This window comes from Rissa tridactyla, chromosome 2 (genome assembly GCF_028500815.1).
Source record: "Rissa tridactyla isolate bRisTri1 chromosome 2, bRisTri1.patW.cur.20221130, whole genome shotgun sequence".
In the NCBI taxonomy this organism is placed as follows: domain Eukaryota; kingdom Metazoa; phylum Chordata; class Aves; order Charadriiformes; family Laridae; genus Rissa; species Rissa tridactyla.
Window position 1 is genome coordinate 140279969 of NC_071467.1, and position 121896 is coordinate 140401864.

The 121896-nt window shown below is 39.7% G+C and overlaps 1 protein-coding gene across 3 annotated transcripts; it reads left to right on the forward strand.

The window, feature by feature from the left end:
* The first annotated feature begins 17635 nt into the window (after positions 1 to 17635).
* Positions 17636 to 121058, forward strand: SLC25A13 (solute carrier family 25 member 13). 3 transcript variants are annotated; one of them, XM_054191359.1, is made up of 19 exons: positions 17643 to 17682; positions 19954 to 19968; positions 41905 to 41958; positions 45978 to 46120; positions 52766 to 52881; positions 68577 to 68716; positions 75330 to 75476; positions 77804 to 77942; positions 78789 to 78882; positions 79057 to 79141; positions 81321 to 81405; positions 81865 to 82023; positions 88895 to 88947; positions 90030 to 90110; positions 102320 to 102460; positions 114159 to 114297; positions 118700 to 118858; positions 118939 to 119029; positions 119901 to 121058. In XM_054191359.1, the coding sequence occupies exons 1-19, from the start codon at positions 17671 to 17673 to the stop codon at positions 120088 to 120090; spliced, it is 2043 nt and encodes a 680-aa protein (XP_054047334.1). In that variant the 5' UTR covers positions 17643 to 17670; the 3' UTR covers positions 120091 to 121058. The 3 variants fall into 3 exon arrangements, with proteins under 3 accessions (XP_054047335.1, XP_054047334.1, XP_054047333.1); XM_054191358.1 differs by lacking the exon at positions 17643 to 17682 and adding an exon at positions 22288 to 22352 and having other exon boundaries at positions 18606 to 19968; XM_054191360.1 differs by lacking the exon at positions 19954 to 19968 and having other exon boundaries at positions 17636 to 17682.
* The last annotated feature ends 838 nt before the right edge of the window (positions 121059 to 121896 follow it).

Genomic DNA, 121896 nt, shown 5'->3' on the forward strand with positions numbered 1-121896 from the left:
CAGGCAGCACTTAATCCAGCTCTCTGCCCTCCTCCTTTGCCTCCTCTGCAGTCACTCATGCACACTAGCCAACTTATTCTTCATTTGCTCCCCAGGTTCTCTAGCCCAAGGTGACCACCAGAACCGGAAAATAATGTGAGATGATCCTGGAGCTCAGCCGCAGGCCAGGCACTTGAGGAAGCTGGTAAACTTTACTGTTGCTGTGAGAAGCTGGTGCTACAGCCAAGGGAAGGAGGGCTTTTCCTGACCGCGCTAGCGTATGCCTGGGGTTCACCTCCACCTGAGACTTCTTGCTGTCCTCACAACAACCTCTCTGCACGCGCTCTGCAGAGCTCCTGCTCCAGAAGCACAGAGGCCAAAAGAAGCAGCATCTTGACAACGTGCAATATTCTACAGAACAAGTCATTCAGACTACGTCACGGCCATGCTAAGCCCCATTTTGTCGTAAATAATTTTGCCTACTTTTCGCTAGCTTGAGCAGCTCCTGCCTGCACACTCTCCTGTTTAGAAATAGCTGCTCTCAGCTGGCTGTCCTGGCTCTGGGTCTGGGAGACTTTTCGTCTTGCTGTGTATACTGAGTTGGTTGTTTGGTTTGCAGGGTTTTCCATATCTGAGCTCGGCTGTGTGGTTTGTTTAGTTCTTGGAGACTGGGGTTGGCCATTTGAATTCCTAGGTCTTGTGTGTCTGCAGCGAACCAGCTTGGTTTGACAAAAATATTCTATGGTATGACAGGCTCTTGAATAGTAATCAGTGTTCAGCAGCAGTGACAGACAGCAGTATCCACAGGAACTGGGTAATCAATGGAGACTTAAGTAATTGACATGTTAATGGTGAAAAAAATTAACTCATTCTAGGAAAATGAATGGCATGGACTCATGAATGGTACTTTTTTCAAAAAGGTTGTAATGTCAGTATCAATAATTGGCCCTTAGAATATTAGCGTAATGGAAATATTAGTGATGGCTGTGTCCCTCAGGGAAGAAAGCAGTCAGTCACAAGGAAATACAATGGTAAATTAGTTATAGTAAAATAAAAACAACATATACTTAGAGCCTAAAGGCTTATTTGTATGTTACGATTACTACAAAACCTCTTAATGTATAATTGCTAATGACTTAATCAAGTGTTTGAATTTCAAGCCCTCTCCATGACAGCAAATTAAGACCTCTTGAAACTGGAGGCTCTTTGGGGCAGGCATTTATTTTTGAGAATGGGCATGGGTACGGCATTGCACTGTCCCACCTAAATCTCTGTGCTCAGGGTATCTCAGTAATGGGAACAGCCATTAAGACAAGATCTCTTAGGCATTCAAGATGATGAAGAAGGTCTCATCTCATAAGGGGTCACACAGTATGTAACAGCTTACTGTAATGTGTACTGCAAGGTATAACATTTATACCATCTAATTTTTCACTGACTGATCATAGCATTATTTTTCCTTTCTTTTGTGAAGTTATTCATCATAACATATGTACATTTTTTAAGTGCCTGAAATGACCTATTTCTGAAATGGCATGATTTTCCACACCTTACCAGCAGGAAGATATCAATAAAAACAAGCAGTTAGATTTAGTTTTATGTTGTTTTCTATAAGCTATCACTGACAAAAAAGGCCGCTGCTAAGTCCTATTTCCAGCTTTCCGTAGGAGAGGAGATGCTGGTTTAGTCAGGAGCTCTACTTCCTTTGCTGTAAGAGTCCTCTGTTACACATAAATTAGTCTGTATAAATATGAACCGCGCTTGAGAAAGTGACTCCAAAAACGCTGGTATGCTGCTGTCTGACAGTCATCCAGCCAGTGGGAGCAAAGATGTATAGCGCTGCCGTTTTTCACAGGGGGAACAAAGGGACACGCTAAGTTACTACGGCTCTTCTTTGTTGATATTGGACACTTACTCCGGACAAAGTGATCCAGAGGAAGATAAATAAAAAGACTTTGATTTTTCAAAATAGTGACTTTGAATTGGCCGGAAAAGAAAAATAAAGCAAGCCAGTACCATGTTACCACATGCCAGGAGACAGTGGTAAGTTTTTATTTTTATAGCACATTCTGGAAAACATCAGGGAAGGAAAAAAAAATCATAGAATCACATAATTATAATCCTCTATATTAGGAATTAAAACACTTTTTTATATCGCTTCTCTTATGTCATATTTTAGAAGCTTTTGTACATTTTAGATAATTAACAATACTAACAATTAAAGAGATGAATGGAAAAAAGAAATATAAAATATGCCCGCGTTTTGACGGAAGGAAAATATCAAAGTAAATCTGTCTCAGTTTCTGAGCTTATACCTTCAAAAGTCATCTTTGATGTTTCTGTTGGCTGTAATGGGCCTCTGGACACATGGGCAGCTCTCCCCGCATGTCGGATTGCAGGACTGGGACTTCATGTGGTAGGTCTTTGAATGTTCACCACTTTACACAGAAAAGGTGCTGGTCTACTGGTTACCACACTGTAACCAATGCAAGGCTAGAAAAAGGGAAAATGGAAGAACTGCATCATTTTCATCCTCGTGTCCAAAATAGTAAGCCCATTAAAATGTCGGCTATATAATATACTTTTTGTTAGTTTACAGTGAAAGTGGCTTCTGGGCTTTTGTGGAAACCTTAATTCTTTCTTCTGAAGTTTATAAAAAGCTCTGTCACTCCTATATAGAGATCTGATCCTGAATGACCTCCGCAGACCTCAGTGGACTACATATGTGGGTTCTTCTGGCCCTGCTGGAGACGATTTGTCATTGCCTTCAAGACGTTATGTGTGAAAGGCTAGCTGGACTCTGCTGAGAAACCAGCCTGACATTTCATGAAGCTGAGCACCTTTGAAAACTGAGTGCACCTTGTAAACAGAGAAAAAACAGAAGCTGAGGCTTCTTGAGGCCAGGGAGGCAACGAGCCAAACCATGTGTGCTAAAATGGGCATATCACAACAGTTCCTCATTACTGAACATGGTTAATAAATACCTACTGATAATTCCATAGAATGAAATCCCTTTTATACCAGTATAAAGGTTGTTCTTACACAGTGTAATCTACTACCAGGCAGAGAGATCCCTGCTTGTTCCGAACAAGCCAACTCAGGCGCCAGACACAATACAATCATATTTTCCAAAGCTGATGCTAGCGGTACAACACCTCTGTCTCATCAGCGTGGCTCAAACCCAACCTGAATAAAACAAAAACTGTGACCAAAGGGCCCAAATACTCCACAGAAGTTATTTCAGAGTGATTTTCAAAGACAAAGAAAACAACAAGCAGATGGCTAATATCTTTTAGCGTAGGCAAAAATGATAATTTGTAAATTGAATTTATAATTTTCCCTTCTATATAAATAAAAAAAATTACATTTAAAAATCCTGCTGTTTGGTTATATCACACCTAACACAATGAAGGTCCGATCCCTGCTGGAGTCACTGCTACTAGTATAAAATGAATGAACGATAACACCAACAACAAAGAACAACTGAAGACCTAGACTGGAGCATTCAAAGGCTAGAAACCCATGGGCTTTAGGAAAAAGCAGAACCAAAGAGATCATAAAGTTAAAAGCTGTCTTGAAGTAATAAAAATATTTGTAATCAACCCCAAATCTAAAGAGGTAACTATCTGATGAACCAAGCACCCAAAAGTGGGGAAAAAATGATGAAGCAATATAAAAAGAGAACTTATTTCAGGATGTATGCACAGCAATAAAGTCTTTCCATCTCTGGCAATTCAGCATTCTTATTACTCAAAAGTAGTCATTCTTTCAAATCATAATAAAAATTACCCACAGAACACAGTTTTAAGTTTAAAAAAAAAAAAAAAAACCAGAAAGAAAAAAGAAAAAATCACTGGAGAGAAGTTATCCTCTCTTGGCTCCAGCAGCATTTTCTAAAATTCAAACACAAATTGTGGGCTCAACGCAGTTTATTCTAGTAAATGTAGCAGGATGGGATCCTCAGTATTCATAACAAAAAATAATAATCCTTTTGGACTTTTACTGAGTACCTTAATGCAGTAGCATTTTGTAGTCATGTGTTCTAAAATGTAATTATGTGCAGTGGAAAAGGGCATCTCTTTTTGCAGTTTTAGATTTATTGCTTTTCAATTTCTTTGAAAGTCAGTCTGGTCTTGCATTTTTGAGAGAACAGAGACTACCAAGCTCATTCTTTTTTCCTGGAACAGTCCTTTGCTTAAAACGTAACTACTATCTCCTTAGTGAAGCAAACGCCTTTGGTTGTTTTCAGCGTCCCCTCAAATTTTTCTTTTTCTGTCCTCTAACACCTTAACTTTTCCTTACTTTTGCTTGATCAGTGTTTTGATATTAATGTGATGGAAATAAAATATGATATCCACAGTTAGAGATCCACAAATGCAACTGTATCAGAACTGTCACCATTTCTATTTCTGATACTATTCCAGTAATATTATAAGGAGTATTACCTGTTTTCAGTCTTAGTAACCTACCATATTGTTTGCTCCTGCTTTCTGTTTTCTCCCTGGTGGACTTTAATGTTTATAGAAGGATGCCGAAAGCAGTCTAAAGAATGTAGGTGAGATGGAATGGGCTAAAAGGAACAGGTACCCTTTGGCAACAATTTCTTTCAATCGTCTCACAAAGTGTTATCCACCAGCCTGTATGGAGAGAGGAAGAAGACAGACCAAGCATCTAAAATCCATCCCACCTGCTCACCATCACTCCTTTTTCCCATAGACCCGAAAGAGTCAAGTTCATAAACTTTGGAAGGGATTTGCTCACCCTTCCCTCCGTGCACATATCCTCTCCCCCTTTATTGTTCTACCTCAAAACGGAATCCCTACAGATGCCAAGTTTCAGCTAGCCGTAGCCGGAAACCAGCAGAAGAAATGCAGACATAACTGAAACAAAATTTAGGTGTAAGATTATGAAAGTTCTCCTCATAGCAGAATTTCTTAGCAATTTCTGAGGAAAATGTTGAAATCTGTATTGCCTGAATCCATTCCAGCTGGACTAGAAAAACCACTAAGAAACAGAATAGGATGGCCCTATCCTTGGGATGCAAATGGTTTAAATACTACTCTTATCTCCTTTCTCTAGGATTTACAACAGAGAGTTTTTAGACAAGCAGATGTGATCTTATACACGAATGTGGATCTGTCGCTCCAAAGCTCAGAGCAAGTCATTGGAGAGCTGCTGGAGGTCATGGTTATTCAACTGAAGAGACACACTTCTGTAAGTTGGTCCCTGAATCAGTTGACTGTGTCATGACATGAGTGAAGAAGGAGAGGATCCTCCTGTGACTGCATTCTCATAGCCAGCGGTCAACTACGATAAATGCCAGAACATGCAGTGCAGGCAAACAATCAGCTTTAACTAAAGCTGTAAAGTGTATACAGGGTTTGGATCAATGGCCCATTTTTCTTTAGAGTCTACTCCACTCCAACAAACAATCCTGTTGACTTCAGAAGGATTTTAACTCACATGAATCAAGGCCACTAGACCTGCTCTGGAGAACGTGATCAGTTTCCTTAACAAAATCTTACTGTGACTATCCTTAATTGTAATCAGAATTCTAAGGCTCTGCTTATCCTGTCATACACCCCTTGGCAGAAATTGCCTGCCTGGGGCCTTAAGGAAAATACACATCACAAAACTGTCCCAGCAAGTAAACATGTTTGTGACCTGAATCTACTTTTGCTTTCTACCGGCTAGTTTGAGAGAGTCGCAAAACCTCAGACTCCCCCGGTTCATTCATTGCAATTGTTGTTCATAGTTGTGGTTGTTTTCCTTCGGACGCTCATTCTCCTTTTCCTGCTCTGTGGCCTGTTGTGCACAGTTCGCTCACTTAGGCCATGGAAATAGCTTCCCTTGGAAAACAACACTGGAGATCTGCAGCTTAAAAATGTCACAGCGGTGCAGGAAGGATTGCAGAAAAACATTCAGAGGAAAAGACAGGTTTTCAGGAACATCCTTCAGCTTAAAATGGTCGTTTGCAAAATGGGATACACTGAAGATAAACTGAATTTCTCAGAACAACCAATACATCTCTGTAATGGAAGAATACTGTTTGTATTTGCTTTGCGTTAATGAGAACTAGGATTTATAGTTAATGACAAAGACTTCAGGTTAAAATAAGAGCACTGTTTTGTTTTGCTTCTTAAGGAGAAGTGAACATTATACATTTTATAATTAATTAATCTATAATTAACCAATTAAATCTCTCAGTTCAGCCTTTGATTTAGTCTTGGCTAAATATGTTCTTCAACAACAGTATAGCCTCCAGCCATTGTTTTCTGTGGGTCTATTAAAAATCTTTTTCCCTCAATTTCCAGCTAATCCAGCATGACTGCTGCAGCCCAAACTCAGAATTTCCCCCAGGCATCAGATGAAAACAGCCACGTATATGTGACTTCCACTCTGGAGAGCTGTAAGAATGCACTGCAGTACGTCGAAAGTTCAGTTCCCACTGAAAATGAGTGGTGCATATTGCCAATGCAATCTATTTCCCTCAAATGAGTCAGCAGGACTGTGCAAACCTAAAGGTGGGGTCTGTGATCCTTATTGACCCTAACTTCTCAGTTCAGGAGTGGCATCACTCTCCCCCATGAAACTAATTATGCTTTAAGGTATTCTTTGAATTCTCTGCGAAAACCATGAAGAAACAGTGTATCTCTACAGAACACTGTTAAACCATGAGTGTTGAAACAATATCTGTAATTTACACAATTTTGCTTTAAAATCTAGGATCAGAACTTTTACATCAAAAGTTCTACTCAAGGAAACATATTTACTTTTCCCAGTGGTGTAGAATTGATAGTTCTTTTCCATTTGGAAATACAAATTTGTAATCCGTTTGCCCCCTACATCTACAATTAGATCCAAATTAAAAAACAGTACAGAACAGTAATAAAATTGGATACCAACTGAAACAAAAGGCAACAAAGAAATCAGTGATTTGTACAAATACCATTTCCGGTTGGAACGCTTTATACTGTTACATGATTACTTCTACAACTGTGTCAAAGAACATTTTGCTTCAGAAACTTTGTTTCTGTCTTGCCAAAGTAAATATTATTAATCTGTTCTATTTTTCTGTCATTCTCTAAGGACCGACGTACCTCTGAGGCTTTACGGTGTCTGATCAATGATTATTTCAAGGGATGTCAAGACTGTCTATACAACCCATTCTGGGCAGTCATTTACCTTTCTAGAAGACTGAACATACAAAGCATTTTAATTCTGCACAAAATTATTGTTTTTTTTCCTCTGAGCTATTTTTTGTAACCTGTCCTTCTCCTCAGAGCAAGTGGAATCTCTCATCTAGCATTTTGATACAACAAGGAATTTATTTTCCTGCTGTTGTACTGTTTCTAATTGTACCTACTTACATTCTATATCTCAAAAAATAAAAGAATGCAATAAAGAAAAAAAATGGGATTATACAAGTAATTTATCCATCATACAACTTTTCAGCATTTTCCATTATAAGATCTTATTTTCAATTGCTTACATTTTAATGCATCACTCCTGGCCAGAATATTCCATGGTAGCTGGCTGGCTCACAGTGACATGTTTTTGAAAGTTTTAGCAAAACCAATGCAGTCATTTTGAAGAACAAGATGAAAAGAATGTTTTTTCAATGCTAGAAAAGTTTTCAGAAAGTTAGCTGTGGCATCCACTATACTTTGGCACAGACAGATGAAAACTAATAGACAGCTAATGCTTGTATTGGGGATGTGCTTTTTTATTACCTCATGCCAGTAAAATGATTTAATTTGGACAAGATGAAAACTTGGGAAAATTTGAAATCTGCAGATTCTCAGTAATGGTTTGCTCAGGGTTGGTACCTAAATTCTTCAAATATTTGTTCTACATTAAGCCAGCAGCTGAAGGATGTAGGCTCTCCACATTTCCATGGAATGACTGAGTACTCTTTGCTATTGTTGGCTAATGCAATACTTTAGGTCCAAACTAAAATTAAGACATTTCTTTTCTGCTTCCAGTGCACAAAATAGGACAAAATGGCTCACTTGGGGCACAAAAGAAACAAGTCAGAACGAATTCATTGGGAAACAGCAGCAGAGTTTGAGGTAAGAAAACTGACACTGACGAAGAGGAGCCCTTGAAAAAATGTAAAGGGAGTGGCAAGGGGCTTCAAGCACTGGGCTAAGAAGGAAACCAGATCAACTGAAGAGGGAAGAGGTTGCCAATGCCAGGATTAGAGATGAGTCAGAGTGGGGAAAGCTGCTCAGTGGCAGAAAGAAAGAAATAAGGACCGAGGAGAGAAAGGTGATTGCTCAGATTAAGAGTTTCATGAGGAGTAGCTGTTAGGGAAAGACCAAGATATTTTCTGCACCAGAGCAAAATATGATAGGAATAATTAAAAACAGCAGCCACCAAGCAACTGGCGGGGCACCACCATTTCCTTCCACCAGTATTTCTGAAGCTTCCACTGGCTGTCATGTACCCACTGTGAACCACACTGTGTGAAAACCGGTTCAGTATCTGAAAGTCCCTGCTGGATCAAGCCCTCTAAGCCAATGCCAGATCCTGGCCCTTAAAACCTTGGCTGAGCTGTGAACTAAGTTGCTCAGCTCTAACAGGAATGGGCAGGGTGAGGGCCTGAGTGGAGACATCATCTGGGCACCTGCAAAGCTGTACTGGGAGGCTTCTGTTGGGCTCTGGTGCTGCCAGACTCTATTCAAGAAAAACCACAGCTTTGGGATCACATTCCCAACCATTTCACTGTCTTTTCATGGATCTGACGCAGAGAATTTAGGCTATCTCTTTAGGTTGCACTAGCCAGATTACGAAAAAGACCTGACTAGGCATTTCAGACCCTCTTAACGGAAGCTGGATGCAGATTAGTTATGCAAAAAGAGCCAGAGGTACTGACCTCTGAAAAGCTGGCAGGAGTGTTTGGAATTACCTTCTGATATGCAGCAAGTAGCTGATGAGTAATGATTAACAGATCCCAAATATCAACTTTAGACCATGTATCTGTGGTCAGAGTAAATGGTTCATGTTAACGATTTACATAAGCATTTCAAATTTGTGGCATCAAAGTGAGTATCTTTCATTTTAGCAGCAAGAATATAGAAGATCTGTCTGAAGGGAAACTGAAAGCTCAGCTATTGTCATACTTGACATACGTATCTAAAGTTCCTACCTGAAATATAGCATGAGTGGTACCTTAAATGCTCAGGCTCAGCTTGTTTTTACATAATCACCCGTGGAATATTTTCTTTCCTCCAGATATGATGCTCTGACTTAGACTAACAAGACTCTCGAAAGATCTGATTTGTTCAGCTTCACTTAAAATGTGCCAATGCAAAGTGAGACAGACAATCCCACAAAAACTAATTAGACCTCACCTCCTCAGTTCTTGTCCAACAAGCACTGCAGGTCAGCAAACTCAACCCTTTCAGAATAAAAAGGAGAGCATGTTCTGGAGGGTCATTTCTGCTCATGGCCAACCTTCGTAGGATATTCATCTACTTGACAACTAGTACAACAAGTGAACAGAGAGAAGGCTGTTAGTTTGCTTAGTTTTTAAGGGCACATAAACCAAGACCAGAATCTATACTAAACACCTGGGAACTCTTTGGGAGCCAATACAAGCCTGACAGAGTGGGAGACAAGCATTGCATTTTGCAGCTGCCCAGAGTCAAGAAGTCTGACAGATGTGTCTCATTCACTGTAAGAGTTCCAGCTGCTAAGTGCTATTCTATATGAATTTCTGAACAATAGAACAATAGTAGCACGATACTTCAGGAGTCCCTTAAAGGTACAATTTCCCCAACAAGCCATACTAGTAAGTAGACAGCAATACTCTTTTGAAGTTCCAAATGTTCTTCAGGTTCAACTTCTTTGTGGACCTCATCAAACCCAGTCTCAAACAGGCAAAATGGAAGTGAGTGGATCCATACTCACAGAAAATCCCAGTCCTTTATGGAAGAACAACCGACCTGCAGCTTTTCAGTGCTAGTTATCATCTTAGCATCTGAGTTGTGGCTGAGGATTCAAGAAAGCTATTGGTTTCAAGTCTCAGTAGCAAAAGTTGCACGTATTCTCTCAATCAATATAGCCTACCTATTTGCGTTATCTGGCTGAATCTAGTAATGAGCCTCACGGTGATTGCACATGCTCTGCGCTGACAGGGAAATACCAGAATAAGAGGGAAGTACAGAGGACTGGAGTGCATTTTATGACTTCTCTGATGCTCCTACAGAAGGCTAAGTTAATGTATTCCCTCACCAGGCGTGAGGGATCAACGTATCAACGATGTGCACTTTTAGTCACTCTATGTTAATAGAAACAAGCAAAGCAGTACATGACGTAGTGGTTCTCTCCACCACAGCAGAGATGAACATATTTTTCCCTTTTGCAAATTTTCCTCTCTGTCCCTGGAAAAGGGCACTTTGCTGACTCACATCTGATTAGCCTTATTACTGTAGTAGAAGCAGTGGAAAAGGAGAAAAGAGCTGGATTCTTTTCTGCCTCATACATCACTATCCACCCACAAAATCTAATACAGCATAAATCATATTCTCAGATGGGAATTTTCCTATTGATTCCAGTGAGCATAGCAGGGGATTTTCTGTATCTATTGTTTAAATATTGTTACCCACAGAAATACTGGACTAAACAATCAAAACATCTGTTGCAGTTCAACTTTCAGGAACTTAGCTGAAAGCCCCTAAAATCTCTTTTTGATATGTAAACTGTGGACTTCTGGCTGGAAAAGCTCTGAGACACAAGAACTGCACAAAACATTTTTACTGAGTCACTGCCGATCATACAACTCATCCTGAAATATCATGCCTGCTTCTGAAGCTTGAAATCGTAGATCCAGATGGCTCCTTCCCACCTCTCCAAGGCTGGTTCCAACCAAACTGAAAATAGCAACAAAGAAAACAAAAAGATAAGAGAGAAACAATCTACCAAACACATGGCTATGTGAGCAGAACAACCCAGAAAGTCTGATTTCCTATGGATTTTTCTGGAGTTCAAAGAGATCAGCAGCTGGGCTGATGTCTTCCCCTGTGGTTAGGCTTTCCTAATCTCTTTTTGGATATGGATTCTTTGGAGTCTATTAAGAGATGAATTTACAGTGTAGTCTGTTCTTCAGTGGAAGCAATAAAAAGTCTTTATTCTTTATCAGGCTGCTGTTTTTCACAAAATCTGGAGGAATGTAGTACCTCTGAGACTGCTACTTTCCTCTCAGGCTTGGTTGAAACTGGCTAACAGATGACTTTTGACCAAGCAAGCAGTGTGACCTGCTTTTCTTGGTAATGAAATTAAAAACAAGTGCTCCAAATAATAAGAAGTTATCATCTTCCCTAGGTAAACACACTTGCTATCAATGCTTCCAGTCTCGTAAGTCATTCAAAACCTTTTGAACTTTTATCTTTATTCAGCTCGTTTTAACCAAACAAATACCAAAAGCTGGCAGAGAGCTGTAAATACCTAGGTGGGTGATACTCTTAGAGTCAAAGCACTGAAACTAATGGAAAAGCTCCAGCTGGCTTTAATGGACTTTGAGCTAGGCCATCTTTCTTCAGCTACGGAAAAAGACTAGCTCACAGTGGGTCTTCTGGAAATGTGTACTAATAATTAATAAATATTTTATCTCCATGGAAAATAAAAAATGATGGGTTTTGGCTGGAGAATGAAAGAAAATACTGAGTTTCAAGATGACCAAATGTTTATATTTTCAAACATGTAAGTTTGTTGAAGCTAAGAGAAACTCAGTGCTTTGTACAAAACTTTGCAGAGGTCCTACTATGTTCTGCAAAGTCTTGGCTAACCAAAATCCATCTGTCCTCTTACACACAATGTATGTTCAGTGTGTGCAGACACGCATACACACACTTTATAGACACACACGTGTTCTATTAAATGATGCCTAATCTCTTCTGTGAGTAAAGTCTGGTTAAAGTAGTGTGTCTATTCAAATATGACCAACGTTTTGGCAAATGGATTTGTTAACAGATTTCAGTCTGTCTCGTTATGGATAATGCTTTACATTTTATGTATTTTGGTGACTAGGTTAACTTTATAAATAGCAAATTAATATACTGTGTTGAAAATCCGATCTACTTTTGCTCTTTATTTTGCAGTGATTGACAGATTTTTTATAATTTTTTCCCCTTCATCAATGCTTCAGAATTGAGAAGATCTAATCCCTCTTTTGGCATTTTTAACTTGCTGTTGCAATTTTGTTTACTTAACAAATAAAATTGCAAGAAAAAGAAGGTAATTTACCTCTTGATAAACCTCCATCTTGTTAACTTCCATCTGTGAATAATGGCCAGTGAGCATGCAATGTGGCTGGTACAGATTGGGTTTGGTGTAAGCAGAAACAATTCTGATGGTATTGTTAGGAGCTGGCATTTGCACATATGCAAATTTTTTACTGGTTCAGAATAACAATGATTTAATCCAGCAGCACAGTTCAGCACTTGACATGCAAACACGACTGTTATTGTGTTTTAATATTTTTTTATATCCCCCTTATTAAAAAAAAAAAGAAAAATATACATAACTCCTATATCTGTAATATAATTTACATTCAGTACTTAGCTTTAAAAATGTGATACTATTAGTACGCAGTATGATAAATATTCTAAGCATACACAACTTGTGCTAGGTGATAAAATATTCTAAGCATGTCCTAAAATGATTCTCTCATCAGAGATGGCTTGTTACCTCCACCATCAGCAGATACTGATAATTAATCAACTGAAATGAATCTTTACAGAATAAACAAATCTGTTATACATGAAGGATGATTATGTTCTTTTGGCTGTGAAGATTTTTCATAACTTATTCATGCCATTGGTGTGCCTGAGTTATGAAGTATTTCTCGCTTATGAAATAAATATAGCATCTTTTGTTTGTCATATATCCCCTCTATTTTCTGGGCTTTACCAACGTAAATCAGCACAAATCTACCAGCTATGCTGATTTACACCAACAGAAGAATTAGTCCTCTATTCATAATCAGCATCAATGTTTTCTGAATTACTTCAGACGCATTTCTAAAACATATCCCTGGTAAAGCATTTTCAGCTGTTCCATTTTAACAGTAACGTCTATGTAAATGCCATCATCAGCCATAAGAAAGAATCATAGCTGCCTCGTTCCAACTTTGTGAATTCCACTCTCTCCTGGTAGGTGCAATACACACAGTGGGGGACAGTGTCGTACTTTGAGATGGGAAAGCCATGAAAATATACTACCATTTGCATGGATTTTTAAACGAATTCATACTTCCACGTGCTGCTTTTATGCTCACTTTTCCTTGAACTATTTAAACAACTGGTTTGGTTTTTCACTGGCAGAAACACTGATAGATAATGAATTTTAGACATGCATGTGAAAGTATTTGAGAATCGTATGTTCTAAGGAACAGGAAACAAGATCATGTTTAGCTGACCTCAGCAATCACAGATAAACAACAGGGTTTACATTACAAATATGTGTGATATGTTAAAAAACAACAGCAAAAAAAGAAACATTGACAATTGTCAGACAGCGTTATAAAATAACGAGAAAAACAGCAAATATGTTGGAGGAAATCATGATCTGCTGTGAATATTCTTCAAACAGAGAAAGAAGAATTGTGAATGATTCATTCAGACTGAGTCATACTTTATTTTATTAGAGAAATTCTCAGGGCTAGGCCTACTGTGCGAGCAGAAATTCTTGGCTAAGATTCACTAAAACTGAAGTGCTAACTCACAACAGCCAGACATCCTTTATTTAGAAAAAAACCCAAAACACAAACCCACAGAAACAATGAAAAACCCCAACCAAACCCTTGACCTAAGGAAGAGGATACTACTTCATGCCTTTCCTTGAGCCTTCATTGTGGGAGAGGAGTCAATAAAGAGTCTTAAGAACTATTTAAACAAAATCTGCTCAGGAAAACCTTGTGCTCTTTTCTTTTGAACATTCAGCTCTTTCCACTAAGAATGAGGCCACTTGCTTATTTCTACTGTAAGCTATACTTATATAAAGACATACTTGGTGCAAGTTTTGCGGTAAGTTAACATACAGCATGCTCTGCATGCTACTGTATGTATAATAGAACACAAAAGAATCCTCCTGGAAGATAATTACTATGTTGTGGGGGAGACAGAAGGTATACTGAGGAAAACAGCTTAATAATTCAAATAGTAGCATGGGTCTTGAGGGCCTTGGGCCAGTCTTTGCTTTACCTCAGCCTTTCACCAAGGTACTCAGTGCGCCCAAATCTTTCCAGATAGGATCTTTTCAGATACAGTCTTTTCCAGATCTCTCCAGATGCACTCAGATCTTTCCAGATCCAAGAAGATATTTTCTTGCCTTTAAGCTACATACTACGATGCCTACGTTTTAGGCATCTGGCTGCCAGTGCAAAAACCTGAGCATTGTAAGAGACATCCTAGAAAGAGGAATGAATGTCAGAATAAGATCCAAAATAGCCAACACAGTGAGCTCTGCCTTACACTAGTCAATAGGAAAATGTTGATCCTTTATCAGTCCTTTATCAAGACTAAAAAATCCTACAAGCTCCAGGCTGTCAGTCTCCTCAGGGTAATCTTTAATAAGCTCAGCAAAGACATACGGGCCTACTGAGATTTGGTTGTCCTGCCATACAATACCCTAATAGTTAAAACACCAAGCAGCGAATCATCTCCTATTCTCTATTCTACATGAAAACAAAGCCTGATTTTTCACCTCAATGACAGTGTCCAGACACTACGTTGTGGCTTATTTTGGAAACAAGGTACAGCTCTTCCTGCAAAACCAGTCCCCATGTGTACAAACAAACTAAAGACACCCTGTATCAGAAGAGGGCACAAGTAGGAGCATAACTCTAGGTCGCTTCTCATTGCAGAGGGGAGCCCTGGAATGATTGTGTACTCTGTCTTGTGGGTGCTATATGTAAGACACATAAAAAGCCATTGGTTGAGAAGACACAATCTCCTAACTTCTCCAAGAAGTGCTTATATGTTTTGTAAGGAAAACTGACTCACCGTTTTACCCTCATCCCATTACATTTTATCATACATGAGAGTCATGGTTCTCTTCAGTCCAGCTAATCTTGGATTCTCCTCCACGCAGTGACACAGCTTCACTAGAAAGAATGAAAAATATTCCTCCTCTATCCCCCAGAGCAGTCTATGGCTCTGTGGTTAAAACATACTGAAAGGAGTATGACACATGGGCCTGAATCTGACCTCAGTCAACAGCAGACTTTGAAACCAAGTTGCTTATGTGGCCAAAGAAAGCACTGTAATCCACTACAGTCATATTGCATGCTATTTTAAAAGTGAACATTAGCCTTCACTGCCTTTTCTATGAAGATAAGGAGCTTGGGCCTGTATGTATGCATTGGACATGGTCAGAGACCTGCCAGCCCAAACACTTTATGCTGATTGCACTCAGGCTTTCATGTAAGCTGGGCAATGACCTTCCAGCCTTGACCAGACCAAAGCACTTCTGAAGGCACACTCAGAACTTGAGGCACCTGGAGGTCTTGATGGCTGTGAAATTAAGTGCTAGAAGAGCTGAGGTGCTGTTGCACTTAGGGAGCAGTTGAGTGAGGCTTCCTAGGGTCATCCTTTTTCATTTACCTCTCTGAATTTCACCACCAGTCTACTTGAAACATAGGCAGGCTTTTTGCTTATGTTTTTCCTTGGCAATTGGCTCAAGACCATGTGGCAGTATAACGTGAGAACTGTGGTAATGTTCTTAGTCTTAATATGGAGGAAAAGAAAAAAACATTCAAGCCTGTTTTCACAAAAATAAAGCTCAATAGGACAGACTTTCAGCCTCACTTCTAAATATCCTGGCTTCTCTATATTCACAGAATGCTGTATTTGTATTCTAAGGCAATTGTTATGCTATTTTACCTCTGTGATTTATTTCTTCTTAGTGGTATTATTAAAATAATCTGGGATTGTTTTTTGTTGTTTATAAATGGACTGCTATTATCTATTCATTTATGACAAGGTGACAGTGTTTACTTATCTAGTTTGCAGATAGGCACTACATAATCTGTTTTTGTGTTCATTTGAAAAGCTGTGGCTGGATGAAGGCACCAAGTCTGCTTTGCTGTAACTGCTGTTTTCTAGGTCAGGGAGGAGCAGCAAGAGGAGAAAGGCTGTTCTGTCTCTCAGATGAGCCAAGCACATGCAGCAGGCACGCGGATGAGGGGCAGGCAGAAAAGGAAGAGAATCCAGCAAGCGGAAAGGCTTTACAAGAGGCAGAGACTGGAAGACTGCTGAGAAGCGAAGGAGGTAGATTCACTGCTGCCAGGCCTCACAGGTGATAGAAGAAACTTCAGAGGGACACAGAGGAGACTGTGTATAACTTGCTGAAAACCAGAAAGTCATTAATTCAGTGGACTGAAAACAAACCTAAAAAAGAGCCATCCTGCAAAGATGTATAGTGGGAAAGCGCAGATGCATTTATGAATCCTTTTATCTACTGTCTCCCTCTAAGACAATTAAAGACAATTAATTAGTTCATTGTTTTGGTTTATATAGTAATAAATCTGGCTTTCAAATCCGCTGCCTTTTTACTATCTTTACGAAACTCACTTTAGGCAAAGTGCTGGAAGATCGACCTCAAAGCTATGCTGAAATTGATACCCAATTGTAAACGCAAAACCTCACCCCTGAGCTACTCTTACAAGCAACCTTTAGCTAGATGCATGTCACAAGTTCCCTGTCTGCACCACCAACCTCAGGCCAGCCTAAAATCTGCCCCCCAGGAGCCAGAAGCCCCGAGGCCAGCCAAAGCGGGCATCAGCAGGGCTGGTGATGGCCGTGGTGGCAGCCGCAGGCCTGCATGCCAAATGGTACGCTGCCAAACATGCCCAGACAGGCTGTCTGTAGACAGTCTGCAAACTGTCTGTGAGGCCGAGTGTGCCATGCTTGTGGTCATCCTGGGTACAGCTGTGGGCTCGAGCAGCACTGCTTACGTGTCAGGTTCACGCCGTCTTAGGAACTAAAACGGCATCAACAAAATGTGGTAGAAAGCACGCCTCGTTCTCGGGACATGCCAGAACGATGCCTTGGGGTATAGCTGCTGGATGAAACATCCCTCAAACACTTGCGGGGATGAAAACAGCTCCGGGCAGGAGCGCAGGGTGTGCTGCAAGGCACCACACCAGCATGGTTGCTGTGAAGGTGTTGGGCATCCTTCTGCCGCTTGCCCCAGCGTCCTCTGACCGCGCTGGAGGCATCTCCCCAGGTTAACAGCACGAGTCAGCAACGGCTGGCACGGTCGGAGGGGCTGCAGGGCCCCTGAGGGCCCGGGGTCCCTCTGAGGCGGCTCGGAGGCCGCTAGGCCACCTGAGGTAACCGGGCCCCTTGCTGGGGTGAGGCGGTGCCGGCCCCGAAACGCCCGCGCCCCGCCGCTGCCCGAGGCCGCATCTCCCGCCGCCTCGCCCGCCTCAGCGCGGAGCCCGTGGGGCCGGGTCCGGTCGGGCCGGGCCGGGCCGGGCGATCAGGCGGGCCGCAGCCGGGCCGGGCGGGGTACAGCCAATGGGCTGTCGGCGCCGAGCGCCCCGTCCGCGCCTGGGAGAGCGGTGACGGCCGGCGCTGGCGGGCTGGTGCGCAGGCGGGGAAGCTGCCTGCCGCGGTCGGAAGGGAGGGGAGGGGAGGGGAGGAAGGGAAGGGACGGGAAGGGGGTGGCCGCGCCGGGCACAGCATGGCTGCCAAGGTAAGTCACCGCCGGCGGCGCGGCGGGCGGGGAGGCGGCGCGGGCGGCGGGGCGCTCGGTGCGCGCCAGCCCGGCCGTTGGGCGGTGGGGAAGGGGCTGCGGCGGGAGGCGGGCGGGCAGGCGGCTGCCGGGTTTGACCTCGGGCCTGTCCTTGGCAAAACTCGGCTGGTGGCGCCTCCTCCTCCTCATCGCGGCTCCGCGCCCGCCGGCCCCGGGGGAGGAGGAGGAGGAGGGGAGTGGGTTGGTGGGCTGTGGGGGCGGCCTCCCCCCGAGACGGCGCAGCGGGGATCCCCACCTGCCAACCGCGGGGAGCGGGGCCTGCTCTCCGCTGGTACCGCACCATCTGCGTGACACGGCGCGGCCGCCTGCCGCGGCAGGGGAGGTGGCGGGAGGCCGCGGTGGGTCCCGCCGTGCCGGCGCCGGTGCGGCCCGCAGCGGTGCGGCCCGCAGCGGTGCGGCCCGGCCCCGCCGGGCACCCGCGGCCCGGCCGAGGCTCCGCCGAACGCTGTTAGGCCCAGCTGTGCCTCAGTCAGCACCCCACCACACACACACACAACATATAGATGCGTAAAAACATACGTCCATGTTATATGTACACTTATTTTTGGATGAGAGAACGCTGTGGGCCCGTGGACAGCGGCTGGCAGGTCAGGACCTTGGGCTCGCCATGCCCAGAGAGGACACTGGTGTTGGCCCTGACCCGCTTGCAGGCCTGAGCGTGGCAGTCGCTTTTTTGCTTTTCCTTCCATTTTCTCTACGTACCTGTTTTTTACCTTCTGTTTTTGCTTTTGATTGTAATTTCCAGCCGGTTTCACATCTCTCTGCTCTCCTGTCAGATTGATACCTGTTAGTTAGGCTTTTCAGAAGGATAAATGGATTGAAATGCTTTTATCAATTGTTTAATAACACATTTCCATCCCAGAAAAAAAAAATATAAATTAGCCGTTAGTTGGATCAAGGCCATATAAAAATAGGTATTCCACTTCTAACGGCAGATGAATTTATGCGTAGTAATGGTGTTTCAAAACTTACTTGTAGGTTTTCATTAAGTTTCTTTTTTGAATACTGAGACAAAAAATAAATGGGCCACATCCTGCTTTTTTTGAAGTCAGTGATGAAACTGACTATCAAGAAAACAAAACTTCCCCAAACAACACAAAGCAGCACATGTGCTCAGTCTGGCCGGAGTTGTGAGTTCCTTTATTACAATTAGTCCATGACAGAGCTGCTCCTGCCAACACCTTCATCACTAAGAACTTAGTTATCTGAAATGCATATTGTTTTAGTGGATTGGGCAACGTATGATTCCTCTGCTGGAGTTTATGAAACAGTCATCCCCAAATTTTACGTTTATTATTTATAAACCTTAGCTGTCCTGCCTAGCTTTTTTTTCTTTGATTGCCCACTGGTCCGTACGCACAGCACATCAGTTGTATCTTACCAAACTCTTGGTGTTAAAAGACTTAAAAGTCTTCCGTTCACTGAATTTATGAACCATCTACTTGCCTTTCCTCTCCAAGCAGCAGTTCTTAATCTGCAATGCCCCTGAATCTGTGCTGCTCAAATACACTTAAAAATGTTACATATGTTGTTAGTGTTTCTCTAATCTGGTATAGGTGTGCTCCATGCTACATGTTTGCATGGGGTCCTTTTTCTTTTGGCTTGGGTTATTACACAGTTCAAATCACCAAAATCTTTACAAGCATATGTTGGAAAGGCTCAACACTTAAGGAGAAACTGAACTGAATGTAGTCTGTTTCCAATTTTGTCAAGCCTGGCAGAGAGATACCTGATAAAAAGAATAATGGCTTGTCACTAGTGTCATAAGCATCCTTGGTGCATTGCAAGACAGAGATACAACACTTTGTACTGCAGGGTTTACAGCCCTCACATAGCTTCTGCAGGCTTGAATGTGTTTTGAGACTTATGTTTAAAAAAAAATAAATAGAGCTGGTAGCAGCTAGAATGGATTAATTATTAAGTTACCTTGTGAGACTTGAAGGGTTTTTATCTTCCTGAGGTGAAATAGTTGGTGTTAAACACAGATGAATTTCTATTTTTATTGAAGTCAGTGGCAAAATGTAAGTAGCGTTTTGTACTTTAACGGTAACGTCTGAGCTCAGGTTCTGCAAGCACACGTATGAATGACTTTGCCACATAAAGAGCTTCTGGGCCTGAAGTTATTCACATGTGCTTGCAGGCATGGGCCTTGATTTGTGTTCTAACTTCCTTACTGATGCATCTCAGTAATGTTTGCCTTTTTCACCTCAGCCAAACAATGGACTGGTGAGTCGAATGATTTTTCTAAAATCCCTTCAGTACCTTTTCCTTGCCAGTATCCTGCATGACCGCTTCATTTAATTTTTTAATTACACCCTTTTAGGCATATGAGTCTTTGAGATTGAATGTAATTGTTCTTCGCTTGCAAGATTTCAAACGTTGACATTTTAAGCAGACTGTAGGAATTCAGTCTGTCAAAAGGAAAACTCAAATAGGATACTGTTAAGGCTGCATAGTTAAGCACTCAGGTATCAAGAAATGGGCAAAGCTTTTATGCATGGAATCTTTAATGTCCATTACAGTGCCATTTAATTTTCTTCACTGTATGTTACTCCATGTCTTTCAATTTATACAACGTTTTAAACAATGTATGTTGCACATCAGTGTCTCTTCTGAATCTCTGAAAATGTTTTCTGAAAGTGCTTTGTGAAAATTGCACTGTAAATCTTATTTGCACAAATTGCCAATTAAAACTGCAGGTGAGATGTTCCAGTAGATTTTTACCCCATTGGTAACTACATTACCATCATGGGTACTGGCTTCTTTTTCTGAATTGTACAGAAAACAGGCTATTTGGAAAGTCTTTATGATAACGCATGTGCAGAGCAATAACGCCATTTTATCTAGCGTGTCATGCTTTATTTCTTTATTTTGAGTGTTTAACAATGCAATGGTTTTTCTGCCCTTTAGTCAGATACTTCTAAAGAGAAGTTATGTAGTCTAGCTCATGCCATTAGCTTGCCATTGACCCAGTGTGTATTTTACAGCAAAGTTAACTGTGCCTGTTGAGTTTATGTAAGCTACCCTTGGTCCTAATACTGCTACACCGTTCTGGGCATAGCTATTGTATCATATTGTATTGTATTGCATGTGCAACGTGTGACTTGCTACCTTTTTAAAGTCCTACTGCTTGGTAAAATGTAAACTTATTTTCAGTGGGAAGTTCTAAGGTACTTCCGAATGAGACCTTTTCCCATAGCTGATTTTGCCTTTACCGCTGTGCTACTTTGTCTGTTCAACATAAGGTCAGAAACTGATATTTATGACGGGAGATAGTAGATATAATATTTTTAAACTTTGTCTTTCATAACCACTAAGCTACACTCAAAACAGTTAAAAATTGCATTAAGCAAATTCCAAAATTGAATAATTCTAGTACATAAATTGAAGCTTAGAAACTGTGTAAAAGCTGTGGGCTTAGCATGGAAGCACTTGCACCCTATTGAACTTCATCTCTGCTATGGATAGCATGTGAATAAATTTTGATATTTGTATTGAACTGCACAGCAGTGATATAGGATATAATTTTTAAATACTGTGGTATATCTCTCTTTTTCTAACGTAATTGTTTCTTGAGGCATGTGTGAACTTTTATTCACTGGGCACATACCTAGAATGTATGTTATTTAAAATTATTGTTTTATGACCAAAGTGAACACAAATATCACATGCTAAAAAAGCTGTTCACGTAAAGGCATGAACCTTACATCAGTACCTGGTGGGACTACTTGCATGCTTAATTTTAAGTGCATGCATTAAGTCTTGAAAAACAAGTGCCTTACTGTCAGAAATATATTAATAAGGTAACACAAAGAGGTTTGTTGCTGACTTTACTTACCATGAGAATATTTGGAATGTTTCTAATACAAGGTAAAGAAAATTTGTTATGCAGTTTTTGGTATATTTAACAAATTTTTATTCTCTTTCTACTTGTGTTTTTCTGGAACTGTTTACTATGGAAGCTGTGTCAGTGGAGTTAGACGTTCTTTCCAGTTACTGCCATATTTACCTTGAAAATCCCCAATCTTGTCATATAAAAAATAATTAGTCCTTATCACAGGCTCCTTGTATGTCTTGGTGTTAATATAGTCAGACATTTCCCACTGAACACCCCAGTCCTGCAAGATGCATCACCTTGACTGAATTAATTGGAGTTCTGTGAAGGATTGATGCTGCTGGGCCTGGCTCTATGAGCCTTTTTGTGTGCAGAAATGATCCAATGCGTGCGCTGGGTGATGTGAATTAATGAGGTCTGGATAAGCAATGGTTGAAATAGAAACACCATGGCAATGCAATTCTAAATTAAAGTGATTCCAAACAATGCCAAAACTATTAGATGTCAGTGCAACCATGCCATGTCGATTAATTTGCTTTCATGTATACCCAGTGTGTCCTATTGTGCATCATACAGCTCCATCGTGCCTCTTCGTTCAGTCCTTCTCCTGTGCTCCTCTCCCCTGTGCTAGCAGTAGGGTGGGATGTGCCTGGGAACAGGCCGAATTCACTGTTCTTGCCCTCGATGATGCCATTCTTCCCTTCCTCCAGCAAAATGGAAGAGAAGAATTGCGTTGCATTGCATGTGGATTCGATGGGCCCTCAGAAAGGAACAGGTGAGGGGTCCTAGCATCATGATGGGCTACTGTGTCCATGAAAGGAGTGGAGTCCCTTATGGACAGGCTCCAGTCCCTCAGTCAGATCAAAACTGTGTGGGGAAAGTGGTTGGTGAGTAATGAGAGAGGAATCTCTCTTCCCTGAAGTATCACTGAGTTTGTGTACTATAGACTCAACAGTGTCACGACACTTATCATGACGCTTAATGACACCATGGTATTTTTTTTGGATGTGATAGCACCATGTAAGATCTATGTGCAAAGTCCTATTGCTGGTCGGCACAGGTCCAGCAGTGCTTGCTGGTGTGGAGTTACATTTTGGAACTGCTCCTAAGTGTGTAAATTCTTAAACGTATCATGTATAATGAGACTCTTCCTTCCACTTTCCCCTTCAGAAAAAACGTGTATTTATGCTGCTTATGATTTATTACTGCATTGTGACTTCTTAAGAGAACAGAATTTACCTGATAAAAGGACACTGAATTTGTGTGAGTGCTCATAACTTCAAACCTTTTCTAAGTACAAAGTAGAATGCATGATGACTGCAGCTGAAACAGAAGAGAAAGCAAATCATTTACTCCCCTTCCCTGCCATTGTTTGTGTGTTTAGTTTCATTTGTCTTCTTTTAGTGCACAAGTCTTTGCTTATGACATTTACCCTTAGGAGGACTGCTTGAGTCCTAATCCCACAAGGTGCACAGTGAGTTCTGGGGCCCACTGGCAAGACTAATTCCAGGGAAGGCACTCGTGGAGCCATTCTCATGTGGAAAAAGTCCATACAGCTCTCTTCTGCAGTGAATGCCGAGTTACCCTGAAAAGGAGCTTTATTACACTGGGGATTTTGTCTCAATTGAGTTTATCTGTTCCTTTGTGCTACTATTCCCCCTGACCCACGCCCCCGGCTTTCTTTATTGGAGCAAGGTGAGGGCAAGAGGAGGCGGTGAAAGAGGTTGATATGTCTTTAATATGTTAAAGGGGTACTGATGGGATCACATGTTGCAACTGCCAGTGGTCTTAACAAGTTTCTGAAACTTGCTCTTTTCCATTTTGGTGTCCCTGTAGGAGGGATTGCAGGGTGACCTCCCTTCGTATATAGTTCTGGGAGAGTGTTACTGAACCCAACAGTTACATGTGCATCTTTATGTGCGTTTCATCTGTTGTGGTATCCACTGAAAAGTATTTAAAGTTATCTGAATCTTACCACATCGGGAAGTGAATTCCTCTTTCTATGCAGCTTTGTGTCCCAGGAGGTTAGAGAAGCTCTTCCAAGTGTGCTTCAAATGATACGTTAAAGACATTCCTCCTGATCCTGTAATGTAGAGAAGCTTACAGCCCTGAATGATAACAATGTGTCTTCTGACCAGCTTGTTTAGGCCAATATCTATTTTATTTATCTATGTTGTCCAAGGAGTTTGACAAGGAGGTATGTGATACTGTATTTCCTGGAAGATGGCATGAATTTGCTGCCTAATTTTAGCTTCATTTTTGCTTTTGATCTGTGGAATTGCTGCTGCTTTGGCTATAGAATGGCTTGACGGTACTGAATAGAGGCGGTATGTTTGTATGGCGCCAAACCTAGACTTGGATAAGGCCTCTGGGCACTACCGTGACTCTGCTAATCGTGCTGTTTTGCTTCAGCTACAACCCAATCTTCAGAAACAGAGCAGCTGATGTTTTATGGTGCTAGATAACTATGGCTAGTAAAACGTAAGGTTGCATATTTTCTGGTGCATTCTCTTTCTGGAAAGTATCTGTATCTCAGTCATTTGCAGGGAGATAAAGAGGTCCTTATAAAAATATTCTATCTTCGATTGCTTTGGAATAAAGCAATTTTGACTGAAGCTTTGTTAAAACACTTAAAGGAACACTGCAAATGCATTTTTCATAACATTTTAAAATAATTTCATGCTATTTACAATACCTCAGAAACGTGCAATTGCAATTATATTCTTTACCAAAAATGTTACTTGGCCTGCACAAAACCCATTGCGTTAAAGGATGAAATTGCTCATAAGGAATGGGTTGTTGGCATTTTTCTTTTTCTCTAAAGACGGAACAAAGGAAACATTTGAGAGAGAGTGGAGAAGTGCATGCATGTACACCAAACTGTATACATTTAGAGAAGAAACAGAAGACAGAGCTTGTAGGAAGCCTGATCAAATTCCTCTTGTTGGATACTTGTGAAGTTTTTAACCTCAGCTGCTGGATTCCTGTGCTTCTGATATCTTGCATGCCTGGGCAGCCTGCAAGAACTGTTCCTATGCCCACCAGTAAGCTCACTCCTGGGGTCTCCTTGAAGAAAGATCTGCCTTACTCACTGGCTTACTCTTGGCCATGTGAAAACTGGAGCCTGGAATTTAGGCTAAGATGACTTTTTCGTGTTCTCTAGATCAACATCTCCATGCCAAAATTGTATCCACTTGGCTTTGGAAGTAGATTTAGGAAGCCTATCTGAGGTGTCCAGGAACAGGCATTGCGACAGCCAGCATGCTGACTAGGGAGCATCTAAGTCAGCCATTTGGAAATAAAAAGATAGGGATCTCCCAGGAGGATCTTCAAGCAGCATCTCTATTTCAGGCAGGGACGCTTGGGGGGTCAGGGGAGTGGGCCAGAACCCAATGCAGTTGCTAGCAATTAGGGTAGCCTGCTAAGTGAGGGAAAGATTTGGATTCTCTGTTGCCAGCAGAGTGGATTTTGCATGAATGATACCTCCACCTGCCGTGGTTTCAGAGGGTTGCTGTGCTTGATGCTTAGTCCAGCTCTGCCAACGCACATTAGATGGGTTGCACGCATGGTTGCTGGGCTGGAGCCAGGAGGGCTGGTCAGTGTGTCTGAAATGTCTGTATGTGATCATCCGGGGCTGCGGCAGTTCTGGATGTGCACCTTGGTGGAACTTCTGGAATCCTAAAAATCTTAAACCGCATGTGCCTTTCTGCTTGTAGACGGATTGGGTTTTGCATCATGCTGTGACTGAGGTAGTGGAGCGTGCTAATGGATCTGACCCTCAGAAGCTGAGCAAAGTGGAGTTTGCAAATACACAAACACACAATTTATTTGGAAAGAGCGCACTGAGATTGGCAGACTTGTGCCTAGACAGACAAAATTTTTAAACATAATTTTTAAATCTTAGTATTATCACTACTTCCATAGTTCTAAGAGGTTACTGGTTCATCTTTGGAGTCCAAGGCTAGGCTGGATCAGGCTTCTGGGACTGGTTCTTTGTCTGTTTTGCCTTCCTAATACTGGACTGATTGTCTCTTTGCTTTGATGTCAGGACTGAACACACGTAGCTGTTCTGTTGGTTGGGTTGGCATGGGGAGGTACCTGCTTGTATCCTGAACCGCCAGCTCACTGCATTTTTAAAAGCCGGTGGTAGCTATGAAGCTGTGATTCAACTTGGCTAATACTAAACATTCAGTAGCAATACTAGGGTAATATAATGGTGCTGGAGTGAATTAGAGTGGGTAACTGACTTGGCAAAAAGTAACAGAGCTTTTATATATAATTATATATCTATATGAATTGGTTTTGTTTGCTTTAAATCAGATCAGTTCCCTAATATGGTTCACAGGAAAGCAGCATGAAGAGTTATGTGGATGGCATGCCGTAATGTGGCACTGAGCACAGAAATACCTTAAGCTGGAAACCCATGAAGGGTTGTCTTGTATGACAACCATAGGACTATTTACTGCCTTGCATTTATAGGTATTTTTTGCATTTTCCACTGCTGAGCAGAGAAATGAGAAGGAATTGGTTTTTTACCAAAATTAGGTCTGTGCTGGTTTTTGTGGATCAGGTGGTTTGTTCATTGACAGCCCTTCCTGCTTGGCTTGTGATGGGATAACCGTAGAGGTGCTAGGGCTTTTTCCCCTAAATGTAAGAGGCATGGTGCAAGCACGTAGCCTCAGGGATGTAACTGTAGGTTTTGCATAGGCAAAATTGTGAGAATGTCATAGACCTAATTAGTCAATGTACTAATTGACTAATGAATTAATGTACCCACTAGTTATTTAAATGACAGTGGGCAATAGTCAGTTTAAATGTTGAGAAGAAGAAAAGTAAAAAATGGAACTGAAACACCAAGAAAACTTTGACACCATTTTCCTCTTAAACATTTATACTAACCACTTTGAAAGTCTTTTGTCCCATTTTCTCTAGGTAGCCCAGACCAATAGGAACATTTTTAAAAGGAAAACTTTGATGTGAATTTTCCATAGAAGCAGAAATAAAAAATCAGGCTGCCCTTGCAAATGGTTTAGTGTTGTGTTGTTTTTGTTTTTTAAAATATATGACTTGATTGGCTTATTTATGTATTCAAATGTGGACTGACTTTGCTGTAGAAGGAATACCTGCCTCTTGTTTTACAAGTTTATAGTTGTATTTGCCTTAATTAGCCTAGATGGTCTCTACACGTTTTTCTAATAGGGCTGATCAATTGTGGCACACGCAGAAGCTGACTGCAGTCTTAGCCTATAGGAGTCAGACAGCTGGTGAAACCGTAGCGCTTTCAGGCTTTTTTTCTCCCTTTAGAAATCTGCGAGAATGAAGGGGAGTGACCTTCGTGGTGAAGATGATGGAACCTTGCATGCAATGCAATAATCCTCATGATTTTTTTCTTAGATTGGTAGTTTCTGAATTATTGATAGCCCTGTGAATTGTTAAGCACTATGGCATTTTATTAATTATCCATATTAAAATGTATAAAGGTCAAAATGAAAAACCTAGCTACGGAGAAGTTTCATGCATTTGTGTTTTAGGTTACTGTTACCTTTATGACTATGACCTCCACGTCACCTGTCTTGCTCCCTACCAGCCAGTCCATGGCAGCATAAATAATGTTGGTGCTTTGTTCATCCCTTCAGCAGGAGACCCAATCTCAAAGGCTTTGGACCAGAGCTGGAGGGAGGTTTATATCCCTCTGGGAAGAGGCACCTTGGACCTTTTGTGGGAGTCATCATTGTGTTTTGTTTTTTAACGCAGATATCATATTTGGAAAACTTACCCAGTTTGAGTTTATTCTATTAAACAGTACTACTGCAACTTGTGATTGCTTTAGTTATTCTAAAATGTTTCCATTCTTAAGTGACACATCTTTCTTTACTCTCCACGTCTCCTGTCTGTGGGATAGAGTCTTTTTGTCCCCACAGCAGCCTTTCTTATGCCTGACAGTTTGTGTTCCTTCTCAAGCACCATTGCTTGAGTTTACTGAATTTAAATGTAGGCTTTTTGGAGGATCTGGGACTTGCCATCAATTAGAGCTTCATTTAGTTTTATATAGGGCATAGTTACACCACGGTGTTTGCTGTGGAAGCTGAGAAGGTGAGAATTTTGGTTGTCACCGAAGCTCTCAGTCAACTAGTGTCCGAATAGCCTCTTGTTTTCAGTAGATGGGTGGATTTTCCTATGAGCCTGTCTTGCCTCCTTAGTGTTTCCACATTTTTGGCATTCTTACTGTTAATATTTTAGGTTGCTGTGATTGCAGTGAATAGGACGGATAACCATTCTTGAAACTGTTAATTCTTGCTCCACAAGCTCTCCTTATGACAGGTGCAGACTTCCCAGCCATATTAGTGCTGTATGAATTATTACTACTTCTCTTTTATTAAAAATAGATTCAAATAGTGAAAAAAATGTTAATACTTCATCTTATTGCATACTGCTAGATTAATTAAATTTGATGTAATGTGGAAAGAAACGCACAGACATATTCAGATATGTAGGATCACCTTTTTTGTGAAGCGCAGTGCTTCACAGAAAGCAGATAAAGCGTGTACTGCTCTAGCATCTCTTTCAAGTATGAGAGTCAGGAACATCTGACAGCAAAACAGGCTGATCAGGGAGCCAAATGGTTAATAATGTGTTGTAAATTGAAGAAAAGTCTTTCAGAAACTGACCTTTTTAAAGCACATTAAATGCTTTTTGACCCAGAATATCTTATTTTCTAAAAGTTGCCAGAATACAGAATTAAATTGACCTGCTAAGGTCTAAGTTTTGGTAAGCCAGCAATAATAATCCTAGAGTTGTAGTTACCTGTAGAGCTATCATTAGGTAATATTGAGATCTACCCACAAATTATACATCTGGAACTTGCTTGTGTCTTCTGTTCTAAACAAAAATATTAAGAAAATTGTTTTACTTGAAGTGTATTAACATGTAGTCTTTAATATTTTCCAATCTTCAGGTTCCACTGTAAATCAATAGCATGTGAAGATAATAGACCTTCAAACTCTTGAAGTCTAGTTTTTAACAATATTTTCATAAGTATAAAAATTTCACAGCTTTTAAAGGCTATTTTTGAAATTATGGGGACCTATCAGAAGAATTATAAATGTGCTTTTTACAACCATGATTTTTATGTCCTTGATGATTAGGGCAATTGAAGAATTGCAAAGAGCAACCCTAATTCCAGAGCTAGAATATGGAAGAAGGTGTTATGTAGCTAGATGACCATAGTTATTAGCCAGCCTTATAAACAGGTAGAAGGCGGCTTTTTTTTCCTTTCTCCTTCAGATGCTGTTACGTGATTAGTGTTATGGAGTATTAAAACCTTGGCTGTTGAGCCGAACAGCTGTTGAGCAAATTTAAAACATAACATTTCTGAGCAGTTATGGAACCTCACAGGAAGGGAAGCATAGGGGATCAAAGTTGGAATATCTGTGATATAGATGAACAATTTTTTCTTAAACTGAAAACTTTCGAAAAAGGTCAAGAACAGCGATTTGATGTATTTGAATTCCATTCATTACTTCCTCAATAGAGTTTATTCTTTCTCTCTCTCCATTTGTGTCACTGGGATCTTGTTGGTACTTCCTTCATAATTGAAATTGATTTACTGGAGTTCAAATTGTTGTGTAAAATGCCATTGACCACAGATTTTTCCAGCTTCATGCACAATTTTCTATTTATATGTTCGCATATTTCAGTTTCTGTAGGTGAATACTACCTCATCTTTATTCACTGAAGATTTAAAAATGTTATTTCCTGGAGCCAACCTTCATTTCTATCTGAGAAGATAAGTTTAAACTTATCAGAAAATGGAAGGTTCAAAGAAGGTTCCTTGGCAGGTTGGAGTCTTTTTTTAGTGCTGACTTTGCAAGGACATGAGGAGAGAACAACAACTCGCACTCTCTGTTCTTTGTTTTTCTTTCTGGTGTTGTGTGCCTTGAAAGATGTCTGTAGATTTCAGAATATGGAGTCATAGAAGGGCACACGTTTCTCTGCCTTCTTCCTGATAGCGTTTGCATACTGCCTAAAAGTGCACTTAGTCAACAGGGGAGGATGCTTTCACAGGGGTGATCCTGAGCCAAATGCCAATCATCCAGCCAGTAAGACGAAGAAATTTTAATTTTCTTCATATTTAAGTTGCTGTTACTTATCCCAACTTCCCTGAACTCTCTCAGCCAATAGAACCGTCACTTATTCGGGGTTTTGGGGTTTTGCCTCAGTCAATGGATATTTAATTCTGGGAAGTCAGCAAATGTGCCCACTTCATCTAAGCAAAGCAGTAAATTAGAGTAGTTTTTGAGGAATAAATTAGAGCAAATTATTCAGTGTTGGAGTAGCTTGAGCGGCATCTGACTACATCTTTCATCAAAGACTGATAGGTGTTAATCAAAATGCAGGTAACATCTCCAAAACATAAAAGGCCGTCAGCAGGATCATGACACAAAGATTCCATGTCTGTGCATGTGACTCTGGTTTGGAGGTCTGTGTTCAAACGTGTGCACACATGGTTTCCTACAGAGAAAGGAGATCTGCCTTAATGCTTCTTCCTACTTTTGCATGTTTGTGGTGTTGCTTTGCAGTGTTTCTGCAGTTCTTTTAAGCCAGGTGTCCAATACAGGTTCTTAGTCGAGTCTCTGGTCTGGTGTGTGATGTTATGGTGTGGGAGAGAGACTGGGATGTTGCCCTGTATCAGTAGCAGGGCGGGAGGCTCCCTACTTAAAGGACTTAATTGAAAGGTACGTTCTGCAGTAGCAGTCGAACATTATCATCTATCCTTTGTTACGTGACTTCCCTGTCACATCCATCCATCGCATGACCTGATGCCTAGGTCTGATTTTAGGATAGAAGAAAAGAGGTCTGAAAATTAATATTACTGAACAAGCAGCAGGCTATTAGCTATTATTGTCATCTTTCTGTGCCTTGGAAATACGACCTATTTCCACTCTTCCCTGGATTCTTGGCTACTAAAACCTCTTGGTCACGTATTTTATTATTGTAGGTCTTTATCATGTTTGACAACTACTGTTTGATGGAACATCAGTGATTTAACAGATCTTTGGCAGAAGAAACCTTTAAGTGAGGCACTGAGTATGAAAAGCCATTAGAAAAAACGCAGTATGTAAAAATACCGTGTCTGGCTGATTCCTGCTCTCAGCCCATTGTGCAGTCTGAATCTGACTAGAGAAATCTTCACGTGTTTAGGGGAAGAAATTTTTGAATAATTTCACATTTCCATTAAAATAGTTTTTGTCACTGACATCAAGTCAGCCTTCCTCCTTCCTGTCACTTCACCTGTCTAACGCTGCTTGCCATTGTGTGTCAGTCTAACTGGAAACTACTTTGTAAAGATCATGAATTAGTCCCATGTTGATGCTGTTCAAAAGGAAGAAAAACATGGCAACAACAAACTTTCTACAATTGCTTTTACTCTGTTCACACGCCCAAATCAGTTACTTGGTCTGCATCTTTTCTTTCAAGACTGACTGGTGTGAAGCGGTGTGTTCAGTCTTTTCTGCATTGTGAATGTTGTACTACAAAAGTTTTAGGCTTCTCTTCTCACAGTAAGGAATAGTGACTGTAAACCTCTTGCACTTTGCTTTTGGTGTAACCTGTAGATTCAGAGTCTCAGTTATGAGACTAGCCCAAACCAGAATACTTAATTCTCAAGTGTGTAATCATTCAACCCAAATACTGTATAATTAAAATAGCATTTAATAGTTCCTTATTCTGTGTGCCATTGACAAGTTAAGGATGGTAAACTGTCTTTTTCCCTTTTTCCTGTGGATGTGTGGGGAGGGAAAGAGGACACAACTTTTGAAAATGATCGGAGCAGCTTAGCAAAGTGCGCACAAAAGACTGTCAAATACACTGTTTTCCTTCGGTGTTTTTAGAAAGTTTTATACAGAATATGTGTCTACAATTCTTTTGGCTTTGAAAACCTGGGGGTACTTTGTGTTATGTGTGACCCACAGTTTGATTAAGGAAAGAGATATATAATGAAAACTAGTATGAGGTCTCCTGGCTTTTCTGTTCAGTTTGAAGGCTTCCTGGGCTGGCACTGGTTGTGAAAGCTGTGAGGAGTAACCACTCGTTGATCACCCAGCATTTTCACGAGGCAAAGCATTAATTTTTTCCATTTCCAAGGGGTGGATCAACTGGTCAGAAAGAAGGTTTTGGAATTTTATGATGTTTTTGACAGTTGATGACAAAAAGGGAATTACGTTGTCAGCTGATACCAGTAGCATACCATGGGATGTTAGATGTAGTGCTCTGAATTCATGGGGTGATGTCAGAGTGCTGACATCTACCCAAGTGTCCAGGGAACAAAATGAAAGGACTCCTGGTTAATAAGCCATTTAAAGAATAGTGCTAGAATTTCTCTAGTATCTTAAACTCAGCTCTGTGTTTGGTTAATCTGGCATTTTTAGATTTTAGTTTAACTGCAGTGCCCTCAGAGAAATTGGAAATCCTTTTCTTGGCAAATAAAAATGATTTAATTCTGTTTTCCTCTCTGCTGAACATGCCTGCCTGAAAGTAATTTTAGGTTTTTTTTTTAATATCTATCTTTAAGTCAGAACGCTTAGTTGGTGTCCTGGTTTGAGGACATCATCATCGTTTCCACTGCAACCAAACGATCTCATAAAAATATTCCAAGAGCTATGCAGCAGAAGTAAATTTGGTGTTTTAATGGAACACTTATTGCTTTATGCAAATATATGTAATAAAATAGGCTCACAGATAAGAAGCCAAAATTATTCAAGCTAAAATCAGAATAGTTTCTAATTAAAATGTATTAAAATGCTGGAAATGTTTCCGCAGTTTCTTGAGGAGACGAGAAGTTTTTAATTATTGTTGTCAGGTATCTTACAACTTCTGCAAATTATAGAGAGTTATTGTGAACTCTTTAACAATTTTGACTGAGGTACAGCAAGTCACTGGCAGATAAACCTTTAGTATAACAGTCACTGCCTGACAAATAATTTAGGTCTTCATTGGATTATTTGATATTCTCACATGAAACTGCAAATTATTTCCAAGTACCCTCTTCAATAGCATCAGCTTTCTGGTCCTGAGCAAGAATGAAGGTCACATGCCCACAGTGGCCTGTGGCAACTGTAATCTGCTGATATTTAAGCACTGAGCATTTGTTCATCATTAATACTGAAGATAAGAATTGTACAATAAAATGTTAAACTGCCTCTACTTTGTAATTGCCCTGTCTTCAGGGGGATGATCTAATAACTTAAAACTGAAACCCATATGATGGAAGTTGGACAAATGGTGACACCATTCCTTGCAGGCAGAAGAGAGTGTGTTGGCAAACTCATGTTTTGGCATATGTTTTTGAGATGACAGGTAAAGATCTTTAAGGGAGAGACATATCTTTTGTTATTTGAAAGTCCAGGTTTTCCAGAGTCAGAGGTTGACTAGTATGTTTATCTGGGAAAGGTGGGTGGTTACTGTGCCTCTTTCAGCTGTCACAGAACATGGGCGTGCTCCCCATGACCCAATACATTACTGTGCTGAGTGCTGTACAGACAAAAAAGAAAGGAAAAAAAGAACCTATGTGGTTTTTTTTTTTCTTATTGTTTCAAGTAGCACAGTGTTATTATTTGCCCAAGTATGTGTTGGAATGCTGCTCTTATTTTTGTTGGCTATGAGGAAGGGTTCCTGACTGCAGGACTTTAAGATTTTCTTTGAGTCTCATCATTTAAAGCCTTTAATAAGTTTGCTTTGTGTGTATGATGCTGTTTCCATTGTGCAGTTGTCTTTTGTTCTTTTTAAGGTTGTAGAATTGGATCCATGCACACATAGGGATTCATACCCACTCCCACACCCTTCCCAGTTCTCTGAGCTGCTGAGGTGTAGCATTTTGAATAGAGTTGAATAGATGGATTTGATTATAAATAGGATCTTGAAAAGTGAACTTCTGTGTTCAAAGAAGAAAACACAACACCGAAACAAAATACATTTACCTGTCAGTTATTCCTACATAATCCCTGTCACACAATTATTAGTCAAGACGTGTAATGTATAGGAACTTTTCTCTAGCACATTTCTTTTACTTGCTCATTCACAAGCATGAAGTCGCAAGTAACAACAGTTACTCTAGCAACAGCTTGAGACAGACCTTTCCACAAGTTTATAGGCACTGATTGCACATCCATATTATATTTTTTTTCCTTATCACAGAATTAGTAGTTATCTAAGCAAATAATTCTGTTAAAATGCCCCTGTATGGCGCTGTTCCAGGTTTGCTTTCTGCTCACTCACTAGAACCTTGTGTCACAGTACAATTTCAATTGTGTTGACATCTGGGAGCAAAAATTATGGAGAAACCTTTTGTAACAGTGTTCAGGGTGTCTATTCCTGCCATTGTATGCTGACTTTGGTTCTGTAATTTATGAGGTGTCAGATAAAGCATGGGACACTTCTTTTTAGGTCACTGTGTGCACTGTATGGCATCAGGCACAGTGCAGGACTCTCAAGAAGTTCCCTGATGGTGCAGCATCATATCTATTATTTTGAATCTTTTGTTTGTGACTCATCTTGGTAGAAGCACCTGATCATTTGGGCTGTAGAAGCTGCTTTGTGCCAAGCCAGGGACAGAGTGAGCCTTTGGGTGTTGGTGCTAGGAGCCGGGTGAAACCAGGAGTGATTTTCTCTGTTGAGCTGTGAGCTGTTGGGAACCTTGAGCACAATGAGCGTGGGGACCTTGGAGAAGCTTATTAGTAGCTTGTATGTTGCATTCAGCGATGGCTTTTCCAGAGCTCACTGGTGCTCTGCATAGTTATGAGATGATGCTTCCAGAAGGTGCCACCTTGTGAGAACCATGGTGTTAAATGGCCTTCTGTCTGAATTGTGGCTTACCCTTTGCTTAATCCTGCTCCAAATACATATTTTTATGCTAACAATGTTGGGTGACAAGTAAAACTCATGCTAATAGTCTGCCACTTCTCCCTGACAATTTTGGAGCGATAACAGGTATCTAATCTTCTGCTTCCTCCAGGAACTACTTTTGATCTTGCTGTTACACTGGAGAATTTTTCTATCCTTTGCTCCTTTGTGTGAGATGACTATTATCCTGCCAGATGTAAGCCTGAAGTTTAGCTCTAGAAGATGAATTGCTAGCACTGGGATGACTGCTTTTGGAAGATGAACATGAGGCAGTTGATGTCTTGAGCTTATGGCCAGCGCACTGGTTGTAGGGTAGCGCTGTTGTAAAAGAACAAGCCCTGGGAGCATCAAAAGGGAAAATCTATAAACTGGGCTGGGATAGCCACCATGTTTTGGCAGATTGACATTCCTAATGCTTAGTTATGCCTCCATTTCTGAATGGTGTAAGGAAGCAAAAGGGAGAGCAAAGTAACAGTGTTAGCAGCTATCACCCCGTCCATTTCTGGTGTGCATGAAGTAATGGAAATGTCATTTGACCATTATGATTAGTAGCTCATTTGAATCATAGAATACCGGGTTGGAAGGGACCTCAAGGATCAACTGGTCCAACCTTTCTTGGCAAAAGCACGGTCTAGACAAGATGGCCCAGCACCATGTCCAGTTGAATCTTGAAAGTGTCCAATGATGGGGAATCCACCACTTCACCGGGGAGATTTTTACAATGGCTGATTGTTCTCATTGTGAAAAATTTGGAAATTAACTTTTTTATTGAAGAACCCCTAATATATCTTATGTATAATTATTGCATTTCTTCATGTAAGTGGTGAGCTCTAGTTTGCTGAGATACATTGGGATATGTTAATATTCCATAATGGCCATAGTAAAGTAGCTTGTTTGTGTATCTTTGGATCACAGACCTGAAGATCATCTGAGTAAAAATGTGTTGTAGAGGAGCTATGAAACAATAGGGAATACTACTTTGAGGAAGAAGGTGGAATGATGCAGTCAGAGTACTGTAGCACTTTGACAGATAGGTAGAGAAAGTCGTTGGAGAGCTGATCTTTTTCTGATAGCAACATGAAAAGTTAAAGAGAAATTTCTGTTTCACAAAGAATTGGTTTCAGATTCAGTTTCTTGCAGTAGTGTAGTGCATCATGTTTTGTTGTAGGAATAACAGCAATTGCATCCTCATCCCAGTCCAGAGGCTGACTACAAACTAATAGTTCAGTTTGCTCCTAACTGCATCTTCTGCTACATGCTTAAAGTTTGGATTGGATAGTATTGGTCACAGTATGATGCTTTTTCCTTTTGTTAAAACTTTTTTCTGACCAATGACAATACCTAACTATTTTTACCTAAGTATCCGGCTAGTTTTATGGTCCTTCTGTTTTCCAGACCTTTAAGTAGGAAAATTGTACGTTGTCTACTTTTTACATAGCATTTATTAGCTACTCATGGAAATTCTCGTAGCAGTTTTCCTTAAGACATATACTGCTGCCACCTTGGTTTCTGTGTCTACTTGGAAGCATTAGACAAACTGGACAAGCATTTTCCCATGTGTATGTAATTGATAACTGTGTGTTGGTCCCCAATCAGTTTGTGTGCAAAACTACTATGGTTTATTGAGAATCTCCTTGCATGAGAACCATCTTATGAATAAACCAGCTGCGTTTACTTTGTGACTTTGAAAGTAGGATCAAAGCTAGCAGGTAATTGCCCAATAAAGTAGGTCTGTTAGCTTTGATGCACTTGGGGGAGGTGAGGCTTCCACCTACCATGGTGCAGAAGCTGGACTGGCAATTGCCCGGAGATTTATAATTGTGACAGAGTGAAGATGGATGTGAATAGTTTTGCTTGAGATTTGCTGTCCCTGTTAGCTAGCAAATTTTGTTCTGCTTCACCATTGTGTGGAGTAGACTTGGCACAACTGTCTTGTTTCAGTAGTGTTTATTCTGCAGCTCTGCATACTGAATTAGCCTGTAGGGTCTGAGAAGACTTTGTTGATTAGTGTTAATAACATTTATTTTTCTCAGCTTCACTAGGTGTTATTAGACACGAGAATGCAGTAACTGATACTTAGTCTAGGGTTACACTTCTGCAAAATGTAATGTTGGAGTCTGAGGATGAGAACTGTTTTTAGAAAATAAATGTTTTTGTCTCAAGGCTGACTGCGCGCAGACTGATCAGACTGAATGTACCTGCTTAGTAGTTACCAGCTTCTCTTACAGTGCTTCTTACCCTAAGCCTTTGGGTAGATATGCCAAATGCCATCTGATTATATCTTCCTAGGAGAAGTACTCTGCTTACCGTGAGGGAGGTCTGGCGAGAAGGTCTTTCTGATCTGCATTCTGTGCCAGCTCCCCTTGCAGTTGTCTGGTTCCCAGCTTGGTGAGTTGGTCCATATCTTGCTTGCAAACTTCCCCACGGTGGTTGGACTACGTGATCTGAAAGGTCCCTTCCAACCTAGTAAATTCTATGATTCAATGATGCTGAGTTCTGTGTAGTTCACTTTCCATCGCAGATCACAGGCAAATTCTTTTACATGGGTACTGTCGCGCAGAAGGAGTGGCAGTGCTTTTGCTGAGGTGAATGCTGGGCTAATGAAAAATGGTTTTTGGGCCAACTGAAACAGGAGACAGAGCCCTGGGCAGATGTTGATGCAGAACACTGTTTTAACTTATGATGCTGCGTGTGATGGTAGCAAGTGACCAAGGACAGTTGCTAGGTCAGAAGAATGATTGTGGATGTTTTTGGTAGTATTTGTGTAAAGATGGAAGAAGGGTGATTCTCATCTAAGTAAGCAAGTCAGTTGTATTAAAATACAAACTGGAGTGTTGCTTTAGCATAATACTTACACAGTATTAATAGATTTCTGGTCCGAATTCAAACCTGGCCAGTAACTGTGCTTTAACAGGTTTCCCATATTCCAGCCACTCATTTAAACAAGAATGTAAGGTCAAACCCTGGTTTGATCTCCTTTGGAGTTGCACATTTTGAGTGTATATGTATACTTTTAGCCAGAGGGAAGCATTACGATGATCTAATCTGACCTCTTACATAAACTGGGCCACATGTGTTTGAATCTTACAGGTGGACTCAATAACTTGTGATGAAACTAAAGAATACCTCTAGAAGACATGAGGTTTCAATCTTGATTTGAGGTCTTTTAGTGGTGCCAAATACATTGCGTTTTTTAGTCGTGTTTAAGAATGGAAGAACTCTTAAAAATAATCTTAATTTCAACATGAAGCTAATAGAGCTTGAGATCACTTGTTAGGCCTTTCATCAAAGATCTTGTATGTGCCTGTAGATGGTGTTCTCTAGAATCAAACAGACTGACCTCAGCAGTGCTGGGCAGTGAGGCAGCCTTGCCAGAGCTCCGGTTCTCTACTTGGAGAAGGGCTGCTCTCTAGCATCTTACCTGCTCGGTGTCAGGAGTTCTTAAAGGTGATGTGGTAGAGGGGGACATCTTTACCTCCATCAACTTTCTCCTTCACGCTTGAGCTCTTAACTTGAATAAGTTAAACCATGAGGAAGAAGCAATATGAGAGATGTTTGTGGTTTTCTCTTTGGTTAGGACTTGCTGTTGTCCCCATAAACTTTCTGGAATATTGTAGCAATTCCCAAATATTCGTGGATCCCCATCACCTTTCTACTGTATCCAAATGGTGGCCACTAAAGTGATCTTTATCATAAAGGTGAGAAGTTTGGACATTTCATATTTGCCACTAGGTTAATACTATATTGGCATTAATTCTGATTTTCCTACTGCCCTTTTTCTCTCTTGCCCACCCAGGTTGTTGTTCTTCTTTACTAGGTGTAGCACGCTCACTACTTTATTAGTTCTTTTGTATCTTTTGATACGATATACCATCTGACAACCTGTTCCTTCTGCCTTGTGTATGACAAATACATTAATGGAGTTGATTTGAAATGTAATATAATTTTCTTTGATTCACAGTGGATTCTGTTTTCTTGCATTGTTATGCAGTTATATTTTTCTGGGAAGAGTCTGTTTGCATTTGTTGTTGAGGGCAGAAGTGAGACAAAACACAGGTCAGTGTAAATTGAGCGTAAGTCAACAAGGAGAAAAGAGCTTCGCTGGAGAAAATGGGCTGAAATTAAGATCAAGGCGCAAGGGAGTCTAAGGATATGAACAGCTCCAGGGTGCAAATCAACCGTGCGTTACTGTCCCTCCCTTACAGAGCTTTCCCTTTCTCTGTGCACCCTCTGTCTCCCCTTTTCTGAACGTCATTGCAAATGGGAGGGATTTGGCATTTTTAAACACATTTCTTATATTGCCTGTGCTGGCTTGTTCTTCGTATACATTATAATGCACATGTGCACATAGTACATTGGCTAAACCTTTCGAGTATCTACCTTAGGAATGAAAATCCCTGCTGACATTTTCTGTACATTATCCCAGTCTTTTCTGTAGCATGTCTTGACTTTGTTATAATCCTGCACTTTAGTTTCTGTACTCCCTGTTGTCAACTGTTTTTTTAAAAATAAATGTTGGAGGGCTTTCTTCACTGAACCTTACTTAATAAAAGTTACTGGGTTTGGATTTTTTTTGAAGTGTTAGTGTCTATTACAAAGCATCTCTTTGTAAAGAGCAGTAACAAACGTTATTTCCCTCAGATCTGTTTTATCAAATGCCTCCTCAGGCAACTATAGAGATGTCATGCCTACCAGGTCATAGCTGGTTGTATCTCAGGCTGGTTTTTGTCTTTTTGGAGAGAAGGTACAGTAAAATGGAGAAGTCTTTCCAATAACAGAACACATCACCAAAGCCCAGTTATATATGAGTCAGTAAATATCACCTGCGTTGACTGAAGGAGAAGCAGCTTGTCTCTGTGGGTCGCTTTTCATCAGGCATGCTACCTGTTGGCTTGCAGTCTTGTTGGCATTGGGTTACTTAACCCACCTTCAACCGCTAACATAACTGGGAACAATTTTCAGCAATAAATTTTGACCTTTTCCAAGAGGGGAATCTGCTAGTAACACCTGTCATCAGGATTCTTGTGTATGTGTGTGCAGCTTCAGCTTTGGCCACAGCTGAGGATGGATGAAAGGCTGAATTAAATACTTCTCTTAGCACTGGTATGGCTGCATTAGCCTTGGTCCTCCTGAAGCTGTAACATAACGTAATAGGGGCTCTTTTCCCTAATTGGGATCAAATAGACCTTTCAAAATGGAGATTGGTAGATGACACATGGACAAACCAATTAATGCGGTTTTAACTATCCCTTTCCTCTCCTGTTTCCTGGGAAATGGAAGAATGTGGAAATAGGCTGGGAAATGAGGGAAGCTGTGGTCCCCAGCCACTGCTTGGGCTGCCGGTCTGCAGCACCTCTGTGCATTCATTGACCTGACCAGCTTCAGCCTGTCTTTCAGTGCATGGTTTGAAAGAAACTTGCTGTAAAAAAAAAAAAAACAAAAAAACAAACAAAAAAACCACCAAAATCCCCTCATAATCAAAAGGGGGCTGAAAAAATGGCAGCTGGGCTGTGAGGGCATTTTATCTCCCGAGTTTCTCAAGATTGTTAATGTCAGTGAAAGCAAAGGAAAATGAGTGTTTAAGTTCAGCTTACCAGCATGTACCCTTTTCGTTTGTTCTTTTCATCCCTGTTTTCTTTAGGCTTAGATTTCTGGGACAGTATAAAATTTAAACTGTAAAGTAGATGAAGTGTGACACCGTTTTATTTTTAATAGCTATAGGTGTTTGAAGTGTCTTTTATTTGCATATATGGTGGCAAGATTCTGGACTGCAGCAGTATAGAAATGCTGGGTTTTTTTCTTTCCACAAAGTTCCCAATTGCTCTAGAGTACCAGATTTTTACAACTGGGGTTAAATTAAATCTCCGCTTACTACACAGTGATTACATTTAGGACAGTTTGTACTTCACAAAATATACATTTTTAGATTCGCAGCTTCGCAATTACACTTTGATTTATTTTTTTTGTTTGCAACTGCCTCCACATGTATTTCTGTGCAGACACAGAATTGGGACTCCAGCTGTGGACTCTTGTCAGTTGAGCCCTAGCATAACTTCAGGTGTGGTTTTCCCCTTTTAAAAAAAAAAAACTTGTAAAATTTTATAAGAAATCTTATTCATACACTTTTCTTAAAATACTCTGGGGGTTTTTTGGTCTTTTTTTTTAATTTTTTTTTTTTTTAGATTTTTATACGATCCATTTAAGGTGAGGAAAACTAAAGGTTCTTCATTAAATGTAGGTGTGAGGATATAATGCTGTTGTACAGGCTTACACAGATTCCTACAATTTGTCAAGTGTGTTACTAGAAGTGCACTTGCGCTCACATTCACCTTTACAGTCTATTACTACTCTGGAGAGTCAAGGAAGTAGGTCGTGGTGTTTTATTGATAATGTTTCTGATGTTTAATCAAAAATCATGTTAATGATTTTACATCTTGCATTTTGGCTGTTTATTCCCCATTGCAGAGATGTTTTCACAAGTTTTTTTGAAAATCCAGGTTTGCTTGCAAAGTAATTTTTTTTTTATTAGAAATAGATTGATGTAATGAATTGACTTACCAGTTGATGGTTATTATTTGGGCAAGCAAGATTTTATCAAAGGGTCCTGAAGAAAGAAAGGGAAACTCTCTGGCAGGTACAGACTGAGGGGATAAATCCACTTACTTTTAAAAGCAGCAAATGGATGTCACGGTATGTCATCAAGGAAAATACTGATAAGCTTACTCCATAGTGATTACAGAATATTTTTTAATTCAGTATTTTGCGAAAAAAAAAATTCTAATTACTTTCGGTTTGTGGTCATAAATGTAACTCAGATTTTAGTTAGAAAAGCCTAGTTGTCTGATCTGCAGAAAAATCTAGATACTGTGCTTTCTGAATTTACCTCATCAAAAAGGTCTACGCTGTAAGTTTAAATAGTTTAAAATGTTAGAAGTAGGAGGTAGAAGTACCAATGAACCAAATAATTACATTGGAATTCAGTCTTTTAGGGAGTTGCTTTCTGGGACAAGTTTGTAAGTCTGAGTATTTTATTCTTGCCATCTATCAGTTGGGGGCTGCATATGGTACTCTGAAATCCTTAGATGAAAGATAGTGGAAGTACGAAAATCTATATGGTAAAGATGGTAGGATGCCGAATCCCAGCAGAGAGGTATGTTGAAAAGATTTGATACTTGAATGTCTTGTTAATGTCTGCTTGTTTAAGAATTGCAGGGTTGCAGAGGGGAAGCAGTTACAACAAAAATGTTGAATAACTTAGTGTAAATGTGAAATGAGTAAAATAAGCATGGCCAGCTAAAGCAGTACCTGACTTCTCTAAGGTGAACATCTATTTTCATCACTCGTTCTGTTGTTTAATTCTTCCTTTTAAATGACACTTTGACATCTTTTGTATAAATTATGCATATTAATGTAATTGTATTTACTTGTAGGTGGCTTTAACCAAGAGAGCTGATCCAGCTGAGTTGAAAACAATATTTTTGAAGGTATGTATAAAGTAAATATTTTACTCTTTTTGCTTAAATTTTTCATATCTTTTGCTCCTTTATTGCAGCGTACAACTCTTGATAGTTTTTCTAACCATTAATCATTCACTGTATTATTACCATGTTAGACTTAAATACCATTATCAGAATTGAACAATGCTCACCAAGAAGTCAGATACATTCCTGAGTGATTATTGTATTGACTCAGGAGAAGTATTACTATCTTAGAAAAAAACCGCATTGTTCGTAGAATGTGGTGGGAGTTTCAATATTGTTCCTACACATGGTAAAATGTTCGCGTAGACACCTTGCTGTTAGACCATTTGGTAAATTTTCTTCTCCCATCCTTGCTTCCTTCCTTCCTTCCCCCAAGGTTACCTCTGCTTCTGTAATTTGTAGAAGTGTTGGGAAGATAACCTGCTGAAGTGGTCGCTGTATTTGTAATTTAACTAAAATTCCTTTTGTGTTGGCTTGCTACAGAAGTATGCAAGTAAAGAAATGACTCATGTACTTGCTTGTATATTTGAGAGAAGTGTGCTTTAGTGTTTTGCTGGAAATTGGCTTTCTTTGACCCATTTCCTAAATTTAAATAACTATTCCTAACTTTCCTAAGATTTATTAGTACAGTGCCTGTATTAGTTTGGTAGTCTGGTATGAAAAATGAGTACAGAAATTGGTGGGTCTATAGAATATATATGAGGTAGGTGCCACAGTGCTACAGGGAGCTGTTATATCTGAATTATTTTTATGAAGGTGTTGAGTGCCTAACAGAGCTCATTGGTTTCCAAGTTCCTCCCTCCACCTTCCCTCTCTCCAGCGTCATGCCCCACTCTCCGTGCACTTCTTTGCATGTTTTCCATTGTCCCTTGTGAGCTATTATTAACAATGTGTGTAGGTGTCACTATGTATATTGCCAGTATTTATAGTTTTATCATATACTGTCAGTATTTATAGCTCTGAAATCAGATTTTCAGTTGAGAAAGCTAGGATTTAACTTATTAAGTCCTGGAACTTGTATTTGTCAGGAGAGCAAAAAAAAAACTCTTGAAAAAGAATTGGATAATGTGATTTTCAGAGGTAAATGCTTGAAGAGCAAGGCAGCGGAAAAGGCAGACTGCTGACCCAAGAAGATGGTAGCATGGAGGAAGGGAATAAGTAGAGAGAAGCCTGGTCCCTTCTGCAATATGAGGTGGCACCTAGTTGTGTGTGGCGGGGGGTTGGTTGGTTGATTTGCTGAGAATAGTGTGACAATTGTTTCCTGCCTGCCTGTGGGTATTCACCTGTCTTGCATTTCTGAAGATTGTAGCTCCCTCAGCTTTCAGTTGTAGTGGATTGAAAAGGTTGTGGTTGAGCACACTAAATACCATCTCCAACTCCTTTTTCTTCCTTCCCTGCTTCCCCTTCCACTGAAGAGAGGGATCTCAGTGGAGTAGCGAAACATGAGCTAAACATTTTGTACAGTGTAATACAGAAATTGTCGTGCTACTTACTACTGAGAAGGAAAAAGGATGAGTGAGTACGGTACATCGTTTTGTGCTCTACAGATAAGTGATGTCCAGAGAGTTAATTAAGCTGCTTCAGACGATTGTAAGTGATAAGGCCAGCACAGTTGCTTCTGCACATTGTAGCATCTTTATTTACAAAATAACTTGTCAGCCATTCTTTCTACTTCAATTAAGAATTAAAAAATATGATTGCCAGGTAGGAATAGTACCCATTGTGTAGAAATAAATACAAAGCTATCAGTTTAAATACAAATGATTACAGTCAACTTTTGGCATATTTAATACATCAAACCTCCAATAAAATGTTTGCAAATCTTATTTAAAATGGGGTTGAACTGGTTAATACTTGACTATCTAAAATGTATGTAAATAAGTTACCAAAAAGCCATTAAGTACTATTGTATAATATCAAATTCTCTGTGGGTATAATTGCCAAGGTGGGGAAAAATACAATTGTAAAGAACCATTTTTTAAACGTCTCTCCTCCAAAACCAATAGAATTGATGTTTTTCTCTTTTTGTTATGATAATTTCCAAGAGTAACTCTACTTTTTCTAAGTCTTCTACCATAACCCCTAAGAGATTAGATTTTAGTCAAAGTGATCAAGCTGACATTTTCCAAGGTCATTTTCTATATGTAGTATAGAGTACGTGATTGGATTTCAAATACACTTGAGTAAATCACAGTGACAAGAAACAGGGGGACACTGAAACCTTGTGCTGTTTTCTGTTATTGAGTGCCCTGGCAGGGGGTTAGCCTGGATGAAAAAAATGAAATGTAGAAGCATAGGCTGACTGACTTATTTGATTTGTTTCTCAATAGCAGCTGTGTTAAAAGTTTCTGAGTCTGGGATTCTGAAAGATTCTGTCTCCCTGCAAATGATTACATTGAAATCAATTGATCTGCTAGTTCTTATAAAAGTATACAATTCAAAATTCCATGCAGTGTATCAGCTAGAAAGCTTGCGTTACAAACAGTGCCTATTGAAACAGGAATCCTTAAATGCTAACCAATATATAGATGCCAAAGCAAGTTATGTTTTGTTTGGGCTCGCTTCTGTGAAGCCTTGTTTCTTAAAGATATTGCTGTACCTGAAGACTGTATTTATATAGCACTAGAAGAAAATAATCTACTTACTGTTACACTTTGGCATCCCTCTGAGAGTTATATGCCTACAGCAGGTATAACGGTACTCTGCAGGCATCAGTGTGGCTCTATGAAATGAAGCTTGGGAGTTTCCTTCCCGTAGCAGAGCCGTAGCAATGTAAAACAAAACATGTTTCTTGGAAGTATGCTACAAAATAGGCATCTAATTTATTTATTACTTTAATGTGGATAATGCTCTGTGGGGAGCTGCAACAATGGTTTATCCATCCTACCTTGCCTTCAAACAAAAAAAGAAATTAATAGTTGCTTTACTGTTCTCAGCGCACATTTGTTATCCCAAGGCAGACCTGTTTCCCTTAAAGCTAACACATGGTTCTGCAAATGATGCCTGAGATTTTTCCTCTTGATTATTGTCCTTAGCCTTTTTCTTTCCTTAAAAAACATTTTTAGGGTTGATTTCAAATTTACCCTTGTACAGAAAATGAGGGTTTTAAACTTTGAGGGGTTACTGAGGAATCAGGGTAAGGGTGGTAACAAAGGCAATTTTGTTTATTTATGTATTATCTTCAAAATATACATGCTATGTAACATGTTACTGGAGGCTTCCCGTGAGAGCAAATACACTTGTCAATAGCTGTTTTCTGGAGCAGTACACCAGTAACTATGGTACAAAGTGGGAGTAATGTAAGCCAGCACTGTTTGGTAAGGTGTAGGACTTCTTTTCTTGTTTCTACAGTGTGCTGAACTGTCGAAGTTCTTGTTTTCTGTTACATTTTTCTGCAAATGCTATTCTCTGGCCTCCTTTCAGCAGTTCAACCAAGGAGGAGTATCTGTAGGTCCTCCTTTACTTGGGGACCAGCCCTGGCTGAAGGTTATGCGGTGGAGTTCCATCAAAACAGCACCGCCAGGTGGACACTTTTGAGGGATCGTTTCCTCCACTAGCACTGCAGTGTCATTTCGTGGGTATAAACCTGCCTTCTCATCCCAAAGCAGAATGGTTACACAAAGGAATCATTTCACATAAATAAGATATGCTGGAGTATTGCGTTGCTGTCAGGTTTTCAGTGGGCCTGGGATGCCACATACATGTTTGCAAATGCGCGTGTGCTTCTTGTTCTACTTAAATAAACATTCAGTACATTTCTAGGCTACTATGGAGAAATTGTTGATATGATAAACAAAAAAAATGATATATCTGCCACTTTTCTGGCTGGAAAGCCAAGCCTTCATCTGCTTGAGTACTCCCCAATTCCCGTTTCTTGTTTGGGTGTAAACTGTAGGTTCTTAAGAGCAAAACTGTCATCTGCTGTAACATAAGCCTGCTCCTGATTAGAACCTATGGGTGGTGGTAATAAATGCCTGGAGAAGGATGTATTTGAGGCACTAAATATTGTATTCATTTAACAGTATGCAAGTGTGGAGAAGAATGGTGAATTCTTCATGTCTCCTAATGACTTTGTCACACGGTACCTGAAGATAATTGGAGATGGTTTGCCTAATGCAAGCACTGTACAGCTTCTTGCAGGTGTGGTGGATCAGACAAAAGATGGGTAAGTGGTTTTTTGTGTTTTCTTTTTTTTTTTTTTCTTTTTCTGTTCATTTAAAAAATACAGAACCGTTCTTCCAAAACAGTCTGATCCCTGAAGGGTGGTGGGGTTTTGTTTTGGTTTGTTTTTTACTTTTTTTTTTTTGCCTTCAGATACATAAAGGAATAGAGTATCTTTTAAGTGGAAAGAGTAGAAACAATGTTTTGGGCTGCATGTTCCATTTAGCTGAGCAAACCATTTTCTGTCTACTATGTATTTTTAATTCATTGAACCTTTCATGTTTGTTGGCTGGCTCCCCTAACTCCTGCTTTTCTTTCCTTCCATGAGTCGTCCTGTCTCTGTTTACTTTATGGATCTGTCATAAACACATTCAAATAGAAATCCGAAATAAGTTTAGATGGTGTAGGAAGAGGTCGTAGAAAGAAGTGCCCTGGCCTTGTTTTGACATAGCACTGTTAAAGGTGTTTGCCACTGTTTTTTTCCCTTAAGAGGGAGGAGGAGCAACTAAGGTATTTAGGGAGCCACTTTGCAGTCTTGGGAAGACAGCAGTGAAGTTGGTTCCACATGGTTTGCATTTGAAAGGCTGACTTTGCCAATAGCCAAGATTAGCTACCCCTCCATCTTCCTCCCCCCTTCTTTAATGAAATCCTAGCTTTTGCTTTTGGTACTTGCCCAGGCAAGCTGTCTCTTCACCCATATGAATGCATTTTTTGAACCCTGCCTTTAAAGTATCTTTAGAGAAACTTTAGAATAATTAGCTATGGACTTAAAGTCTGTAGTTGTGGCATTTTTAGAAACCAGAAAACTTCAGGCATGACTCATATCAGTGGTTGCAGAGAGTAAAATGTGAGATAAATAAAGCATGACTAGAGAATGCAGGCTTCCTAGGGAACAGATGCATGCCTAACTGAGAACTTTTGCTATCCTTTCTGTGCTCTCTTTTCTGCTCAGCCAGCCTCATGTATCTGGCAGCTGGGTACCTTAAACCTTGCAGATGAGTTAATGAGATGATTGTTACTCTGGTAAAAGAATTGTGTAAAAGGCTATATTGGTAACACTGGCATGATGGCAGCAAGAAAGTCGTGGCTTCAGATAGCTTTTGACTGAGAACGTTAAATATTTCTCAGATTTCATCCCTCGGTTTGATGCTGGCAAAATGGCATTTTCCAAATTGCATGGCTTCAAATCCATTTTGTAATAAGAAGATTGAGAATGTAATCCATACCTTGTGATTTGAATCTCCCTTACAAGCAGAAGCTGGTTTCAGGAAGAGCAAAATGTAAAACAGTAGCCTATGTGACCTTGTTGACAAGTTGGGATTTCATAACTTGGCGTGATCTTGTAGGAGTTCTGTGGTGTAGTATTGAGGCTTCTAATTGCTGCTTTCTGCCATGGGTAGGGACTGTTTCTGCAGTCCAGACTGTGCAGTGACAGGGGATTGCGTGTTCCTAACATATCTTTGGAGAGTCTTTTCTGGTATTCAGGCTATCTTCTTGATTAGCTGCTATATTAATATGTGAAAGAATGGAGGAAGTTCAGAAAGTGATTAGCATTCACCTCTCTCTGACCTGGCATTGTAGCATTTTGTTCGCCACGTGGCCAGGTGCTTGTACCTTGTTCTAGCGGTCTATAAAGTAATTTTCAGAGTGATTGTCTGAAGCAAGGGTCAATTGCTTTTTGGTTCCTGGAATGAAATCTCCGAGGGATAGCAATAGGACCTGCTGGTCTTCTCCTATTGAATTCTTGCCAACGTGGCAGTCCAGAACTCCTAGTTTTAAAGTGAAGTACAAAACTGCTTTTGTTAGTGTTTATTTTTAATAGGTTGGTCAGTGTTTAGAGACTGATGTGTTTAAGATCATGAGAGTCTGTTCAACAGTTTAGCTTTGTTTCTAGTATAAAATAAAAGGTAGCTTGCAAGAGCAATGACAAGTTGATTTTCTTATAGTGTTAGTGGCTTAAAGTAATGTGTTTCTGAAAATACCGCTAGAAATATTTCTAGAAGCGTTTATCCACTCTATTGGATCCCTGTTTTGCTCTGATAAGCCTCTGTTCTTCATGGCTGTCTTCATTAAAAGGGTCTGAACCCAGAATCACCAGGGTTGTTCCTAGCACTTTTAAAAATGCTTTTTAATTCCTTCTGATTTTGGTGAGAAGTTAGGTGTAGGTACCAAGCATAATCAGTGAGAAATACTAAAATGGGTAAATCACATGGGTGAAAGGCAGACAGCACAAGAGCCTCTGACTCATAAACAGAGCACATAAATGGGCAAAGAGCTGCTTACCCCAGAGCTGAAGAAGTTCTGAGTGTGAAGTGTAAAGAACAGTAGCTCTTATGTACAATCTCGTTGTGGTTGCTGTGGACAAAATCTCTCGTGTAGCTCTAGCGTAATTCCTGCATTACCAGAGGTTAAGGATTTGAGGGTGCCTAGAGGAGCTGCTGTTGGTGTGACAAAGGTACAAGACCTCTTAAGGCAGACTCTGTCGTTCAATGAATATCTGTTGCCATGGGAGCAAGTTTTGCCTCCATCTTAAGTCAGGCCATAGGGTTATTTGGAGGTAGGCTTTTCTTCTGTCCTCTTATGGAGGCATCTTTTTAAGGTTTACTTCAAGAAAAGGAAATGCTTTTTTTGCCAATGGCTGGAGAAGCCTTTCAAAGTAGTCAATTGGTAATAGTACAGATTTTTAAAAAGTGTTACATCGCGTGGCTGTAGTTTGTATGAAACAGGCTTAAAACCCTTGACTCATGCCTAATATTAAGCTCCTCATTCCTAATTTTAGTTCCAAAAAATTGCTTCGTTTGGCTTCAGGTGGATCAGGAACTCCCTGAAAATTCAGTGGCTTTCTCAAAGCCTGTCAGCAACAGGCCAGGCATTTTCCATCCTGCCTACTGCAACATATTGTTTTTCAGTCTTTTGTTGTACTTTTAAACATCCGTCTAACAAAACAAGTATTTACTGCACATCTCTGTTTGGACTGTAGTAACTAACACTTTGCTGAGAAATACTGTATGCTTTATTTTTAGAAAGGACAAACTATTCAAAAATAACACTTGGAAATGCCAGCATTTCCATTATTATTGGATAAAAATTTATCCTCTAATGCACCAATTTACACTATACTTAGTTTACCTAGGTTGTAGCATAAAATAATAGATGTAGCTTCAATTTGTGTCCCATTATGTTATCATGTTTAAATTGCTGATACAGTAAAAACATATGCATTGATTTCTGAAGAAACCTCTTCATCATTGCATTTGTATGTATTATTACAGTGGGTAATGGCTTTTTTTCTTTGCATGGCTACATGCGGACTTTCTATGGTGGGAATGCATCATGTCTGTGTGGTGCCCAGATACTATGGATGTGAGCACCAAAAGAAGCAGCATGGAAGAAAGGAGAGAGTAGTAAATAGTGGATTTGCTGCACCGTACCCAGTTGTTGTATTTGGACCGTAGCTCTTGTGTGTATATGTTTTTCAAATACTAAGATTTCAGCCTTCCTGAATAAATCATACAATGTTGGCACTGATAACGAGGATGTGAAGGTGAAAGAAGACTTTGACCAGTTGGTAGGATATCTTCAAGATTAAAGTAAAATTTTGTAAACATTTCAGCTTCCTCTCTTTGTGCTGTTAAAATCCGTAGGCTTTTCTCTGCTTTTGTTACATAAATGAGCACTTGTTTAGGTAGATAAATTAACTCTTAAGTAGTATATTGAAGTCCATGTTAATATGTGCTGTTTAATGACACCTAATGATATTCAGTGAAGGGTTATGCTAAACCCAAAAGGGTGATGCTAAACCGGAGAGAAAATGTGTTACCCAGGCAACTACCCTTGTGCAGTACAGAGAAGTGAGCATATGGCTATGTAGTACACATTATTTCAGCATCTTTAAGCATTAAGAATCACACGTGTAATTGACTGTGAAAAATTACTGCTCAGTTACTGTATTGTATGGTCATAATAGAAGTAAATGAATACGTCATTGTTGTTAGAATAGATCTGTTGGGAATCACTAGCAGGCTAGTCTACTTAGGGAGCAAAAATACAATAAGAAGAAAATAGCTGGTTTAATTAACATGTAAAAATTGGGTTAATTTGAATTCAGCTGGCACAGCAGATATTAATGTCTCTTCTTTAACATTCTGGCTAGAACCACACAATTTGTACACTTTTAATCTTACTAGTAATATGAATAATTGTTTTTTAAAATGGATATGGGGTTATTTTAAGCGCCTATCTCTGACTTATTAAAGGGGTTTATTACTTGCAAGTACTGACAAAGAATGCTTCTACTAGTATAAAATCTTGTAGCAGTGTTAATACGTGGACTTTTAATCAAATCCAGGCCTAATAACATAGAATGTTCTTAGCGTGGTGCTGGGATTCTGCTGGCATAGGTGCTGCATTTCTTTTATTAGCTCTTATCGCTGTGTTGGGATCTGTTGGTAAGGACATATGCTGGTTGTTGTTTCACAGAAAAAGCGGCTTTGTCAAAATGGTGTTGGCAGATATTTTACGTTTTTAATTCTAAACAATCCTATTGTGGAGTCTTGTCACCTGCTGCCTGTTTTGTTCTTTCTGTGTGGGGGCTTTATAATCTTTGGGACAGAAGAATTCAGTGTGTCGTATCTGTTTGCTGTTGTGGAAGTTGTCAGGTATGTAACCAATAGTAATGGATAATAATGAGCTTCTATAACCTGTAAGTCACATAGTAACAATAAATATGCATAAATGCAAAACTAAGTAGGTTGTGATATATTGGTTTAAAATTTGAAGGAAATGTTGCATTTTTAAAAATTCCTTTTGGCTTAGGAGAGATGGAAGTTTTCTTACATTTATCGACTGAGTATGTGTGTATTCTGTGTGTAACAGTGGGGAGCACTGAGAGCTCCCAAGGAGTTTAAAATAAATGACTTGATGGCCTGCCCATGTGCTAACGTGTGCATATGTAGCAAGTCATTGGCTTCTTTGCCAGTAAAGCTTAAGGCATGCTTATATGTTTATTGGCATTATCAGTTGTGAGTGTAATATTAAATATACCTGAGGAGGTTTCTTTTTATTTATTTCTCACACTATATAATAACCTATGGTGGCAATTTCCCAAAGGTAATTATTTGTTAGGCTATTTCTGACTCTACATATGCTTTCTTTTACTTTTATTTAGTGCATATATATTGAGGGAGGTAAAGTAGAACAGCTTTTTGACCTTCTCTGTGCCATGCTTTTTTAAAAACATCCTTTTTTTGTTCATCTCATGTTTTCATGTTCTTCACAGAAATCAGCTTCTGTTACTCTGCGGATGTTTTGCTGCTGATGTGCAGCAGGCACGCTTCAGTGTGACTTGAAATTAATTCCCTTAAGACAGGGTGACTGGAAATTGCTGTATAGTCATGGGTCGTCATAACTTGATGGAATGAATGTCTTTTCCAACCTATTCAAACACTTTGTGCTTCACTGTTATTGCATACTGAGTGGAAGTTTTCACTGAATGAGCTGCAGTGTCATTTTGAGTCAAAGTCCTAAGCATACAGTTAGTTTCTAATTAAAAAAAAAACACAAAACCAAAACCCCAAAGTTATTTTTTGTGTGTGTTTCTTGACATTTGTTACACTGAATTTTGTGCTTTTCAGAAATAAATCTTTGTTCCCCAGCTGCTGCCATGTGAACCCATTAAAGCTATGCGCTTGCTACCCTGACATAAAGCAGCCTTGAGCGAGGGCAATCTTAAACCTCCCAGACTGCCAGCAGGCCCTGCAGCCACACATTTGAAGATGATTTTAAACTGTGCAACCTAGACATTAAAGAAATAGCAAAACAGAAGAATGGTTGGCCTTTGCCTCTTTAAGAATAGAAGTTTGATCTCAAGTTGAACTCTTGGGCATGACTCAGAGAAATTAGAACTGCTCAGGGTCTTTGTTGCATCAAATCTGCTGCTGGAAACAGTGCCAAGTTGTCTAATTATGTATTTCGGCTTATTAATTACCTTAAGGAAGGGCACCTCTGCTTTTATCTGTGCTCTGCTGCTGCGCCTGCATATTGGTAACCTGGCTGTAATGATGAATTTGAATAATGCTCTTGGGCTGAGGAAGAACGTGCAGACTACTGCTTGAAATTTGTGACTCAACATGCAGGACTGGAGGGCTGCGATGGATGACTAAGAAGTTGCTAGCAAACAGATAACGCATTCTGATCGGTTCCTTCTGAAGTGAGTGGCAGCATGTAGGTCTCGAATGGATTTCCTTTCCAAAAGCCTTAAATACTGAGTCTTGAGGGAAGTTACTCATATCTTTATTGGCTCTCTGTCTTGCCAGCGGAGGGAGGTAGGCTCCCCCAGAGGGCAGTTCAGTTAGACATTAAAGCTGAGGTGAGTAGCCACGCTGAGCGCTTTGCTTATTTTATGTTCTGTTGTGACTTGCTGAGAGGAATAGTTCCTTGTTCAACAAAATCATTTCCATCTAGCGATATAAAGGCCTCCTGACAGCGTTGGTGATAGGGCATTTTAGGATAAATTTTAATCCCTGTTGATAAGATCTTGTACACATTATGTTTGTGATCTTCTTTCTTTTGTATAATCTATGTTATATTGTATTTCAGTTTTCTGCAAGCAAGCAGTTTCATAGCTCTTGCATTTTCCTTCATCCCATAGGTTGATATCCTTTCAAGAGTTTGTGGCATTTGAATCAGTCCTGTGTGCTCCAGATGCGTTGTTCATAGTAGCCTTTCAGCTGTTTGACAAGACTGGCAAAGGAGAAGTTACTTTTGGTAAGACTGTTTTTAAATGTACACTTTTCATTTAAAAATCCCCGCCTATGCCAAGCTCTATTTCACCTTCTCTTACTGTAGGAAACACAGTGACTGGTAGTGGAACTACCAGTTCCACTACGCTAGTGCCAAGCAACTTTCTGTCTGAGTTTTTTAGTCATTTACACGTGCACAATATAAAGTCACGGTCATGGTCATCTTCATGGTTTTGTCTGGAAAACTGGTCACTTTTCTTTTTCTCTTCCCCAACATGCTTGTGCAGGTCTTCAGAACAGCAGTGAAAGGTGACTGTAGGAAATTATTGTAAAACCGCGAGAAAGTTTCCAGAAGACTTGGGTGAACATGGAGCCTGAAATTACCCTGAATTATTTTTTGTTTAAATTGGCTATATTTCAAGCTGGCTTCCTTTTAAGGCTTAAAACTTTCTTCTGTGAGATTTTACAGTAATAAATCCATTATTACCTGACCCCCACCTCCCTCCCCCCTGAAAATTCAGTTGTGCATTGGAAGTGTGACGTTTGCACTGACAACATGGGAAATACTCAGGCCAGTTTAAAACTTGATTAGGGGACTGTTTATTTCTAGATAGCGTAGAGACAGCTTTTGATATCTGCAGGACTGTCTGCCACCTGCCTAATGATAAGGGACATTCTGTCTGGAAGGATTCAGAAATTAGCAGTTTTGAATAACTTCAGACATTGAGTTTGCACTTCAAAAAGTGTGGGGCATTTTTTCGGCTTAACTGCGTATGCTGGATAAAATTGCTATTTCTAATCTGCTGCTTTTGGTCATGGTTATTCATATGTCTCAAGTTTTATTAATTGGTTGTTAAACAGTTTTAAGTAAAAGGAAAGTCGGATGACGTTGACTGTCTTTCTAAAATGTATGGTTCACATGTCCTTTGTCTTTTGCTAGTAATCCTCACACATGTTTTATGCTTGGTTAAAAAAGCCCTTCCCTTTCCATTTGAACTGACAAGATCCTGTTACCATTGCTCGAAGCATCATTGTATTCCTTCTACCATCTCCAAAAATCTGTATTTGAAGTTGTGGCTGGTGAAAAGACTTGCTGTCTCTTCTTGTGTCTATTTTGGTTTTTTATTATTTTGGTTGTCTGTTGAGGTTGTGAAAGATGTGCCTTTTGTGTGCAATATTACTTGTTAGAACAGCTTTTTAAAAATTACTACGGATGCTAAAAGATTTGAAAGAATTTCAGGAAAAAGTTCTGCTGATCATAACCTTGATGAAGGAAATATTTTGTGCCTAGCAGTCTTGTGCATGTGTATGGACAGAGAGGCAACGAGAGACAGCATGCTTTTGAATCAGGAGGGCACGCATATTTTGCAGAGGTTTTGTTCCAGCGCAGACAAACCAGGGTTCCTGGAATGCCTGTGATGTGCAGGTTCTTGTCTGCGTCAGAGCCCCCGGTTGCTTGGAGCGCTCGTTAATAATCTAGGAAGAACGGTAGTCGTTTGATCTGAATGCTGAATCAGTCCGACTTAACTTTTTAACTCTTGGCATTCTCGTTCGTACTTTTCCTGCTGGCAAATGCTTCCCTTGGGGTTTGACACAGTGAGTCAAGGGATTTGTTTGGCATTTGAAGTCCATTGAAGTCCTAGTGATGAGTGAAACTCCTATGCCAGGCTGTATTTAAGGTATTTGAAAGACGAGACATGCCAACATTGGCAGAACCTCAGATAGCTTTCTTTAATTCCTTCCTCTCCCCCTTTGAAAGCATAAATGCATTTGTAACTTCTGTATAGTACCTTGTGGCTACCACCCCAGCAAACGCCTGGAGTGAGGAGGATGTGAGAAGCTGTCTCAGTGTTGTGCATTCTCAGCAGAAATAGTTGACCTTTAAAGAAAGCTACTTTCTATTTTCTATCATAATAAAAAAACCCCCTTTTTTCCCCCATTATGAAAAAAAAACTTAATATTTTCACAAATAATTACAATACTATCCCGTAACTTTGTCACTCAGTGCCTCAGTCATGCGTCTTTGAGGTTAATTATGAGATCTTTTTCCATTGACTTGAATGAGAGTGGGATCAAGTCCTTATCAAGGTTAGGAGACTTAAATAGGGGTTTTGTATACTGTGGAATTACAGTGTGAAAGGAACAGAAGGAAAGGGAAAGGATCATTTTTCACTATACTGCTGTTAAGTGTAGTAGCTCAAGGATCCCATTATAAGCCTGTATCTCATTTTATTGTTGGAAAGAAACAGCATGGCTTTTCTGTGCAGTCATTGTTTTTCTGTATAGTGAAATAATCTTATAAATATTTTATCTTATACCAAACGGAATATAGGGCTTCACAGCTGTGAACTTTGCATTTTCTACTAAGCAAATCATCCAAATCTTATTCTTCCACAGGTGTACTGAACTTGGCACCTTTGTAAAACAAATTAATAGTGGGCTTTGCATCGATGAGCTTTTACACTGAATGCCACATCCAGGCTGCGGATATTTAGAGAAACGTTCTGGGTGAAGAAGTATCAGTATTTAATACGTTGCACTTGCTTTTCTTGAAAAATGCTCCACTGTTACTGGGTTGGAAATGCCTTTGCATTTTAGCCATATGTTGACATCTCTACAATTTTAAATGTTTCATTCCTTTCAAGTTGCAAGTTAACTGTACCTGGTTCTGTGACAGAGCTAGCATCTATTTAAAAGGGCTGATCCACAAGCAGTGTGGGCACGTGGCGGGGGGGTGCGGATTGGGGGGTGGAAAGTATTTCTAGTTTATTGCTTTTCGAGCTGAGTGAAATGACCACTAGTAAATTAGTGGCCAGTGGCTGATCGAGACTACACCTGGCTGTTGCATCATGTCTTAGATTTATCTGCTGCTGAAGTGTCAAAGCTTTGACAGTTTGCAAGGAGTTAAAGCTCTCAGCAGGAAAGTGGGAGGAAGTTTAGCTGGCTTTTAAATTCGAGGCAAAGAGCAAACCATTGCTTCTTACTGTTGAGTGTTGACAGGCACATAAAAGCTGATAATGTAAGTCCAGGGGTTTAAGAGACTTAGTAGAGTTGCTTTTTTTGTCGTATGACTGTATTTTAATGCCTCATTAAAGAAGCAGAGCCCTTTGAAATTCTTTACTAGATGGTGTTTAAAAAAAGGCAAGATGGTTGGGTAAAAATGTCAGTGTTTAAAAACTAAGTCATCTTAACCTCCATCTCTAATTTTGGATGGATAAATGAAATGATGGGAGGTAACAGTTTGGAGCTGTGAATAACGCAGGGGTGATATCCAGGGACTGGAACTTTCCTTGTCGTAGACCAGTTCTCACAGCCCTGCTGAAGGGCAAAATAAGTGTTGTCCATGTTGGTTTTGCTCACAGAGAAAGGAAAGGCACAAGAAGAGGTGTGATTGCCTGAGTCTCTGCTGCCAACCAGTGTTGAACCTGGCTTTGAAGATTTTCATTCTGATTTGTTTTAGAGTAGAATTTCCCACCAGACAGAAATTCTTGCACTCGGACTTAATGAAATGTAGCTATGGTATAGTGTTTGGTGTTATTTTGGTTTTGGTTTTGTTTTGTTTTATTTTTAAAGGTCCTCTAATTCAACCTGAAGTTGTTTCAAAATGGATGCTGTGCTGTGCTGCTTTGAGAAATATGAGTATGCTGTAAAAAAAGTCAGCCCTTTAATTTAAAAAAAAATATGAAAAAGCAAAGCAAAACACAACCCCCGAACCCAGCAAAAATGCAAAGGGAATGGGGAACCCAAGCCCAAAATTGTCGCTTGTTTAGCGGAACAGCTGCAGAATCGAGCAATGTATTCTGCTTTTGTCTCAAAACAAAACTTTATTTACATGTAGACAGCAGCTATTGTGGATCTCTGCTTCTGTTATTAATTATATCAATACAGTTCTTGGATAAGCACATTAATTAAGGATACATCTTACTAAGCACTCCTGTTTGCTTATCTGATACTTGAATTGCCTGACTACTTGTTTGTAAACTTTCTAAAAGCACTTAGCTCTTTACAGAGGTTTGAATCGCTATACAGCTATTGTGATGAGCTTCAGAGTTTTTCCTCTGTGATAACGCTCTGATACTTTTCCAATATGCAAAGAATTATTACGGAAGCCTCAGAATTGCTTTCCTGACCAAAGGATTAGGTTCAGACTGTGTGAGCTAGCTCTTGCTTTTGTTACAGAGGATTATTTATTTTATGCTTTGCCCTGTAATTGCTTGGTATGACTTGGCTCTTCTCATGGGTTCTGTAATTTATTTTTTTTTTCCTTGCACAACACCTAGCTTAGTGATGCCCAGCCTGGTACCATGTAAAGCAAGAAAAAGCTAAACTTGAACTACCAAAATAAATTGCTGAGGCTGTAAGCCTTGATCACTTGATAAATTGCAATATTCAGTATTTCTCGGTGAAATTTCCATTGCTGGTTCAAATTGGTTAGGAACCATTTGTAGATAGTGATGTGTTAGCTTACACCTACACAGTGAAACATTTGTTGGTTTATAAATGACAGTTGCCTAGATATGATGATCCCAACGGCAACATTACAAATGCAAAATTTGTTTAGTCTCTGATATATTTTGTTATTTGTACTGGATTTTGCACAAATAATGGCCAGTTTTAATTGAGGATGTAAAGTAGATTTGTTAGTATATTTATTTTCTTCAATACAATTTTTGAAATCTTCTTGATACTATTTTTGGAGAATTTAATTTCTAGACATATGTCTACTTGGCAAGTTTTTCTTGTTTTGTTTTTGCTTTTAACTAAAATGTTATGTAACCAGGCAGACTTTCATGAAGGCATCTTAAGTAAAACAAAGCCTGTTGAGTCACAAAGTGAATCTGTCATTTTAAGTACTAGGAGAAGCTCCATCCTTTTACATAGTTGTGTTTCATTTGGTCTAGAAAATACAATTGAGTTTTCTAAATCATCCAGAACTGATATTTGGTGTTTTTTGTTCTTTATTGTTGGTTTTGTGTTGTTTTCTTTTTGTTTGTGTTTTTTTTTCTTAAATCAAAGTTGCTTACTGACAAACATCAGGCTGAAGGCTGAGTTTATCTTTTATTCGTTACCAAAACCCAAGGAATGATCAAATAGTTTAGAAAATAGTTTAAGTTGTTTAAGTTGGAAGGGACCGTGACACCATCTGGTTCAAACCCTTGCAGGGCCATCAAGACCAGATTACTCTGGGGGCAACATCCGATCAAGGTTTTAAATATCCCTGAGGATGGAGGCTGCAGCCTGTATGAGCAAGCATCTTCCAGTGTTTGACCACTGCTACAGTGAAAAATAATTTTCTAATGCCTAGTCGGGATTGCCCGTGTTCCAGCTTGCATCCATTGCAAGTCCTTCCACAGTGCATCTCCGTCTTCCCTTTACCACTCGCCCTTTGGCTAGTTGTAGACAGCAATGAGGTCCTCCTTTAGCCCACCCTTCTGCAGGCTGAGAAAACCCCATACCATCAGTCTCTCCACATATGTCATATGCATCAACCCCCAACTATGTTATATGGAGAAAATAGAAGTGGTATTTTATTTTAGCCAGGTTATGCTGTTTACCTTCCTGGAAGTGATCTGTTTTTTTTTATTATTCTTCAGGGCAGAAGGGGTAAATTTAGTTTTTATGCCCACATGGGGCCCAGTGCTTTCCAAACCTGTGGTCTTTGGGCTCTGTCAGTTTGTTGCTCGCTTCTAAGGAGGCCAGGAAAGGTAATAAAGGAATGTAAAGCTGTTGCCAGTAAACTGAAATTATAGATATGCACAGCTCAAGTAGAAATATTCTTAAGGGATTGCATCTTGGAAAAATGTTGAAAACCTTAACTGTAAGCCAATTATGTAGTACTCTGTGTATAAATTAATGTTATTTTCCCTTACATCCAAGGAGGACAGAAGAAGCAGACAAGCTTGGATCCAGAGTCATAAGTGCTGAGAGTGATGGCTCTCACTCAGAAAAGAGCCTGCTTTTTTTGGGAGTATTTGCAATGTTTAGCAGAAGTAACAGAAGTGCTCAGGTGTATCAGTCAAAAATCAGGGACATGTTGAACTGGACAGTGTATGGGTATGTCATGAGGAACTGAATTCATAGTTTTTGGAAGTTACAAGAGCCCAGTCAACCAGAGCAGGGGCAAGGTAAGAGGATAAAAATGCAAGAATATTTTCAGCAGAGAGGTGAAACTTGGAGCTTATTGTGGAACTTTTGATTGGGAAAAATCACAAAGGCACAAGCATGTTCTCTGTGATATTTTCATTAACTTAAAATTAACCTGTAAGACTGCTCTGTCCTTGTTGAAAAGTTTGGATGGGGCAGAGATGTTATAACCAAATGAATTTTGTTCAGTAGCTAGTGCCTCTCTCCTAAAAGGGAATGCATTGCTGAACTTTTTGTTAGGATTCGTACTGGACTTTATGGTTTGCTGTGGGCTTTGGGGGCATTTTTTAGTTGTTGTCATCTTTAAAGACAACTTACGACATCTGAAAGACACTTGGTTAGCAATACAGGTCTTGATCTCGCCTCTGTGTACAACAGGTGCTATACAGCCTTTGTCTCTTTTTCCAACCACAAAATGGATGTGGGGATCTGAACGGGAGCAGCCAGTTTTAGTGAGAGAGTCCAGCCTCCTGCTTCTCCTCTCTGCCATGACTGTCTCTAAGCGTGCTGGCACTCTGATGGGGCTGTCGCAGTACAGTCTCTTTTCTGCCTGGAGGTGTGCTGAGTCAACCAATTCATTTTATGAGGGCAGCCCAACAAATATCATAAGCTTTTGCTTTCCATTGATGTGCTCCAGATGTTAGTATGTTACCTGGAGGTGAAAAAACATTATGAAGGCATCCATTTTTTTGATGTACGTGGAGCTTTATTGCACTTATTTAAACGATCTCTTTGTACTACAGCAAGAACCACCCTGATTTTTGGAACTTTTTTAATGACTTGTGAGCAGTGTTTTCTGAACAACTGAATGTAGTTGCAGACCAATATCAGTTTGGCATGCATGGTATGGTATATGGTATGGTATCTTTTCAGAGATCAGAAGACCTGCTCAGAAGCTGTTCCAGGTCAGTGGGTCAAAAATCCTCTTTTTATGAAAGCCTAACTGTAGATTTGTGTGATTTACAATAATGGCTCCAATTTTAAAAGACAGAGGTAACAGAGAACACTTCCAGTTAGTGGGATAGTTCAAGAATACTACATGCTCAGATGATGAAAACATTGTGCTTTCTGCTGCTACTTCATGCTACTTACAAAGAAAAAAATAGGTGTGGAAAAGGTGGGAAAGAGCCAATTTGAGAGTGAATTTCAACTATATGAGGTCACTCTTTGGTTAACAGTAAGCTGAGGGTTAGCCATCTTTCATACAGCTGTATGTATCCTGTTGGGGAAAAAAAACCCAATGTGATTACTAGGCAGCATTTGGGAAGGAACCATAATCTTCCACACCAGAATATATTTAAACCGTGGCAGCAGCAGTATACCACGTTAAGTTTGATTTCTATTTTAATTTTTTCCCCATCCCCTTTTCAAATTGTTTTGGGATTACAGATTAGGAGGTAAAAACTTCAGTGGGCCCGAAGAGCTAGGAAAGTGTTTTGTTATTACAAATTTTAATGTGAAATTTCAGATAGCAAAATACACATACTTTTGCAGTGTGTGTAATTTAGTTTTCTAAATTGGAAAATCTGCTGTTACCTAGCAGTTAATGACTATTTTTTCCAACATTTGGAATGCAGGACTTGATTTGATAAACTGATAAAAGAAAACAAAACTGAGAATATGTTGGAAATGCTCAAAGTGAAAATTACAGTTTAGGTAGGTTTGGAGGTAGATAGTTAGACATTTTAATTGAACTAAAATAGTTTTATACTAATACAGTACTGTTGTGGGAGTACATTTTGTGGTGCATTTGAAATTGAAGTATTTAAGTGGGGGAAAATGTATGTTAATGCTTTGCAAGTGATTTTTTTTTTTTTTTTAATACCATCTAAGCAAAATAGCTGTTAAAGAAATAGAGCTCTCAAGTCTGTACTGGAGAGTAAAGTGTAAAGTTTAGGATAATTTCATCAAGCCAGGAATTTGCTTTTATCACTTTGGTTGGTGTATTAAACTGCTGTAGGAAACAATCATGTGAATTGTGAAGTAAATTTGTATTCCTGGGCAACTACAGCGAACTCAGCCCCTACCAGTGTGAAAAAAAGGTGTTGAGTCAGTCTGAAAGTCCTGTGTTTTTAACATCTCCATGATAGGGATAACAGAAATGAGTCCAGATGATGATTTCACTTACCCGCATGGAAATGGGGGCATTGAATTTGATATGACAGCTTTGGTTACACAACAGCAACGCTGGCGTATGTTAAGCAGCAGAAATCCCAGCTTGTCCATTACAATTCAGCACTGGTCCACAGCTGGACTAGCTCAACATAGTTAAATGGGTTAAAATTACCACTTTTATTATTTGAGTTTAATTTTACCTTTGGGGATTTTCTCTGAATTTGGAGTAACTAGTCCTATAAAAAAATAAGCTGCCACTTGTACATGCATGCATACACACAAAATTATCAAAAGAAATGAATTCCGGTGTTTTTTAGGTGTTCAGACGCAAATGTATATGTGCAGCTGCATTTTTCACGTGCAGCTGAAACTGATCTTAGTCGAAACGAATCGGGTGCACTAATGGAGGCTTTTGCACTCTTTTGAATGAATCTGTTTTAAAACAGTAGCAGTACCACATGATAGAGCGCAGATAAATTGCACTGACCTGAGCTGCTGTGGTTTTTCAAATCAACCCCCCCTTCTTGAGATGTGTAATACTATCCCATTATCTTCAAATTATGTGCTCCGTTTCTACTCTGCCAGCTTCAGTTTGAGTGTTCTACCAGATACTTTACTTGTAATATTTTAAGAAGGAAAGAACCTAATTATTTTATTTTTTTTTAAATCAGAATTGCAGAACAGGTTGTGGTCCATGTTTTGCGAGGAATTAAGAGGCAATGAAAATACAGCATTAGTGTATTATTTCAGGGCTTCTAACCTGTAGGAAAAGGTGCCTGGTACAGCCCTCCCTGCTCTTATTGCTTTGTTGAAGGAAGTTGGAAGGTTGAGTACCTTTCCTTTGCAATACTTAGTAATCAAGCTATTCCAATGTGTTTTTTTTTTTAATTTACAGCATGGCCACTATAAAACTATTTCACCTCATTTCCTTGACAAAGCAGCAGGGAGATGAAGAAAGTGATTGTAGCACTTGTACTTCCAGAGTGTTGTACCTCTTCTGGCTGAATGGAGATAAATGAACAACCCAGCCAAGTACTTGGACTACCCAGCATTCCACATCTTAGCTGAGCAGATGTGATGTCGACATGTCTTCCAAAATCAAAAGTCATCATTATAGAAAACTTAGTGCCAGATGGTAGAAGGATGGAAATAAACTCTGTTTGAAGTTCACAACAGTAAATTAAAAGACAACCTAAACAAAACAAAAAAAAAAAAAAAAAAAAAAGCCATCCCAAACCTTGGTTAAACCCCAGCAATTCCAGTAGAACAAGATAATACAAAATATTATTACTTGAGTGGTTTTGACATGTATATATGCACGTCTGTACGCATGTGCTTTTGCACAAGTTTATTGTACTTTTTCTGTAACCAGGAGCAGCAAGGACCAGCTGCTCCACCAGGCAGGTGAGCCTGCAGCTGAGCAAGGGTGCCAAGAGGCTGGGGCATGGGCATAGGTCTCAATGACAAGGGGTGCAGTCCCACAGCACCTGAGCAAGGACAGAAGAGCAGGTGTGTTGACAGTGACCAGACAAGTCTGCAGGGACAAGGCAGGTCCAAGGTAAGGCTGGGAATTCAAGTCAGGGGGTTGGGGTCACTGAGGTGCAGGCATCCCTGCAGAATGGCTCAGGCAAGGAGGATCAAGGACCTGAGATGAGGCTTCTCCCAGTTCTTTCTCCTGTGGTTCTTTGCTCCCTGATGCCTCATGCTCATGGGTGGGCCATGGGAAAGCGGTTGCACAACCTGGTGGCACACTCAGGGTCATGAAGCTTATGGAAAATGTGGAGTTGTTTCAAATGGTGAATGAGGACCAAAGCCTGTGGAAATCATTCTGCTCTCATCTCCACTGATCTTTAGGTCAGGTCTTGCATGGCAGTTGGTTTCGTGATGGTGAAACTGCTACTCTCATCAGCAGTTTAATCTGACCAGCTGGACTTCCTTCTTTGCCTTCTCTTCTGTCTAGGATTTATTTTAAATGACTTTGAAATAAAAATGCACTTTTTGTTGCAGCCATTTGAAGGAAAATGTTTCCAAATGCATGAACAGAAGTGCTTAACCATTAACAAAACATGATTTTATAAAGGTATCACCTTTTGTCTGAGCAGAATGATGGTGATTTGCATATTCAGGTTTAAAAAACCTTCTCTCTTTATACTAAAATATCTATTCCACGCTCTTTGCATTAATTTTGCTTCGCTTAATCCACGTTGTAGCTGTAATGCTCGTGTGTTCCTCTTCAGGGCCTTAAGTATGATGAATATCGAATCAGTTACTGCCAGAAGGGTTTGAGAAGGTTATTGGTGCATGTGGAACTCTTGTTAACTTATGATAATTCATGTCTTTTCAAATTTGTCTTTTGTTTTCCTCTTTGCAGAAGGTAGCCTGTGTTCTTTACAGAAGTTGCTATTACCAATACCATCAGGGTAATCTTATTTTTTCTCAAGGCCCAGGGTTTTGGTACAGGTTTTCTATACCATGCGCAAATCGCTTAGTTGTGGAAAAGTGTAACACATATAAAATGTATAAAATATATAACTTATATAAAAGACAGATGATGATGACAGCATTTCCGCAAAAATGTTGCAGCTATTTTGTAAGGGCAGTGGGATTTTTGTAGATGATTGTGAATTTTTTTCTAGCTATACATTAAGATAGTATTAACTTTATTTGACTTAGTGATGACAGACATTGCATGAAAAAATTAGGTACTTGCACAAATAAATAGTTTAAAAGAATTTTAGATTTAATATATCAGATATTTATCAACTGTACCCTGTAAACATTTTACTAGCTTTTTCTGTCAAGTGACTTTTCTTAAATGTAAAATATAGTGGGAGAATTACTTTCAGTTTTTTCCTTTTAAAATCTCAAATTTCCGAATAGATTATTTTCACTTGGGGAATATTGTTGGTCTTTGTTGTGTCGAGTGCCTGTAGTATGCTTTATTTCTACGATAATTCTTAATGACGGGATGGAAATGTGAATGCAGTATACTTGTTTGAACAGTAAGCATTTAAGCATAGACACCATAGAGAAGAAAGGTCCCCGGACTCAAAGAACCGAAAACCCCCACTGTAAAACAGCAGGCGGTTCACCTGGTGGGAAAATAGAACAACATTTTTGCACGGTGATCAGAAACCAATGACAAGGTACCTATTTTTTAATTAGAGGCAGTGCAGGGACAAAACAATTATTTGTTTTAGAACTTTGCAATTTGTTTTAAAATTTAATTTCAAAGTTTAATGTTTTTAAAGATTGACACAAATGACAGCATATATTTCTAAAAATGAGTATTTAAAATCTTCTTCAACCTGTTGTTCATTTAGCTTTCCAACAGCTCTGCTTCAAACAGTGCAAATGCAGAAATGCTTGTGTCTTTTGCTAGCTTTAGATCTTGTACTCTTATGGCTCCAGGCACTGGAGCATTAACATTTTGCATTTTTAAAACTAGAACAATTAAACAGTGTTTTAATATGGACTTAAAAGCTTCCATTTATCAGATATTTTGATTAAATACTGGTTTAGGATCAAACCACAGTTGCCCAGAGAGGTTGTGGAATCTCCGTTGTTGGAGATACTCAAACCTCAGCTGGCCATGGCCTGAGCAACCTGACCTGGTTGGACCTTCTTTGGCAGGAGGCTGGTCCAGATGACATCCATATGTCCTTTCCATCACAAATGATTCTGTAACTGTGAAACAAGTTCCTTTAAAATTGCACAAACAAACAAAATAATTTCTGGCTACTGAAGGACATTGCTGGTTCTTTATGTTTTACTGTGTTTAGTTCAGCAACTTGTGGGTAGACATGGAACTTCAGCTGAAGGTTTAAGGCAAAACTGCATTTCAAAATTGTCCATTTTTTTTTTTTATTTTAATACTGGACGTAGGTGATTAGGAGATGATACTGTTAGAATTGAAGGATAAATTTGAGTGAGTTCTAGTATGTAATTTGAATACCTTTTGGTGGTTAAATCACAGATTAAAACAATATTTGTTCATGGAGTGTGAACAGTCTTTAATATCTGAATCAGGCAGTCTGAATACAGATGAGATTTGAGTCAGTGGCAGTGCTGCAAATGAACAGGTGATGAGACCTAGCGAGGAAAGAGGAAAAACACTGTCCACTGAGCATATATAGGAGTTTGTGAACCGTAAATAGTTGCGAAAAGGAAGTACAGGGTATGTGTAAAAAGGCAGTGGTGAACAGGGTACCATGTCTCATGCCATCAAAGAATCAGTAGAAGCACAGTAGGCAATCTTTCAGTCAGCTGCCTGCACTGTATAATCCAACAGGCGCTCTGTCAGAAAAGCATCTGATATTAGTTGCCAAGTCATATTGACATCAATATACAGTATGATTTTGAAAAGATCAAGTAGTGTAGGGAGTTCTCTTACTATTGTACTAAATACCTACACTAATGCAGTAGTCTTTGTTTCCCAAGTCATAGCAAAAATTAAGTGTACATCTACTTCGACTGTTTGGAGGGATATTCGTACTTAGGTGAATTTCTGAGGCTTGCGTGCAGGCTTTAATCTCTAGAATAGACAAGGAAATGCAAATGCCCTGGATATAGACCTTACTATATTCCTAGCTGGCTTGATGAGATTTTAAGTTCCATTACTGTGGGTTCCTTTGCCATTTATAATGCCAATAACTAAACATTGTATTTAGTCTGAAATTACTGTTCTTTTCACTTCTTGATGTCTGGTTTTCTGGAGTTGGAATTTTTCTTTTGGGCCCCAATTAAGGAGTGTTTACAAGGCACAGAGTTGGGGGAGCAAGATGCATTGTCCCTTCAAGATGTATGATAACAAATTAAAATTAAATTACAGTGGCATAATCAGAGGACACTGTGTGACTTTCATATGTTAACAGGTTGAAGCAGAGATTGCGAGGAGCCTGGGCGCATCAAAAGGAATTTGAGAGTGCTTTTGCATTAGCTAAGATTTTCCTATCCCTTACCTTGCATCAAGTAAGAAAGCACCTTTTTTTTCTGACAAAGAGAAACCTGGAGTCCAACCAAACATAACTTTTGGTAAATGGTGACTTGTTCCTAATCTCATCCAAACAATATCGGTGTCCTGCTCTGGGGAAATTCAGGAGGTGGGATGAGAGGGAAAGAAGAAGCAGACGAGCATCATCTCTGTGCAAGAGGCAGGTACCTGTTCTGGGAATATCTTCATTCCTGTGGAAAAACAGAGATGCTTGCTACCAGGAAGAGATAGCCTTCATTTCCATTTTATTTGTGGGCAAGACAGGCTGTCTTCTGGATACTCGTTCCCTTCTTTGAAGGAAATCTGGCAGAAAGCAGGAACTTTATAAAGGTGATATCCAATGACATGTGGCAAGGTACCTCGAGCTGTGTCAGTAGGAAGCATTCTAAATAAAAGACTTTTTCAATAGAGGGACAGGACCTTACTCTGAACCAATTGGCTTTCCCTCCTTTTGCCTCAGAGCAGAATTTTGCTCCTGGAGAATGCTGGCAGACAAGATCCAAGCCGCCTGTGATGGAGCTGGAAGACATGAATGAACAATGCTGTCCTGGGGGCACTGACGTTGCTTGGAGAAAATTCTCATAGGAATTAGGACTTGAAGTTCTGAATTTTAAGAATTTGAGGTTAACTGTGGTTGGTCTTTCTGTTTGTAAGTTAAATCCAACTTGCTCTTTCACCACTGATTCCCTGGGATCAGTGGGTGGTTTTTTTTTTAAAGATGAAACTACTGACTTGGTGTTGAGGGATGGGAAGAGGTCTGCAGTATCATCTCTGCTCTCTCTGTGAAGCCCCCTTGCTTTAGAACAAGCTGTCCTTGTGGGTAACACCAACCGCAGCGCTTTTGGGTCTGTGCAGCAGGACACCTGCCCCTTTCACCTCCTTGGGACCGTTTTTTCCTATGTCTTTATCCTTCATTCACTTGGGTGCTTCCTGACATCTTCCTGGCTCTCAGCCGTGCCACCGCGTTCTCACTTTTTCCTGCTTCCTTACCTAAAAGTGGGAATTCCACCCTGGCTGGGTTTCCTCAGGTCAGCAGAGCTGCTGTACCTGGCTGGCATGAGCTGAACCAAAAGCCAGAACTCAACTTGCGCAGGAGACAGGACGTCATGGCCCCAAGGAGTTGGCTCCCACCTCTGCTCGTGATGCTGGGGTGAGCTGGAAGTTGGCTCCCAGGCTTGCCTGGTAGGCAGAGGCTGGCTCCAGCGAGGTGGCTCCCAGCTTGTTCTGCACACAGGCAGGCACAAAGCTGAGCTGATTTCCTCAACCCCAGGCACCAGCCATGCTTGGGAACTGGCTCCCAGCTCCGCTGCTCGCAGAGACAGACAGGAGCTTGGGTTTGGGCTCCTGGTCTTTCTTCCACAAAGCGTGAAGACAGCAGGAGACCTGTGGGTAGGGAGTGTCTCCTGGGAACCAGCTCTCCATGCCCGCAGGAACTAGGCAGGAGACAAGAACTGGCTCTTGGCTGCTGTTGCTGGAGGAGTCGTACGGCAATTAGGAAGCTATATAGCAGTTGGGAACCTCTGAGCTTGTCTTCAGAAGGTATCTTTGGCCTATATTTTTGGCTGAGACAGACTATCACATTGAAGTGGGTGCTGTCGTGTGAGACAAGTGCTTCTTCAGATCTTGTTGCTGTTTCCATTAGTTAAAATATATGCAGCCTGGTTCCAGCAGTGTGTGGTCCTTATTACTGATTGTACAACTTGGTCTGTTTCAGATAGTTGTTTCTTCAGCAAAAATGCCATGTAATACCAAAAAGTCTGCCAAGCCCATAATAAACCATTGCCCAGTTACTAAACTGAACTAAACTATGAAGCTTGCATTTAGGTGTGATCGAACAAACTTGTCTTGCTGCCCTGCTCCTTGTAGCAGAGGTCTGGGGTTAAAGCCTGCTTTAGTGCTGGAGGTGGTGCCAAGTTTGTGTTCCTGCCTCCCATGTCCCCCCATACCCTGCCCTGCATGTCACTGCCCCTGTAAGGGAACTACAGAAAAGTGGAGCTTGAAATACTGGTATTTTTGTAGTTGATTTGTTTGAATGTGGAGAACTCTGGGAATAATACAAAAGCTTGAATTATAGTGACACAAAACTTTCATTGTTAGCAGCTTGAAAAGATTGTGCTGAAAATTGGTTAGCTTTAGTCATCTTTTTATAAATTGTCTTTTAATTTTAATCTTTTCTTGCTTGACTTTGAAACTTGAAATATCTAGTTGAGTCTCTTCTAATCAAATGCTGTGAGTATAAAACTTCACAAATAAAGAGATTATTCAGAGATTGTATTTGTGAGGGTGTTCAAAACTTCATTTGTTATGATTTTGGTAAATATATTGCTTTACAATATATTACTGATTTGTATGAACAGTATTGCTTTCCTGTTAGAAAATATCGTATTTGTTTTACTTGTATAAATATATGCTTGCATCTATTGTTATTTTATTTTATTATTAAGTGAACATTTTTCTTTTCTTCCCAGAGGATGCGAAGCAAGTTTTTGGACAGACCACAATTCATCAGCACATTCCGTTTAACTGGAATTCAGAGTTCGTACAGCTGCATTTTGGAAAGGATAGAAAAAGACACCTAACATATGCGGAGTTCACCCAGTTTTTACTGGTGGGTCTAATACAATACAGTTTGACAAGGGTAATAAGAAGGACGCAAGAATCAAAGTATTTGCAAACTTGCCAAAATTGCACACTGTAGAAGTTACAAGATAGACCGAATATAGGCTTTTACAGTCGGAGTGCTGGACTTTAATAGTGTGTTGATAAATAAGATATATTTGTGGTAAAATTGCTGATTCAGGCTAGCTGGGTTTTTTCTGTTGTGTTTGGTTTTGACACCTATGTGCAGAAGGTGATCTTTCCACACTGTTGTGTGGACATGAAATCAAAAACCTAGACCTCAAAATCTGAAAATCTCCTGTATATTTATACTGCATGAGTCAAAGAATGTTAAATAACAGTACTGAACATTTTGGACTCAGTTGCCAGACTGGTATTAAGAAGTACTGTCTGAACGTAACATGTTTACCAAATTTGTATTTAATTCAGTGCTGATGCCCAATAAAGACAATGTTTTGCTGCAAGCCCTTTCCACTTACTTCTTTACTTTTGACCTAACAGTATCTCAGGGAAATGTGGTATATAAAGAATAAAATACAGTCTTTCTTTTGCAAGGAATTCTTGGCTATTCACATTTTAGGGTACTTTATTACAGAAAACAAAATATTGTGCTAATAAAAAAATAAACAGATTATCTGTATTTCAGCAGTACTGTTAAAAATAGGCTTCAGTAGGAAAAGTGATCCTTGAAGTGGTGAAACACGTGAGTTTCTTATTTGTATTCCTTCTGAATACTTAATGCCTGTATTTACACTAGAGAGTTTTAAAATGGGAACCTGCTTCAAGATTGCAAGGTTTCTTTTTTTCTTGTTTACACAAGTATGTTAGTTCACAGTAGGAGGTGGTATCATTTTGATGAGGAATAATTAAGATAATGCTATTGAGACAAATGTTTCAAATTGACTTTGTAGAACAGAGCCTAATTAACTTTGTATGAAGAGGACGTCAGGTATCACATGATTAAATTGTATTCCCTTAGGTTTTGTATTGACTATTGTAACTCCTAAGTAGCTAAGACGTAGACCAGTTTTGTGACAGAATAATGAACTAGAACCTCTTTTGGATAAAAAAGCAAATGTGTTACTTGATTAGTGTCAGTGGCCAGTCCGGCCCAAACCACAACAATTAGGAAAAAATGTCTCTGGCCACATGTTCTGGTGTTCATGTATCCTGATTTTGGTGGATTAAATTGCAGTCTTAACAGAGTACCAGTCCTGTTTGCCTCATGCTTGTTTAGAGATCTGAGGAAAACCTGAAGAAAAACCCAGAATGAAAAAAGGACAATTTTTTGCCAAAAAAAAAAAAGGGGGGGGGGGAGTGGTGAGAGAGGTTAGAGCCGCAGGCCTAAAAGAGCCCATAACCTCATGGCTGGGTATTTGGAAGATTTGAGTTCTTTCTTTGTGTCTTTGGGTACTTCCATGTTTTTTCTTTGAATTAGGAAAAGCAAGAGCTGAGGCAGAAGTTTTCTAACTTTGGAGCTGAATTCTAACTACCAGGCTTTCTCATCTTGTGGAGGGGTGTTCCTCTTTCCTTGTCTAAAGGACTTTTCTTGGATGTGATCAGATTCTGGCGAGAATTGTATTTGGTTTTGGTGTGTCTTGCCCCTGCCTCATTTGTTTTTTTTTTTTAAACTGGCACTACTGCAAAAGTGAATCTTAGCTAGTTGCAGTGCAGAGTAAAAAGTTATGTTGGAACACATCAGTGGTCCTCATGAGCCAGACAGCCCTTTTGGTGATGATCGATATAGGACAGAAAGAGGGAGGAAGAGTATAATCATGGAGAACAAGGATGACGATTCTGGGTGTCCTCTGGAGACGTGAGATGCATTCAGGAAAAGTTCTAAGGCTGCTAATAGAGATGCCGTTGGCATTGGTGCAGGCAGCAAGGCCTTTCAAATAAATTAATTGTCCCAAGGCTCTGCTGAAGTTGCCCACTATCAGTAGTTCTGTTAGGATGCTCAGTCAGTCACAGTGATTGGGTACATCAGTTTACCTGCTCCCTGGAACTGTAAATCTTTGAAACATGTAAGTTCCCTTGCTGATTCTTGCCTTGCAGCATTCTATTATAGATACTGAAGTTTGGGCACAGAAATTACTCTCAGCACAAATTGGAGAGTCGATGTTCACAGACATAGAGATCTTCCTTTAAAGTCTGTAACCTTTGGTACTCAGCCTTCGCTCCTGACAGTCTGCCTGTGCGTGAGTCAGTCTCCTTGGTCTGATGTCTAGACCTTGGACCTTAGACAGCAGGAGACCACAGTGGATACCAAATTACCTTTCTGCATTCCTGATGTGTGCATGCTCTTTACATTGTATTTAACGTGGACCAGATGGTTCTGTAAGGTGCTTCAGGTACTGCTTTGTAAGTACAGTGCAATTTGCAACTTTTAATGAAATAAACCAGCTAGATTCAAATTCATTCACATTGTGTCCTCTTATGCCACATAAAGTTGTTACATATTCATTATCTGTCACAGCATTTGGGCTAATCATGACTTCTGGCAAAGCTGAAGATACGTGGAAAATAACATTAGTATATTTTATCCAGGCACAAGATGGATCTCTTCTGGCTTTAAATGAGAAGAGTTTATATGGGATTATGAATATTTATATCCTGCCAGCACTTTTTTTTATCTACAGTAACAGAGATGCCCAAAAGTATAGCCTCCAAACTGCTTGGCTCTAATACAGTTAACAATATTTGCATCAACCCGGAGCTGGGGTTTGTTGTTTTACCCTGCTTCTTATTTTGCTAGCTTAAAATTAGCTCATATATCTCCACTATATATCCGTCACGTCTATATCTGTTTGGATATGGCCATGTTCCATCATCACTGAAGTGGCAAGTCTGCTTCACAAAGAGCAACACTGGCCCCTTTCTCAGCATGTAAAATCTATTCTGCAGGATGAATGTTAACATATGCTTATATCTGGGCTTGGTAAATCCATTTCCACATTGTCTGGGAATTTATCTGTGCCCAACATAGTAGTTGATGAAGTAGTACTCTTTATAATTGAACCCCAGGATCTAGTCCAGTGGAAAGGATTGCGCTGTATCTGATGACTTGTAGATCCATTGGGATGGAACCCAAACATAAATTTCTATCTAAGTGGAAAGTAAAAAAGCTTCTAATAAGCTGTAAGTGAAAGCTAAGGTAAAATCTCTAAATAGGAAATAAGTTAATGAAAATTCTGCTGCCAGCATGCCTGCCATGATGTGCAAATTAATTTTTCACAAAGTCTCATGCTACCTGGGGGAATTCTGGACTTCCAGCATCAAGGGAGAATCTTGCTTTCTAAGGGTATCTAAGTTTACAGAAAGTCTAGTTAGAGGAGGTTCTTTAGGATGTGTAATTTGTATTGCAAAGCAATGAGGATTGTATTTCTTTAAACCTTAATCTGTCTAGGTAAACAATAATGGACTGAAATAGGTGGAACAATAAAAATTACTGCAAGTCAGATAGCATCTCTAAACACTACAACTTTGCTTTATTGTGGTATTTTTTATATTAGCTGCATATACACAGCATAGGCGATGTTACAAACATCTCGTAAAGATTTTCCTAATAAATTGCTAGTAGCTACTGAGCCTCATTTGGAAACGTAGTTAGTCATGCTGTGATATGTCTCAACTTTCAGCCTCGGAGACTGAGGGAATAGATAGCCTTTTTCAGTTAAACACTTTAAGGAGTTTATTACGTTGTTATGCAATGTATAGTGATTAGAGAAGTGACATCTGTCTGGTTTTTTTTGTGACCGACTTTATAGGTGAAATTTAGTTTTGAGACTGAGTATGTTACCATGTAATGATGTGCATGTTCTTGTATGCCATGTCACTGCCTTGGTCATGGCTTGGGAATGTCATGTGCCTGGAGGTCCCTGGGCTTTTTTCTGCTTGGTGCAACTGGAGAATGCGTAGCACAGCTCAAAATAACTGTAGCCTAAAAAGACCCTGCCTTCCTGAGAAGGTGGGATGAGTCTTTTCTATCTGTTTGCAGTATGCTTAAACCATTTCATTTCTGAACTAAGGAGGCAGTGCGAATAGGGAACTCCAGAAAACTGACATCATCCTGTTAAGACTTTGTCTTGCTGTCTATCTACAGCTAAGCAGCTCTTTCCTAGCTGATGAGTGTGGGCAAATGGCAGCACCGAGTCCATAACCATGTGTTTAACCAAGTGGGATAATTCTCCTCTCTAGTGGGTTCCACACGTACCAAGAAAATTGAAAGGAATCACGTTAGCAAGGAGAGGATGGGGTGTTTTGGCTTGTACTCAATTGTAGTACTAACAGTCTTTTTGCAATTAGCTGGGTGATGACAAGAAACACTCACTCAACCTACCTCTCTGGAACATGAGCCCTGCTCTGCTTCCGTGTCTGAGACATCACTGGCAGCTGAGGTCCCACTGATGGTATACGTGCCTCCAGATTCACTGACGGGTGTATGCAGATGGTAACAGATTGGACTTCTGCAAGTGGTGGTTTTTTTACTGCATTTTAGTGCTGGATTCTGCTAGCACAACACTGCCAGCAGTTTCAGTGGTTAAAACAAACAGAATGAGAGAGGGAGAAGAAAGCAACATTCATAGTTTCCCATGTAATCCTTCTGCTAAATTCAATTTATTTTTTCTTTGGTGATGCTGCCACTTAATGACAAACATTTTTGTTCATTTATTCATATGTTTCCACCTGCCCGGTCGTGAGTATTTAGGAAGACAGGAGTTATTATACCTAACTCCTCCTCAGAGCTCCCTGCCTCCCAAGTAGCTGCCCTGCCTCAACTGATGAAGTTTTTTTGTGTTCTTGTGCTCCTCCCACTGTAAACCTCCCAAAACTGCTTGCTTCCAAATTTCTGTTGAAATTATAGTCACAATTGAAGTGAAGCAAGAGCTTATATGTCTGCATCCAGCCAGAGTGAATATTATTGCTGAATTGTAACACCTCCACATAGGGGGCTGTAATGTAAAGGAAATGTGACAGAACTGAAATTGTAACACTTTAAATCACAACCCCCACGAGCGTTTCTCATTAAAAGCAAAAATTTCTGAATAATTCTATAAGTGAAACACAGTATTGCAACACTGATCAGTCCTTCCTGCTCCTTGCCTTTTTTCTTCTGCCTAATATATTAGGAGGTTTTCATCATACCTGTCAGGCTAGGTGTTTTAATTAGAAATCAGGACTAAAATTTGAGAGGTCAGGAGGCGGAAATGAAAACACAAGAACAGTTTGAATGGCAGCATGAATTGGTGGCCACGGCATGAGATGAACGAGCGGAAGGAGTGATGGCCGCTGCCGGCCCCCGGCAGGTCTGATCCTACGCCAGCTGAATTTGCCTTTTGCCCTTCACTCTCTGTTCCTTTGAATGCTGCTGTGAGATTAACATCAATTTACAGGAGATCGTATTCACCGTGAATACGTCGTGCTGGTGATTCTCAACTAGCCTGAATCTTGGCTTAATATGACTTTTAAGGCATATATTTGCAAATATGTAGAAATAATAGGATAGTGTCATGGTCCACTGCAAGACTTGCTTGGTATTGCTGTGACATACTTTTGCTCTGATTCAATTTTCTGAGTAACTCATTATGAATATGTATTCAGGCTAAGCACTGTATTTCCAGTGAAGAAGCTTTTATAAGCTTTGAAATTTAAAGGGAGGACATGGCAATGATTTGTTTTCCTCCATTCAGCAAAGAAATACCGATTGAGAAGTCTATCTATATCACCAAAATGTATTTCTGGTTTTGGCAAACCTGTTGAACTGAAGAAAAAGTTCATATGTGTTACCAAGTTACTGTCTGTGCAATGTTGTTCCTTTTAAATGAAAAATTAAAAAATAAGAAAGCAGTCTAACAGTAATTTGTGAAGAAAGGGTGAAGGTCACAGTAGAAAAAGATACAGTTTTGAGAGATTAAATGCTTTTTTTCTCCCCTCTTCTCTCAGGGGTACATTTGAATCACAAAATGAGATGATCAGGTGGCTGCATCAGATAATGCTTGTGATTGATCCCTCTTGTTACTACTGCTGAAATATTGAGAACTGATCTTTAATCAGTCGTGATACAAGGAGTTCTAAATTAAACTGCTGGTGTCTTTTGTAGACAAATACCTTTATGTTTTAAATGAGGATGCTTTTTGAGGGAATGCTTTCAAGATTAGGGGGTGTCTACGTGGAAATCTCTGATGATTACGTTGTCCTTGCTCAGGGATTACAGAAAGTATTTTGACCTGCTGTGACACATGCAATAACCTGGATAATGCACATCATGGAACACTTTCATGTTCATGAGTAGGAGATGACCTGCATTGGTGTGTTGATACATATCCTTAATTTCTCAGTTAAATGAATTGTGTGACGTAATGTCCAGACAGCAGAGAAATCGTGATGGTTGTCCTAGATATTGAGCTCAGTGATGGAGACTGTATATGCCACCAGTAGAAAAGGCTGAAAGTTACACATACCATATCCAATTAAAATTAGATTACCTGTAATCATGTTTTGTTAAGTATGAGATATCTTGCAGGATTGCATTATATAAAATCTAACTATTAAGGCGATGATTTTGAACCTAACTTTTTTTTTTCTTCCCCATATTTTTTCAGGAGATACAGTTAGAACATGCAAAACAGGCTTTTGTGCAGAGGGACAATGCTCAGGCCGGAAGAGTCACAGCTATGGACTTCAGGGACATTATGGTCACTATCCGTCCACACATGCTGACACCATTTGTAGAAGAATGTCTCGTAGCTGTGAGTAGTTCTGGTACCCCAACTGGGAAAGACCTGGGATACAGACATGGGATTCTTTTTTTATGTACCTTGACCACTATATGTGGCATGTAGTCCAGCTTATAGATGCATTTATGATCTATACATATGAAAGTTAACCCTTATTGCAGAATACGTATTCTCAATGTTCCTGGTCTTCTAAGACAAAAGACAAAGCAGGTAGATGGACCTTAGTAATGGCCTACAAAGGTAGAGTTTGCCTGACTATTTCCAGTCATCCCATCATAGTGTAGACTTGGTCAAATATGTTAAAATGCCCTTGCATCTCACTTAGGAAGTCATCCCCAAAGGACTTGTTTTGTAAGGATGGACTTGGCCTTGCACAAAGCTAAGTGCAAGGTCCTGCACATAGGTCGGGGCAATCCCAAGCACAACTACAGTGTAGGTGGAGAATGGATTGAGACCAGCCCTGAGGAGGACTTGAGGATGTTGGTTGATGGAAGCGCAACATTAGCCAGCAATGCGTGCTTGCAGCCCAGAAGACCAACCATATCCTGGGCTGCATCAAAAGAAGCATGGACAGCAGGTCAAGGGAGATGATTCTGCCCCTCTGCCCTGCTCTTGTGAGATCCCACGTGGAGTACTGCGTCCAGCTCTTGGGCCCTCAACATAAGAAGGACATGGACCTGTTGGAGGAGTCCAGAGGAGGGCCGTGAAAGATGATCAGAGGCCTGGAGCACCTCTCCTATGAAGACAGGCTGAGAGAGCTGGGGTTGTTCAGCCTGGAGAAGAGGAGGGAGACCTTATTGTGGCCTTCCAGTACCTAAAGGGAGCCTACAGGAAAGATGGGGAGGCACTCCTTAGCAGGGAGTGTAGTGATAGGCCAAGGGGTAACAATTTTAAACTGAAAGAGGGGAGATTTAGATTAGATATTCAGAAGAAATTCTTTACTCTGAGGGTGGTGAGACACTGGCACAGGTTGCCTGGAGAAGTTGGGGATGCCCCATCCTGGAAGTGTTCAAGGCCAGGTTGGATTGGACTTTGAGCAACCTAGTCCAGTGGAAAGTGTCCCCTCCCATGGCAGGGGTGTTGGAACTAGATGATGTTTAAGGTCCCTTCCAACTATTCTATGATTCCAATGTCAATTCTAAGGTCCTGACTGCAATTTCCAAGCACGTGGGACAGTGTATGAACTGTCAGTGTATGAACGTAATCCAAGGACAGTCACTGTATATTAAGTGACAGTTATTACACTTGAGTGTACACTTTTTTCAGCTAGAAGTGCATAAACCAAATTAAATATTACAAGTCTGCAATTTCACTGAATTAAAAAAAAAAAAAAATACATTTGGTTTTGACCACAGTTTCTAATCTTGGGAACTTGTAGCAGCGCTTTCCAAGTAATCCGAAGTCTGGCCGTATCCAGGTTTAAAGAAATCTGTTCTGCTTTGACTTGCAAGGGAGAACTCCAGGGAAATGTGTGAAGTGGTGAGAACTGCAAAGTCTGGACAGAACATTAGAAGAAGCATACAGCAAAAAGCGTAGCCAGAAGACTTAGGGACTGACAATGAGATTTCATACTTTCTTCCTCAGTTCTCTCCCCAGTCTTGTTATCAGCTTTCCTGGGTGACATACTCTCTCATAAAACCTAAGATTTTTGATTCTTCCTCAAGGTCAATTAAATTTTGGCAAGCTTATGCATTGTTTTCAGAAATTTGCTTGATCACTGATCTTTAAATAGGGAATTGATCCAATAATTTTTCTGTGTGCAGACCCAACACCACTTTCAAATAAAGGTTTAGGCTCTGTTCTTAGTCGAGAACACATAACTGTTTGAAACTTGTTGTTCCCATTTTGTTTGACTGCCTGATATAAGCCTGAGAGCTTACTGCTGGTTTTCCATGACTTGAAATGCCTGTGAATTTAAATGTTTCAGTTGACCTTTTTCAGAATATGTTTTGATTTTGTTGAAGTTTTCTGTATAGTAATATACTTTACTTGTAGAAGTAGATTTCCTCATTACTAGAAATAAGCCAACTTATGAAACATTTCCAACTGAAGCAGTACTGAAACTTGAACTTTGTAAATTACTACTGGTTATGTTGTTATAATCCTGCATATGTATTTGTTTAGGTTTGTAGGGCGGGGAGAGTTTTACATTCTGGTCATGATTAGTTTCAGTAACATAAGAATCTTTCACAGTTTTCTTTATTTTGCAGTTTTTTTGAAAAAGCAACCCTGTGCTACTGTCGCTCTTGTAAAATAACATTGTTTGAAAACCTTTATTTCAAGATTTTTCTTAGTCTTGTAACAGTCTCTCTTTTCTTCTTTTACTGTCTCTACTCTAGGCTGCTGGAGGTACCACTTCCCATCAGGTCAGCTTTTCCTATTTTAATGGATTTAATTCTCTCCTTAACAACATGGAGCTCATTAGAAAGATCTACAGTACGCTGGCTGGAAATAGAAAAGATGTGGAAGTCACTAAGGGTTGGTAGAAATGTTTGCAGTCTGGAAGTTTCCTGGGGCATTTGGTTGGGGAAGGGGGGTGGTGGAGGGGAAGACCTCATCTGTATGCTTTTAAATCAATGGGAGGGGGAGAAAGCCTGCCTCGTTAGCATTCCTTGGGACGCCACTCAGTTTTGTACACTCCTGTTGGGGTCCACCCTCCAGGTTTTTCATTTTGTTTCTCAATCAGAACAAGGTCCTAGTAAACTGGCAGTGGGGGCAGGGTAAGGAAAGTATGTAAAGATATTTAAAAGTTTAAAAAACTTCCTAGGACTCCTGCCAAATTGGCAGCCTATTAAAGTGACCTTCAAGGGTAGTTGAAGAATTCCATAAACTTGTATTGGCGGCACAGTAAGCTGATCTACAAGCTTGGAACAAGATGTTATCTGCTATATCTAACCACTTTTATAGAGAATTCCCTGTGCAATGCCAAAGTTTCATTAGTGTGGCCTACTGGGACTATGCATGAAAAGTTCTACATCTCTTAACTCCTGGGTGTTTTTTCTGTTTGCCTTTTGTTTTGTTTTTTTTTTTCCCTCTGACCCACAACTGATTGATACCGTATGTCAAATATCCTAAATCCTGCTGATAGCACTAAGCTTTAAGACCAGAGAGTTGTACTTATTTGCATGAAGGATATACCATTTAAAACATACATTTATGTAGTGACAGGAACGCTTTTGTGGTGGGTCACTTTTATTCCCCTTTTCCTGCCCCCCACCAGCGTCTTCTACTTAATACTAAAATATAAAGCAACTCTGGAGTGCTCTGGATTACTTGTTCTGGTTTGATTAATTTTTTCTCTTCTGTATTTTTATTCTGTTGCAGAGGAGTTTGTTCTGGCAGCTCAGAAATTTGGTCAGGTTACACCCATGGAAGTTGACATCTTGTTTCAGTTAGCAGATCTGTATGAGCCACGGGGGTAAGTGGAGAATTATCATCTATCCTCCTCTCTTTCCTTTCCTCTTTCCTTCTCTGAAGGCATGGGAGGTGGTGTTGGGGAACATGAGTGTGTAGTAATGGTCACGTGCAGGTAACTTCTTGAGATCTGAAAACCCATCTCTAAGCAAATACTAAGCTGAATTAATTTTCTCAGGCGCATGACGTTAGCTGATATTGAAAGAATTGCTCCTCTGGAGGAGGGGACGTTGCCCTACAACCTGGCTGAGGCTCAGAGGCAGGTAAGAACAGAAGCCAGGTGACGCTATTATCTGTTTCCAGTGCCAGGTAAATAGATAGCCAACCTACTTCTGTGTTGTCAGCTAAGTTGCTTTTCTCTTGTGTTCTGTAATACCTGTGAGGAATGCCTTCTTGTTAGAATTTATTTTTAACCTGTGTCAAGTCTTCTCTGTGCCCCTTTCTCTTAGGCTGCATTTTGGCACGTTAAATGTAATTTACTTTGGAAAGATAAAATGTATATGAGTGTCATCCAACCATTCAGTAAATATTAGGTGTATACCTAATTAAGATGTTTATGTTTTGTGATGCTGTCGCTTTCTGTTCTTTTTAATGAGGAAAGAAGACTTTCTGCTTCGACTATCAATGGTAAATTCAACATCTAGCCTATTAAATGGCAGCCCTTGTTCTGAACACACATGCATGTTCCTGGTTTCAGAGTATTCTCTGCCTTGCCTTATGCTCTGATGAATATCAAAATAGGAGAGATTATGTTTAGTCTACCATCATGGTTTCAGTAAAAGCATTAATATCCTCTGCATTTCCAAAAACTAAAGGATATTGACTTTCGATGGTATAACAGCAAATGAACTTCTGTTGCGTTTGAGGCAAAAATAAATAGGAGTGTTCTTTAAATGTCAAACCTGTTGATGTTTTAGTTTTAATATTATTTTAGCATATCTTATATTTTCATTGACACAAGTTTTTGTACAGATAGATTTAAAACTAACCCTCTGTTTCTCTTTCTCCCTTTCTCTGTCTCTATTTTAAGGCAGTCTTAACTTTGTGTCTTGTGAGACTAAGGGTTTTTTTGTTGGTTTTTTTTTTTTCCTGCTCTGAGTCTGTGCGGAGACGCCAGTTTGACCACAATGAGTTGATGCAGGCTACATTTTTAGGACTACCAGGCCATAAGCCAGGCCTCTGTGTGTGTGTGTACACATGCGTCTCTTTTGCTTCTCTTTCTTCTTCTCCTCCCTCCCCTACATGTGAACACCCCCACCACTTCTCCAAGACAGTATCTGGGGTGGTGGTTTTCTGTTTGTTTGAGCAGTGACTAAATGTTGACTATGCTGGGATGAATTCAAATGAGTTGGCTTCCAAAAGCTCACCATCTATTCCTAGAAGACTCCTAAAGGAGTTAAAAGCATTTGGATTGGACTGAATATCAAGTAATGTAAGTTACAATAGGTGGCAGTAAAATGTAGCCAAAAATGTGGTGGTGAAAGTAGCAGCTTCTTCAGTTTTCGCTTTGGGGCCACTGTCTTTGCTTGTATGATTTATGCCATTTCAAGAGGCTAGGACATATGAGCCTACTTACCATTTCTTCTGCGTATGTGTCCTACCTTTTCATTTTTCTGTCCAATTCCTTTTTAATGTCAGCCGCTTGATGCTGAGACTGAAAAGATTCTCAGCTACAAGGACACATTCAATTTATTTCCTGGCCAACTCCAGCTGCATTGGAATATTGACTAAAACCTAAACACATTTTCAGGAAAAAATATATCCATATTTTTATTTTGTCCTTTTATTTGTAGTGTCTTTAAAAAAGAAATTACAAAAAGTGTTCGTGAGTATAGAAGACTTAATGCCCCTGGTGAACTTCTGTTTTCCTAATTCTTTTCTTTCATTAAATAGCAATTTTAAATCTGGAGCACTTCTGAAATTTATTTTTCACTGTGTTGAATCTAGCACTTTTAGACTGTGAGCAAAATGAAATTGTGGGGGTGCTTTATGAAACCTTATTTTCCTTTAGTTAATATGTATGAACAATGCTTGCATACTTGTTTTGATAGCTTGAGAAGCAGTAGGTATACCTGGTCTTGGCGACAGTAGAAAGAAATTCCAAACTGGAGTTGCTTTTAGCTGTAGAAAATTAATGACTTAAGATGCAATATGTGTGCCTTCATATGCACATTTGGACCATTGATTTTGGAGTTGTATAATTTTGTTGTAGTATCGGTATTTCTTTTCTTTGCTATTCCAATCTGAAGAGGCTACATTTTATGGCACTTAGAAATCAGTGGAAAAGAAATAATAATTGACAACAAAATCCTCAGTGTATTGTGGGATTTTCTCCAGGTATCTTTGTACTGATATCACGAGACGTTCTCTCGTGAAATACAATGTTCTGATTATTTATTATTTTTCTTGTCTTTCCTTTTGTTTTAAATCCTGCCTTGACAGAAAGCTTCAGGCGATGTGTCTCGACCTGTTCTCATCCAGATTGCAGAATCAGCGTACAGGTTTGCCCTTGGTTCAGTTGCTGGAGGTTAGTCATGTCTGAGCAAAATAATATTCATCTTCACTGTTTGGGTTTTTTCTTCTTTTATTCTGCCCTTCTTCCCCTTCTACATTTCATTTAAGCGTGGAAGGCTTCTCAGTCTTTCCCTTGGCGCCCTGTCTAAGGGATGGGATGACTATAAGATTGAAGAGGAAGGGGTCATCTGGCCTCCAAGAGTTTTGGAATTTACGAGCCACTGGAGTTTGCAGGTGGTGTTGCTATCTGATTTGTCACCAAACCAGTTTCAGAAGAATCAGATTAATAATGAGGTAGGGCCAGGAAATGCTTTTGGTTAAAACTGTGGGAGGTAGTTTAATGTATCCAGAATATATCATGGAGAAAAAAGATACAACAGATATTTGAGATGTAAATGTGGAAGATGACAGTTGCAGTCAAACACTGCAAATGCAAAATCATGTTTTCTTACAGTTTGATTTTTATTTGCAGCTGTTGGAGCCACTGCAGTCTACCCAATTGATTTGGTAAAAACTCGAATGCAAAACCAGCGCTCTACAGGCTCTTTTGTGGGAGAACTTATGTATAAAAACAGCTTTGATTGCTTTAAGAAAGTGCTACGTTATGAAGGTTTCTTTGGGCTGTACAGAGGTAAGTTTGAAAGGTAGTCTATACTAATGATAAGATATTAATAAGAGTTCAGTGGAACTCTGTTTTTTTTAAGCCTATTTCGTTAAGACTTAAATTTTGCCTGGTTTTGTGCTTTTGCTTCTATTCTGTTATAGATGAAGGATTTGCAAACTTCTTGATAATTAAAACCTCATTGTGATGAGTCCATTTCTGTAGGACTTCCCTGTCCTTTCCTTCCTCATCTGCAACAGGGCAACAATAGCAATTTCCTACAGCAAAAATGTACTGTTGGTCAAGTTTTCATTTCCTTAGCAGTCCTTAGGACCAAGAATATTTGGTTCTCTTTAGTAGGAAGTTAGATCTTCCATTTTTGTTTTTTTTTTTTGTTTTGTTTCAGTGTTCTTTCTTATCTGTTTTCTTTCTATTTAAAAACAGAGGAAAGTGTGGTACCTTGTTATTAACCAGATCTCTTTTTGTGATATCTTTTGTGACTAAAAGGTCTCTCTGAAGCAGTTGCATGTGCTTCACTAATCATTGGGAATATTCATCTTTATCAAGTTTTATGTATACCTCTTCTTAGCTTGTCACTGTTGAGTCAGCCAGAGAGATGAGCTGGGTTTCAACCCACTTAGCTTTATATACATAACCAAAACAGCCACGTTACAAAGTTAGCTATTCCAAGCTCCCTTTGTAGGCAATGGAGAAAGCTCCAAAAGCTCATTTACTCTGTTCAGAATGTAAATCATCCTCACTTTGGGGATCTTAGGTAAGTGCCTGCAGTTAGATGGGGGCTTTTTTTTAATTATGTCCTTCTCCCAGTTATGGCACCAGTGGTGTAAGTTCAGGTAACACAGAAGCATTTATAAAGAATCGTGAACTACTGCATGAGACTGCAGTTCTGTGTCACAGAGATAAAGCAAATTACATTTCTGGTATCCCAGTTATTGAGATATCTTATCCCCCTCTGCCACATTCATTGGGGAGGATTTGAAACTTGTGTTACTTCTGTTTTAGCCAGCTTGCTTACATACTTTTTAACTTTTGAAAATATTGATAAAGAATATTGTAATGATAGAAATGAATTGCTAGAAGCAGTTGAGTCAGGAATGAAGAACGGAGGATTTCAGTAAAATATTGTTGACCTGGCAAAGCTATATGCACCTGAAAAAAAACTTAACAGTTTATTAGACAACATGTGAAACAACATTAAAAGTAAGTGGTGTGATACTTGTGCACTCTTTAACATACAACCTGGGTTACTGGAGGTTGGCTAAGTAGCACCTCCGCAAAATACTGACTTTTTAGTTATTTCAGCCCAATTGGAGATGGGGAGGCTCTGTTATTATTGACTGAGTTTGAGGCATTTTTTTTGAGTAGGCCTAATAATTTAATAAAGAGTATTGACGTGGTTTCTATTTTGTCATGATTTATAGCAATCAGAATCTTAAAAAGTCCCAGTTATTGGCTAAAGAACAAAATGTATTCCCTGCAAATGTATGTCTGCTTCTTCCAGGATCCTGAAAGAATAAATATGCAGAATTCCACTGTTATCTGCTTCTGTTTCATTGAAACTCTAAAGTATGATTTTTTCACCGGGAAAAACAAGCCTCAGAAATGTCATAAATGTGTATTCTTAACTCCATTTGCTTGTCATGTTTTTGGAGTGATTTTTTTCGTTGCCAAATTTGGGGAACGTTAGGAACCTTCGTCAGTATAGCTTGTCTTTCTGTTCCCCATCCTCTTTACTACTTTTCAGTCTTCCAAGGTGTACTGAATAGTGAAATCTCAGACAGTTTGGTGGAGTTGAACTTCTAAACCCAGGGCAATAAACTTGTTTCTGGATTATATAGTAGAAATTGTGTGATGGCAAAGAACACCATAATTTCAGAGGCAAATTGAGACCTACGTTTCTACAGATTCTCTACTTAAAGGGCGCCCTGATTTAACTTCTCCTTTTAAAGAATCAAATAGAGAAAACTCCTTAAAATTGTGGAGCTTCCTCGGTGTGGTTCTGTAAATTCGGACTATTGCTTGATTTCTAAGGAGATCATGGTGGAGAAAGTTAAGCAACTGGGTGCAGAATTAAGGTTTCTGGTTAAGCTTGAGCGGGCAAAAAAAATTGAAAGGAACATTTTATAGATTAGTATATTCACCCAATTTAATTCAGTAAAGTTATAGCAAGAATCATCTCGTTCTAGTCTTAAATACTACACTAGGTAAGACAGACTACAGAGTACGTTACTTTTTGCTGCTCATTGGGCACTGGTATTCTTTCTTACACTGTGGTGGGTTCGGAGTTAAGTAAGCACGGGGATTTTTTTTCCCCACTGGAGGAGGGAGTAGTGGTAGAGTTCTCCTGCTCAGCTGAATAACGATGCAAAACCTTTTAAAAAAATCATAGTAGAAACATTTGGAGCAGTGGTCTCTTTGTCATGCCGCGTCGCAAGAAAGCAAGCAGGAATTATAAACCCTACTCTGAACTCAGCCATTTCAGATGATATTTTTAATGCAAAGCACATATTTCAATCTGGTGAAGTGAACCGATTTTTCTTTCTTGTATCATTATTTTATTCCAAACTTGAAAAGGGCAAAACCACCATGTTCTAAACCACCATCTCAGATAAGGATAAATTACACCATCTTGTGGATATAAAGAGAGCACTAAATTTTGTTTAATGTGTATTTGATTCTAAGAATAATCAGTGTTTCCACTGAGAAGATACTTTGATTTAAAAAAAAAACAAACAAAAAACCATGATATAAACCTCTGTAGAATGTTTGTAATACGCATTATTTGAATGCTGTGTTGTTAGATCCATTTTTTTTAAAGGCTGTACATCTGAGATAAATTTTTCATCTGTCTCTTTCTCGGCACGGCTGAAAAGAATACTCATGTTGGATACCTATAATTTACTGTTGTGTCTACATTTATACCTGAAATACGTATTTAGAAACTTACAGGTATTTATACATATGTAAATACAAGAAAATTTTGGAAGCTGTGATTTGTCAACATCTCTTCCAGCTGATGAGGTCACCTACATTTCTTAATATCATTTTAATCAGAAGTCCACCTAGTGAGTCACAGAATGCTTCACCGTCTGAAGCAGTGCATGTATTAGAGATTATTTTACCTATACTTGATAGAAATTCTATGGGAAATTTAAGTACCAGAGATAAAATGTAGCTCATGAAAAATGTTCAGTAGCGATGCTGTTAATGCCACTTCTCCTAGAGGATGAGAAAGACAGGAAATGCTGCAGAAGACTCTGTTATCTGGGATCATTAGCTGTTAAGGAACTTGTTAGTTTCGTTTCTTCCAGTGGTGCTTCTAGCACTGCAGTGACTCCAGATGCCTTCTAATCTGATTTTAATCATCCAAATTCATTATTAGTGGTGGATTCCCATGCTAATGATACAAGACCATGACAGCAGCTTTCCTCCAGAAGTATGCAATGAAGAACCATTTTTGTAGAATGGAAGTACAAGCCTATTCCTACCCCAAAGTTCTGTCAAACCACAAAATCTTCAAGAAAAACCCCACTTCCTGTCTGAGGGTGCTGTGCCTAAATAGCAACTGGTGATTAATTGTCCCATTTATTGTGTGACTCGTGTAGTAGAAAAATGTGGCTGTACTCTGTTACTGCCTTCCTATCAGATGTACGAATGGTTTCAAATATTTTACTTAGACTGAGCAACAACTCCTTCAGTCAGTGGGTTTTTCTAATATGAAGGGAAAAGCCTGTCCGTTACTCGGTGGGAAACTGAAGTTTCACTATTGGACGTCTGAAAAAATACTTTGGCCAAATAAGATTTATTTTTTCTTTACTTGATGCCATCACCGCAGCTGGGCTGGATGAGCTATTGCGTATATATTCACAATGTATTTAGACTGCTTTCAGAAAGTAACTTATATGATCTTGCAAAACTCTGAATGCAGCTCTCGATGCTCTCGAATATACCTCCACCTTCCCATGGAGTCCTACTACGATAGTGTGTCAAATATGAAGTAATTGCTACTAAAGACCCTTGCATATATAAAAATGGGTTGAATTACATGTTTGCTGTATACTATACTAGCAGGCTGCCTATGTGCAAAATGTTATTCTCCAATGTTATAAGAGGCATACATTTTTAAGACAGACATTTCTAAGCCTGACCTACGTCTGTGTGTGTGTCATGTTGCTGATCTGGTAATGCACAGTAACACTGAAAAATTCCCAGTGTGTCAGGATAGCCCCAACAGAAAAATGACATTTTCATATGTGTCCCTTGTCCCTTGATGTGCTTTCTTTCTTACAAAACTTATCAACTTTATCATGTTTGGAAATCTTTCAACAATGTTTCAGGGCTTCCACTAAAAGGATAAAAAAAAAAGCTAATTTAGTTTTGATAGTCATAATGTATAGAATGTACAGGTACCACTTACAGATAGCTTTATTACATAGGTGTGAAAGCAAACGAAGAGTCCCTCTACCTTCCTAAGCTGCTCGAGACAGTAGACCTAGGTGGTATCTGGCAAGGCTATAGAATGTTGCGTTAAAATTAATGCTACTTTTTTTAGAATACTGTATGCTATCTTGCAGTCGACATAGACAGCATTATCTATAATTAAACTTCCAAAGCACTTTCATACTATACAATCATGTGTGAAGTAAACAGAGAAAGAGAAAAATGCTCTGGGTTTTCAGTTGTTCAATGGGATTTTGGGGGGGGGTTTAGTGCTGAGGTGGGTTTTTTTTGGTAATTTCTGTCTATTCTGATTAATCTTTCTCTTTTACATTGAAGTTTTATGGAAAGTTTTGAGTCATAAGAGTTCCATTCAGATTTGAGTGCAAAAGGAACGGACTAGATGAGGAAAAAATGTAGCTTGTGCCAAGATAAACATGTTTTTCCTGAGATTTTACAAGTTCCTTTTACAAATGCGAAGCCTTAGGAGCTGAAAAAGTAAAAAATGGTAAAAAGGCCATCTTCAGATCAGTCTAGTGAAAATTAATTTGATTTGTCCTGCTTAAATAGCTTCCAAAACTGGAGGTTCATACTTCCAGTTTTTTCAAGTTATATAACTTGAAAGTCATGCTACATATAGCTTAGTTGTAATAATATATGTATATATGATTTTAAAATCAAAGATCTCCAGATTCTATTGGAATTACGTATCTGTTTACAAACTTGCTCTAGTTCTACTGGATTAGACTTGGGATCAGGTACAGTGTTTGTTAAGTAAATGGAACATCTTTTTAATCTCTGAAGAGACAAATTCATTAGCCATAATGTCTATACAAAGCCACACATATCCTGTAGAAAGATGTTCACTGAGATTAATATCATAGCACTTACAAAGAGAATTTGGTCTGTATAAGGCTAAAACTGTAAAAATCCTATCCATTTTATATCCTTGTATTTTCTTCATAGTGCTGCAGAAAATGTAATATTTAATTACATAATATTGACTGTCTTAATGGTTTTTCATTGAAGGCTGGATTCAGGTCACCTGTGCGACTAAAACCCATTCAGAAGTTCAAATTTTGAGATTTAACTTATTCTGCAGAATGTCTTTTTTTGAGCATCTGTATATGAACTTAGTGTTATTGTATTCTTTGTTTTGAGTATTCAGCCTTATGATCATAATTCAACAGGGTTGTCTTGGGTAGATGTTTGGTGAGTATATGCAATTAATTACTATTTTTGACACTTGAAAAACAAAAATGCTAATACAAGTGCAAAATTTTTAAGGCATTAGTGTATAAATACAGCTGGCCCTTCTGCTACCACAAGCCAAATGGTGCTATTCCCCAATGTCTTTTAAGGAAAAGACATCAGTAGTAACCAGTAAACTGATGGATGGTAGCAGAACGGAAGAATACACTAATCCTGCACATGTACATTTTTCTCTTTGTTATTCTGATATTTAGCTGTTGGGAAATGCTTTTTTGCAAGTTAGCTCTTAGAGGTGGAACCTTAATTGTTGTCTCTTTCCCCAAAAATAAAACCATGGAGAGGTGCAAATGTCAGACTTTGTAGAAAGTACCCAAAGGCGCTGCCTTAGCTACTAAAGCAGAGGGGGTCTGCACCAGGAACTCTAGCCAGGGTGATTTTCTCACATTCTGAAAGGCGTCCTAATTTCATTATGCTGATGAATGCTTGCAACACCACTCTGGCCCCAGGCTTAGTTGGTAAGCTCTGCATATTTTTAGGTTGCGTCGTCCAAAAGTTTACAAAATACCGACCGTTCACTTCAAGCAAGTGAAGCCAACAGTCAGAGATTCCCACTTCCAGTTCTGTAGCGCATCACTTCTACCAAAATAAGATAGGAAATTCCATACCGGGGATAAAAGCAGCATAACTTCCTTTGATTTAACAACGGGTGAGCTAGCTGGCCAAAGTGCTCAAGAATGCAGTCATACATGTTTGAATGTTTTGCGTTATTTTGATTGCTGTCCCCTTGGGTCCTGCGATCTAATGACATTGTTTTTTGCCAGAAAAAGGTGCTGTGCTGGGCATTTTTTAAATGCACACATCCTGCGTCTCACAAAATTAATTAGAAAGTCTTAATTTTTGTGCGACGATGCAGAAAATAAATGTTAGTGTAGGACGTAGTGCTGAAACATAGTTGGCAAATCTGTATTAGTGTTTAAGTGTAAAGTGAGCTAATATCACGGGTTTAAAAAAGCTAAAGTAACAAATACTTATAGGCAGTTACTCTGACTTGAAGTGGTAGCACAAAGTTTGTTCTCAAAATGGAATGTTTAAGTACTCTCATTAAATGTAATAACAGAAAATTGCTGTAAAAATTGCCGATTCTAGGTGGTGATCTCTACATATATTTGTTGATTTGTTTAGTTAATACCAAGTTACTCGATGCATTGAATTCTCTATTTCCATGTTACAGGTCTGTTACCGCAGCTATTAGGAGTAGCACCAGAGAAGGCCATAAAGCTTACTGTAAGTTTGCAAATGAATTGTTTTCACGTTTCCCCACGTTGTAAAGTCCATCTAATTACAATTAGCGCATTATGGATTTTTATCCTTCACGTGTCAGCAACATGGTAGAATGTATCCCATCATTTTTGCTTGATACAAACTAAATTACAGAAGCACAAAGCAACTGCTTCTATCTCACTTGTGAATATTACAAGTGGCATACAAGTCACATGCATAAGTGTATATATATATTTTCATATATATATATATATATAAATGTACCTTTTAAGAATCTTAGGGAAAACTTATTTTTGGACTCACTCCAAAACATAACAAGCTTATTCATCTTGTTCAGCTCATCTGCTTGTTTGTAAGTAGCACAGACCTTTGGTTTCATTTCTTAACAAAAATGAATAATTATTTATTGGACTTGGAGGGCTTTTGTTTTTGTATCTCCACATGGTTCCTGCATGTTTAATTCTAGCACAACAGGAGATAATATAAGCATGTAGTGAAGTGTTGGTAAGAAAGGAATTTGTTTGCATGCATTTTTTTTTCCTAAATGTTTGGCTTTTGTAATTTTGTTATTTCTTGAATGGTTTTAAGGCACTGAAGTATTTCTTATTATAACCCAATCGTAATGTATTGGTATTCCCTGATAAGTTGGTATTCACCAAAGCGAGTAGTATGCATTTTAGGAAGAGAGAAGTACTGAATGGTATTAATTGAATTACTATTGTATTAAAACTTATTATTGAACATTCTGATACTAATTTGAAATTATATCTAAATTTGTAAATGTAGCTAGCATTTCTAAAATTTTCAATAATTTTATCATTAATTTTCAGATAATGATTTTATTATTTAATTAGTGATTGTTATCTAGTTTCAATAATAAATATTTTAATTATACTGCAAATCTTTGTTAGAAAGGAAAACGTAGCTTTACAATATTTCATATAAAATCTAAGATTTGTTTGCTATCTGTTAGTTTGGTAGCTTCATGGATGTATCTGCATTTTCAGTTGCACAGAATTTGCAGCTGATGAGTGTTTTCTCCAACCTTTTAATTTATCAGCTTTCATAAATGTTTGTTTTTCAAGGTTAATGATTTTGTGAGAGATAAGTTTATGACTAAAGATGGCTCCGTCCCACTGGCTGCTGAAATTCTTGCTGGTGGCTGTGTAAGTATCTTTAATTTCCTTCATAGGAGATACAATAAAGTGCAGTTTGTAAGATTAACTATGTGGACTAAGGCTTCTGTTTAACCACAGATCCGGTTCAAGAGCAGACTCTACTAGAGCATCTCAGCTCTTTCCTAGATAGGCCAGCCGTTCTTGATGAAAGGGTAAACGTTTCTGTGCATCGTGCCTTTTACTGCACTGTATAATTCTCACAGCTTAGAGTTTGTTTCCTTAATAAAGAGTGTGTCTTTATTCATGTTGGCTGGAGCTTATGGCCTGAAGAGGATTCATGCTAACCTTTCCAGAAGTTAATAATTAGTTACTACTTTGTGGCACCCACTCTGCCACGTCACTTCTTTCCTGATGTGTTATTGCGCCCACTAATTTTCACTTTTTGCAGCGATACTGGCTTTTTGAAATGGCAAAAACTACTCATGCTTCTTTGAGTTCATAGCAGACGTAGGCTGTGTAATGTTAACTCAGTGCATAATGCATTCCTGAATGTAGGCTGTATTTAAAGCCCACTAAATTTTTAAGAGTGTTTTGCTTGCACAAAGTAGTATCTTAATGAACAACTGGCATGTTACTGGGTAAATGATAATACTTCGCGGTTTAGTCTAGTTCTGTCTGTTCGTATTACAGCTTACTTTATCTGGTGTATTGATTTTGTTCAAGCAAATGTAAATACTTTAGGTAAAATGAATAGTTGTTCAAAGACCAGTGCACTTTACAGATAAAGAACACTGTTTATTTAAACCGGCTTTGATCGCTGGGGCAGAGCAATGTTGGTATATTTTCAATCCATCTTTGTTTCTGCTGTCATAAGACAGATGAGGTCACATTTTCAAGCAGCTTCTACCTGTGTCGAAAACTACAGCGAGCAGCAACTTAAAAACAAATGCTTGTGTCTTACCCTCAGTACGGTGCGGAGATTTGTGCTGCGTGCGCTTGTAGAGAGCGCACTGCGATTATCCGAGCCTCGGGGTGCGGTGGCTCGGTGGCGTTGCAGGCTGAGAAGCCCTGGCTTTCTGTAATTCTCAGGAGATGGGGCAGGATTTGGCTGCTGTCTCACTGCTCCTTCTGTTTGATCACTGACCTGTTGTAGACTGCCAGGTAGGATCCCCTTGTTCTGTAACTTTAGGAGCATTCAGGGGAGGAAAAAAAGAAGGAGGGGGGAAGAGAAGAATGCGGGTCTCTAAAGCCCTAAATAAAAAGCATGCTGTAAATGAAGGAAAAATGCAATAAAGTGCTTGCAGAGTAAAAAGTATTTGCCCCTTACACTAATAAAATGTCTTATGAACATAGCAGCCATAGAGAATTCAGCAAAAATTTCATTTAAAATGTCATTTGATCTAGAGTTTTTATTTTTACAGACTGATGTGAATTTTTTAATGCAGTACAAAAAGCACTCTTTACAGAGACCTGTCATTCATGAGAATGCTGCAGCGAGCTTTTTGCCAGTAGCTCATCGTAAACTAAGGATCTGCTTTAAGAGATAGGTGGCTTGAGACGTGTTTTAAACGTGCTGTAAATGTTGGCTTGTCCTGTTTGGTATTTGACATAAATATGAACAATGAGATGCTGCATAAAGTTGTAGCAGTAGACGTGCGGTGGCAGAATGCCCTGAGTTTTCTTTTAACTGGAGTGCTCCACTTAAGGGCATAGTCTAGTGCCAGGTAGATAGGTTGCAACTTGTCTTTTCTGCAGGTGGTCTTTGGGTTTTTTTGTAATTTTAAACCCAATTCAGACTAGCAACAGACTCTTGTTACAAGCAGTGCCTAGTTTTTTGGGGTGAATTTTTCTCTCATAGTGTAAATACAGGCATAAAATATGAGATGCCAAAGACAGGATTTTTCTTATAGCTTTCAGCATTGTACATGCCTAACTTTTTGTCCCCTTTTAAGCCAACGTGAAACCTGCGATTTCACTGTGGAAGCAGTAAGGACACTGTTGGATGCTTTTGAAAATATTCGCTCTTGGGTTTGTACCTCATTTCACAATGTAGTAATGGCTTATGTGGGAGGTGAGAAGACAGGAGTGCATGTTGTGTTAGCGTCTAAAAAGGGGCAGCCAACTAAGATGAATTTTATAAAAGACACCTGCCCTATCACCTTTCCGCTCTCCACATCTAATTCTCAGCTGTGATTGTGTTACAAACACAGGTGTTAAATTTTTCTTCTTATGTGCGTCTGTTCCTCGGAGTGTATTCATTGCTTATTCAAGGTCTGTGTGCTGGGATTCGTGCTCCATTTTAGCGTTTTAAATACCAGCCCTGTGAGTACAGTATGGCATTAATACCTAAGAAAGGGAGGGTGGAGCAGATCCTTGGATGGTTTGGGTTGTTCAGTAACACAAAGGGCTTTGAAGGGGTCAGTATCACCTGAGTAGCTCCACTCCGCTGTTTGCCCAACCATTGCCAGGCCTTGACTTTTAAGTCCCCAAGGAGTTCGCTTTGCATCATAATTACTGAGAATTAGTACACATGGATGACTTTTTGCACTTGTAACTAAAGCTGATTGTTTCATTGAACAAGTCTTTTTCTGTTTTGTAAACTGTTTTCTCTCCTGGAAGAAGAAAAAAAAAGAAAAGAAAAGAAGAAAATAGAAAGATCTTTTACTTCATGACCTCGTGGCACTTAGTTCAGTTAACAGCCTGTTTCGTAGCTTTTTATTATGTGAAGATGAAAGTGGTAGGTTTGGTTGAGATTTATTTTTTTGAGACCCCCAAGAATATAATTAAAAGTATAACCTTTATATTTTTATAGAGAATCTTAAGGAGGGTTGTTATGTAAATTACTAAGTCACAATTTCCATCTCCTTTGTTTGTAAGAAATTTTCCTAGCGACTGTGGTATTTGTTACCCATAAAAATATATGTAACTTCCAGATTTGCACCGTGCCTGACAGCCACCGTGAACTCTGGTCTCTGCTGTGCGTTTAGGACTCTCATCACTCATACGAGTATAGCCCTTATCATTATTAGACCAGTAAAAAGCTTCAGTTCCAAGACATAGTGTAATGATACTATAGAGCTCGGAGCTGCCGAGCATCTCAACCACAAATCAGACTTAACCTCCTTGAATGAAAAAGCGCACAAATATGTTAGGTTTGATTTCTGCTAATGCTACAACTTACCTTCAGGGATTCTTTAATAAAAGGATGATCTTGGGTAAGCTGTAAGTACAACTTGGAATTTTTTTTATTTTTTTTTTTCAGTGGCAATAACCTCGAAGTTTCTGCAAGCTTTTTTCCATGGTCTTTCAATTTATTTTATATTTTAAATAAAAAGTAATCACTAGTCACACCAAGTTTAGCTGCTTGCTTCTTTTAAGCTTAATTCCAGTAAAAGCTTCTGTTGAAAGTAACCTGATTTTTTTTGGATACAGCACTCGTCATTATTCTTATTTTTTGAGTTATATTGACCAATTGAAAACTCTGTTGGTAAAAGTGGCATAAATACTATTTTGAGGGTTTTGAGGTATTGCCTTTGACACTAAGCTTTTAGGTGAGACAATCATTTTGATTAGTTCCTTAAATAAAGCAGTTCCACATTTAATTGAAAAATTTACATTATGTGTCTGTAAGTAACCGAGAAAGAGATACAAAGATGCGAAATAAAGAGTGATCATGAAACAGGTACAAAATACTAAGAAAAACAGAAGTATTATAGCATGACTAAAAAGAAACAGCTATATAATATACGTTGCCTTGCCTGCATATAGTAATACAATTATACAGGTAAATCAGAAGCTTAATTTTCAGTGAGAAAAGAGAAAAACATTTTGCTTTATTAACCTTTCCTTCTGCTCTCCCTCCTCTTTCCAAGCACACGCGGTCTTTTGCTTCCCAGCTGCTCAGTGTGTGCTCACTATTAGCCAGTTTAAATCATGTAGCACAGTACAATTACAGACCCCGTACAGATCTGCTTTTATTTAAGTTGTCAAGACAATTTTAGGCATATTTCTAGAGACTTTATAGTAATCGTAATAAAGTTAAAACATATTGGCCCTGCTTGGACAACCTCAACTCTGCTATGGAACATAAAAATTAGATACGGTTAAGACGGAGTTCATCTAGAAAGTGCAAAATCCTGTGCAGAGTTAACTTTTATAAAGGAATATGATGTGAAATTCCAGATGAATTGTGCCAAATAACCAATCCAGTGCAAATAGTTTTATTAAGCTACTTATAACATTTATTTTATGTTTCAGAGAGTAATAAAGATAAGTCCACATCTGAGCTACATTTTCTCTGTGGCATTACAGTGGAGGTAGAGGGTGTATGGACTGCAATTCCCACACTTGGATCTCTTACTTGCAAAAATTCAGGCATTTCTAAGTTGTAGGCTAAAGGAGACTGAAGGTGTCATTCTTACTTTCATTATTCAGAAATCTAAATCTGATAAAATTCTGTTCTATTTGGCAAGGAAGGCTGAGGTAGAATGAAACTGATCATTATGTATGCCAGGGGAAAAAAAAAGTGCATGTATATCTGGGGGGGAAAAAAAAAAAAAAAAAAAAAACCAAAACCAAACACAACAACAAGAAAAAAAAAAAACAAAACAAAAAACCCCCAAAAAACAATGGCTATCACACAGAAAAGTTTTGGTGTAGTTTATTGAGACAGTTAAGTAATGATGGTCGTCTCGATGTTTGCTCATATAAGCTTTGAAAGCAAACGGCGTATGTCTCTAGAACTCTTAACAGATTTATTCTCAGAGGTCTATTCTCCTGGTAGTCAGGGAATCTAACTCCCATTACTTTCAAGGGGAATTCTACCTGCATGCGTAAAAGCCCAACACTCACATTTCGTGTTTAAGAAAAAGTTCAGAAGCCCCTAATACATTTTTTTTCTTGATTAAATTTAAAACTATTTTCTTTTTACAGAAAATTTATGTTGTTAAATAAATTAATTAGATTTAAAGTCTATTTAATATAATTAATATAATGTAACAGAATATACTATAATTAATTAGGTATTTTTAAAGTGTAGCTTTCTCCTCTGAACCACGATAATTGTAGTTATTTTCAGCATGCTGAAAATAATTTAAACTAATTGTAAACTTCTGGTACAAAAAAAACCCCAGCTAGATCTGGCCTTAAATTTAACTTCACAATTGCAAACCTGTGGTATTTCAACCCTGCTCTGTTTTAATTCTCTCTGATGAATTTTCAGCTAATCTTAGATTTAAGCCTTATAATGAAGTTTGGGAAAGCAACATACAGTAACATGATAGCCCTTCCAAGAGGCTGTACCCAAGGGTGGGGGAGTTCCTGGTGCAGAGTTCCTGCTTCTCTTTGACCTCACTCCACATTTCCTTGCAGGTTTGGATGTTTTAAAAAACAGGTTGCTGAAATTTTCACCCAGTCATACCTGTTTAAACTGGCCTTTCCTGAAAGCAGTAAGGAGTTACGTAGAATGTGATTTCACTCTGTTTTGAATTTTCCTTTGGGTTTAGGTAATTTAGTGTTAATTTTTTTTTGAAAGGTGTTTTCCCATAACAAATTAGAGGTGCTTTCCCCTGTTGCTTCCCCTCTCCTCTTCCTTTTCATTTCCCTTCTCCCCTAAAAAAATTCTTAATATTTAAAAAAAAATAGAAATAATGACGGCAGAATTTTATATGAACATACATTACAATTTAAAACATGTATTTGTTTTGACAATTGTATTTTATTACACATCCCTTTCTCCTATTACTCCTTCTTTTACTGGCAGTAAAATATTTTAGTGTTTACCAGTGCAGGTTCAAAAAAAAAAACCCAAAAAGCAAAGCCTCAAACTCAAATCAGGAATTAAAATCTTGCTTTCTGTGAGAAAAAGGAAGATATTTATGATGTCATAGTAATTTATGATGTGACCAAGAAATAATGAGTCACAGTTTTAATACAGCTACCATGCCTTAAGACTTGAAAGGTCTGTAAATCATTAAATGATTCTACTACTAGTCAAAATAGACAAGTAGAGCAGACAGAGCCAAATGTTAACATATTTGACAGGTCTGTAACTTAATTGCTTTTATAATGCCAATCAAGTAGGCTCCACTTTGATTTTTTGGCTAGGCTTCTGAGAACTGAATTACCTATAACGTGGAAAATATCAAATCCACAATTTTAATTTTTTTTCCCACTGCAGACTTGGTCAGTGCTTATAAACAAACCATATTCCTGTTTGTTTCGCTTTAGCCAGGTCATTAACGTACTAGTGTGGGGCAATCGTCGCAACTTGTATCCCAGTGTTGGAAATCTGTCTGAAGCAGTAGCAGGAATGTACTTCTGTTCAGACTAATTGCAGTTCTATTTATGAGCATTTTTACGTGAGCGTTTGAAGGAGCTTGCTTTACATTTTATGTACACTTGGACGTTAACAAGACTCTGCAATTCTAGCAGCGTTCGCTGTTTGAGCTGCCCAAAGTAAAAACCTTAGCCAGACCAAGAGAGGGCTGTCCGTGGAAGACAAGAAAGATTAACGGGAGAAAAACACAGCTCTGCCTGAGCAGCATGAAAGCTGTTTCTGTGTAAGCCTGGTCAGGGTAGTGAAAAGCAGATGATTGAGGGCTCAGGAAATCTCCTCGTGATCTGCAGAAAAGGTATTTACTATATGAACTCCCATTGCTAAAGAGCATTATCAGGATCCTGTATAGACAGGACCACAGATGAGAGGACACAAAATAGCATGAGATGGCTTGTCTGGGTTTTTGAAGTCTGGCTTTATCGGAAAAAAGGGTAACATAGAACCAAGCTTTTGAGAACCCAGTATGGTTTGCCCTTGACATACAGTGCTGCGTAATTAAGGTTGTCACCTTTGAAATCTATAAGAAAAACAGTCCCTTTGGAGAGATGTCTGTTACTGAGTAGCTCTTCTGGTAACAGGCGAGTCCATAGTGAAATCACCTCTGCAGCAGCTCAGCATAATTCATCTGATGCTCTTGGGATCTTTTGCCATACAAACACGAAGACTTCTAGAGGTAGTTTGAAGCACTGCCGTGGCACTCCGTAAATCTGGCTTCTAAGCCTTGTTCTGTCGTAGAGTTAGTATGTGATTTTGTGGTAAATCATTGAATAGTTCTATGCCTTGGTTGCCCTTTATTATACAATGAGGATGGTAATTCTTCCATTCTTGCATCCCTTGAGTGCGTTTTTAATTTAGATATTTTTTTATGACAGGGAACAATCTTTATTTTGTGACTGTACAATGCTCAGCACTTTAGGAACCTTGACTTTAATTAGGATTAATGGATGCTAGCAAATGCACAGGAAAACAAGCTGCATCTGGCAACTGGAAAGGAGTAGGGGCCTGGGACAGTGTACGATATTCAGTATGACTGAATGTGATAAACAGTTGACTAAAAATTTTGTAACTTCCACCTGCTTGTCTTTTTGTAAATTGAATATGTAACCAAGACATTGTAGATGATTTCTTTTGCAGAGGTTGATTTTGGATAATTTATATAATATGTTGCTTATGTATTCTAATGGTTGCCATTAATTGCTGTAATTGCTATCCCTGGGTGATATTGTTGGGAAATATTAACACTCTACTAGCAGTAGTAATCCTTTCTTCATCCATGAAACTTTAAAAGGTGATAGGTGACAAGTTGGATGGGATGCGGGAGAAAGATCTAGGCTGACCCTAAATACTCTTAGCTGAGAACAGGAAAAAGGCTATGATTTGAAGTAGGTAATAAAGTTAATTAAAGGCACAAGAATTAGCTGGTGGTCAGTAGCAATGAAAGGAAAAGAATCTAATACTTTCTTCTGGGATGGAAAGCACAGTATTTTTCTTCCTGAGTTGCAAGCTGTATTCTCTTCAGAACCTACACCAAAGCTTTCAAATGGAGATGTGAAAGCCCTAGGAGAGCTGGGTCTGGTGTGCTCATTTCTTATCTAATCTCAGAAGGGCACAAAATACAGTTACATTAAAAAGAACAGGAATTTCTTGTCTTGGTGTAATGGGGGGGGGGGGGAAATCTGTTTATTTTCCAGTAAAGTTTATTACAAGGTGATTTGAACAAGTGAAGAAATAGAAAACATTCTAACTTCTTAAACTGGAATGTTGTTAAGCAGTTGCTGTTAAACTAATTTTTTTTTTCACTACAGAGTGGATTTTATTTCCCCATGGACAAAAAAAAAATACCTCAACTGTTTCTACTTCTCCCTTCTGTTCAGTAAAGTAGGAAAGTAAGAGGCAGCATGTGATAGTATTGTATTACTGTACAAGACTATACTGCCATCGAGAGGTGTTGGGTGATATCATACCAAGCGCAGAGTTAGAGAACTGCAAAAATTTAAATAAACAGCTTGTTTTTAAAAATTCACATGTGTGTGGATGCATAGCTAGCTGTCCGTGTGTTAAAGCACATCGAATGTTTTATAGGCATGCAGATTTCTAGCTATATGTGTATGAGGAGTTCTTGGATGATGGAGGTGTTTCCCTTTCATTTTCTTGCTTTACATCAAACAAGACCATAAGTGCTTGTGATTAGGTCAAATGTTAAATTCTTTCAGAATAATATAGGCCCTTTGTGAGCCCTTACAGATAATTATCTATGCAGTACCTCTAGGTATCTACACCTATAAATAAATTGAAATTGCAGTTTTTATTTTAATCACATGATAATAACTGAAAAGTAATAGGTTTGCTTTTACAGTCAGATCATTTGTTTCTTTAAAAAATGATTGGAAGAGGTGATAAGGAATTAGGAGCTGAGAGTATTCAAGTTTGTAACTTCAGTATAGGAAAACTGGTGTTACTGGGAACTACAGTTGATAAAGTTTATCCCAGAATGATTTTTGTGGCACTTAGTGGAGAAATCATTAGGCTTGAGCAACCTGAGCTTAAACTGTGTTTATTCTGGCCAAAAAAATGGTTTCCAACTTCTGACCTTTGGGAGCATATTTTAAAATTTTTAAATGAAATACACTTTCAACTGCAAACGTTAGCAAACAAGAAGGTAATGTTCTTCGACTTCTGGCCAAACAGAATGAATGAGCAGGGTGATACGATGCTCTGATGGTGTTTTGTCTGGCTTTTCCACAACAGTTTATACCAGCATCTTGAAGAGACTGGAAAAAAAAATAGATTAATGAGATTTCTTTCATTGCATTCACTATGCAAAAACTCAGAAGACAGAAGCCATGCTATTGTGATTCAAGCTACTGATTTGGAGATCAGGGTATCTGGAGACTCTTGGAAGTTGTATGTGTTTGAGCTAGGGGGACGCACACACTGGGCATACGATTAACCTCTTTACCTCAAATCCCCTTCATGTAAAACTAGAGTCATTGTACTTTCCTCAGGGGAGCACTGGGAGGAAATAGCCATTAATATTTATGAGATGCTTGCATACTATGATGATGAATAACGCAATAGGAGTTACCAGTACTAGACAAGCAAGAAATCATTTCATTAGAGAGTATAGTAGCCATCTCCAGTTTGCTTCCCCCTCATTTTTAGAGTAAGGAGCTGCAGTTACCAGCAGAGATGGTTAAATAACAGGGGGATAAAAGCTCCCCACCAGGCGACTGTACTTGTTACCACTAGAACTGCCTCCATGCGGGCTGATAAACCAGCCTTCCTCTCCATCGCAAAGCAGGCAGGTGGTAGAAACCCTCCTACTGAGACCCTCTGTCAGGTATTGTATGGCTCATCGCTTTCAGTTATTCACCATTTGATTTTTGGAGTATTATCTTTGATCAAGTTCAGCGGATGACAAAGGTTGTTCAGGGAGCTCAGGGCTAGCACCTAGGCAGTCTTATGGAAAGACTTCATTGGATATTTCCGATGTCTTTCTTCAGACCTCGTTTCTGGGCAGCAAAAATGATAGTCATTTTAGTAATGCCTCGCGCATGCAGGTCTCAGTGTTTTAAAAATCTGAATGCAGTGAGCTTGATTGTGTGAGGTGGGTAAATAATAGCATCCCCATTTTTCAAATAGCGGAGGTAGTCTTATGTGATTTACCCAGAGCCACAAACATGCAACGCTGCAAGTGTCAACGCAGCCAGGTTGCACGTGCAAACGTAAACATTTATATGTACTAACACCTGAAGTACTTCCCGTTTGTTTGAATTCAGAAATTATTTGCCTTTATTCTCCTTTAAAATCAGTTCTATTTCCTTTATCTAAATATGGCACTCACTTATAAACATTTTTCTAGATTTTTAAATTACTCAGTGTTTTGGTGCATTAGTAATCCTAAATTAAACTTAATTTTGTTGTCATCTTTTAAAATTTGATATGGTTTTCCTGTAGTGAAAATTAAAAGAACACTTCCCATGGAGTCACGGCACAATGAACTGCAAGGATATCATACTGAGAGAGAGTAGTTTATTTGTGCTAACAGACATCAGTTGGTGTGAGTTTTTAAGTAGTGTGTTTTAGAGGAGGGCTGTGGTATAGCAAACTTGCAAACGAACATTATCACCTGCAATTGGGATTTTATCCTTTTAAGAAGAAAATATGTGTGATGGCATGTGGGAACACTTAATATTTGTAATACATAAACCAAAATGTTTATTATATAGGAATTTGTAATTCGCCATAAGGACCTTTCCAGGATTTTTTTTTATTTTCAGACTTCGCAAGACGAGTAGACAAGTACAAGAAACCGGCTCAATTTCTTGTTTTGAATGCTAACTTATGGAATGTGTTTCAGTTTAAGTGCAAAACTGAAGTCAGCATATGTGCCAAATAATTTATCAGTCTAATTTCTGATGGCAACAAGAATAGCAGTTTTATATGTACCAGGATTCTGGTTTGGTAAAAGCAGTTAAATTAAATTATGCCAATTTGAAAGTCAAAACCAGTTGAGTTACACAAGAGCATGCTTTTTCTGGTCAAAATAGGAAACATTTGGGATATTTTGGGGGTTATGTAAAGACTTTAATTTGTAACCACACTATGTATGCTCAGTCTAAGTGGTAGACAAGAATAGTTGTTCGTGCGATTTGCCATTTCTTCAGCACATTATTTAAACCATATTACTGTGCATATTTTTTATTTTGAATGATAGTTAATCTGAGCTATGATTAATTCTTTTAACATTTGGATAATTTAAAAAAGATGTGCACATCGTGTTTACATACTAGACGTGGCTAGATGCAAGTGCTTTTAAATGAAGCTTATTTAATTTTAGTCATTACCTTCTAGAAAAAACTGGTTCTTGTTTTGTTGTGGGGAGGGTGAGGGTTACCCTTTGTATGGTTTGTGTGATTTCAAAACCTAGAGAAGGGCATAGCTGTTGGGCCACATAATTAAGAAATTAACAGAAATTAGAATGACACTCTGTTGAATTCAGGCCAGGTGGAGTTTGAGTGAGTATTTTTTCAATACGCCTAGGTAACATTCATGTTACCTATTTTTTCGTGTTTCAAAGTTTTAACTCGGGATCCGTCAGTGTAGCGGAAAGATTATGCCCTACAGTAGGTATTGTGAATGAGATGAACTTTACTAAACTAGCAGGGAGTCTAAAGTGCTTGCCAGTGTTGTGTTTTAAATCTAACTTTCAAAATGAGTTGAGTGATATCTTCCCAACAAACGGACACTGACATGTTAAAAACATTTAGCAGTTCTTGATTAATGGAATCCTTTGGTCTGTAGACCTGCTTTGTTACCTGGTGCACAAATAATGATGTGGAGCTCAGACTCTTGAATCGAACGGCATTTAATGACACTGAAACTGGTAGTTCACTGGGGTTTTAAAAACGCAAAAGGTATCTGCAGTTCTGGTCTTTGGAATCCATGTGTTCTTTGCTTTATGAACCCATGCCAAAACTGAAAGAGCTTCTGCCAGACTTTTACTCTTCAGTAGTATGTTTTCGCTTTCTAAGTACTGGCGTGCACATCTCGGTTACTTAGTTACTAATTCTTCCTTTCACTTCATTACTTGCTTTACAATGTTCTTGGCTTGTCAGTATTGCATAAATTGGTGTTGGTGAATGTGTTCTCGCAGCGAGAACTGAGCTGGTGTCTGTCTGATGTCCTGCAGTGTCCTGCAGTGCCTGACCTGCCTCCTCGCTGTTTTTCCTGACCACTCATCTCGTGGGGGGGTTTCTTACCTTGGGAGCTGCAGCTTATTAACCAATACTAAAACTCTTATCTGCTAATAGCTTAACCGACTGCAGCAGGATTAAAAATGTCTTCTCTTGACTGTAACAGGACATATGCTGCAAATAATGTAACAGGTTAATGTACCGCCTTCCATTTTTAATTTCAGGCTGGAGGTTCTCAAGTGATCTTTACCAATCCACTGGAAATTGTCAAGATTCGATTACAGGTGGCTGGAGAAATTACTACTGGTCCACGAGTTAGTGCCCTCACTGTATTACGGGATTTAGGCTTCTTTGGTCTCTACAAGGTACGTTTTTCTATATATACATGAATTAAAAGCCAATTATGAATATTTAAAAAAAAAAGATAATTTCATTATTCTCACAAACATTCATATGTGGACATAGTTGTACTTTTTAAAAAAAATATTCCTTGTTTTCTGATATTATATCTTCATTTTTCATTTCTAATTAAGGGAAGAAACTGTCTTGTGTTTTTAAGCGTATGGTTCTTCTGGATCTTACTAAAATTTCTTTTCTCACTTCAGCGGGTGTAAGTATTGTTCATTGAGGATTAGTTTGTGATTCTTGATGTTCTACCTGGTGTAAAAATAGACTTATCTGCTTCATGATATGGAGCTTAAAGTTTTGGAGATGTGTTTTTGCTCTTCTGTGTTTGATTCAGCAACTTTCCCAGATGTCACTGTTAATCTGGTGATGGGAATCGATTGCAGTGCAATAATAGTGAAGAAATACAGACAGTGGGGGAGCCCAGCATAAAAAAAAACTACTAAAGCAAGCTTCCCCTTGCTAGTTTAAAAGAACATTGCCACAAATAACTTAAGGAAAAGATGCTTTTATGGATCTGTACTACAAACTCTACAACTCTGTTTTCTACATTGCTGTCCTGAGATAGAAATATATAGAAATAAGTTTAGGTTTAATGTTAGATTGCAGCAGGATTAGAAACTTCTTTTGTTGAATCTAATATTATGTATGCCGCAAATAATTTAAAGGATTAACATATACTGCCTTCTGCTTTTAGTTGAAGGTGACTAGATGTGGAGGAATATGAAAGGTCTTGGGGTACTTTGAGATAGCCATTACACACAGTATTGAAACAAAAACGGCAAGGAATGCCATATACTGCAGAGCACCGTGTGGGTTTTCTTCAGATTCTGCAGCCTACATCCCCGGGAGAAAGCTTTCACACTACCCATTTGTCCCAGGATTTCTGGTGCAGCAGCCAGTATTCCTCTGTTTCTTATTTACAGCAGGGCAGCTGTAAACTGAAGGTGCTTCAAAAACCACCAAATGAGCCCCATCCCCCTCCTCCACAATATTTAAATTCCATCTCCATTTTTAAGCATCCAATCCTTTTAAATTGTTCTTTTAACATTACAAAGAGGAAGCCTGCCCCCAAGTACATGTATGTGTGTTTTGGCCTGGAGAGAAGTTGCAGGTCTGAATAGGATTTAATGGGGAGTTGTTTTTCCCTTTAAATTGACTTGCTAATTTTTTGGTGTTTTACTGAAGCTGATGCTATTGTGTAAACTCCTAGTAAATGGCATTATGGTGTTGATCAGGTCAACATTTACACCTGAAAAGGTAAACAGGCTGCATCCCTGAGGCTGTGGAGGAATGGAGGGCTGCTACTGACTTTTACTTGGACTAGTAAAAATAAAACATGAAATGAGAAAGAGCGATGAACTAGTTTACTAAAGTTAGCATTTTTTAGATATTTTTCTTTCCCCGAATACCTGCTCTTGGTGGCTGAGCAGAGTTTGCTACATTTTTCCATTTTTAAATGGCATTAATGTCTTGGGTCATATTAGGAATTATTTCTGTTTTCTAGAGTAGACACTTGGTGAATATTTGAACAGGGACTGGTTACAGCACTATGTTGCATTGAAACAGGCAGTTATTTAATCACAAGCTACACGGTTTCATTGGATCATTCATTTAAGTCCATTTACCTCCACACAAAAAAAGCTACGGAAAGGTTTGGTTTTGTTCTTACTCTTCTGTTGCCTCTGTTTCTGTCTCCTTGTGTTCATGCCCTTTTGTATGTCTAATTTGGATTCATTGTCTGCAGAAACTCGACGCATTTGACAAAATGGGAGAATTTAACTTGGCAATCACAGTCATCCACCCAACAGAGCACAGGCCACGTCAGATGGGTTATGTCCAAGTGCACCCTTAGTCATGGCTAGCTCTGTCATTGGGCAGGTTTGTGTGGTAGTCCACCAAACACTTTGGCACTGTAGCCAAAAAAAAATGGCAATCCAATCTGTCCCTGTCCCTTTTGTAAACAAGAGTGTTGGTGCAGCCACATAATGATCTGGAACAGGAAACTCATTAAAACTAAAGCCTCCTCCTCCTTATGACTTAGTTTATTTTGAATCCAGACCTGCTCACTCTGTAGCTCCTCAGGATGGTTGTACCCAGGCGAAGGGAGGAATGGCTTCATGGCATGGGGAACCCATCAGCCTGTATCAGAGGAGTTTTATGCTGCCTTGAGGTGCTTGTGGAACAGCAGTGTTAGAGGCAAAAGTAGTCCTCATGAATGCTTGTGCTGAAGCTGGCAGTGCTGACGAGGCCAGGAAGGGATTAATAATTCATTGCATCAAGGTCACCAGCCCCAAAAACGCTGCCCAGAGACATCAGTGGTCTAAAATGAATTTCAGACGTGACTAGATTTGGTAGGTGCTACCTTCTCTGGTGATGCTTCTAGTAAATTAATTTAGTGAGTATAATGTCCAAGTAAACATCAAATAATAATAAATGTTTTACTAATGAGAACTGAAATATCCTGGTACGTTTGGAATGCTTGTACTCTTATTGAGTCAAATTAGCTTTGAAACTATAAAACAGGAATGAGGATTTTGTGTCTATCAGTATTTTTCATGCTATTCACTCTAATACGGACAGCTCTTTCATTTGCATCTTAAGTCTTTGTTTTAGCGTTGTCTTTTGTGTCTCGAGACACAAAGCTTGTATCTCAAGCCCTGAATGTACTTATTTTAGTAGATTACTACTATTTTAGTAGATCTAAGTAAGACTCCATACATATCGCTGCAGAAGAACAAGAATAGACGCTTGTTTTAGAAAACAGTTTTATTTGTAAATCTTGGAGTTTGTTTATAGGCTTAATGGGCGTTCCATGTAAGTGTTCCACTGTTTAAACGCTGGCCTATCTCAGCCATGATTTAGGACCAAATGATTAACTTTCTTTTGCAAATGTCGAAAGCAAAATTTGAGACTTTTCATTTCATGAATTTTCATTTGAAATAAGTGGATGTCCTTTTTTTTTTACCTCGGTTTTCTGTAAAAAGTTTTTTTAACAATCCAAAACTTAAATGTAATATTTCATTTCATAGTTGATAACAGATTTTTTTTTTGTTTTCATTTTTTTTCTGTTTGGTATGGCCTGAATTTATTTTTTTTTTCTTTTGTGACCAAAAGAAAGCAAAACTAACAAAAACTAACTACTCCATCAGTTGTATTTCAAGATCATAAAGTTCCTCCTTTTCCACTTGTTAAACATTCTTGTAAAACTGCCCTAAGAAGGATTGACTGCAGTTTTCTACGGCAGTTTCCACCACTGACCACCCAAATAATTGATTTCTGATGTCTGGATTAATGGCTATGTGGTGCCTGTGGTGCGGTGTCCCTGGAAAAGGTGAAGATGGCCACTGCCTAGAAGAGGCCAAGTAGGGTAGGATAGTTTGAGAAGCTGTACAGAGGGACAGGATCCTCTGTTGCTTGCAGAATTTCCTTAAAGGTCTTGCTTTGAGATGGGAAGAAAAGGGATTCCCTCAACCTAACGGTTGCCTGATGAAATCCACGGAGAGCAAAGATCAATGATTTGTCTGTACTGCCAGCAGTGGAGAAAATAGGCTTGTTATAGAGATGGAATAAATGGAGGGATATCACATATTTAACAGGAAGATGAAGCCCAGAAGACATGATGTTCACTTGAAACTAATATCACCGTAATTGTAATTTTTCAAAATAGGAGCACAGATATTTTTAAGTAGGGGTTTTTTGTGTGTGATGAATGAGAACGTTACCAGTCAGTCTGCAAGCTCATAGTAGAGCTGAAGTGTTTCCATTGCCCATCAATGGCAACATGAGTTTACTTCTGTGTTGATAGGTTACAAACCTCTTAAATCAGGACTGGTCATCCAGTCTGCTGCACACTGCTTTTCTGTTTCTCTCCCTCCGATTTCTTGCTGTTTCACTTACCTCATTGCAAGGACTGCAGTGAAAATTCTCTTTTCCCAGTTCAGAAATAAATCATCTTGAAAGCTGTTCGTACCACCATAGATCAATCAGGCGTGCTCTGCTTAGTTCCTATGAATCTTTTATGCTGAAATTCGGGTGAAAATCTGTAAGAGTCCCATATAGTAGTCAGCAAGGAAGAATGTACTTTCATTAATTTTAACTGCAGCCAGAAGATGCAAAGAATTATGTATGTCGGTCTTAGCTTCATGAGGCAAATTCTTGCATGTCTTAACAAGATCTACTGCTTGTTGTTTGGATTCTTACATTTTGTATTAATTTCTACCTATGAAGCACTTTCTGTGGATTTTAAAATGAAATGCCCACACCCCCCTGATATAGGTAATTTCAGTGTTCCTGTCTTGCATTAACACAGAAAACCAAGGCACAGACAAATAAATCTTATGTCTCGTGTCAACAAATTAACAAAGGAAATGCTATGTAAACCCTTTTTGCATCCAGCTGAGTGAATCTTGTATTGATTATGATCATAATTATCCCAGCATTCTAGTCCAAATGAATAGCCATACGAGGATCACAGAGAAGCTGGGTTGTGTAGTTTTGATGCCCTTCTATATTAGTGAGATTAATGTTCTTTTGGGGCATTCATTGGCATGTTAATGTGGTGCTCTGCTCTATTTGCAGACCTGATGTTTGAATCGGAATAATTTGTGTTGAAAGCCAATCTGGAGGTCATCTTGGCAACCCAACCCAGTATTTGACCACCTTTATGTTTTATAACAAACAAAAAAATCCAAAAAAACATCACCCTTTTCCTAATGCCTAATTGGAATTGGCCATGTTCCAGCTTCTGTCCGTTGCCTCTAATCATTCCATTGTGCATCTCCAAGAAGAGTTGTCTACTCTGCACCCTCCAAGTAGCTGAAGAGAGCAGTAAGGTCTCCCCGTAGCCTGCTCTTCTCAGAGTTAAGCACACTGCATTCACTTGGCCTCTCCTTGTAGACTATGGGCAACCCAGCTGGCTCAATGGCCTTTCACTGGACTCACTCCAGTGTAGCGGCATCTCTCTTGTACTGGAGAGCTCAAAACTGGACACAGGACTCCAGATGTGGTCTCACGAGTGCTGAATGGAGGGGAATTCCAGAGGTGCACTTGCCTTGCACCCTTGCTACTAAAGCCCATGGTGTGGCTGTCCGTCTTCACTGCAAAGAGGCATTGCTGATCCATGCTCAACTTGACCGCCACGATCCTCCAGACTTTTTCTCCAAAGATGCTTTCTGGCCACTCAGCTTCAGTATGTACTGCTGCATAGAGCTGTTCCAACCCAGATGCAGGACTTTGCATTTGCTGATTTGAACTTCATTATGTTCTTGTCAGCCTATTTCTCCATCCTGTGAAGATGTCTCTGAATAGCAGCTTGGCTCTATAGCACACTAGCTACTCCCCTGATTCGGTATCATCCACTAATCTGCAGAGAGTGCAGCTCATGTTCCATCAATTTAGCTATGAAGATACCACAGCAGACTATCTCAAAAGCCTTGCTCATAGTGAAGGTGTACGACATCCATTGCTGTCCCCTTATCCACAGATCTGGCAAACAGGTTGGTCAGCCACGATTTGGTAAATCCATATTGGTCGTTCCCAGTTTCTCTCTTACCCTTCATATGCTTGGAAATGGCTTTCAGGAGCATTTGTTCCATAAACCTCTTAGAGACAGAGGTATGCCCAAACAGTTTGTAGTTTCCCAGATCTTCCTTCTTGCTCTTCTTCAAGATGGGTGTGATGTTTGTCTTTTTCCAGTAGTCAGGACCCCTCTGACTGACTTGACCTTTTGAAAGTAATAACAGCTTCACCACGACATCAGCCATCTATCCCGGCACCATTGGAGGTATCTTTTCTGGTCTCACGGATTGTGTATGTGCAGATGGTTTAAGTGCTCTGTCTGTAGGTAATACTGTGCTCCTGCAGACTTTTCTGATAAGCTCATGGAGCTGAGAGGCCTGAGGGCAGATTTTACTAGTAAAAAAGCAGGGCAAATGTAATTTCTCTGCCTTTTTCATGTATTTTGTCACTAGGTTTCCTGCCCCCATTGAACAACAGCCTTACAATTCATTTAGTTGTCCTTTCTCTGCTGATGTGCTTATAGAAGCCTTTTTTGCTCCCTCTTCACATCCCTTACAAGATACAACCCCAGCTGACCCTTGGCTTTTATGACTCCATTTCTGCAGGCCCAAACAGTGGTTCTGTTTTTCTCCCGGGTAGCACATCTTTTTACTTTCTGCATGTAAGCTCAATCATGAGTTCCTCTGGCCTTCTGACATTGTTGCTCAACCTTGTGCACCATGAAATGGCCCATCATAGTGCTTTGAGGAGACTGTCCTTGAAGATCAGTATTATCTTGGCGTACCTGTGTAACTCTTAAGGTTTTTATTTGGGGGAAAATTGCTATCACGGTGCATAGAGGTCCAGGTCAGATAATTTAGATCTCCTCTCCTTCGCTTCCTTCCCCACCAAAGGACTAAAGATCAGTAAGTCTGGAAAAACAGAGGGTTTTTTTCACTTCAACTAATTGTCCATCATAATAAGTTCAACAAGTCAAAGCTTCCTCCCAGACTCACTGTGCCTTCACTGGGTGTTCAGATACTAGCAATTCTGTAATGATATGCAGCTTTGAAAGAAAATGCACGTTAATTCCAGCAATAAAGTGATTTGACACACACAGCTCGTTAGGCTAACTGCTGGGTTGAACCCCTGTAGTTCTTTAAAGCTGGAAAGCAAATATTTTTTTCTGCCTTTGTCTAAAATTCTGAACGACTTGTGTAAATAAGTATTTTTTAAACTTTGTACTTCTCAAAACCCAGCTGCTCCTTTGGGGAGGCACATAGCAGCACTTTTGCAGAAGGAATTTGCTTCCTCTGTTTGTCTTCCTTCTGCCAGTAATTGTTGCTGTGAAAGCACCAGGCCATGGAAGCTTATGACTAGTAAATTCTTCTTTAGCTACAGATGTTCTGTAGATGACAGCTATTCTTAAGAAAATAGAGACGACATATCCCAGTCAGGGAAAATATCATTTAAGCTAACACGAAACGTCATTTCTGTTGGCAGAAATGGGAAAGGATACATTTCCCGTTTTCAGTATTTTTAATAGATTTTATTTAATTTCTGGTTGCGGTAGAATATTGAAGTGATCACACAAGATTAGTTAATACATTTTGTGTCTTTTGCCTGTCTTACACAGTAATATGCATAAAGTCCCGTTAAAGTCAGTTGAATTTACATTCTATTGGTTTCAAAAGACGTCTTTAAAGTGCTCATGTAAATACACATTGTAAGTACCCCTGCTTATTTTCTACATCATAGAAACTCATATCTGTATAATATCTGCCATGAAATGTTTAATAAAATATTACTCTTTTTATAAATAATCATTCTGAATAGTGCTTTACAGCATAATAGACAGTGCCACTCCATAATTTTGCACAGCAAGGTTATTCTGTGATCCCAAGAAGACAGTAAATAATACGGTAGTAAATGATTCTTCGAGAATAGGATACGTTGGTTGTGGTAATGTTTATGATTACAATTACTAGAAGGTATTTAGCTCAGATTTGTACTTTGGCTAATATCACCAACAGAGTTTGTATTTCCAAAACTAGTCAGAAAAGCTTCCAAAAGTCTCCTCTTCAGTTTTTTTTTTGACAACTTCATAAATGGCCTTCTGGTGTGTTGACCTGGAAAGTGTAATCTCAGTTGACAGGATGTGTATTAAGCTCCTGCCTGGTAGCTTTGATAACAACCGAGGTATTTCACCTCTTGGAAGTTGTGGGTTTACAGCAGGATGATAAACATACAAAACAGAGTAGTAAAAGTTTTGAGTTACATTAATTTGCATCCACCATGCCTATTTGTGACTGTGTTCTATGTGAGAACCTACTCTTCAGAAATTTTCTTTGAAAATGAGCAAAAAAAAAAAAAGTCCTTCCTCCTAATAAGTGCTATAATTTTTTACCTGTAAATTGCTGGCACCGCATTTGAAATGAGTGTTTCATCCTCTAACTTGATGTGCTAGATCAGTTTCATTTATCGGTTGCTATCAATATATGTGAATAAAAATCTATAGCAGCTTTTAAGGCAATGTTATTTTACAGTAGCAAAAATTACAGCCCTTGAAAGCAAATGCCAGTAATATTTGACTGACTGTTACAAAACCTGTTAGGTGCTGTTAGGGCTCCGATTCCAAAGGGTTAAGCCTGTAGTAAAACCCAAGAAGAATGCAAAATGATCAAGAAATGACATGCTGCCTATTGTTTGTAGCTATAGGATCAAAATAACAATTATACATGCCAAATAAATTCTAAACCTGTAAAGGAGAAAAAGAGGGGGTGGCTGTAAGTACAGGTGCCAGAAGCATTAAATAACCCTCTCAGACAAGGTGCACCACTGTTGTCTTGAATGCTGCGAGGTCCCCCCAGTCTGGCATTTTTCCCCTGCACTAGACAATGTGCATTCACTGCAGGAGACTAGGTTAAGCCTGCGTCTCCCAGACCTGCCGGCTCCTTCTGCCCAACCCGACACAGAGGTGCCTTTGTCAGTATAATTACCCTCCCCTTGTAGTAGAAATAGTTTGTTTAGAGCCTTATTTGCAGGTAGAGCTGGTATAAGCAGGAATTAGCATGCTAAAGAACCTGCCCCAGCACTGACTTGCGCTTATTTATCCGAATCTTTGACAATCAGGGTTGGTGGTTTGTTGGTTTTTTTGTGTTTTTTGTTTTTTTTCTTCCCTCCGTTGGTTTATTCAGTGAGATACTATCCGAGATTAAGAGCTTTAAGGTTATTAAAGAGACTGAAGATGGGAGCCAACTGGCTGTTGTGCGAGGGAGGCGCATGTCACGGTGTGTAGGATCTCCCAACAATTTCATGCCTGGCAGGTCTGCGCCTTGGCTGCCAGAATAAACTCGGGCGGATGATCCTTACAGCTTGCTGGGGATTGATTAAAACTCCTTTTGGCTTTCAGCACGTTGTCCACATCAAAAAGGTGCGAGAAGTAAAATAAATGTTTCTTTGGCTTTTCAAGATACTGTGGCCAATCTCCCCTAAGCCTTCCTAATTGGCCTAGGCTGGTTGCGGATGATTAACTTGAAGTTAAATGAGGCCTGCTTTTAAACATGCTTTCCCAGACTTTAAATGGAACGATGGGGGGAAACTTTAGACTGTTGCGATACTGGACCGGAGCCAAGCTGGGTTATTATTAAAGTGGATCCAAGTTTTAATCCAGGTTTTGTTTACACTGAGCCAACTAAGTTGATGGACATCCCTCCCTCTCTGCATACCTGAACGTATATTATTAGTGATATTAACAATATGCCATTTCTGCCCTGTGAAAAAGGGCCTTTTAATGAAGGGGGAGGAATATTAGCGGCTCGGCCTGAGTTAAGAGTTCCTCACATTTGGAGTTTATTGATTTCCGTAAGTTATTTTAACTATGTTGAGATATTTCAGAGTATGAAAAAAATGCGGAGGAAAAAATGTGCGCAGCGTTTAATGACAACATGGCAAAGAAAATAAAAGTAGTGTGCCCTGAGGGCAAAGGCAGCGAGGAGATTTGCTCTGAGGAAAAGCATGCTCTAAAAATAAACCTTTGAAGAAACCATGTTGGTCTGTGAATGTTTCGTTAGTGACTTTCGTAATTTTTCTGTGAGGTAAATACAGTGCAGACATTGGATCATTAAAAAGTTGAGTTTTCATACAAAACTTGGTAAAGCCCTAGTCTTTTCTTTTTATGTGAAGACCATAAGTAAATGGTAAAACGGGCTTCTGTTGCCCAGGAGAGGCCAGAATTCTTGTCTCTGGTGAATACAAAAGATTCACCTTCTCTGTGCCCTCAAGGTGAAGCTTACGGGCTTTCCAGGGAATTTTGACAGGAGAATCCATCACTTTGTTTGCCAGCTGATAACCCCGTTCAGCATGGGCGAACAGCGGAGTGGCTGCAAATTTGAGGTCCTTTATGGCGTTTTCCTTAGTGTACCCAGAAAGGCATAACGAGGACCAGTGACTGGCAGCATAAATCAGCCAAATCCAGCTGAGCAACAAGGAAAACGGTCTTAACAGCAGGAGTCGTTAACCTCCGAACGGAATGTCAGGGGCAGTGGTCAGTTCTCAGTCTGAAAGCGTCAAGAAATAAGCTGAGAGTGCGTGGTGGAAGCAGCTGGGGTTGGAGCAGAGCCTGCTGCCCTCATCGCCTTCGGTACCTGAGTGCATGACACACAGAAGGCCTGACTAGAAGATCTAATGGCTGTTTTTAGATAAATCTTTATTTTCTCAGAGTCATTCTCTGACTACAAACTGCACTTCTTAGCATCTCCCGTGAACTGGCTCGCAGGACCTGGTTTTCCCATCACACGTCCTGCTCGCCCACCCCTGCCTTCCCCACTGAAAGGCAACTCTTCAGTTCTTCTGACACCTTGCAGCCCTTGCGTCTTCGCCTGATAGCCAGCATCCAAACTGGATAAGCACTGTATTTTAACTGCTGTTATAGTGCAAGCTTACAGATATGTCCAGCCATATCATTAGGTTTAATTAAATTTCTGTGGATATTAGCATCTCCCCTGTGAAACGTCTGGCACTGAGACGTGCCCTGGTAGGCCTGTACACAAGAGAAGTGCACTAACAAGGGCACCCCAGGAGGGATCGTGGATGAACCTCAAGCAGTTTCACTACGACTCCACCCTCGCCTCAAAGAGAAGAGGCTTAGGCTCATCCTTGAACCATTTCTTTATCAAGCTTGAAAGATTTTGCCTGTTTTCCAAAGCCACCTCCTTCCTCTCTGTGCCTTTCTGCTGGTCTCAGTCCTGGTGTGTTCAGGCTCTGGTGACCTCTGGATCTCCGTATTGAGGAAAGGCAGACTGCAAGTCCCTTTTGCTGTTGGAACATGGATATTATTTGGTATTTTATTTTGGTTGACCTCCTTTAGTGGCTTTTCTGCTTTTCCCCCTGCTTGAATAACAGTTGATTGCTTGCTGCTACCCCAAAACTTTCCTTGCCTGTTTGCCACTCGCTTAGTTCTGAAGCCAGCGATACTGCTGGTAACTTTGTTGGCTGGCCGTACCACTTACAAAATTGATAGCAAGGAAAATTTAACAGTAAGAGCTGAAACTTATTTGAAACAAAATGTATCCCAGATCATGCGTACTTCAAAAATCACAGGTAAATCATCCTGTTACTGGTCTGCAAAAGAGTTAGTGCTATGGTCCTACTCTCTTTCTTTCCCTCTTTCCCTCGATTTACGTTACATTATCAATTGCGATGTCTGCATAGGTGTATGGACTGGGCAGTGTTTTCCCTGAAGTATTTATTATAAGTGGGAATGAGAGGCGACAGACCTGTCCTGGGGCTCCATCTTCTTCAGACACATCCTAAACTCCCACTACAGGTGCAATGTCAGCTCTTTAAAATTCTGCAAAGGTGTTATCAGAGTTTACTCCAACACATAACATTTTCTCTATTACCAGCAAATAACTGCAGTACTAGGGAGTGAGGGAGAAAAAGCAGACAAGATAAATACAACGACAGAAATTACTGAACCAAGAAACAATACACAGACACTCTTCAGCAGGGTGAAATACATGGATCTCTCAAAAATTTGAGGAGAGAAATTGCTTTGCAACAAAACAAAACACCACTGTGTTGCTCTGTTCTCTGATATTCATAGTTCATCATGTTAAATTTGCTCATTCTCAAAACTTGTTCTCTTTTTCAACACAGGGTGCTAAGGCATGTTTTTTGCGTGACATCCCCTTCTCTGCCATTTACTTCCCCTGTTATGCTCATTTGAAAGCTTCATTTGCAAATGAAGATGGGAGGGTTAGCCCTGGAAATCTGCTCTTGGCTGGATCAATAGCTGGTAAGTCCCCAAATTTCTTTTTGCATGACACTATATTGCACCTGCAGCGCAATAGTTATGGCAGTGAGACCTCTGAAAAGCTCAGAACCATACACAACTATACTGTATTTTGCAACCTTATGTCCAAATAACAGAAAGCTACGGTGCTGTAGAGTGACTTGATGTTAAAAATAAATATACTGTAAGTTCCTGGTATAATCATAATGTTCAGAAGGCAAAAGAAAGGGAAAGATTTAAGTGCTGATGTTTTGTTATCATATATCATCATTCCTTGTGAAGGTCCTGGTGCTGGTTTTGGCTGTGTCTGGCTGACGGGTAAAGTTTTGTTGAAATGGTTTATAAATAAAATTGTGGCATTCATGAAATTTTTCATGATCAAAGGAATCTTGAATTCTGGTATATGGAGTCTATGGTGGTTGAACCCCAGTCAGCAACTAGGACCATGCAGCTTTCGCTCCCTCTCTCTCCACAGTAGGGTAGGGAGAAGAGGGAGAAAAGGAGGGGGAACGGCCAAAAAAAACCAACAAAAAAACCCACTCATGGGTTGAGATGAAGACAGTTTTATAGAACAGTAATGGAAGAGGTTGCCCAGAGAGGTGGTGGAAGCCCCATCCCTGGAAGTTTTTAAGGCCAGGCTGGATGGGGCTCTGAGCAACCTGATCTAGTGGGAGGTGTCCCTGCCCACGGCAGGGGGGTTGGAATTAGATTATCTTCAAGGTCCCTTCCAACCCGAACCATTCTATGATTCTGTGATTCTAAGAGGAAAATAATAATGGCAAAAGAAGATGCAAAATAAAGTGGTACAACATAAGTCGCTCTCGCCACACAATGATCAGTTGTGATCATGGATCCCTGCTCCCAGCCAAGCCCCGTTTATATACTGAGCACGATGTCTGTGGCATGGAATATTCCTTTGGCCAGCTCGTCCTGTCTGTGCTCCCTCTCAGCTTCTATGGGAAGCTGAAAAAGTCCTTGACTCCTTAACATTACTTAGCAACAACTAAACCAGTATGTGTTATCGACATTAGTCTCATACTAAATCCAAAACACAGCACCTACTAGAAAGAAAATTAACTCTATCCCAGCTGAAAGCAGGACAGTCCAAAAGCTGTGCTGGCAGTACAGCTCTCCAAACAAAATGACATAACGTGACAAAATGATGACAATTACTTGCTACCCACAGTATCCCATGCAGTTACTTGGTTTCATGAGGATTTTACCCTTATTGTTTGGGGTTTTTTTATATTAAACTAAAGAGAAAAGCTTGAAAACACTTCTGCTGTGCCACAGGTTGCTGATTCCTAGCGTACCCAGATAGGAGAGAGGTGCTGAGTGTGATCCTGAGCACTTGCTTGTTTTCAGTCTGCTACGTAGTGGGTAGGAGAGCCAAATCATGCCTAACTTGTCCCAGATGCATTTAACTTGAGTGTGCCAGAGCCTAAGGGAAAAGACAGAGACACGCTTTGTAGACTCAGCTTGCCTTTGCGTCTGCTGCCTAGCTGGTCCCTGGCGCAGCACCCAGCTTCTACACCGAAGGGGGCCACCATTTGGTAGCTGCCTCCTGGAGAGGGCAGCTTGGGAGTCTTGTTCCTGCTGTGTCCACGGTTTTCCCTTCAGGAAACAAACAAGCTTGGAAATTTGTGCAACGGGACCTTTGAGGGAGTGTGTAGCAAGCAGGAGGGCTCACATCAGCAGGTATTTCCATCGTGGTCATCGGGGACCGCTTGGTCTCTCCGAACTGCAGCCGAGTTCTTCCTCCAGCATGGCCCCTGACAGGGTGGTGGCATGAAGCCAGTACAGATAGGTGGTTTAGCTATGTTTTGTGGTTTGATTTTAAGCTTTCTTCTCCCTGGGGAAACTGTTCTCAGTCAAGATTATACATGGGGCTGTGTCTCTTGAGGAGCAGGGACCTTTTATAGCCAGTATCTGGGCTTAGAATATAGCTAAGATCAGTCAGTTTGTCTTGTTGAAGCATATAGCTCTATATTCAGAAGCTCGTAGTCCAAAGAAATCAACCTGGCACTAAGAAAACCAGCTGTGTTCAGATGACTGGTGCTTAAAACCCCCTTGCCCTCTCCCCTCCTCCACCCCAAACAAGCCTCCAAGCCCCCCAACAGGAGCTTACAGCCAGCTTATTTCTCACCCATTTTAATGGAACAAAACAATTTTTGAACTTTAGATCATATTTACAGGCTTGAAACATAAGCTGGCATTTTTAAGCCAAGTCATTTCTTAGATTTTCCTATTTTTCTCTTTCTAGCCCTTGTCAGGTGATTGCAGACTGAGATAACCGTCCCTTTGAAGTTCATGCACAGAAGCAGTCTTTATTGTTGCTGATATGGCTTACCAAACTAGCTATAATGTGAATTTTATCCAGTGCTTCCTGTGAATCCCATCCTAGGTTAACTCTCATGAGCAAATTACAGTGTTAAAGGTACAACACTCATCGTGCTGTTTACCAAAACAAGGAATTTCTTTTATTGGGTACAAGTAAAATGTGGTAGGGGCGTATGTGTCCGCTCTGGTTTGCCACGAGAAAGTCAAGGGGAATATAAAACAAAACCCCCGCCACCTCTGAAACGCTGGCTCAGTCTCTGGGCTGATGTCTCTGCTCTGGCCGGGGATCTCACCCGATCATCAGACTTTGGACGTGTTTGTGAGCTCCCTCTGGGTGCGGGGAACTCCACCTTCCCACAGCCCGTGGTGCTGGGATGTTCAGCTGGGATGCTCAGATGCGCACCTGTGTCCTTCGCTTGTGCTGGGTATATTTTCTTCCTTTTCATCGTTGTTAGGGACACATGCAACATGCACGGCATCTAGCTTGATCTGCATCTGGCTTTCACTGTTCACCAGATGCCTCAACCTGTTGTGCCGTGGCATTTTCTGAGGAGATGATCTAATATCAGCTACAGGATTTCTCCTTAATTTGCTCCATCTGCCTATTGCCTCCATGAACTTCCTTCTCCTCCCCTCGCTCCTCTTTTTTATTGCCAGCTCCTGCTGTGCCATTTGTCTCATTTCCATTGTAATCTCCTCACGGCAGTGACCTGTAAATTTTTAGTAGTCTGTAAAGTCTTTTGTCCTGTACACGTAGCTCCTAAAAGCAGGATTGGAAACATCTTGAACTGCAAAATATCCTCAGTAATAAAGAATAAGGAATAAGGAGATGGAAGTCAATGGGTAGTAAGCAGAATTGTTTCTAAGTATGTCCTTTGGTTTTCCTTGAAAACACTTGGTTGGCTTTTGAAGGACAAAAGTCCGGCTTTAAATTGAAGGCTCAACCAATATCCTGGTGTGGGTAAGGCTAAGCAAAGAGGAATTTCAGCATTTCTGGAGTTCAGAAACCTTTACCGGGTTTTAGTCCTTGCCCGCCAGACTGACCACTGTGCAAGTTCAGCCTGTGCGTTATTTTGGGGGGTCCAGGAGAGGAGGGGGGAGTTCTTAGTTCGGTGATACGCACATGCTTACATCTCTCAGAGCAGTCTGCAGGCAGGGTGCTCCGGTGCTTGAAGCCAGACCACGCTGGTTTGGACAGAAGTTGTTACAGAATTATTAAGCCTAAAAAAAAAAAAAGGCAAAGGAGATTTATGCATCTACATCTGACCAAGCTGGTTTGGAACAGATGCAGAATGGAAAAGTAATAAAACCATAAGAGACAGTGTCTTCTGGGTGCAGTCTCGGTGAGCTTTTTTTGGCTTTTTTTTTTCCTGAATTCTAAACATGGGCAGCCCCGGTTTGGATAGGAATGATTTTAGAAATGCCACCCATTGGTAACTTGGTATTTTTTGCTTTCAATTGATTATCTGCCAGGGTAAATTTAAATCTTCCTCCAAGTGTTCTGTGGAGGATGTCAGCTGTGGCTTTGCAGCTGAGCAATCTGCCATTCCTAATGAGAAGAACGACCCTTTTTTTTTTTTTTTAAACCTCATCTCTCGTGCCTTGCTGAGCGTGCACGGCGTTAGCTGGTTCTTGGTGCCATCTCTGTGTGAGGGGTGGGGGGGGGCGTGTGTACAGGCTACTCTAGCACAGTGTGCAACCAGAATGCCAGGAACCACGGAGAGGCGTGAAAAGGAAAGGGAAAGACCGACCTCACCTCCAAAAACTTTGTGCTTATTAACTATGCAAGTTTCTGGTTAGCGCTGAAAAAATCTAGCCCGTGCCTCCCGGCTGGGCAGGAAGCATGTGATATGGTTGTTCCTCTAGGAGAAGCTCTCTCTGGGTGAAGCCACGTCCACAACAGCTTCCTCTTGTTGCTTGTTCTTCTCAGCTTCTGCTTAAATCAAACGTGGCTGGATTCTCCTGATGTAAGGATGGAAGGCACGGCTACCCTGGGGTAAACAAGGTGTGTAGCTTATGTGATGGGTCGGTGGTACCCCCCTGATGGTTTTTGTGCTGTGTGTAGGTATGCCTGCGGCCTCTCTGGTGACCCCTGCAGATGTGATCAAAACAAGGCTACAGGTGGCAGCCCGGGCAGGACAGACCACCTACAGTGGCGTTGTAGACTGCTTTGCCAAGATTCTTCGAGAGGAAGGTCCGAAGGCTCTGTGGAAAGGAGCAGGGGGTATGTAAAAAAGCTTTGATTACTAAGTGATTTCTGATTGTGGTTTTTGTCACTTAGGAACTCTTCTCTTTTCTTTCAAGCTCGTGTGTTTCGATCTTCCCCTCAGTTTGGTGTAACTCTGGTGACTTACGAGCTACTGCAGAGATGGTTTTACGTGGACTTTGGGGGAGTGTAAGTATGTGGTGTCTGAATCCGCCTGGGACCCTGAAACTGCACCGTGTGGGTCTTTGTACTCAGTATGTCAGGGTTTTGCTACTGCACTGGGCATGCTGCAAAGGCTTTGTGAATACTCGTTAAACCACACTACACTGGTGGAGGTTAGGATGATATTCCAGTACCTGTTTCACAGCAAGACGTTACCCCATTTTATAGCATTGTTTCAAGCTGGGGACCTGTGTTAGTGTAAACAGAGACAGCGAGAGGCTAAACAACGGAGCGGGGATATAACTGCAGGGGAAATGTGCCGCCTGCCAGGTCAGGATACGCTCTGCGTTAGTCCTCGTTAGTTTGGTGGAGGAGCTGTGCCCCTGATTAGGCAGGGCATTTGTCGTCCTAAAAAAGTCTATAGGTGTCACCAAGTCCAAGATGTATTTGTTGGAGCTTCAGCTCTGCCTCTTGACGATACAGATGGAAGTGCATATAATGATCGTTTAACGTGATCCCAGGAGCAGCTGCAGACCACTTTATGAGGCTTTGGGGACAGTAGTTTGAAAGCCACCACAAAAATGACTTAAACTCTTGGTTCCTGGATTGGTTGTGCACTGTAATAGAGACTTACGAACCTCTGCTCCCCCACACTGCAGTTTTGATGAATGCATTACAAATTTTATCTGGATTTGACCGTCCTCAATCAACATGCAGGCTCCTAATTGTTCTGGAAGGTTTTAAAACAGGGTATTTCTCATTACATTGCAGCATTTAATTTAGTTAGTTACTGGGAGGTACACTCGGATGTCTCATTCAGCTTACTTTATGGAGGAGATTTTTGTGAATACTGGTTATACTCTATGGAAATTAATGTATTATTTTTCTTATTTTGCAGAAAACCGGCTGGATCAGAGCCAGTTCCTAAATCTAGGATCACGCTCCCTGCTCCTAACCCTGACCATGTTGGTGGTTACAAATTGGCAGTTGCCACTTTTGCAGGGATTGAAAACAAGTTCGGACTTTACCTACCTCGGTTTAAGCCATCGCCACCTACCTCAAAGGCTGCTGCAGCAGTAGGACCCTAAGTTTATTGCTGTCGGTTTTTTGTTATTAGTTGGGAAAGAGCCACTTTTCTAATTGGTTAATACTTTGTTCCTTTAGCTTCTCATCATATAACAGTTTAGCTTCATTTGAGTTTTAAGGCAGTTTTCATCTTCAATGTAATCATTTGTCTTTGTGCTTCCTTAACCAGATCACTGTGAAATTCTTACCAGTTGTTTTAAGTTTGGGACCATGAATGTATTTGTCCACATCTGACATGTGCTTGTGTTGAGAAGACACTAATTTTAGGTTCCGTTTACTGGGGGGGGGGAAAGGGCTGGGTGAGAGCTGTGGACCAGATCATCTTACAGGCAATGCTCGGTTGCAGATTACCAGGGTGGATGTCGCACATCGTCACTCAAATGGAAAAACTCAGTGGATATCACGGTGCTCAAAGCGGAATGATCTTGACTGTACGTGTAAATTGGATATAATAAACTTAGTGCGTGTCTGTAGAGGTCAGCAAATACATACCCGGTACCTAAGTATGCCAGTACAGCTTCAACTTTTTAAATATGTACACGCACAAGTTCTGTTTCTGGATTGTATTATGAAGCTTTTATGTGGAACATGTTTTTGTAATGGAAACCACATTTATAAATGTTTAGCCGTTGTATTATGTTACTGGTATCAAAATGCTCAAAAGAAAGTGTTATTGTCCATAGTCTTTGCACTTTATGGCAGTACTTTTGGCATTCTACTACACATACAAGGAAATTTCATAACTAGGTGCCTATCTTGGGTTGCTGGTGTTTGGAATTCAGTTTGTATATGCACTTCTATAGTAAAACGCTGCTTGTTTAAATAACTGCAATAGAAAATTCATGCACTGTATCAATGGTACCTGCCTTAACTGCTGGCTTGTAATTGGCAAATAGGTGGTTTCAGATTCTTATTTACTTCATTGAGTCAAAAGAGATTAAAATACTCTAAAAGAAAAGATTTTACTTAATTTTTTGGTGCCTTGCACAGTCTTTAGAAAATTATGTATTTATTAAGATAGAAATAAACCTTTCAAACAGATGCACACATGGTATTCTGTTGTGGAAACAGAACAACGTCTTGTTCAACTTCAGTTATAAAGTCAGGTTAAGAGAAAGTTGATATTTGGACATGTGGGCTACAAAAACACCTGCAGCTTGAGAACAAATGACCTGAATTGCTCCGTGTAGAAAAGACATCTGTTGGTGTAGGTGTCACTGAAAAAGCTACATTTTTCCTCAGTCGAAAACCAGGATTGGAGTAAGCTTTGCTATTTTGACCTTTACTTTTGGGGGAAGGTTAATGTGTTATGAAGAGTCTGACTACCTGCTCAGTTGAAGGTACCGTTGAGTGTCTTCTGTGATGCCTCTTAAGACCAGGAAGCATTTGGTCTTCCTTCTCTTCTCGGGGTGGGAGGTGGGTGCCGTCAGCCTTGGCTGTAGGCTGAGGGAAGGCGTAGGTGCAGCATCATGGCAGGCGAACGCGTTAGGGATGCGATGTCCCGTGGTTGTACTGTAACTTGTGGAAATACTGAAATGCAGATCACTCTGTGATTGTATTTGTGTTTGGGTCACCGTGAAAATCATGCTTTCACACTCATTTGTATTTTGAAGTTACCACTGGCAGGAGCAGCACCTTGCAGTATCGTGCGCGTGAGAGCGAGGGCAGGAGATGACACCTACCTGCCGCTGCATCTTGGAGCCTGGCTAACCCAGTCTGCAGAGGCTGCCGGCCACTGCCTCTCGGCCCTGTGTATCTGAGTCTCCCCCGGTGATGGACGGATCCTTCCTTTCAGAAATGGTGGCGGG

What these genes read in the sequence shown, in the direction of transcription:
- SLC25A13 (XM_054191358.1), top strand. Translation starts at nt 19,932, where the DNA reads ATGTTTGCCTTTTTCACCTCAGCCAAACAATGGACTG. An exon ending in GTGGATCAGACAAAAGATGG is followed by an intron (nt 46,121 to 52,765) that starts GTAAGTGGTTTT and finishes TTCATCCCATAG; the next exon opens with GTTGATATCCTTTCAAGAGT. An exon ending in TAGAAGAATGTCTCGTAGCT is followed by an intron (nt 75,477 to 77,803) that starts GTGAGTAGTTCT and finishes TCTCTACTCTAG; the next exon opens with GCTGCTGGAGGTACCACTTC.